The sequence below is a fragment of the Lepus europaeus genome, chromosome 11 (genome assembly GCF_033115175.1).
Source record: "Lepus europaeus isolate LE1 chromosome 11, mLepTim1.pri, whole genome shotgun sequence".
NCBI lineage: Eukaryota > Metazoa > Chordata > Mammalia > Lagomorpha > Leporidae > Lepus > Lepus europaeus.
Genome location: NC_084837.1, coordinates 88240133 through 88345966, shown reverse-complemented (window position 1 = coordinate 88345966; position 105834 = coordinate 88240133). Strand labels below are relative to the sequence as shown.

General features: G+C 50.3%; 5 protein-coding genes and 1 non-coding gene across 13 annotated transcripts; 4 read left to right on the top strand and 2 right to left on the bottom strand.

Annotated features, from left to right (window-relative positions):
- Positions 1–528: 528 nt before the first annotated feature.
- TIPIN (TIMELESS interacting protein) lies at positions 529–22341 on the top strand. Of its 8 annotated transcripts, XM_062206177.1 has the most exons (10): positions 531–619; positions 1125–1171; positions 1585–1661; positions 4552–4689; positions 4821–4899; positions 5102–5177; positions 11514–11636; positions 11872–11935; positions 18239–18445; positions 20767–22341. In XM_062206177.1, exons 4-10 carry the CDS (start codon positions 4560–4562, stop codon positions 20967–20969), a joined length of 882 nt encoding a protein of 293 aa, XP_062062161.1. In that variant the 5' UTR covers positions 531–619; positions 1125–1171; positions 1585–1661; positions 4552–4559; the 3' UTR covers positions 20970–22341. The 8 variants fall into 8 exon arrangements, with proteins under 8 accessions (XP_062062159.1, XP_062062161.1, XP_062062160.1 ...); XM_062206176.1 differs by lacking the exon at positions 1585–1661 and having other exon boundaries at positions 20767–22340; XM_062206178.1 differs by lacking the exon at positions 1125–1171 and having other exon boundaries at positions 571–619.
- On the top strand, positions 13295–13430 carry LOC133770839 (small Cajal body-specific RNA 14). The gene has a single exon (XR_009867520.1). It is a non-coding gene; the product is annotated as a small Cajal body-specific RNA 14 (non-coding RNA).
- Positions 22342–23454: 1113 nt separating the features above from the next.
- On the bottom strand, positions 23455–40537 carry DIS3L (DIS3 like exosome 3'-5' exoribonuclease). Its single transcript, XM_062206661.1, has 17 exons — positions 40399–40537; positions 39506–39656; positions 37519–37606; positions 35976–36173; positions 34202–34378; positions 33759–33834; positions 33042–33182; positions 31827–31996; positions 30750–30911; positions 28862–29106; positions 28322–28414; positions 26737–27270; positions 25804–25958; positions 25542–25717; positions 24830–24975; positions 23836–24016; positions 23455–23745 (listed from the first exon to the last, which is right to left on the bottom strand). The coding sequence occupies exons 1-17, from the start codon at positions 40535–40537 to the stop codon at positions 23455–23457; spliced, it is 3123 nt and encodes a 1040-aa protein (XP_062062645.1).
- Positions 40538–41878: 1341 nt separating this feature from the next.
- Positions 41879–42202, top strand: LOC133769602 (mitochondrial import inner membrane translocase subunit TIM14-like). The gene has a single exon (XM_062204809.1). It carries the CDS (start codon positions 41942–41944, stop codon positions 42200–42202), a length of 261 nt encoding a protein of 86 aa, XP_062060793.1. The 5' UTR covers positions 41879–41941.
- Positions 42203–65116: 22914 nt separating this feature from the next.
- Positions 65117–82513, bottom strand: LOC133770604 (DIS3-like exonuclease 1). The gene is made up of 17 exons (XM_062206660.1): positions 82375–82513; positions 81485–81635; positions 79495–79582; positions 77974–78171; positions 76204–76380; positions 75759–75834; positions 75041–75181; positions 73828–73997; positions 72751–72912; positions 70866–71110; positions 70327–70419; positions 68742–69275; positions 67814–67968; positions 67552–67727; positions 66496–66641; positions 65498–65678; positions 65117–65407 (listed from the first exon to the last, which is right to left on the bottom strand). The coding sequence occupies exons 1-17, from the start codon at positions 82511–82513 to the stop codon at positions 65117–65119; spliced, it is 3123 nt and encodes a 1040-aa protein (XP_062062644.1).
- On the top strand, positions 82512–84172 carry LOC133770603 (mitochondrial import inner membrane translocase subunit TIM14-like). Its single transcript, XM_062206659.1, has 3 exons — positions 82512–82586; positions 83471–83588; positions 83838–84172. Exons 1-3 carry the CDS (start codon positions 82512–82514, stop codon positions 84170–84172), a joined length of 528 nt encoding a protein of 175 aa, XP_062062643.1.
- Positions 84173–105834: the final 21662 nt, after the last annotated feature.

The following is a 105834-nucleotide window of genomic DNA, read 5'->3' as shown; positions in this document are numbered from 1 at the left end:
GTAGGGGGGCGGGAGGGATGGTCTCTCGTGTGGGAGACATGGCCCCAAACACCTAGGCCATCTGCTGCTGCTTTCCCAGGCCATCCGCAGGGAACTGGATAGGAAGTGGAGCAGCCGGGCCTCGAACCGGCACCCATATGAGGTGCTGGCGCCCCAGGCGGAGGCTTAGCCCACTAGGCCACAGCGCGGCCCACCAGCCCAAGCTCATTGTTTCAATGAACGTGAAACCTCTGTGTTCCAGGAATTCTGCTCACTCCACAGAGGTGGTAGTTTCCCACCCAAGACTGGTTCCTTTAGCCTTTTTACTCCCACTCACTTTTCTAAAAACCGATGTAATTCTAAAACCTGAAGCTCCCGCCCAGCGCCGAGCGAGCAAGGAGAGAAAGGTCTGAGCACACGGCAGCCGGGAAGCCACGCGTGGAGAGGAGCTCCCGGCTTCCGGGGGCGGGGCCGGCGGGCGGGGCGGGGCCGGCGGCTCCCTGAGGCCCCGCCCAGGCCGCGGGCGGATTTGGCGCCAAACAGCCCGTCCTCTTCTCGCGGCCGCGGTGTGAGTCTCGCGAGAAGCGCCGTTTCCCCTGGACCTGGACCTCCGCGCTGTGGTGGATGCTTTCGCAGTGAGGTGAGGCGGCGCGGTGGTGGGCGAGTGCGGTTCTGGAGGGTGGCGGCGGCCCAGGAGGCAGGCTGAGCACCAGGAGACTGGGGAGTGGCGGGGGGGGGGGACAAGGGACTGGCGGACCTGGCCCGAGCGGGACTGGCCGGCCTCGACCTGTAGGGCTGGACGCGTTTACCTGCCTCAGAGTTTTGGGGCTGCCTCTCCCTGAACCGCGGGATCGTGTTCCTGATGTGGCCCCCTCCCCAGCTTCCAAACGTGCAAAGCGTGCTGTGACCCTTGGGTGAATGAATGACGTTGAAGCTGCAAGGTGTCCGGCGCGTAACAAATCTTCCCAGGCAGACGAATCAATTAATCCACAGGCGTTTGTTGGGGTTCCGCTCCCGGGCGAGGTTCCCCGGCCCCAACAGAGCGGGGGCCGGGGAAGTCAGAGGTTGGGAGGGCTCCTTCTATAGATTCAGGGCAGGGGGGTTAAAGGTTGAGGCGGGTCTGATCCTCATTGGTTGACCTTTAGGCACCCGCAGGGACCTTGACAAGGACTTTTCTTCCCGGCAAGTACAGGTAGGGACTTCTCCATTCCTGGAAGTATAGGCCTTCCTTCCATGCGGATCCCAAAGCTACCAGAAGCCACTGGGCCGGGGAGCGAGGATGAGGAGAGGGCTGGGAGTTGGGTGTCGTGTAGGGGTGGCACCTTAGGGGGACGTCGAGGGGCTGGGGCTTCCGTCGTGACAGCGTGGGAAAGTTGGGGTTACATTTGTGACCGTCGCTTGTCCAGGACTAGAGGTGGAAGGAAGACAGCCTCACTGTGAGTCAAAGGAGGCGGTCACGTGGCCGTTGACCCGGCGCGAAGTGTGACCATCTTGGTCACTACACAGATTAGTAGGAGTCACCTCTCTGATGAGCGCACACTTGCTGGCATCCAGTTCGGAGCTCCCCGTCAGCCTCCAAGGTGTGCACCTCATGTCTACCCGCAGGGCTAAGTCGGCTTCCTCCAGCTGGGGACTGGCGTGGCATGAGTGACCTGCTGCTGCCCTTGGTAGCTCACCTGCAGGTACAGTGGGCCCTCGTCGGGAGTCGGTGCTTTGCTCATGTCTTCGTGGGCATAGAGATTTTGAACTGGTGAGCTTTTAGAGATCATCCAACTCCACGAGTTTCAGTTTGGGAGGAGCTTTGGAGTTTTTTTCTTGAATTCCTTCATCGAGCACCAGAGTGAGCACCTGCTGTGTACCAGCATGAGGAGACCCAGCTGGTGTTTGCCCTTGCAGAATTAGAGTCTAGGATTGGAGATGAACATGAAAGAACCCAGTGAATAAGGTTGTTGAAACCGGGCAAGTGCTTTTTTTTAAAGATTTATTTATTTGAAAGAGTTACATAGAGAGGGAGAGAGAGGGAGAGACAGAGATAGAGGTCTTCCATTCACTGGTTCACTCCCCAGTTGGCCACAGTGGCCTGAGCTGTGCTGATCTGAAGCCAAAGCCAGGAGCTTCTTCCAGGTCTCCCACGCAGGTACAGAGGCCCAAGGACTTGGGCCATCTTCCACTGCTTTCCCAGGCCACAGCAGAGAGCTGGATGGGAAGTGGAGCCCATATGGGATGCTGGCACTGCAGGTGGCGGCTTTACCAGCTACGCCACAGTGCCGGCCCCAAAGGCAAGTGGTATTAAAACTCGTACTTGACACTGAACACTTACTAAAGAGGGAGTTTTGAGAAGTTGGAGTAGATTTTTCTGAGGAAGTGAGGTCTGAGATCTGAAAGAATTAAGGCATCAGTGAAGAGCTTTCAAGATAGGGAACAGCATTTGCAGAGGCCTGGCGGCCTGAGGGATTGACGCTCTCAAGGCCTTGAAAGCAGCAGCTGTAGTAGTGTGAGGTGAGGCAGTGGGTGGAAGAGAGGCCAGATCTCTCAGGGCCTTGGAGTTTTATCTTTATCCTGAGTGGATGTGCATAAGTCTCACTGGAATGCTTAAGTCAGTGTAATCAGCTTTTTATATTTCAAAGCTTCCCTTTAATTGTAGTATGGAAAATGGGTTGAACGAGGCAAAAGTAGGGGATAATCCTAGCAAGCAATTTTTTTACACTTATTTGACAGGTAGAGTTAGACAGTGATAGAGACAGAGAGAAAGATCTTCCTTCCATTGGTTCACCCTCCAATGGCCGCTGCGGCCGGCGCATCTCGCTGATCCGAAGCCAGGAGCCAGGTGCTTCTCCTGGTGTCCCATGGGGTGCAGGGCCCAAGGACTTGGGCCATCCTCCACTGCACTCCTGGGCCACAGCAGAGAACTGGACTGGGAGAGGAGCAACCGGGACTAGAACCTGGCGCCCATATGGGATTCCGGTGCCGCAGGCAGAGGATTAGCCAAGTGAGCCACAGCGCCGGCCCCAAGCAAGCGATTTGGAGAAGTGGTTTTCAAGACAAGGAGAAGTACACAGGTTCAAGAGAGATTTAGGAAATGGAATGAGGATGCGGAGGGGGTTGGGGAGAGAATCGTCAAAGATAAACTTGTAGGTTTCTGATTTACAAGCCAGAGAGAGGACATTACTGAACTGGGAACATTTGGAAGTTTAGCTTCATACGTGGTGAGTGATAGATGCCTTTGAGATACTTAAGAGCTGCAAAGTGGGAAGTCACTCAGATTTGAGGCCTTGGCTAGAAATAAAAATTAGTCATCTGCAAATAAATGATTATTAAAGCCATGTACACAAATGAATAAAGAGGGCCTACCTAAGATGGAGTCCTGGATGCTTAATGGTCAGATTAGAAGAAAATGAATCTACAGAGAAGATTCAGGAGGAGTGTCCAGAGAGGGAAGAAAACTTGGGGAATACAGAAGACATTTTCCTAGAGAAGGGGATTGACCAGCAGTATCCGATATTACTGTGACTAAGGTGGTCCTGAAAAACATGGTTTTAAGTTACCAATATGAAGACAATTTCCCATTCCTCAAAGGAAACCTTACCTGGAAGCACAATTGGTAAGCAGAAATAGTTAACGTAAAATTATCATACAGTTATTTAGTGGTAGGGTCTGCATTAGAACTCAGTTCTGATTGCTAGCCTAGTCATTTCTTCTTCTTTCCATAATTGTTATCTTTCTTACTTCTTTTTTTTTTAATTTTTAAAAAAAATTTTTTTATTATTTTTTGACAGGCAGAGTGGACAGTGAGAGAGAGAGACAGAGAGAAAGGTCTTCCTTTTGCCATTGGTTCACCCTCCAATGGCCGCAGTGGCTGGCGCACCGCGCTGATCCGATGGCAGGAGCCAGGTGCTTCTTCTGGTCTCCCATGGGGTGCAGGGCCCAAGCACTTGGGCCATCCTCCACTGCCTTCCCGGGCCATAGCAGAGAGCTGGCCTGGAAGAGGGGCAACCCGGACAGAATCCAGCACCCCAACTGGGACTAGAACCCAGTGTGCTGGCACTGCAAGGCGGAGGATTAGCCTATTAAGCCGGCCATCTTTCTTACTTCTTTCCATGATGTGTGAGTTGTGTTTTAACTAATTGAAACACATGGATTTTGCTGTAGGTGGAAGTTGATGAATAACATTTGATTTAGTTAAATAAAATAATTTTTAAAAGATTTATTTATTTATTTGAAAGGCAGAGTTACACAGAGAAAGGAGAGGCAGAGAGAGAGAGAGAGAGAGAGAGAGAGAGAGGTTTTCCATCTGCTTGTTCACTCCCCAGATGGCCGCAAAGGCCAGAGCTGCACCGATCCGAAGCCAGGAGCCAGGAGCTTCTTCCGGATCTTCCACTTGGCTGCAGGGGCCCAAGGACTTGGGCCATCTTCTATTGCTTTCCCAGGCCACAGCAGAGAGCTGGATCAGAAGTGAAGCAGTCAGGATAGAACTGGTGCCCGTGTGGGATGCCGGCGCTTCAGGCCAGGGGGTTAACCCGTTGCGTCACAGAACCAGCCCCTGAATAAAATAATTTTGCTTCTTTCTGCCAGAGGAAGAGATGCTAGAACCGCAGGAGGATGGCTTGATTGACCTACCAGATTACGAGCATACAGAAGATGAGACTTTTCCTCCTTTTCCGCCTCCAGCCTCTCCAGAGAGACCCGCTGAAGGGGCTGAGCGTGATGGAGGTCTGTAGAGAGTTTCCAAGCAGTGTTCCGTGTTCGGGTGTCCACTGATTGGCTCTGATGTAGTTCGTTTTATAAGGAAACATATTACTTCAATTGTGCAAATAATTCTAAATCTCAGTATATTTCATTAGAGTCAGGGACTGGAGTACCTGTTCCTGTACCTCCAAAGAGAACAGTTAAAAGGAATATACCCAAGCTGGATGCTCAGAGGTACAGTCACTATTTTCTTATGCATTTATAGTTTTTCTTTACATTCATCGTTCTAATGTGAAAGCTTTTGGTTAGGATGATTGAAAGATCAGAGTTTTCTAAATTTTTTTTCCAGTTCAGTAGAAAATATTTTTCTTCTTAATAGTCTTGGTTTGGATATGACTCTAAAAGACTTGGGATTCAAAATTGTTTCTGTTTACAGATTAATTTCAGAGAGAGGACTTCCAGCCTTAAGGCATGTGTTTGATAAGACAAAATTCAAAGGTAAAGGTCATGAGGTAAGAAATGTTGGATTTTCATTTTAAACTTTTTTTTTTTTTTTTTTTTTTTTTTGACAGGCAGAGTGGATAGTGTGAGAGAGAGACAGAGAGAAAGGTCTTCCTTTTTGCCGTTGGTTCACCCTCCAATGGCCGCTGCGGCCAGCGCATCTTGCTGATCTGAAGCCAGGAGCCAGGTGCTTCTCCTGGTCTCCCATGCGGGTGCAGGGCCCAAGCACTTGGGCTATCCTCCACTGTACTCCCGGGCCATAGCAGAGAGCTGGCCTGGAAGAGGGGCAACTGGGATAGAGTCTGGCGCCCCAACCAGGACTAGAACCCGGTGTGCCGGCGCCGCAAGGTGGAGGATTAGCCTGTTAAGCCATGGCGCTGGCCATTTTAAACTTTTTTTTTAAAGGATTTATTTTATTTATTTATTTGAAAGGCAGAGTTATAGAGAGGCAGAGGCAGAGAGAGAGACATATTCTATCTGCAGGTTCACTCCCCATATGTCTGTAACAGCCAGAGCTAGGCCGATCTGAAGTCAGGAGCCAGGAACTTCCTCCAGGTCTTCCACACAGGTGCAGGGGCCCAAGGACTTGGGCCATCTTCCACTACTTTCCAAGGCCATAGCAGAGAGCTGGATGGGAAGTGGAGCAGTCAAGGCTTGAACCAGCACCCATATAGGATGATGCAGGCAGTGTAGGCTGTAGCTTTACCCGCTATGCCACAGCACCGTCCCCTTAATCTTTTGTTTTTTTTAACGGCAATAGTGGTGGGCATTTCGCCTCATGGTTAAGACTCCAGTGGAGGGGCCGGCGCTGTGGTGCAGCGGGTTAATGTCCTGGCCTGAAGTGCCGGCATCCCATATGGGCACTGGTTTGAGATCTGGCTGCTCCAACTCTCTGTTATGGCCTGGGAAAGCAGTAGAAGATGGCCCAAGTCCTTGGGTCCCTGCACTCACGTGGAGACTCCTGGCTCCTGGCTTTGGATTGGTGCAGCTCCGGCCATTGTGGCCCTTGGAGAGTGAACCAGCAGATGGAAGACCTATCTCTCTCTCTCTGCCTCTCCTTCTCTCTGTGTAACTCTGCCTTTCAAATAAATAAATAAATCTTTAAAAAAAAAAAAAAAAGACTTCAGTGGAGACACTTGCACCCCGTATTGGAGTACCTGGGTTCAAGTTCCAATTCCATTCTCAATTCCAGCTTTTTGCTAAAATGCACCCTAGAGGCAGGCAGGTGATAGCTCAAGTAGTTGGGCTCCTGCCACCCAAGTGGGAAACTTGGATTGAGTTCTTGGCCTGCCCCACCCCTAGTTGTGAGTATTTAGGGAGTAAACCAGTGGATGGGAGTGCACACGCTTGCTTGCTCTGTCTCATTCTGTCACTGTTCTATGCCTCTCAAATTCATAAATTTTAAAAATGGCAACAGAACTGTACACTCATTATGTTCTTAATAATCCCAGACTGCTTTGCAGATAATAATATATCTCTTGAGAAACAGTTGTGATGTAGTGAAAAGGGTAGTATTTTTTTTCTTTTTTTAAGATCTATTTATTTATTTGAGTCAGAGTTAACATGGAGAGAGGAGGAGAGGCAAAGAAAGTGAGAGAGGTCTTCCATCCATTAGTTCACTCCCCAGTTGGTCGTACTGGCTGGAGCTGGGCTGATTCAAAGCTGGGAGCCAGAAGCTTCTTCCAGGTCTCCCACATGGGTGCAGGGGTCCAAGGACTTGGCCATTTTCTACTGCTTTCCCAGGCCATAGCAGAGAGCTGGATCGGAAGTGGAGCAGCTGGGACTCAAACCGGCGCCCATATGGGATGCTGGCACTGGAGATGGCAGATTTACCAGCTATACCACAGCACCGGCCTCTTTTTTTTTTTTTAAGATTTTATTTGGCTGGCGCTGCGGCTCAATAGGCTAATCCTCCACCTGCGGCGCCGGCACACCAGGTTCTGTCCCGGTTGTTCCTCTTCCAGTCTAGCTCTCCTCTGTGGCCTGGGAGTGCAGTAGAGGATGCCCCAAGTGCTTGGGCCCTGCACCCACATGGGAGACCAGGAGAGGCACCTGACTCCTGGCTTCAGATCAGTGCGGTGCGCCGGCCGCAGCATGCCGGCCGCAGTGGCCATTGAAGGGGTGAACCAACGGAAAAAGGAAGACCTTTCTCTCTGTCTCTCTCTCACTGTCCACTCTGTCAAAAAAAAAAAATAATAATATAAAAGTAAGATTTTATTTGTTGGAATGTTAAAGTTTTGTTGAGAAATGAAGATATTTAGTAACTGTCAATCATATAGGCATATACTTAAAAATTGTCTTTGAATTACATGGGACTGTAGATATAATTTTTTACAGATAGCGTGTTTTTGTAGAGCTCTGCAGTTTTATATAGTATTTCACTTTTTTTTTTTTTAAGATTCATTTATTTGAAAAATAGTTACAGAGAGAGAAAGAGATAGTATGATCTTCCATCCACTGGTTTACTTCTCAAATGGCTGCAATGGCTGGGACTAGGCCAGGCTAAAGCCAGGAGCTCGGAGCTTCTTCTGGGTCTCCCATGTGGGTACAGTGGCTCAGGCATTTGGGCCATCCTCCACTGCCTTCTCAGGCACACTAACGGAGCTGGATCAGAAGAGGAGCGGCATTGCCGGTGCTGTGGCATAGTGGGTAAAGCCAATGTTTGTGGTGCCGGCATCCCATATGGGTGCTGGTTCGTGTCCCAGCTGCTCCACTTCCCATCCAGCTCTCTGCTATGGCCTGGAGAAGCAGTGGAAGATGGCCCAAGTCCTTGGGCCCCTGTAGCCGTGTGGGAGAGCTGGAAGAAGCTCCTGCCTCTTGGCTTCAGATTGGCACAATTCTGGCTGTTGTGGTCATTTGGGGAGTGAACCAGCGGATAGAAGACCTATCTTTCTCTCTCTCTCGCTTTCCCTCTCTCTCTCTAACTCTGCTTCTCTTTAACTCTGCCTTCCAGATAGATAAATAAATCTTTTAAAAAAGAAAAAAAGAAAAGGAGCAGCCAGTGCCTGAACTGTGGCCTTCTGGGATGCTGGCATTGCAGGAAGAGGCTTAACCGGCCCTCACGTGTATTCTTAGTTTTCAACTATATAACGGAACTAAGTTAGTCTCAGAATTTTCAGTGACTGGTACTAATAGGTAAGGGTTGCCCTTGGAGTTTGCATTTCAGATCCCAGGTAGAATAATGTTAATTTTGTGTGCCGTGCAGGATGATTTGGAAGGGGAAAGAGACTGGAGGCAGATAGCAGCTCAGAGGCTGTTGGCTTTCCAGTGGGATGAGGCGATAATAACCTGAATAGGGGAGCAACAAAGAGATGAAGACAGGAAAATGAAAAAGAGAGAGTCAGAAGACTCCCCTAGGATTTCAAGCCTGAGAGGTTCAAAAATTGTGCATTTTCTCAGCTTTAGTGGATATAAGGGAAAACAAGTTTGTGTTCTTTTTGACTACAAAACTAAACATAAATCAGGGTATTGAAAAACATACCCAATATGTTAGTTCATTGCCCTTGGTACAGTTTTCAGGTAGTGGTGAATTTGTGCTTTGAATTTATAAAGTCTTGGTCATGTTTAAAATAAGCTCTTTTTTTTTTTTAAGACCTAGTATTTTTTTGAAAATCAGAGGTACATAGAGAGAAGAGAGGCAGAGAGAGAGATTCCTTCCATCTGCTGGTTCTCTCCCAAATTGACTGCAATGGCTGGAGCTGCGTTGATCCGAAGTCAGGAGCCAGGAGTCTTGCGGGTCTTCCATGCAGGTGCAGGGGCCCAAGGACATGGGCCGTCCTCTACTGCTTTCCCAGGCCATAGCAGAGAGCTGGATTGGAAGTGGAGCAGCCGAGTCTCAAACCGGTGACCATATGGGATGCCAGCACTTCAGGCCAGGGTGTTATCCTGCTGAGCCACAGTGCTGGCCCCTGCCCTTATTAAAATAAGCAAACTTACACAAAGGATACACATTTTCTGTTTCTTCAGTTGGTAAGGAAAGGCTGGGAGAGTGTATACTGTAAATAGTATTCTGTACTTTCCTCTTGGCAATTCATGGTGTTGTGGCCCAGGAGGTGAAGCCAGCACTTCTGGCATCCTGTGTCGGAGCACCAGTTCAAGTCTTGGTGCTCTAATTCCCATCAGGTGCCCTGCTAATTTCTCCGGGAAAGCAGCGAAAGATGACCCAAGTGCTTGGGCCCCTGCCATGCATATTAGAGGCTTGGATGGAGTTCCAGATTTCTGGCTTGTATCTGGCCCAGTCACTGTGGGCATTTGGGGAGTGAACCAGTGGATGGAAGAGCTCTCTGTCTGTCTCTCTCTGTGTAACTTTGCCTTTCAAGCAAATAAATAAACCTGTAAAAAAGAACATTCCTACTGTTTTGTATAATTTGGGATTTATTATAGTTAGCTTTTCCTGTTGTATTCCTTTGATCTAATATGACATTGTGAGGTGGTTTCCCAACAACTGGAAAATGATCTTAGGTGGCTGAATTTTTTTTTTTTAAGATTCATTTATTTATTTGAGAGGTAGAGTTACAGACAGTGAGAGGGAGAGACAAAGGTCTTCCTTCTGTTGGTTCACTCTCCAAATGGCTGTAACGGCCGGAGCTGCGCTGATCAAAAGCCAGGAGCCTGGTGCTTCTTTGCAGTCTCCCATGTGGGTGCAAGGGCCCAAGGACTTGGGCCATCTTCTACTGCTTTCCCAGGCCACAACAGAGAGCTGGATTGGAAGTGGAGTAACCAGGACTAGAACTAGTGCTTATATGGGATGCTGGTGCCGCAGATGGAGGATTAACCAAGTGAGCCACAGAGCCGGTCCCCACTGGTTTACTTTCCAAATGGCCGCAATGGTTGGAGCTGGGTCAGGCCGAAGCCATGAGCCAGGGGGTTCTTCTGGGACTTCCAACATGGGTGCAGGGGCCAGTACTTGAGCCATTTTCGGCTATCTTCTCAGGCGCATTAGCAGGGAGCTGGATCTGAAGTGGAGCAGACAGGACTCGAACCGGTGTTGATATGGGATGCTGGCATCACAAGCAGCGATTTTACCTGCTGTGCCACAATGCCAGCCCTGAACAATTTTGTGAAAGGACATGTACCTTGATTTTAGAGGAAAATAAGAAGACATTATGTTGTCATCATTATATATTTACTTACTGGGATAGTTGATTGTCTTTACCCCTGATTTCTAGACAAGGTCAAGTAACAATAATAGCTAATTTTTGTCCTTTTTTTTGGACAGGCAGAGTGGACAGTGAGAGAGAGAGAGAGAGACAGAGAGAAAGGTCTTCCTTTTCCGTTGGTTCACCCCCCAATGGCTGCTGTGGCTGGCGCGCTGTGGCTGGTGCACTGCACCGATCTGAAGCTGGGAGCCAGGTGCTTCTCCTGGTCTCCCATGGGGTGCAGGACCCAAGCACTTGGGCCATCCTCCACTGCACTCCCGGGCCACAGCAGAGAGCTGGCCTGGAAGAGTAGCAACCGGGACAGAATCTGGCACCCCGACCGGGACTAGAACGCAGGTTGCCGGCGCCGCAGGCAGAGGATTAGCCTATTGAGCCGCGGCGCCGGCCCATATTTTTATTACTTTGGAGGTAACACATCATAGTCAAAGGCTTAATCTCAACTAAATACAGAGTCCAATAAAAGTAAAAACAGTATAGGCCCAACATTCTTATTATTTTCATATATGAAAAAGGTTACAGAGCGGTAAATTGAGTCATTCAAAATGATGGAATTGGGATTTAAATATGTTCAGTCTGATCCAGAGCCTGTGCTTTCAATCATTTTCTCATTTCAAATATTAAGTAGAGAATGAAATATTTTATGGGAAAAACAAATTTATAACTTTTCTCTTTACTCAATTTTATTTTTCATTAAAAAAATTTAATGTTTAATTGGAATTTTAAGTATAGAAAGGTATTGTGGTTTGAGAATTTTCTTTAGAGTCTTTGCCCTTGGGTTTTCTAAATTTTTTGTTACAGTTCTGAATTCTCAGTGCTTCGTTTTCTGTTTATAATTTAGGGACCTGTCTCAGTTTTTAGTTATCCCTGAAAGATACCTCGACATATTTTACTGAACATATTTGGGAGTTTTATTTTATGTTTGTGAAAAGGCACACACATGCTTCTCATTTAACATTATTACATTTTTGTGCTGGGATTTTTTTCCCTCTGATTTTTAAAAATCTGTCTCTAGTACTCTTCTGTACTGCAGTCCTCTAAGCCCTTAGTAAATATTTTTCTTTCTAAACTTCCTTCTGAAAGTTTCTCAACCTTATAAATATGAAGTGACACCAGTGACTTTGGTGCTGCTGCTGAGCTCTGGGATCTGCTGACAGAGGCTTCTGTTGCGTTTTTATGTTTATGGGCCAGGCTGAAGACTTGAAGACACTCATCAGACACATGGAGCACTGGGCGCACAGGCTGTTCCCCAGACTGCAGTTTGAAGATTTTATTGACAGAGTTGAATATCTGGGAAATAAAAAGGAAGTGCAGGTAAGTGTTGAGGTTATTATGAATATCATTCATAATACTAAATAGCACAAGGACAGATTTAGTTGGGACTAAATTGCTTTTGGGGGGTCTTCATTTTGAAATGTGTCTTGGTAGGGAAAATTAATAGTGGTTATTTGAAGAATAGTGCTTTCAAAACTAAGAATTGAATAAATGACCATTTCTCCCTCTAAGATGATTGTTAGAAATATAAAAATAATTCTTTTTTATTATTCAGACCTGTCTAAAACGAATTCGACTTGATCTCCCAATTATACATGAAGATTTTGTTGACAATAATGGTAAGAATACAAGTTGTTCTACTTTGTAACCATTTTTTTTTTTTAAAGATTTATTTTATTTATTTGAAAGAGTTACAGAGAGAGGTAGAGACAGAGAGAAAGGCCTTCTATCCGCTGGTTCACTCTCCAGATGGCCACAATGGCTAGAGCTGTGCCAATCCAAAGCCAGGATCCAGGAGCCTCTTCCAGGTCTCCCACGAGGGTGCAGGGGCTCAAGGATTTGGGCCATCTTCTACTGCTTTCCAAGGCCATAGCAGAGAGCTGGATTGGAAGACGAGCAGCCAGGACTATAACTGGTGCCCATATGGGATGCTGGCACTTCAGGCCAGGGCATTAACCCACTGTGCCACAGCGCTGGCCCCCCATTTTGCTTTTAAAAATGGACAGGGTTCATCTAGGCAGTATTATAGGACTGGATTCTTAGGTCTATATTTTGTATGTAGTTAAAGCACAGTACATAGGAATGCATTTTTAAATGCATTAAGATGCCTTGGTGCATCTAGGATATTGTATGTAAAACTTGTTTTAAAAAAAAATGGTTTAGGGGCCAGTGCTGTGGCATAGTAGTTTAAGCCCCCACCTGTTGCACTGGCATCCCATATGGGTGCTGGTTTGAGTCTAAACTGCTCCTCTTCTGATCCAGCTCTCTGCTATGGCCTGGGAAAGCAGTGGAAGATGGCCCAAGTGCTTGGGCCCCTGTACCCACATGGGAGATCTGGAAGATGTTCTTGGCTCCTGGTTTCGGATCAGCCCAACTCTGGCCATTGCAGCCATTTGGGGAGTGAAACCAGCGAATGGAGTAACTCTCTCTCTGTCTCTCCCTTTCTCTGTAACTCTGCCTCTCAAATAAATAAATCTTAGAAAAATTGAATTGCCATTAGATATGTTGTAAAAATATATTTAGCCATATAGCTTTTTTAAAAAAAAAATGATTGATGTATTTACTTGAAAGAGAGAGATTGTCTTCTGCTGGTTGACTCCTTACTTGGCTACTATGGCCAGGGCTGATCCAAGTCTAAGCCAGGACCCAGGATCTCCATCCAGGTCTCCCATGCAGATAGCAGGAGCCCAGATACTTGGGCTGTCTTATGCTGCTTTCCCAGGTGCATTAGCAGGGAGCTGGATTGGAAACAGAGCAGCCAAGACTAAAATCGATGCTCCAATATGGGACACTGGCATCACTGGTGATTGGTTAACCTGCTCTACCATAGTGTCATCCCTGAAAATGAGCTTTTGAGAATGCTGGTAACCTTTAACCCTTTATAGCACTTGATCATAAAATTACATACAATACAGAATAACTTGTTGATGAAAGGTTGCTTTTCATTCTGTGTAGGTGCTGGCTTTAGTAAGACCTCTGTGACTGTTCCTGGTATCGATTGCATTTGTTAGTTGTACAGTGCAACCATAGACAGTCACATACATCAAAACAGATGGTTCCTGCCGACAGAGTCTGTATAGCTATCAGATTTTCTGTGCGATGGCTCCATACATGAATGTTGTCTTTTCTTTCTTCCTTTCTTCCGTTCTTCCATTCTTTCGTCCTTCCTTCCTTCCTTCCTTCCTTCCTTCCTTCCTTCCTTCCTTCCTTCCCTCCCTCCTTCCCTCCCTCCCTCCCTCCCTCCCTCCCTTCCTTCCTTCCTTCCTTCCTTCCTTCCTTCCTTCCTTTTTTTAAAAAGATTTATTTGGAAGACAGAGTTACAGAGAGGTAGAGACAGAGAGATGTCTTCCATCTGCTGGTTTACTCCCCAGTTGGCCACAACAGCTGGATCTGAAGTCAGGAGCCAGGATTTTCTTCTGGATCTCTCACGTGGGTGCAGGGGCCCAAGGACTTTTGCCATCTTCCACTGCTTTCCCAGACCTTAGCAGTGAGCTGGATTGGAAGAAGAGCAGCTGGGACTGGAACCGGTGCCCATATGGGATACTGACGCTTCAGGCCAGGGCTTTAACCCACTGTGCTGCAGCGTTGGCCCCTGTCTTCTTTTTTAATAGATGTGGAAACTATAAGCTCCATATAGAGTTCTTCAAAGTTATTTATTTTCAAACTATTTATTTATTTATTAGAAAGAGTTACAGAACGAGACTAAGAGACATAGAGATCTTCCATTCACTTGTTCACTGCGGAGATGGCCCCAACAGTCAGGGCTGGGTCAGCTCAAAGCCAGGAGCCTAGAACTCCATCTCATGCTCCCACATGGGTAGCAGGGGCCCAAGCCTTTGGACCATCCTCCACTGACTTTTCCCAGGCTGTTAGCCAGAAGGTAGATTGGGAGTGGAGCAACTGTGACTCAGACTGACACCCATCTGGGATGCTGGCGTCACAGGCAGAGGCTTTACCTGCTGTGCCACAACTCCAGTCCCTCCAAAGTTATTTTATAAGTTGTTTTTAAACGTGTGAAGGAATGTGATTTAAGCAATCCAGGATTTTAGGTTTTTTTGTAGGATATGGTATGATGGCACAGGATTTGGTATGTATAAAGAAGTGAGTTATTGCAGTGGTGGATCCTGCAACAAATACGACCAGGTTAGTGTGTTCATTCAGCACCACTGTTTGAGTTTGCTGCTCAGCTGTGCACTAAAGGTTCAGGGATAAATAAGGATGACCTCAGGCCCCTTACAGCGTGTAGTCCAATAGACGACCAAGTAGCCAGACCAACAAACCATTTCCAGTAGTTTGGGGAGTGCTGTAATTAGAATGAGTAGGGCACTGGGTGGGTACAGAAGAGCATAGTGTGTTGTGGAGGGGAGGGAGGAGCTTTACCGGGGAGGTGCCGCACACAGTCTGAGGGTAAGCAGTGGAGGTCAGCCAGAGGAGATTTTAGAAACAGGGAACCCCTTGTGCTAAGGTGTAGATTAACATGGTCGTTTAGGGGACAGAAGTGTGTGAAAAGCCGGGTACAGAGAGGAGACTCAGGGCCCTAATGGTTGTGGAACCTGTTTTCTTTGTTTTTTTATTTATTTATTTTATTTTAATTAATTAATTAATTTATTTTTGACAGGCAGAGTGGACAGTGAGAGAGACAGAGAGAAAGGTCTTCCTTTGCCGTTGGTTCACCTTCCAATGGCCACTGTGGCCAGTGCACTGCACTGATCCGAAGCCAGGAGCCAGGTGCTTCTCCTGGTCTCCCACGCAGGTGCAGGCACCCAATCACCTGGGCCATCCTCCACTGCACTCCTGGGACATAGCAGAGAGCTGGCCTGGAAGAGGAGCAACCGGGACAGAATCCGGTGCCCTGACCTGGACTAGAACCTGGTGTGCCAGCGCCGCAAGGCGGAGGATTAGCCTATTGAGCCACGGCGCTGGCTCGGAACCTGTTTTCTGTGTATTTTTTTTTGACAGGCAGAGTGGATAGTGAGAGAGAGACAGAGAGAAAGGTCTTCCTTTTTTCCGTTGGTTCACCCCCCAATGGCTGCTGTGGCCAGTGTGCTGCAGCTGGTGCACCACGCTGATCCAAAGCCAGGTACTTCCTCCTGGTCTCCCATGTGGGTGCAGGGCCCATGCACTTGGGTCATCCTCCACTGCACTCCTGGGCCACAGCAGAGAGCTGGACAGGAAGAGAAGCAACCAGAACAGAATCCGGCTCCCTGACCGGGATTAGAACTATTGAGCCGTGGCGCCGGCCTAAAATGTTTTGAACATTCATTTAATGTGTGTACTGATTTAATACATATACTTCTGTTCTGATATTTAATACCTATTTTTGTTCTCACCAAAAATGCATTACATCACAATTTTAAAGTAAGAACAATGGGATTAAATATTCTATTGAGTAATATTTTATAAAGATCTTGGGCTAGTATTTCTTGGTATGATTGGAGATTAGCTTTTGTTTTTTAATCTTGGTCTTACCTTGCAAAATTACATACATCCAAATGGAAGTAGAAATCATTAATTGCGGGCCGGCGCTGTGGCTCACTTGGCTAATCCTCCACCTGCGGCGCCGGCATCCCAAATGGGCACCGGGTCTAGTTCTGTTTGCTCCTCTTCCAGTCCAGCTCTCTACTGTGGCCCAGGAGGGCAGTGGAGGATGGCCCAGGTGATTGGGCGCTTGCACCTGCGTGGGAGACCAGGAGGGAGCACCTGGCTCCTGGCTTCGGATTGGCGTAGTGCCAGCCATGGCGGCCATTTGGGGGTGAACCAACGGAAGGAAGACCTTTTCCTCTGTCTCTCTCACTCACTGTCTAACTCTACCTGTCAAATAAGTAAAAAAATAGAATATTAATTGCCCTTAATATGTCTTGGCATTTATTTCTCACTCCTATCTACTAATGCAAGGAATTTTGTTGAAGTAAGTTGCAAATTTTTTCAGTCCATTTTTCTCACAAATTAGGTGCAAAGTTTTTGTATTGTTCACAAATAGTAGTCATGTCACTCTTGAGAGTTTTTAGGTCAAGAAGTCCTGCATGGCCCTGTAGAGTCTGCCCTGACCCTTACCCATTCCCTCTGCCGCTTCACCTCTACTCTTCCCCTTGCACACCTCAACTGCATGTACCCGTAGCCACTACCTGAACCTCTGGGCACATTTCTGTCCTAAGGCTTTTACCCTTGTCCTCTCTCTGCAACACTGTCCTCTCCATGGCTGACTTTCCTACCTTCTTCAAACTTCGCTCAAATGTCAACACAGTGACGTCACCCCAGCCACACCATTCCTGATCCTCTTTTGCTGTTTGCTTTTCTCCATAGTTCTTATTTCCCTTAATTCCGCTACGCCACAGCGCCAGCCCTGGTTTATAATTTTGACTTCCATAATGTGACTATGTAGAGAGGACTTGAAATGTCACAACTGCCATTTTCTTCTTCTTCTTCTTCTTCTTCTTTTTTTTTTTTTTAGATTTATTTATTTATTTGAAAGGCACAGTTACAGAGAGGTAGAGAGAGAGAGAGAGAGAGTAAACCAGCAGATGGTTTACTCCACAAATGGCCGCAATGGCCAGAACTGGGTCGATCTGGAGCCAAGAGCTTCTTCCAGGTCTCTCACGTGGATGCAGAGGCCCAAGCACTTGGGCCATCTTCCATTGCTTTCCCAGGCCATAGCAGAGAGCTGGATTGGAAGTGGAGCAGCCCAGACTCTAACCAGTGCCCACATGGGATGCTGGCACTACAGGCATTGGCTTTACCCCCTACGCCGCAGCGCCGGCTCCTCCTTTCTTAATTCTTGCTTGTGCTTCTATTGCAATTGGAGGCATTGTGTTCTTTTGCAGAATCTTTTTAAGCTACTGCTCATGTGTTTTTTTGGAATTGTTTGGGTGAGACAAGATCATATCTGTGTGTTTACTTGACTGGGCAGTCAGAAACAACTGTGTCCCCGTGTGCTTACACTTAAAGTGAAAAGAGGCCCCGCTCTCTCACCCTTCCAGGGAGCTCACAGATGACAGTGACTGTCATAAGATTTTAAACCTATTTGTAAAACTCACTTTGCTTAATACTTAAATGGAACATCTAATCCTCACCACTGAGGATCACGTTGGAGGCATCCTGCTTTGAGATAACTGATCTAGGTGGTTTTACGAGTTTGTTAACATCAATAATGTAGAGCATTTATTTTCTAAACATTATTTTGGGAACATGTCTGCAGATACAAATTTCTTTTCCTTTTTCATTTGTGTCTGCTTTGCCCTCTAAAAGATAATGGCCTACATAAAATTATGACTGTATGCTATACAGAGACATTATGGCCAGAAATTAAAATGTAGAACAAGAAGATGATTTGGATTCTTTAAGCTCTCTTACTGGGCCAAGCATAAAATATTTCTAATCATAACTAAGAACTTTTCCTTTCATGCATATTTTAAATAGTATTTCCATTTGACTAACATGCCTCATTATAAGTGATTTATAAATGTGTCTTTAAATCAAGTATATATTTCCACATTCTCTTTATTTTTTTTTAAGATTTATTTATTTATTTGAATGTTAGAGTTACATAGAGGCAGAGAGAGAGAGAGAGCGAGCGAGCGAGTGAGCTTCCATCTGTTGATTCACTCCCCAAATAGCTACAATAGTCAGAACTGTACCGATCAGAATCCAGGAGGCAGGAGCTTCTTCTGGGTCTCCCAGGTGGGTGAGGGGCCCAAGGACTTGGGCCATCTTCCACTGATCTCCCAGGCCACAGCAGAGAGCTGGATGGGAAGAGGAGCAGCTGGCGACTTTACCCGCTATACCACAGTGCTGGCCCCTATTCTCACATTCTCATGCCTTACAAATTATTTCTTCGGGTAGACGCCTGCCCCTGACTGAAGACGAGCTCCTTCTGTAACTAGTCTAATACTACAGATGTACTGACGTTTCCTTTTCTACTGCAGATGACGTAGGGGAGAATAATGACCGTGATATAACTGCTGCTGAAATAGATCCCTTGTTTACAAACTCACCTGAAAGTGCGAAGTTTGCCTCGGAATCGAGTGGAAGCCTGACAGAAGAGCAACAACAAAGAATCGAGAGAAATAAGCAGCTGGCCTTGGAGAGAAGGCAGGCCAGGCTGCTGAGCGACGGTCAGTCCTCAGGACACGGTACCTGTCATGCTGAGTGTTATGGGCTCCTATGAATACATCACGGGCTTGTTAGACATTGTAACTTCTTTACTATCCTCTCAAAGTATCTTTAGGAATCAAAAGTGTGAATGATTGTTCAAGATGCTGGTTGAGATGCCTGTGTCCCACCTCAGAGCTTCTGGGTTCCTTTCCTGCCTGCCTTCCTGCTTACGTGGTCTCTGGGAGGCAATGGTCATGGCTTAAGTAGCTGGGTTCCTGCCACCTTTACAGGAGACATGAATTGAATCCCCTGTTCCTGGCTCACTGTATTCAAACCGCGGCCACACACACACACGGTCTTCCCGGGAAGCCTGTGGGTGGTGAACCAGCACACACACCTATTTATTTGATAGGCAGAGTTCCAAATAGAGCAGGAGGAGTAGATGGCCAAAAGCCAGGAGCTTCATCCATGTCACCCATGTGGGTACAGGGGCCCAAGGACTTGGGCCATCTAAACTGCCTTCCCAGGTGCATTAGCAGGGAGCTGGATCAGAAATGGAGCAGTTGGGGCTCCAACTGGTACCCATATTGGATGCCATTGTTGGAGACAGCAGCCTAACCAGTATGCTACAATTATGGCTCCCATGAATAGGTTCTAAAATACTTAATTTATTTTTAAAGATTTATTTATTTATTTAAAAGGCAGAGTTACAGAGAAGCAGAGTGCGAGCGAGCTCTGGGCTGGCACCACGGCTCACTAGGCTAAGCCTCCGCCTGTGGGGCCGGCACCCTGGGTTCTAGTCCCGGTTGGGGCGCCGGATTCTGTCCCAGTTGCTCCTCTTCCAGGCCAGCTCCCTGCTGTGGCCCAGGAGTGCAGTGGAGGATGGCCCAGGTACTTGGGCCCTGCACCCACATGGGAGACCAGGAGGAAGCACCTGGCTCCTGGCTTCGGATCGGCGCAGCGCCAGCTGTAGAGGCCATTTGGGGAGTGAACCAACGGAAGGAAGATCTTTCTGTCTCTCTCACTGTCTAACTCTGCCTGTCAAAAAAAAAAAAAAAAAAAAAAAAAGAGAGAGCGCTTCCATTTCCTGGCCCACTCCCCAAATAGCCTCAACTTCCAGAGCTGGGCCAATCTGAAACCAGGAGCCAGGAGCTTCCTCTGGTTCTCCCAAGGTCTTGGGCCATCTTCTCCTGCCTTCCCAAGCCATAGCAGAGAGCTGGATTAGAAGTGGAGCAGTGGCCAGTGCTGTGGCATAGTGGGTAAAGCCAATGCCTGTGGTGCCAGCATTCCACATGGGAAAGCAGTACAGGATGGCCCAAATCCTTGGGAACCCATGTGGGAAACCTGGAAGAAGCTCCAAGCTCCTGGCTCTTGGCTTCGGATTAGCTGAGCTGTTGTGGCCATTTGGAGAGTAAACCAGCGGATCGAAGATTCTGTCTCCACCTTGCCTCTCTCTAACTCTGCCTTTCAGATAAATAAATAAATCTTTAAAGAAAAAAAAGATGGGGGGGGTACAGGATAGGAAGTGGAACAGTTGGGATGTGAACTGGTGCTCCCATATGGGATGCTGGCATTATAGGTGACAATTTAACCCACTGGACCACAATACAGCCCTCCCATGACAACTGAGATGAAGGTACAACTATTACTGACAACAATGGCTCTTTTTTTTTTTTTTTTTTTTTAACCAACATATACCTGAAAATAGATGGTTAAGGATCACTTTCTATTTATAAGATTAACACATACTTACAACAGCCAAGGGTGCACCAGGCCAAAGCTAAGATCCAGGGATTTCCTGCAGGTCTCATACGTGGGTTGCAGGAATCCAGGGATTTGTGCCATTGTCTGCTGCCTCCTAGGTGTGGCCCAGGAAGTGGGAAGTAGAGGCACTCCATGCAGGCATGCAGTCGTCCCAAGTGGGAGCTTAACCTGCCAGGCACAGTGCCCACTCTTTAAAGTTGACATGAAATTATCCAATCATTGGTTTTTATGTTTTATTTGAGAGGCAGAGTTGAACAGTGCTCCCCATCTCCTGGCTCACTTCTGAAACCCACAGGACTAGGCTGGGCTGAAGCCAGAAGCTGGGAACTCAGTCAAGGTCTCCCACATGGGTGGCAGGAAGCTGGAACCAGGAGCCAGAGCTGGGAGTCAAACCTGGCATTCTGATCCAGGTGTCTGAACCATGAGGCCAAGCACCTGGCCCTCTTTGTGATCTCAGTGGACTTCCTCCATATATGAAGAGGTTTATATTTCTAAGACAGTGATCAAAATTAGGTTTCTGAAGAGATTTGTGTACATGAGGTGAGACAGAATCATGTAACTAAAATCAGTGATAATGGTTTGGTGTCTCTTTCAGATACGTTAATGGACATACCCAGAACACAGACTGTTGAAGAGGTGAATACTGGGGAGGATCAAGAGGCGGAGGGACGTGGGTCAAGCAAGGCCATTTCCATTTGTTCACAGAACGGTGCCGCAGCCACTTCTGTAAATGAAGGGGAGGAATTCAAGACAGAGGAGACACCAGCGGACCGAGCCTGTGGAGCTTCGTGCCCCTAGGGCTGCTGCTGTGGCTGCACGGCCTCTGCCTGTGCCTGTTGAGTCATGGTTCTGCAGGCGCAGGAGTGTGTATCGTCTGTGTGTGGAAATCCTTAGCTGATAAATCGTACGCCTATTCCTGCTAACTTTGTCACATTTCGCTAATTTATTCTCTTTGGCATTGATTTTTGTACAAGTATGACGTCTAAATACATGATCCCTGGGAAATAAGCAGCAGCCGTTTTGAATGTCTTCAGTAGATTCCGGGATGTGTAATGTGTATTTGCATCTTGAAACAACTGTTGCTGTGGAGTATGTCTATTTTTAAACAGCAAAAACACAAATTCCTATTCTCTTTAGGAACATTTCTTGTTGCTATTTAGTTCTGTAATTTACACTTTCAGTATATACATCTGGTTGACGCTTTACCCAGCCCCAGTGAGTTGAAAATCCAGCTCTAGGTCTGCCCAAGTAATTGGGCCATCTTCTCCTGCTTACCTAGGCACATTAGCCGGGAGCTGGGTCAGAAGTGGAACAGCTGGGACTTGAACCGGCCAGTTTCAATAGCAAGCTTTTAGTTTTTGGGGAGTCATCCACTGGATCACTCCCCAGATGGCCGCCAGGGCCAGGCCAGGAGCATCTTCCCGGTCTCCCACGCAAGTCCACTGCTATCCCAGACCGTAGCAGAGCTGGATGGGAAGAGAAGCAGCCTGGACTAGAACCAGGGCCCATATGGGATGCTGGCACCGCAGGTGGAGGATCAACCTACTGTGCCATGGCGCTGGCCCCAGACTGCAGTTCTCAAGTCTGCATCCCACATCAGAGCACTGGTTCAAGTCCCAGCGGCTCCACTTCAGATCCAGCTCCCTCTAATGTGCCTGGGAAAGCGGTGAAAGGTGGCCCAAAGACTCGAGCCCCTGCACCTGCGTAGGAGACCCAGGTGGAGTTCCTGGTTCCTGGTTCCTGGTTTTGACCTGGCCCAGGACTGGTTGTTGCAGTTTGGGGAGTCACCTGACAGTTGGCTGAGCCCTTTCTCTCTGGGTCTCCTGTTTTCAGATGAATTTTTTCTAAAAGAGCAAAACAAAGTTGGGGGTGGGGAGAGGACTCTGTGGCATACTAGTTGAAGCTTCTGCCTGTGGCACTGGCATTCCATATGGGCGTCGACCATTCCTGCTAAGGGCCAAGGAAAGCAGCAGAAGATGGCCCAAATGCTTGGGCTCCTGCCATGCATGTTGGAGACGTGGATGGAGTTCCAGATTCCTGGGTTGCACCTGGCCCAGGCCCAGCCCCAGCCATCGTGGGCATTTGGGGAGTGAACCAGCAGATGGAAGACCTCTTGGTCTTCCCCTGTCTGTGGCTCTGCCTCAATTAAATGAAATAGATCTTTAAAAAAAAAAACAAATGGTTTGTTATCCCATCATTTTATAAAAAAACAGAACAACCGGCCGGCGCCGTGGCTCAACAGGCTAATCCTCCGCCTTGCGGCGCCGGCACACCGGGTTCTAGTCCCGGTCGGGGTACCAGTTCTGTCCCGGCTGCCCCTCTTCCAGGCCAGCTCTCTGCTGTGGCCAGGGAATGCAGAGGAGGATGGCCCAAGTGCTTGGGTCCTGCACCCCATGGGAGACCAGGATAGGCACCTGGCTCCTGCCATCGGATCAGCGCGGTGCGCCGGCCGTAGCGCGCCAGCCGCGGCGGCCATTAGAGGGTGAACCAACGGCAAAGGAAGACCTTTCTCTCTGTCTCTCCCTCTCTCACTGTCCACTCTGCCTGTCAAAAAAAAAAAAAAAACAAAAAAAAAAAAACAGAACAACCAACACTCTACTGGGATCAGTCTGCCTTCTGTTGCTTTCTTGAGATTCTGTGATTTCTTTCTCTAGTGATGGTTTTACTGGAGGGCGACTTACAGACGGGAATGTACACACTCCGTGAAGCACAGCTGTGTCCCCAGCTCCAGACAGATGTTCCCAGCTCACCCTCCCCGCCTCCCCTCCTCACGGACTGCCCCTCCCCCAGCTGAGGCCATCATAGATCAGGTCTGCTAGTAAAAGACAAGAGTAGCACTACTTCTTTCTAGTGCTCCTCCATCAGGGCACTGTCCCATCTGTCCCCTCAAATCAATCTTCACCATGAGACAGTTATAAAGGAGAGGAATAGCTTCCATCCATTGGAAAACATCTTTAAAGAAATTGTATTCCCAAAGATTGTGCCCTTCTAAAAGGAAGCTGAGGACACATTGTAAGAAATACATTTATTATTTATGGTAAATATGCCCAATCAAGACATCACATACACTGGTTCACAATCTGCTGGGAAGATGAGGGCACACAGAATTCATCACTGTCCCAGGGCATCTTAAGCAGATGCAGCACTTGAAGTTGTCTCCATAGCAACAGGAGGTAGCTACACATTTATAACGGTACAATATGTACTACTGTTTATCCTGTACAAATAACAGGATTCGTGCAGTAAATGTAAAAATAGTCCATCGTGACTGACACTGAAAGTTTCATAGAATTCCAAGATGGCTCGAAAGGTCCTGGATCGCTCGATTCTTCATCTCTTCCAGGAGAGTGTAGAGGCTCTCTCCCTCTGTCTGCCGAAACTGCCGGTATTCCTCAGGGAGATTTTCTTTGCCGTCTTCGGCACACTGAGTGTTTCCCCCCACTAACTCTCTCGTGGGTGATGGGGAGCTTTGGGGAGTATGCCTTGCCTCTGGGTCCACGTAGGCTTTCTTGCTTATGATTTCCAGGTGTAGGTCATTGGGATGATACGGTTTTACTTGTGCAGATATTTTCACCTGTCACAGGAAGAGGAGAGATGTATTCCCGAATTGCATTCTCTACTTTGCATTGGAAAGGACACACACAAGGCACCCGCACAGCCTTACCGTAACATGCTCGAACATCCGGAAAGCGACGCCTTGCCCGCTGGATGTGACACAGTCTGTCCTCTTGTACCATCGCCTGGGTGCTCCTGGGGCCCAGACGCCAAGGTTTTCACCATTGGGCCCCAAATGGAGGACACAGCCATCTTTGGTTTTCAGCTGTGCGCTTCCTTTAATCCCATACCTGAATCATTGACAGATAAGACAGTTTTTCACAGCAGATTTTACACTTGTCTACACAGTGTTCCTTTTGTAGTGAAAGCAAAACAGGCCGGCGCTGTGCCTCAACAGGCTAATCCTCCGCTTTGCGGCACCGGCACACCGGGTTCTAGTCTCGGTCAGGGTGCCGGATTCTGTCCCGGTTGCCCCTCTTCCAGGCCGGCTCTCTGCTATGGCCCGGGGGTGCAGTGGAGGATGGCCCAAGTGCTTGGGCCCTGCACCCGCATGGGAGACCAGGGGAAGCACCTGGCTCCTGCCTTCGGATCAGCGCGGTGCACCAGCCGCAGCGGGCTGGCTGCGGCGCCATTGGAGGGTGAACCAACAGCAAAGGAAGACCTGTCTCTCACTGTCCACTCTGCCTGCCAAAAAAAAAAAAAAAAAGGCAAAACAAGTGTTTGCCTGCATCCCATATTGGATGTGCTGGTTCGAGTCCCAGGTATTCCACTTCCCTGCTGATGTGCCTGGGGAGGAGGTGAATGTGACTACTGCTCCATACATCAAGCGGCGTTCCAAGATCCTGGCCAACTGTGGCCATTTTGGGTGGGAATGAGTCGATGGAGGATCTACTTCGCATCCGCCATCTTTCAGATAACTCACTGAGTTAGAAGGTGCACTGTTCTCCCATCTCCCGCTTTGCCTTTATATTTAGGCATCCTTACAATATGTGTATAGGGAACCTCCAGAAGCAGTGGTTTAATAATTTCGTCTGATGTGCTGTGCGTGCTCTCTGCAGCTGAGGCAGGCTCTCTTACTCCCTCCTGCAGCAGATGGGACATACCTTGGGATGTAGAGCTGGACAGCGGTGTCCCGGAAGCCATAGATGATCCCGTCGGCGACGCAGCGCTCGTCTCGGTCTGCATCTTTGTCTCGGAAGAAACGGCACTGGAAGAGTTCTGTTGCCTGCCTTTGGCACAGTTTCGCAGCCTGTAAGAAGCCACAGGCCCAGGGCCTGGTCAGAGATCCCCTCCACAAGGTTACAGCAGAGAGCGATTCCCACAGCCACTGCTCTCTGCTGTCCTGGGAACACCCAGGATCGTTGCCGGTGTTCTGTCTGCGCACCTCTAGACCTGGGAAGGCCATTTCCAGGAACTTCTCCAGGCCCCATCATCATGCCAAGTCTAAAACTCGAGTTCTTCCATGAGAAGCTTCTCTAACCTTTCCTGCTGTGATGGGCTGTGCAGGAACAACCATGCGAATTTTACAGAGCATGGTCCAACAGCAGTGCTGTATCCTCTCGTTCGCGCTGTCCAGAACCTCAGTGGTGAGGTCTTTCTGTCTCTGTGATGTGAACCTTCCTACCTTGAGGACGTGTAATTTAGGGTGAAGTCCAAGTCCATGCAACTTTCCCCTCTTACATTTGTGAATGTATTGGGAGCATGGGTCAGATCCTTCTGGATCTAACATGATCCTTGCTACTACCATGGCACTAAAGTTGAGTACCCAGCACAGCTCACCAAGAGGCAATGGCTAAGAATTTAAAAACCTCCTACCCTGTGTCGTTCGTTGATATGATCACACAGCTCTTCGAGACTTCGTTCACTTAACAAATTCAGCTCCATTTCCGGTTTGTCTCTTGCGATAGCTGCACTCAGTAATCGATGGACTATGATATCGGCATATCTCCTTATTGGTGAGGTAAAGTGAGTATATTTGTCCAGGCCGAGTGCTGTGAAGAGAAACCAAACGATTGCAGATCAGATTTGGAAACAACTTGCTCCAGGCTATGGCAACCCAGGACCCTTTGTCACTCACCATAATGGTGGAACTCGTGCTCCCTGCAGGAGCCTGTCGAGAAGTAGAGTGCGTTGGACATGGCCAGCGTCGCCATGTTCCGCAGCAGCTTGTTGACTATTGGGTCCGAAACGTCGTGCGCGTTATCCAGGGAAAGCGCCAGGGACCTGTTAGAGCTGACAGAACAGAGGAGCCCGGTTTTGCTCCAGGCACGGACAAGGCAATGTGTTCGGAAAAGCCTCCCGTCCCCTCTAAGTAACTTCCTCTGCCAGCAGGGCAATGTGTTTCATTCACGACCACATCTCAGAAGCAGCTCTTCTCTTCTACTACAGCAGCCTAGAGCTCCAGAAGTAATGCTACACTTGAGTGTCCCCCGAGTTAAGATTGTCCCTGCTGCGGCTGGCACCCCACACGGGTGCTGGTTCGAGTCCTGGCTGCTCTGCTTCTGATCCAGCTCTCCGCTGTGGCCTGGGAAAGCAGTGGAGGATGCCATCCATGAGGCAGACCCAGAGAAAGCTCTTGATTGGCTCAGCTCCAGCCATTGCCACCAATTGGGGAATGAACCAGCAGGGGGAAGACCTCTCTGCCTCTGCCTCTCTAACTCTGCCTTCTAAATTTTTTATCGAATTATTGCCCCAGCACAACACCTCCTAAGATGCACAAACAATCCCGAGTTTGTTAAGTAGATCTGGGAACAGGCATTGAGGCCCAACAGGCTACGCCTCCACTTGATACTGGCATCCCAGACGGCTTGTGATCCAGCTCCCTGCTCATGGCCTGGGGAAAGCACTGGCAGATAGCCCGAGTTCTTTGGTCCCTACCCCCATGTGGGAGACCCAGATAAAGCTCCTGGCTTTGGATCAAGGCCCAGCTGGGGAGGGAACCCACGGGTGAAGAACCCTTGTAGCTCTGCCTGCTAGCTAGTGACTGTACAGCCCAGCCTGGCGCTCCTACCTCGTATCAATGTAGAACCCTCCGGCCTGGGCGCTCTGCTTGAGCTCCGAGAAGAGGTTCTGGCGTGGAGGCGGGTGCCGGCGCAGCAGGGCCTGCCTGGGGAAGCTTTCGTAGATTTTCCTGGCCACCCAGTGGTTGGCGAGTATCATACACTCCGCCACCATCCGATGGACTGTACGTTGCTGCCGGGGGACGAGGTCGAGAATGTTCCTCTCGTCATCGAACAGCACACCGATTTCAATGCCGTCCAGATCTAAGGCACCATCGAGACCTCGCTGCGCCCGGAAGTGGCTGGCTATGTCTGCCAACTTTTCAATCGCCCATGTTAGTTCCTGCAGCCTGTCTTCTTTCTCCTTTTTGTCCATATCTTGGAATTCCTTCATGTCATTTGTGATGCCCAAGTTCCCATCGAGGAGCTCCTGAGCTGCTTCGTAGGAGAGTTGGTATGTGGAATGGATAATTGACCTTCCATACCACACACTCTTAATCTCGTAGGTGGTCCTATGCAGTTCCCAGATGACACTCATAGCGTATCTACAAAAGCAGTAACATCAACAATGTCACTATCCACATCTTCACCCCTTGCAGCAAGAGAACTGAACCTTCAATGTGATTTGACTGAAATGACATTTCTACAGGTTTCTGCTCCAACTAGACAGAAATATGAGGCATACCGCCCCGACACTGGTTCATTCCAGATGCCCACAATAACCACAACTGGGGCAGGTGTAAAGCCAGGGGCTAGGAAATCCCATCAGGTCTCCACCACGGGTGGCAGTGGCCATCTTCTGCTGCATCCCCAGGCTCCTTAGCAGGACCGTGGAATGGAAGTGGAGCAGCCAGGACTGGTGTTGGATGTTGACCCAAGTGCCAGGGCCAGTGCTGTGGCACAGTGGGTCAAAGTACCATGTGGCAGTGTCAAGGATGTAGTTCCAACCCTTCTATCAAGTGGGCAGAGAGAAGCAGACAAGGTATTGTGTGCAAGCCTATGGGAAATGAGGCATCCTGCACTGCTGGTGAGCATGTGCCTGCTGTGATCCCTGAAGGCAATTCGATCCTATTCACACTGACGCATGGGCTCCAGCTCAGATCCCACCTCCTGAGATTCCCCCCTGTCCTTCTGAACATGCAAAATTCAGCGCAGCTTTGCTTGTAATAGGACAACGGGCAAATACCTGACTTTCCAGTTCTTAATGTGGAATTCTCTCCAAGACACATGAACTGCTCCATTTAAAAAAACGCTAGGTGTGTAAGAAAGGAGATCATGTGTGTGCAGTATTGTCTCTAGAAAGGTTAAAGTCCTGGCTGCTCCTCTTTTGATCCAGCTTCCTGCTAATGAGCTTAGCAAAGTAGCAGATCCTGGCCCAAGTGCTTGGGCCCCTGCCATTCACTGTCTAACTCTGCCTTTCAACTAAATCTTCAAAATACAGATAGAGGTACAGATAGAGGGAGAGCAGAGGCAAGCGGTGAGGAGGGACAGGGAGGCTAGGGGAACAAGATCAGGCGTTCGGGTCGGGCACAGACCAGCACAGGGTGGCTGGGGAGGAGAGCACAGTAGAACCAAGGGCTACAGTCGTGAGCTCACCTGTCAACGCCGCGCAGCAAAGAGCACACATTGGAGCTAAGGACGGAGGGCAGCATGTCATAGCGCCGGTCGGGCAGGTAGTACGTTGTGGCCCTGGAAACACATAGGCAGTGAGACTGTCAGCAGACATAGGCCCGCGGGCTGCGGGGTCCCACAGGGAGGAGACAGCCAGAAATCACTGCCCAGAATCCGAGGCCGTTTGCCTCTTCATCAAGTGCTAAAACGATCCCCATGGACCCACTTTGCTCTGACACTGCTCGGGGCACATTCTTCCGGGAAGGCAAACTGACATCAATCTTGCTCGTGGAAGCCAAATTGGAGTGTGATGACCCCATGCGTGACATCAAATAACACATTCCTATGTGACAACTTAGCCCGTGACCCGTTTGTGGGAGACAGGAAAGGCAAGCTGAGCCAGTCACTGAACTCTAGTTGGTGTGTGGGTGTGTGGGGTGGGGGTTCCTGGACGAAACCATCAGCAGGGCACCAACAGATTCATCTGAAAGTCGCAGGCATTCCAAGGCTTGCACACGGCCTTACCTAGCCCTAGCTTCGTTATCCAGGCAAGATTTCGGCTTCACAAAGTGGGTTACATCTGCTATGTGAACGCCCAGCTCCAGGTTGCCGCTGCTCAGAGTGCGCACGGACAGCGCGTCGTCCACATCCTCACACCCTCTTGGGTCAATTGTGAACACGAGATTCGTTTGCCTTAGATCTCTGCGGTCTTGTTCTTCGGGGTCCACGCTCCAAGGCTCCTCTGGGGTGTTCACCGGCAACTCGCCCATCTGCAAGAGAGGCCACCTTCTCAGCCATTTGCCTCCTCTGACCCTCAGGGGCTCAGTTCCATTCTGCGTCATCCTGTGCTGGCCTCCGATGGGTCAGGTGCTGTGCCTCCTGCCCTGGGTGCCCTGGGGGTTTGACGGGAGACCTCCCACCAGCCTTGTAAGCAGACTGGAGCCAGCACGAGTAGCAAATTCTAAGAGCGCATGTACCCCTTTCCACAATGATCCACGTTTCAATGTCTTTGGCCTGTTCTGGTCCAACCATGGGGGACAACATCTAAGGCATTGCATGTATTAAAAAATGATGCCAGGGGGGCTGGCACTGTGGCGCAGCAGGTTCACACCCTGGCCTGAAGTGCCGGCATCCCATATGGGTCTTAGCTGCTCCTCTTCTGATCCAGCTCTCTGCTCTGCTCTGACGGTCTTTGGGCCCCTGCACCCATGTGGGAGACCCGGAAAAAGTTCCTGACTCCTGGCTTTGGATCGGCACAGCTCCAGCCGTTGTGGCTGTCTGGGGAGTGAACCATCGGATGGAAGACCTCGCTCTCTCTGCCTCTCTTCTCTGTGTAACTGACTTTCAAATAATAAATCTTTAATAAAAAGATGCCAGGGATGATTAAAACAGGACCAAAAAGTATGGTCCTTCCTCTCCCTGTCCCTGTCTTGACCTTCAGCTTGCAGTGCAGTGAGTTGAGGCCAACAGGGAAGAGAGAATTCTCGTCCTGTGACCTCTAAACCCACTTTATGGAATCATTTTCTCCAAGAGCTGCCAGACAAGTCAACAAAATAATGGCCAGGAACTACTGTAAAACATGAACATTTAACGACGTAAAGCATTCTCAAATATTTGACGAGGATAGCTCTGGTTCTGCCAAAGCGCTCATACTCCTAATGGCGGTGCAAGCTGGGAAACAGTCTGCCAACAAGTAACAAAGCTACTTCAATGTCCCCCTTGACTTGGAAAAGGTAATCCTTAATGTGAGATTACCAAGGGAAGGATTGACCACATTAAAAAAGTAATGTTGCTGTATATGTGAAGTAGCTTTTTTATAATACTGAATAGAAATAACAGGCCAACAGCCAAATGGCTGAGCACACAGGGGCACATCAATATACAGTAGTTTACCATTAACTGTTAAAACCACATAGGCTCTGCCAACATGTAATAATTAAGCAAAAGAAACCTATCAGCGAATAGCACATTCAAGAGAATAGCTATTATCTGTTTCTAATGACGTGGAAGTGATGGAAAAGCCAATGTGTTGTTTTTGTGGGCTTTCCGTTTTCTGGAAAGTCTAGGAAAGCTGCGTCACGAGCATTGCACTCAGACCTAAGGCTCAGACGTACAGGCATCCTGGACTCTGCTCCCTGTTGCTGGCGTTGAATGATGGGTAGAGACGGAGCTCTGCTGGGGATACAACCAGCTCTCCTCGACTTGCCGGATGGACCTATCCTGACCAGGAGACACCGACCTGCCACTTTGAAACATAGTTGTAGGATCTACAGATTTGAGAGCTCCACTGGAAACTGACTTGGGTCTGGTTGAGGGTTATCTGTGGCTTCCCAGCGAGTCGCTGGAGTCTAGAGATCTTTCCCTGTGTGCATAACGTGTCTGCCATTAGACCAGAGGCCTCCGGGAATCTGACCTGGGCTTCAGAGAAGGGCCGCTCGGAGATGTCGTGCTCCACGAGCAGAGACTTCATTTCCCCTTCCAGGTCTCTACTTGTTCCCAGTGTTCCCACGACGTGTCCGTCCGGATACCTCGAACCCAGGTCCCAGGAATCAATGTGGACGATTGCTTTGCAACACTGCAGGAGAAGGTACATAAAGCATTAGCCTCGCCTCCAGGGTTCTGTGGGTTATTGAAAGCATTCGCTAACGAGAGGTTCGAGACAGTTCTATAGAGGGTGGCCAGTCTGCAGGCTGGCGTGTTTGATTCTGGGACTTGCCAGGTGGTATGGAATGGCCTGGCCCAGTGCTTTTGCAGTGGGAGGCCTTTCTTCGGCATCAAATAAGGAGGCTGGAATGTGCCACCTGTGAACAGCCAGCTGGCTCACACTTGCAACACAAGCCGGGAACCCAATGGTGCAGGGTTCAGGGTAAGTTCCGGAACCTAGGTCTCAGATTGTAGGAGGTACTTCGAAGTCCGGGTATCAGTGTCAACAGGACCCTCACTGTCTAGCAGTTTCAGCAAGCCATTGAAACAGGCCCCTGGGAGCCTGTCACAAGGCTTAGGGTGTCTGAGGGACAATGACCAGGCTAGTGGGCTGCATAGCTGGAGGCAGGTGATGCTGGACAGTGCCTAGTCTCTTGGCGACAACATGTCTTCCCTCCCACCTATATTCCTTCACGGATAATCGATTCTTTGTAGAGCTTCTACATCATCCCTACGAGGCACAGGGCTTGTATTTCTACCTTGCTTGCTGGAAGAAAGCGCATTCCTGTTGGCCAAGTGCAGCTGTTGGAAGCTTCTCCATTGGTCAGCAGGACAATGTATTCTCTCTGGCTGTCCTACAGAGCGCTTTCTAGGACGTGCTCAAGCCTTCATTTGTTAGCCTTAGACCACTTACTAGATGGCACCTATGTATTTAGGATTTAACAGCACCTTGGAATGCCAGATGCCACCCACAATTTATTTGCAAAGGAATTAACAGTGCTTTCTGGCACTGATCCAAAAGCTGGCCAAGACAGAAGCAGGGCAGCCATGGTGCAGTGTCCTTTACCTGGTACTTTTCAGCCTGTTTCCTGTGAATTTGAATTCTGGGGATCCTACAGTCCCATGGCACAGCAACGTATTTCTTCGTTTTCCTGCTGTAATACTGTATATCCTCCTTTGATGGAAAGGTTACTATATAATCGCGCTTGTGTTTCTGAGTAATGCCCACCACATGTCCTGTGGAAAACAAATCACAAGGGTTAGCCAGCTAGCCGTCATCTAACTGTCCCTGTCCCACTTTTCCAAGCACTTAATTCAAGGGAATCTTTGAAGATTTGCCTTCTTAGCCATTTTAAACATGTAGACTTTCTAGAGATGCCCGATTTTTTTTTTTTTTTTTTAAACATGGATAATCTTTTGGTAGCTTTTTTCTATGGGTTCGGAGGTGACATTTGGAATCCTGCTTTTTCTTTTGCCATTACCTCATTGATTTTGGGTTTCAGTATCTTGGAAAATCAAATCATTCTCACCTTTGTTTTATTAAGGAAATAAACTTGTTGGGGCCAGCACTGTGGTATAGCTGGGTGAAGCCACGGCCTGCCAAGCAGGCATCCCACGTGGTTGCCTGTTCATGCCCTGGCTGCTGATTCAGCTCCCTGCTAACGGTCCAGGAAAAGCAGCAGAGGATGACCCAAGTGTTTGGGCCCCTGCAACCCCTGTAAGAGACCTTGATGGAGTTCTTGGCATACAAAAACTATTACTTTTCATTGCAAAATAATCAATTACCTATTTAAATATGCTTATTCTATTGAGAGGCAGAGAGAATGAGTTCACATCCACCTGCGAGTTCACTCCCTAAATACCCACAAGGCTAGGAACAAGGCTAGAGGCTACATCAAGGAGCCAGAATCTCACTCCAGGTCTCCTATGCGGGTGGCAGGAACCCTACCTGGGCCATCACCACTGCCTCCCAAGTATTAGAAGGGAGCTGGAATCTGAGCCTATATTGACCCCAGGTATTGCAGTGTGGTATGCAAAAGGGCTGGAGGTGGCAGCTGCTTTGAATAATGACAGAGCACAGGCTGGAATGCAATGAGAACTTGTTTGGGGAAAGCGGTAACCATGTGTCCCATGCTGGTTACCTCGATGCAGCCATTCTGCAGGATGTCCATACATCACAACTGGTCTGCCACTTTCAATGAAATTGCCCTATTCCTGGATTGCTGAGAAATACCCAATTCTGGAAGAAGGCTGGATGCCAGGGTGGCATCCGCTGGCTCACCTGTGGGCATATACTCGCCGGCCTCGCGACCCGTGGCCGTTCTCCTCTTCCAGAGTGTTTCAGGGAACAGCTTCACGGCTACCCGGTCTCCGTGGAGCGCGCGGTTCCGGGGATTCATCCCGTTGATTAGGATTTCATAATCTAGTGTTTGGGGCAGCAGAGAAATCACGACGTCAAGGGGGCTTCCGCTCCAGGGAGGCCCGAGTCCTCCTGTTCACCCCCTTGCCCTCCGAAGGCAGAGCCACACTTGTGTGCTTCTGCAGGCTGGGGCTGGAGGCCCTGTGCACACGCTCTCCCCAGGGCCGCCTCCTGTCCCTCTTGCTCCTCTTCCCACCCATTCCTGCTCATGCCCTATCCAGGCTTTTCCTTTCTCCACCCAGAGGTCAGTATGAACCAAGACTACACTCCATCTCAGGACAGCTCATTTACCTGGCTTTCTCCCCCCATTTGCATTCCTTTCGAAAGCCCAGGGAGCCGACAGACCACACTGAGGCAGGACAGAGCAATGTTTTTAAACCACAGCCACAGAGCCTTGGATCCAAGCCCAGCTTACTGGTTCTGAGACCTTAAGTTTATAAAAATGAAGTGAAAATGTAGGGAACTCTTCTCCACACCCCCTCACTGCTACCATGAGATTGGGGTGTCAGTAACACCTTTGCTTCCTTGTTGTGTGCTATCAAGTCAGGTGGAAATGTAGGTGAGGCTTATATACTGTACCTTCTTCACTCTGCTCTGTGTCCTGCACGCGGACAAATGCTTCCGCTTTTGTTTGTCTATTCACACACAATATTCCCTAAAACCAGAAAAAAAATCAATGTGGTCAACAGTTTTTCTGCCCATTTTCCTTCCAAGTGCTATGAACAACAGTCGTCACTAACACCTATCCACGTGGTCAGGAGCCCTGAACAAATCTTATCTCGAAGCCAGTGACAGGAGGCATGTACAAAACTGCTTCGGTCTCTGGTCTTGAGGCTCAGGACACCACAACGGAACGGCATCATTCCAGAGTGGCCGCCAACTGGACAGCCAACATCGAGGGACACGGGCCCAAGGCTGTGTGCACGTCCACTGTCCTGGCTTGCCTGTTCCCATCTGGTTTGCAGCCTCAGGCCGCCAGGAGGGGAAGGAAACAGCTGTTGCCTCTTCATGGCAGCCCTCACCTCCACGTAGCGGCCAGACTGTAGCCCAGCTTCTAGAACGTCCGGGGGGAGATAGTGGTTGTAATTAAGTCCTGAGGCTTCCAAGCGCTCCAGCTTTTCTTCATACAGGGCTTCATCAGTGAAGTCACAGGAGCTGTGGGCAGCCTCCAGATCCGAATAGAACTTTTTCAAATACTCCTGTGTCGTACAAAGGCATGGAGAAACAGGATCAGAACAGGACTGTGTGGTGGCACTATCCAAGCCCCGGCTGGCACTGCCGTCTGCACGGTGAGGACTGACACCAGCAGTCCCCTCCTGAGCCTCCTGCTGCCACTGAGTGGTTTTCTCCCTTCCTGTTAAAGCCCGAGACTCAGAGGAAGCCCAGGGGGTAGGGACCCGGACTTGGCACCTTGAAGGTGCCCAGGGGGTAGGGACCAGGACTTGGCACCTTGAAGTCTTTCCGATTGCACTTTGTATGGACCTCATGGCTACACACAATGGCCTACAGAGAAGGCAGAGGCAAAAGCTCCTCTTTATATGCTGTGTTAAAGATTGAGGGGCCGGCACCGTGGCTCACTTTGTTAATCCTCTGCCTGCAGCGCCAGCATCCCCTATGGGTGCCAGGTTCTAGTCCCGGTTGCTTCTCTTCCAGTCCAGCTCTCTGCTGTGACCCGGGAGTGCAGTGGAGGATGGCCCAAGTGACTGGGCACCTGCGCATGGGAGACCAGGGGGAAGCACCTGGCTCCTGGCTTCGGATCAGTGCAGCGCTGGCCATAGCGGCCATTTGGGGGGTGAACCAACGGAAGGAAGACCGGTCTCCCTCTAACTCCACCTGTCTAATAATGAAAAAGATTGGAAAGGCAGGGTGACAGGAGCACGCAGAGATCTTGCATCCTCTGGTTCACTTCCCAAATGACCACAGCCAGGGCAGGGCCAGGCCGAATCCAAGAGCCACGAAGAGCAGCCAGGCATTTCCATGTGGGATGCCAGCCCTGCAAGTGGTGGCTTGATCCTCTCCTGGAGTCTTAGCTCACGTCTGTATTGGAATTGAACAGCAAATAGGTTGTCCTCAGTGTCAACACCAGCATTTCCCCCATTCATTTCCGGATCCTGTGGTAACTGCTGTTCTTCCTTTGGTCCTTTCAGAAGTTTTGTCTATGCTCACTTCAGTGCCTCCATGCTATGGTCACCGGCCACTTATCAGCACCAAACTTGTCATTATGGGCCAGCTTGTCTCAGTGCTTCTCCATCTCCAAAGATGCTGGCCTTCCCTTTCATCCAAACTCAACTCTGTTTTCCTGCTCTCACTCACCTTGAGGGGGGCACAGTTGGAGATGCTACACACAATGAGAAGTGTTCTAGACTGCTGGACTACAAAGAAAACTAATTCTCACAAAAAGCAAGGAAATGTAATACTTTTGACTCGACTGTCCTCTGCAGGACAAGACATGATATACTGCCACAGAAAAACACCAGTGACACTGCTATTCATATCCAGCACCCCTGGAAGTCTCTGGCATGCCAGAACACTTCTTTAGAGCAAGGCCACGAAAATCCCATTGGCAAATCTTTAGGAATACATGCTCCTGGGAACCCTCAGAGAACCTACAATTCAGAGTCCAGCTAGGGTTTCTGTAAATCCACAGCGATCGGAGAGTCTCATTAAGTTTCTACCTAGCAGGATGGAACTGCTTCAAGCTCTACTTTCTCTTTTCTGGGTTGCCAACGGGATCTAGACTCCGAGGAGCAACACTGGAAGTGAACACACAGCCATGTACACCACAGCCGGAAATACCTTGAACGTCATGACAGATACTCCTTCGCTCTTCACTTTGAATCTCTTTATGGAATCTTCGTCTGCCACGATGACGATGGGCATCTTCTCCCCGCAGTGCTTATAATACCACAAAGCCGCGGCGTAGATCATCCTGGAACAAAGCACACAGGAGCCCTCACACTGCCAGAATTTCACCGATCTGCCGTCCTCTGGTCTCTTGAGACCATTCGTGCACTCCTCATCCCAAAAAGCTTTGGGCTTCTATTATTGCTAAGCCCCGGGTTCTGAGACACACACAGAGGAACCAGAATTTGCATTTCTTCCTTGAGCACCCTGTCTGTCATATTTTAGCACCTTTTAACTGGAGGGCTCGCACACAGCACCCCACACGATGCCTGGGGAAGCCCACAAGATTTACAGGTGAATCTTTGGCTAACAAGACAAGGCTGCCAACAGCTGAAGACCAGGATGCAGTCTGAAACGGAACCATCTAAAATGCCCAGAAATCGGCTGCAAAGTACTTGAACTTGAACACAGTTCTCAGACCCAGGCTGTGCTTCCAAGACTGGGTTGTAAGAGAGAGCCCAACGTGGATAAGCACTTCTGTGGTCCTCAGGGGTCCCTGTTGAGAGAAATGCTTTTTCCTCTCAGGTCTTGTCCCCTGAGAAAACCTGGGGCTGCAACAGCACCCAGTATGGATCCATTCCTAGGTGCCTTTGCAGAACGGACGTGTTTAAGAGCTAGAGCAGATCAGTCGTGCAAGGAAAAGATGACATGTTCTATACGGTAAGGTTTTTTTTTTTTTTTTTTTTTTTTTTTTTTTTTTTTTTTTTTGGTGTGCCTAGCACCTGTACCCTGGGCTCACCTTGATGAGGGGCCACTAGACAGAGTCCACACCGCTTAGGAATGTCCCAGCTTTTGGGAGCAGCGAGCCCAATGCCTCTGCACCGGGGATGACTTCGGAGGCACATTCTGCATGGCATCTCAGGCCACTCCGCAGTGGCAGCTGGGCCTCGTGTCACTCAGCTGGCCATCGTGTCCTAGCGCCATCTCTGGGTATAGCTCCCACCCAGACACTGCCTATCGAAGCGCTTGCGCTGGGCTCTGCTGCTTAGGATGGATCTCAATGAAGCCACCGCACTTTCTCCAAGAGCTTTCAGAATTGTCATCTAGCAGTTTCAGTTCAGTGGGTCTAGCTGGGACTTTAGAACTCATACCCAACACAATGAGATTATCTTATTGGCTTCAAAGCAGGGCCCCTTGTCCCCACACCCATGCCCCAAACATTGCATTATCCTGCAGTTAGGATCTGGGGCAAACTTCCACTGGCTACCTAGTAGATCTTCCTCATCCCGATTTCTAAAATATTTCAATTACATATTCAAATGACATATCTAAACTACCAACATCACGTGCTTTTAGTATCATGGTTCCCCTAAAAAACTCCTGGTCTGTTTTAGATCAGCTTCCAATGAGGCAGCAAGAGATGCCCACATGAAAACCACAGCAGATGACCATACCTTTTCGCCCAATCTTTCTTCAACATTTGCTTTCCCCAAGCGTGGTAGCATGAAGCATGGTACTCGTTTGCGAAGAGTACACACTCGTGGCTCGGGTCCTTGAGGAGGTTCCGCAGCTTGTTATAGTACCTGTGCCACGGGGGAGACAAGTCAACGCACAGCAGGCACACATCTCCATCTTGCCAACCCAAGCCGAGCAGAAGCCGGGTGGTAGCTTTTGTATGATTTTTCTGCCCAGCTCCACCTGTCCCTTCCAGCAGAGTATAGCCACTTGTATTTTTGTACCTTGGGAAGCATTAACAATTTACTTCTTGCTGGCAGCCCTAGGAAAGGAGAGAATCCCAGCCACACTGGCCTGTGCCATAAATCAATGATGAAGTCTCACAGGGCCAGTTTCTAAGAAGGTGCTTTTTAATCGTTAAGGTTATATAGTATCACAGAAAACATTTGCCTATTTTAAAGGGATCAAGGGGTTAGTGCTGTGGTACATGTCCATCTTTGAGAGCTGCTTCAAGACCCGACTGTTCTGCCCCAATCCAGTTCCCTGCTTATGCGGCTTGGGAGGAAGCCAAGTGATGGCTCAAGTCCCTGGGTGCTTTCCACCCCTGTGGGAGACATGGAGCTCCAGCTCTGTCACTTTCAAATAAAGACATCTTAGTACACAGCAGGTGAAGGCAGTTAGTGCTTGGTGGGTACCTGACATCTTCAGAGCCCAGCCATGCTTTGGCTTCACACCTTCCCGTTAGACCCCAGGCATCTCAAGTTCAGCCCTCCGGAAACTGATGCATCAAAGCTTACCCGGGTACCACAGAGCCACCACCACCCTGCCTGACACTTAGCCAAACACACAACAAAAAACAAAACAGGTTCACTCCCATACATGCAGGCTTCTTGCATCAGCTACCTATCAGCCAGGCAAAACAGATTAATAAATGGCCTGGCACAGTAACAGGACAAGCAGGAAACAGCAAGTCCCTCTGTGGGCGACAGGTGTGGGCTCTCGGTTGTAACTGAAGAGTGCAGCCACCCTAGCTGTATTTTCTAGTCAGATCAGTGTGCTTGATGGAGCTCAATAACCTGCATGCATGGCAGGTTAGGAGCGTCCCAGCACCTTGAACAGGTCTCCCCAGAACCCAGCAATAGCTTCAGACGGCGGAGTACAAAAAAATTGTATTCGGGCCCAATCACATGCCACGTCTTTTTTAAAAAGGCAGGAGACAAAATGATCTGTCATCTACCAGTTTACTCCCTAAATGGTCAAAATGGCCAGGCCTTGCTCAGGCCAAAGCAGTTTCAGCTGGATCTGCCATCCGGGTGCACGGGCCCCCTCCTGCAGCCTCCCAGGGCTCAAATCAGCAGGAGCCAGACTCAAACCAAGCACTCTGATATGTGAGAACATCCCAAGCAGCAAACACCTGCCCCAACCTTGCTCCTCTCATCTCATCCCTGGAAGTCAACAGGTTTGTAGTAAGAGGGACTAAGACTGTGTGCCCCAAGGCCTCGGAACAGGAGCTCAAGAGGTGCTTACTATGTGCTAAGCCCAGGGTGTCACCTGGAAGCCGCTTTCCTAACTGCTCCTCCCTGGTTTTCACATTCAGTATAAGGGAGACAGGACTAAGCAGTGGAAAAACCAATCCTTTTTCATCAAGTTCACTCATTTGGAAATGTTCAAGAGAAAAGACATTTAAATACCCATGCTTTGCCTGTGAATGTCACAGGAATTGGCTTCGAAAGCAATCCTTAATATTAAAAATATTTTAGAAAACAGGTTGAAAAGGCTCGCAGTGTGTTAGCAATGGGAATAGAACAGCACATTGATTTTAGTAGCAGAAATATGACGCCTGGAGCAGCATTTAAACCTGGATATGAGAAAATATCTATATCTTTGTGTCTGAAGAAAGTCAACTTCACACTCATTTTAAAATATTCTATCTGGCAAAGCCTGTAATCAATCCAGCTAATGCATACTTTTAACAAACTGACCATTATCTTAAGGATCCTTCTCATTTCCACACAGTACAAACATACCTCCACCCTCTTTCCGAACGCAGAGCGTCAGTCACCGTCTGCAACCAAATGACTCCCTTCAATTCGGGCATTTCCAAGATGTCAAAGTAATGGAAAACGGAGCTGTCTGGGACCATGTAATGGGTCACCCCCGCAGGTAAGAGTTTGCCCACTGAAACACAAAGCACAAGAGAGCAGAGCATTTAACCCTCGCTCCTCCCCAGGGGCAAGACAACTTCCGAGAACTGTGTAGATAACGGGACAGGCCGGGGGTCAGCAAACTGGGCCGCTTCATCGTGTCTCGAAGCTGCCAGAAATGTGGGCTCCGCGGGGTGGGCGGCTGTCCACGTCCGAGCGTGCACACCTGCGGACGCCCCGCAAGCTCAGCTCGGAGGGAAGCCCAGGGCCGGCAGGGCGGGCTGCCCGGTGCAAGCCACGAGCCGCGCAGCGCTGTCCGCCCTGGCCCGAGCTGCGTGGAGGGGCCCCGGCTGCGCCCCCCGTGCCCTGCGGGGCGGGGACCGGCGTCGCCGCGGAGAGCCCCGGAGGGGAAGGACTGGCGTGCACGGCTCCACACCAGCTGCCCGGCACGCGCGCCCGGCCGGGAGGCGGCCTCCCCCCACAGCCGAGTGGGCGGCGCCAGCCTCTGCCGCGCCCCGGCGCGCGCCGGAGCCCGCAGGCCGCCTCAGCCCGTGCGCGGGGCTGGCCGCTCCGGCCCTGGCCGCCGCAGGCCCGCGCCGCCCGCCCCGAGCCCCGGCCGACGAGCGCGCGCCTGGCTCGCAGCGCCGAGCGGTCCGGAGCGCCCGAGCCCGCGCCGCTCCCGCCTCGGAGCCGCGGCCGCGCCTCTCCCGCCGCCCGCCCCGCGCCGCGCGGCCTCCCGGCGCCGCCCGCCCGCCCGGCCCCGCAGCGTCTCTGACCGTTGCGGCAGCGCTCGGGCTGGGAGCACAGCGCGCTGCTGCAGGGCACGCAGGGCCGCAGGTAGTGTTCTCTCACGACCCGCAGCGGCCAGCGGTAGACGGCGTTCACGGTGACCAGCCGCTCCGTCTTCTCCAGCATGTTGCTCTCGCCCGCTCTCCAGCAGTCCGACGAGCTGGACCCCGAGCCCGCCGTCCCGGCCTCTCCGGAGTGGGTGAGCCGCGGCCGTCTTCCAGCCTCTGTGCTGCTCATCTTGCTGCTGCTGTGGGATCTCGGAGCTCGGGAAGCAAAGTTGTCCAAAAGTTGTCCAGAAGTGATGGAGTAGGTGGAGGGCAGCGCGTTTATAAACGCTTGGGTTGAAAGGGTTAGGGCGACCAGATGGGATTAGCCCGCCTTTGGGATTCTTCACACCCATGGGTGTGGATGGGGCTGCTAAAAACGCTGAGTTTCGGGGAATAAGTCAGCAGCCCTCCCAGCCCAACGTTGTCCCCTTAAAAAAGGCCGTCTCTGGTCTGACGTGCATGTGTCTTATACTGGCAGAAATTCAAGCCATGTGGGTAAAATGGGTAGCAATCCCGAACTTGGAGGCACCGCTGGGCCCTAATTAAACAGCCTTTGCAGCCCCTGGCCGAGCAGTGCTTAGAACTGCCAGGGCCGGGCACCTGGGGCAGGTTTCCAATCTGAGAACTGCAGCCCCTCCTGAGCTGACACACCCTAGGTGGAGAGGGGGCCCAGTTTGCCTCCAGGTACTCAACCACAGCCTTGGGAAAGCAGCTTGGCCTGCATGGGTCCCTTTTGATCTCACTCCAGGTGGAAGGCGTGGGGCGTTACTATGACCATTTTATAGACTATGATGGGGGTGAAGGCCAGGCTCCCCGGTTATTAGCTGGGGCAATCACCAGGGAATCAGGACAGCTCTACAGGTGATGGCCATGTGTTCAGAGGAATGAAACAGGAGCTTCACCTGGGGAGGTGACTAGAGGGCACCCGGTGAAGGTGAGTGACAGCAGCTCAACCAGGGGCTGGGACACGTGGCTGGCCCCCTCCCCCACCCGGATGCTGCAGTGGGCAGGCCTAGGGGTGCCCACTCACCCACCCACTCAGGGTAGCAAGCTACTTTGGAAGTGTCAGATGGTGTGGACAAGATCCAACATGGAGCCTCATCAAAGAGGCAGACTGCGCAGAGCCGGCCAGCAGGCCAGAGCACAGGAAAGCCCAGAAGGCGACCAGCACTGCCAGAGGCCCCTTCTCCCTCAGGAGGTCCATGCTGGAGACCCCAGAGGGCGGGGTGTGGCCACAGTTGTCCCCCATGTAAAAATGCTTCTGGATTCCACGGGAAGCCTGTGCTTGGGCTGTTTGTGAGTGTAGCTGGCGGCTCCTCGTTTTTGGGTAATGGCGTCTGGTTGGTGGCCGCGGCCCCCAGACTGGGATGTACGGTGCTCCCGGTGCAGGCAGGGGGGCTGAGCCCAAGCCGTGGCCAGTGCAGTAGCGGTCGGATTGACCATTGCTGCTGCAGGATTTGCAGGCCGTTATGTGTTGCAAGCTATGAAGCGTATGGAGCCAGGTCTTCAAAGTCTACCGAAATCGGCCTTCAGTGGCGGCGATTACAGAGGGGGGTTTGAACCCAAAACGACAAAACGAGCAGCCCTAATACCAGGTGTAAGCCGTACTGCCAACAAAGGAAAAATAAGAGATGCACATCGAGGAATTATGCTTTTAAATCACCCAGACAAGGGAGGATCTCCTAATATAGCAGCCAAAATCAGGGAAGCTAAAGATTTACTAGAAGGTCAAGCTAAAAAATGAAGTAACTACATGAATTTTCAGTTCATGTTAGCATGGGTATATGAGTACCAACTTTTTATAATAAAACACCTCAGGTACAGTTTTTAAAAATGATTTAGAACAAACTAAAAAAAAAAAAGCTTCTGACAGCTCCCTGCTAAAACAGCAGAGGATGGCCCGAGTCCTTGGGCCCCTGCACCCGCGTGGGAGACCTCGAAGAAGCTCCTGGCTTTGGATTGGCGGAGCTCCGGCCAGCCATTGAGGCCATTAGGGGAGTGAACCAGCAGATGGAAGACCTCTCTCTCTGTAACTCTGCCTTTCATATAAAATGTATAAAATAAATGTTGGACAGGGCGTGTGTTTGGAGCAGAGGTTGTCACTTGGGACTCCTGTGTCCCATATGGAGAGCCTGGGGTTGAGCGTCACCTCTGCTTCCAGGCGGCTTCCTGCTGATGTGCACCCTGGAGGCAGCAGATGACGGCTCACTTATTTGGGTTCCATGTGAGAGATCTGGATGGGGTTCCTGGCTGTGGCTCCTGGCCTTAGCCTGGCCCAGCTCTGGAGGTTGTGGGCATTTGGAGAATGAGCCCTTGGATAGAAGTTTCTCTCTCTCTCAGGTAGCTAGGTAGACATTAGCCTGTGTGTGTAAGAGGGGCCAAAGAAAATGGGAATTTATTTTTTGTGGAGTTGAATGAAGGAAGAAATGTAGAAGCAAGCCTTGGAAGCAGCTCAGCATTTGCCCATCCAAAGTCTTACCCTTGTTCCTTAACCTTGGATGGTCTTCTCCCTAGCCCAGCCTGCCTGCACCAAGAGGGCTGGTAGGTCCATCAACACTGTGCTGAGGAAGTTTGGGGAGGAATTTTAAGAGTTCCGTGCCCAGGAAGCCCTCCAGCCCGCAATATCCCCGAATTGGTGGGCCATACCCAACTTCTGTAAAACCTTCGGTCTGGATGCAGACTGGGCTCTCAGTCCTTTCCTGACACGGCCACCTGGCTTATCAGGTGTTGTTCCTCTTCTTTAAACTCTGCTGCCTCACTTAACCACTGCTTGCTCACATCTGAATGCCTTCTTCTGCGGAGACAAGACCCTCTGAGCCGTTTCTGGCAACAAGCTGAATGGTCTTTTTAAAATGTTTAAATTTATTTGATTTTGAAAGGCAGAGGGAGACAAATAGAGAGCGCTCATTTACTGGTTCACTTCCCTGACACCTGCAACAGCGAGGGCAGGGCTGGGCCAGGCCGAAGCTAGGAGTCAGGAACTCCATTTGAGTCTCCCATGGGGGTGGAAGGACCCAAGTACTTGAGCCATCATCTGGTGTCTCCCAGGGTATGCTTAGCAGGAATTGGAATGTAGGCCCTTTGTTATAAGAGGCAGGCGTCCCAAGGGGCAGCTTAGTTACTGTGCCATACCCCCCCCAATGATTTCTCAAAGGGTAAGATTGGAATTTTAGCCAAAAGTTGATTTTTTATCAATACTTTAAGTAATCCAAAGCCTTTGCTTGCATTGTGACAATAATGTGCGAATCACATTAAAAAAAAGAGTTATTTAGCTATTTGAAAGGCAGAATTAGAGAGGCAGAAATATCTATGCACTGGTGCACTCCCCAAATGGCCAGAATGGCCAGAGTTGGGGTGATCCAAAGCCAGGAGCTGGGTCCGGTTCTCCCACATGGGTGCAGGGGCCTAAGCACTTGGGACATCTTCTACTTTCTATTTTCCAGGCCATAGCAGAGACCTGGATCGGAAGTGGAGCAGTCTGGCCTCAAACTGGGGCCCATATTGGATGCCAGCACTGTAAGCGGCAGCTTTACCCGCTTTGCCAAAATGCCGGGCCTGCAAATCGCATTTCTAAAAGCATGACCCCTTAGTTTTGTTTTGTTTCGTTCAGATTCACTTATTGATTTGAAAGGCAGAGTTACAGAGAAGGAGAAGCAGAGAGAGAGAGAGCGCGCTATCTTCCATCCACTGGTTCACTCCCCAGGTATCCACAACAGCCAGGGCTGGGTCAGGCCAAAGCCAGGAGCTTCATGCAGGTCTCCCACATGGGTTCAGGACCCCATGTACGTGGGCCATCTTACTATGCTATCCTAGGCCACTAATAAGAAGCTGGATGAGAAACGAAGTTGCTGAGACTCAAACTGCCGCCCCCATGGGATGCTGATGTTACAGCATTAACCCGTTTTGCCATGATGCTGGCCTCCACCCCCTGGTTCTTAGCATGAATGATCTAGAATGGATCAGAATGACTTCTTTGTAGGATGGTTGGTCATGTTAAGGTAGCTAGACAGACATTAATGTATATGTGTTAGAGGGGTAAAGACGATGGGGATTTTTAAGAAAATGGGGAATTTCTGTTGGGTAGCATGAGGAAGAATGTAGAAGCAAGTGGCCAGCAATGATGTATTTGCAACCTTGTGCTGGTTCAGTGAGCTTGTTGGGTGGGTTCCAGCCCCTCCCTGAGGAATCTCCCCCTCCCTACTCCAGTCCTAGTCTGCCAGGAGAGAATGAGAGCAGTGATAAGTCCTGAGCGACCTTGCCCTGAGGAATATTGTGTGGCTAGCCACCTTTAATCCTTTCTCCTGCCTTGTCTGGGGGCAGCCAAGGCCTCTGCCAGAGGCTTTTAACCTAGGTGATGTGGGCTGGGGAGTATTGGTTTCTATTCCGGGCTCTTGTCCCTTACCCAGAGGAGCATTCTAAGTGCAGACCCTTGTAAGGTGCGCAAACTAATAACAGATTTTATTCAAAAGGCACGAAAAGTGAACAGGTACACACATGAGCGTGGGTCGGCCCACACAGAGAAATGCCCATCAAGGAGGAGAGGCGGAGGACGCGCGGGCACCCACACAGCACTTGCAGCCACCTCCGCAGGACAGAGCAGATGCGTCCCAGGACAGAGGGTGTTTTGATTGGCCAGTAGGAGGATGGACTTACACTCGGGGGTTCTTTAAGGCTGCCAGCTCAGCAGCCCTAGACTAACACGTTGCTGCTCCCACATCATCATCACCCTGGCCTTTCCCCGGTCTTTTAGCCAAAGTCTCTTGGCCACACTTGTGCAGACACACACCTGCCCACGCCCCACGGCCAGTCCCATCACGAGTATCTTTCAAGAGACCAGGGCCAGCTGGCTCACTCTGCCCACGCTGGCCCTCTCGGGCCTCCCCGATGGCCTGACCTGCCCAGGGTCTGCCCTCTCCCCCTTCTCCCTCATCTGTGTCGGCATGGCGGGGGATGTCCTGTCTGTCTAGCAGTCCAGGCCCCGAGTTTCAGCCAGCCCTCAGAGCTTTGCTTCTCACTTCCCTACTGCAGGATGCCATGGGCCTCTCCCTCTGCCTCTCCCACCGTTTTGTAAGCAGTACTGGCAAGCACTGGTCTCGATGGTTTCTCTTAAACTGCTATGAAAATGAAAATGTGTTTGAAAGGCAGAGTTGCAGAGAGAAGGGGGAGAGCGCTTCCATGTGCTGGTTCATTCTCCAAATGGCTTCAATGGCCAGGGCTGTGCCAGGCTGAAGCCAGGAGCCTGGAACTCCATCCGGGTCTGCTGTGCGGGTGGCAGGGGTCCAAGCTCTTGGCCCAGCTGATACTGCTTTTCCAGGTACATTATCAGGGTGTTGGATTAGAAACAGAGCAGCCAGGTTGTGAACCAGTGCTGGTATGGAATACCCACATTGCAGGTGGTGCCTTACCCCACTGTGCCACAACGCCTGCTCCCAAAACTGTTTTTACCACTAACAAGACCGCTTGCTGGGCCAAGTTTTCCAGCACTTTAAGCATCCTCCTAGGTTAGCAGTGGCGGGCCTCCTGTCCCAAAGCGTCCACATTTTCTTGCTTATTAAGTTCTGAGTTTCTCTGATTGCCTATTTCAGATCCCTGTGTTCCGTGGTTGTAGACAATATGTGCCTGTTAAAGAGCTTGCCCATCGCCGCTGCCACTCATTATAGGTCCCCACACCGGACAGGACAAAATGCTCTGTGTGTTCTTTCTAAAAGTCTATATAGATTGCTGAGTTGTTACTGTGGCTGGCTGATCTTTTAAAGATGATTTATTTATTTAAAAGAGTTACAGAGGGAGCAGTGCTGTAGCATAACATCCCATATGGGTTCTGGTCCCAGTGCCGGCTGCTCCATTTCCAATCCAGCTCCCTGCTAATGGCCTGGGAAAGCAACAGAAGGTGGCCTGAGTGTTTGGGCCCCTGCATCCACGTGGGAGACCCACATGAAACTCCTGGATTCTGGCTTCGGCCTGGTCCAGCCCCAGCCCTCTCAGTTGCAGCTATTTGGCAAGTGAACCGGTGGGTGAAAGATCTCTTTCTCTCCTTCTCTCTCTGTAACTTTGTCTTTCCATTAAATAAATAAATAAATAAATAAATAAATAAATAAATAAAAAGGCAGAGTTACAGAGAGAGAAGGAGAGAGAGAAATCTTCCATCTGCTGCTTTACTCCCCAGATGGTCACAACAGCTGGGGCTGGGCCAGGCCAAAGCCAGGAGCCTGGAACCTCATCCAGGTCTCTCATGTGGGTGGCAGGGGTCCAAGTACTTGTGCCATCTTTCCCTGCTTTCCCAGGGAGCTGGATCAGAAATGGAGCAGCCGGGACTCAGACTGGCGCTCATATGAGATGTCAGCATCACAAGCAGCAGCTTACTGTGCCGTAATGCTGGTCCCAATGACCATCTTTTTCTTTTCTTTTTTTTTTTTTCAGTAAAATTTTGTCTTTTATTGTACAATATGCAATACTAAATGAAGACTTAGATTACACAGATATTAGTAGATGTTCACGACATTAATGAACAGATGATTTCCTTGTATTTTTTAAAAAAGCTAATGCCAATGACCATCTTTTTCTTTCTTTAATTTAGATTTATTTATTTATTTGAAAGGTAGAGAATTAAAAAAAAAGAGCGAGAGAAAAATCTTCCATCTGCCGGTTCACTCCCCAAATGGCTGCAACGACTGGAGTTGGCCGATGCTAAGCCAGGCGCTTCCTCCAGGTCTCCCATGTGGGTGCAGGGCCCCAAGGACTTGGGCCATCCTCCGCTGTTCTCCAGACTGGAAGTGGAGCAGCCAGGACTCAAACTGGTGCCCACATGGGATGCTGGCACTGCAGGCTGCTTCACCAGCTACGCCACAGCACTGGCCCCTTCATGACCATCTTTATAAGTCTTTTGACATTCAGTTGTGATTCTATGACAATATTTGCTATTAGGTTCATGCAGTTCTGTCTTTTAGGAAAACAGTCTTGATTCTGTACTTACATGTTTTTTAGGCTAAAGTGTGCAACACTTGGCAAAATATAATTGTGGAAACAGATCAAATGCAGCTGTACAAATTGTTCTTTTAAATATATGTTCCTCTTAATTTCGAGATATTGGAGGACTATGTTAGGAGATGAATTGAAGGAAACAGTAGGTAGGAAAGAAAGTGTGGAGGAAGCATGTATTCTTGGTAAGGTTGGTTGAGAAAGAGGATGAGGTATGTTGTAAAGGTTTGTGGAAGTGAAGGGTGTCTGAGATTAAGCTGGGTGAGGTTAGAAGAAATTATGTTACAGTTAGGTCCTGTGTCTTCTCTACCTCTTTGTTCCATTATATATTTAATTGTCCTAAGTCATGGGTTCACATGCCTCATGCTAATCCTTCAATTGAGCAGTACGTTTTTTTGATGTCCTTATCAGGTCTTGATTGCTTGAAAACAAAAATGGGTCTTAAAGGAGCTCACATGATCTGCCTGTTTGAGTGACTCCCAGAACTCTAATTAGATCTGGGCCACAGCCTTGGGTAAAGTGTTCAGGTTCAATGGATTAATACTTTCACAAAAAGTCTAAGATCCTGTTTTCACCAAGTGGTTTGCACCTCCCACAATTCCTTAAATGTAACTTCTGGCCGGCCTCTCTGGATTTTGACTGTCAGGTGGATCCCTGCAGCTCTCACAGGCCGAGACTGTCAGCTTGCAGAGATGATAGCTGTGTGAGTTAATTTAGGTCGCGTAAACAGTTTCTACAATGATGCCAAACTCACAAGTGCTCCTTTAAGGGTCTGATGGTTTACATCCTGGCATCAAAGGGGTGTGGTTCCAGAGCGGCCCCATCCCCCACAGCTCCAGGCCAGACATGGCCTGTCCTGCATGTTCCATTGGTTGTGTTGGTGCAGCAGACTACAATTCTGTCTGCTCAGGTTCACGACCTGTGACCAAGACAAATGGACAAGAAAACATGAGCAGGAAGGAAACTTTGAGTGAAAAGCGAAAGCATGGTGTGAAATTTATATTTTAAAAGATTTATTTATTTATGTGAATGTCACAGACATCTTCCATCCACTGGTTCATTCCCAGATGGTCCCAATGGCCAGGGCTGAGCTAGGCTGAAGCCAAGGAGCCAGGAGCTTCTTCCAGGTCTCCGGTGTGGGTGCAGGGCCCTGGGGACTTGGGTCCATCTTCCACTGCTTTTCCCAGGCTCGTTAGCAGGGAGCTGGATTGGAAGTGGAGCAGCTGAGACATGAACCAGTGCCTATATGCAATGCTGGTGTTGCAGGTAGTGGCTTTACCCACTGTGCACAATGCCAGTCCATTTTTTTATATTTAAGATTTTATGTCTTATTTATTTAAAGGGTAGAGTTACAGAGTGGGAGAGACAGGTCTTCCATCTTCTCGTTCCTTCCCCAAGTAGCTACAACAGAGCCAGGAGCCTAGAATTCCATCTGGATCCTATGTGGTTGGCAGGGGCCCATGAACTGGGGCCCTCTTCTGCTGCTTTCCCAGGCACATTAGTAGGGAGCTGGATCCGAAGCGGAGCAGCTGGGCCTCGAATCAGTGCTCGTATGGGATGTTGGCGTTGCAGACAGCAGCTTGACCCACGACACCACAATGCCAGTCCCGAGGGAGAGCAAAGTTCTATTGAAGCAAAGGAAAGCTCCCTCAGTGAGAGGTGTTCTCGAGCAGGAGCCTAGGGCTTTGTGTCCTTTGGGCTGGGGGAAGTTGGGGCAGGGTTTTGCAAGCATCACACATCTCAGGACCATCTCATTGCTGGGAAGTCAGTATCTGGAGCTGGCCGAGTCCAGCTGTAACCACATCCTGTTTGGTTTTCAGTTTTTGAGTCCTGGGGGCTCTTTGTCCTTCTGCACATTAGGCTGGAGTCAGCTGGGCCCTTTGTCCCTGGCTGTGGACCTAGGGTTGCTTCCTGTCTATCAGGGGGCTGCAGAGGGTGGCGGGAATGTATGCTCGGTCGTCACTGAGACAGGGAGCTGGCTGCCCTCCCCCACTGCACTCCTAACCTCGCTCGCACCCCTCCCCTGCCTTCTCCAGGTACTGAGGGTCCCAAGGCGCTAAAGGTTAAACTCCCCAGGTTGGGGGCAGAATGTCTACATAGGGGTCCAGCAATGCACCCATGGGAAATCCTTGCCACTGGACAGGATACCTGTGTCAGGCCTGGGGTTTTACTCAGTAGCTGGGTGCATTTTGCCAGTAGCTACCCAGCAGTCATGGCTGGTCGAATTAAAGGGTAAACAAACAAAACCAAAAATGGGATAAATGCATGCTCTTGTCCTGCCCAAGCCAGCAGGCTCTGTCAACAGGCCAGATGCTCTACAGGGTGACTGACAGAGGCTCAGACAAGCTGAACGTTAAATAGCCGGGCATTTTGTGGGAGGTGCAGCCAAAAGGCAGGAGAGGTCCCCAAGGACACTTAGACACGGTTGCAGATGGCTCATGTGGTGCATACGGATACCAGAAATGAGCCGGGCTGTGTGGTCAACACATTAATGGGGTATGGGGTAAATGCCAGTGAAGTGTGGAATCCCCTGGCCCGCAGCCCACGTGCTCCACGCTCAGTCCCGAAGCCCTGGGAAGAACTTACATGGAGCTCTCCAGGCGTCGGGAGGTGGCAGCGCTTCGGATGGCGGGGACGCCTGCCCTAGCTTCCCTGTTCCCTTTCAGATGGGGAACCGACCCTCATCCCCCTCGGCTCACCTCTAGGACGTGTTCTCAAAAATTGGTCACATTTGACTCCCCCTCCTTCACTGACTTTAAGGATGAATGAAATGGCTAATTTCTCTTTGCAGCACCACCTGGCCACAATATAAATTAGGTGACCAGAAAGCCTGGCCAGAAAATGGAACTTTAAATTATAATACCATTTTATAGCTAGACCTGTTCTGCCGTGGGCACAGTAAGTGGACAGAAGTCCCCGACGTGCAGGCCTTTATGGCGCTAAGAGAAAATCATGAACTCCATAAAAACTGCATGCTGGACTCATCCATGCTAAAACTTAATCTGCCACCAAGAGCCCACCCTGAGGCAAGGCCAAAAGAACTGCCACCGCAGAACAGTGCCCCTGTGGGTACCCAGCGTCCCTGTGCCCTCTGCTCTCCTGTGCTTGGAGATTCAGCCCTCAGCCTTGAGTGTAGAAGCCACTGGGAGGTACCCCCTACAGGACACGTGGGACTGAACGGCTCCTGGGGGAATGCTCAGGACAGGAGGTCTCTTTACAATACGAGACACAAAGAGGGAGATGGGAAGCTCTACATGGATAGATGGACGGTGTGAGCTCACTGACACGTTCACTCTTACCAGAAGGACACGGTTCTCCTCGCTCACAGGAAAACACACAGTCTAAAGATGCCCCTGACTGTAGGTTCCCAACTCAGGCCGTTCCTGGTATTAGAAGGAAGCTTCAAACGTTAGGGATAGGGCCGAGCACCCCTTGGCTGACATGCGAAAGGCTGCCCCAGGTCTACTGTGACAGAGACCAGAAGGAAGAGGAAGGAGCCAAGCAGGGGGAGTGGTAGAGGAGCGATGGCAGGCCCAGCCGATAGCTGCTTTCCGCAGTGATCTGCCTGCCATCGAGGAGACCCAGTGAGGCCACTTCTGCCCACATAGCATCTGCGTTCCACGTGGAAGCCAGGGCACGGGGCGAGCAGCTGTCACAACAGAAGCTGGCCTCTGAAAGAGCCCTGGCCTCTCTGCCAAGAGCTGGGTCACCGCATTGCCCCGAGGGCAGGGGGACTCCCAGGTCAGCACCACAGGCCCTGCTGGCCCTGTGCCCAGGAAGCCCTTCCCTCCATCTGCTCCCAAGCCGACTTTTGCTACCGGGGAGCCAGGGCCTAGGGTCGTTGGATGCTGCAGGCAGGCCATGCCTTTTCTTTTAGATTCTGGAGATGATAATTCTGTGCTCACCTCCTTCCGGTTCTGCCTGGTAATGAGGGTTCACATGGTGCCTTCCCTAAGGAGATTTATGCCTGTGTTGCAATGTCTCTTCCGATACCCCATGTGAAGAGAGCTCTGGGCCTCACACATACCTGGCCTGCTCTATTATCATTAAGCCTAAAGGCCCCTCCTGTGGGTTCTTAGTTGCCAATGGCATAGAGTTACAGCTAACTTGGACAGTGCTACCAGCTATTTGGACAGGTCCCTGCAGAGCACCTAAAGAACCAGTCTCTTGAGGCGGGTAGAGAGATCCTTGAATATGTAGACGATTTGCTGCTGTGTTCTCTCAAGACTCCAGGTTGGGACCTTTGACTAACACCCTTAACTTCCTAGCAGAAGGTGGTTGCTGTCAGAAGTAGACTGTTTAGGGCTCGTGCTCACCCCTGGGGACAGAGGCTGACCCAGAGAGGACATGGGCCGTGCAGCAAAGCCCTACTCCGACAGCCTTAAGACAGCTCCGCCATTTCTTTAGCCGGTTGTAGATCCCTAGATCCAGGAAATAATAAAGCAGGGAGAGAGAACAAAACACAGCCTTTTCCCAGGGAAAGGCTGTCATGGTTAGGGCCCCTGCGCAAGGATGGCCAAGCCTAGTCCTTCAAAACAGGGGGTCTTAGGCACGCTAACTGCTGCCCAAGGGGGTGTGCTGCACGATGGTTGTGTTTGGGTCAAATGGGACAACGTGAACTGTATTTACCATCTCTTGGCTGAGGCCAGGCAGCGCTAGGACCAGGCTGAACAGGGTTGGAATCTCTGGCGCCACACTGGGTTGTGGAAATCCCGGTTTTTGTCTCTCCTCGGCCTTATAGCTCTCATACTCTCACTGCTCCTTGGACCCTGTGTCTTTACTGCACCGTTTGTTTTGTCTCTACCAGAATAGAAGGTGTCCGGCTCCAGATGATGATGAGGCAGGGCCTCCAGTCTGTGTGTCCATCAGATGACATGATCAGCCCGGTGAACCACGCCGGACCATCTTTTCCAACACCACAGGGCAGACCTCAAGAGAAGAGTACCCGTAACCAGCTCCACGCCCCCATATGCCAGCTTGAAGACAATGCAGAATATGGACCTTCACTCTCCCCCCGCCCCGCATAAGACTGTGGGTTACTTCTCTTGAGGGGAGGTGTTAAGGGAGCTGGCTAGTCGTTGGCCTACCGTGTGAGACAAGCTGAAGACAATGGTAGTTTTTTAAGATGAGAAACTTCTGTGTCATGGAATGAGACAAAAATGTGGAAGCAAGCCTGACCAGCAATTACACATCTAAAACCTCGCTCTTGTTCAGTAACTTTTGTTTGTTGTTGTTGTGAGCTCCTGCCCTGTCCCTGGGCTCTGTTCTCCCTACCCCACATCAAGTGGGCTGTCAGGTCCAGTAACACCATGCCAGAACTTAGTCCCATGACCACACCCCCAGCAATGGGCGTGGCTGGGGCAGGAGTTGCCTTCCCACCCCGTGGCCTGAAGGCAGGGCAGTGACAGCCTTTGGTGAACAGCATCTGTGACTACCGGGGTGCCTCAGTGGAAACCCTTAGCCCAGTGGAATCAGTCTGCTCTGCCCTTCCCTGACGATGTCCAGGCCTCCACTGCTCTCTTTGTCCCTGCCGCCCTGCCCTGCCCTGCCCCGCCGTCCCCAGGAGCCAGTGAGTCCAGTGTCCATCACAACACCACCTCCGAGTCTCGGCACCGTCCCTCAGTGCGTGATTTCTTGTGGTGGACACTGACTCTGTCCATCAGCGTCATGTCCTCCTTTTCTGTGGCACAGAGATGAACCACACTCCCCAGCCTCCCTGGCAGATAGATAGGTGTGGCCATGTGACTGACTTTTTTTTTTTTTTAAGTATTTATTTATTTGAAAGGCAGAGTTACAGAGAGGCAGAGGCAGAGAGGGAGAGAAAGGTCTTCCACCCACTGGCTCACTCCCCAAATGGCTGCAATGGCTGGAGCTGAGCTGATCCGAAGCCAGGAGCCAGGAGCTTCTTCCAGGTCTCCCACGTGGGTGCAGGGGCCCAAGGACTTGGGCCATCTTCTGCTGCTTTCCCAGGCCATAGCAGAGAGCTGGATTGGAAGTACAGCAGCCGGGTCTGGAACCAGCACTTATATAGGATGCTGGTGCTGCAGGTGGTGGCTTTACCCGCTATATCCCAGCGCTGGCACCTTGACTGACTTCTAATGGGTGGAATGTAGTGGCCCCACGTCCAGACCTGGCCCATGGCGACCCCCATGCATGCTCCACCTGGATCCACTGCTGGATGCCAAGGCCCCAGGCATCTGGGAAGTCATCATTAAAGATGGCGGATCCTCCCCTCCCCCCAGTCAACTTGGAAACCTGGAGGACTCTGCAGAGCAAAACCTTGCCTACCCGAACCTGGGAGCATTCTTGGTGGATTCTTGGAGATATAAACTTGTAGCAGGTAGCATTACCCTAATTAATACACCGCTGCTCTACAGAGGAGATTAGGAAACTTGTACAGGGTGGCTGGCACTGGGGCGTAGTAGACTAAGCCTCCGCCTTGACTCTGGCATCCCATGTGGCGCCAGTTCATGTCCCAGCTGCTCCTCTTCCATCCAGCTCCTTGCTAGTGCACATGGGAGGCAGCAGAAGGTGGCGGACCTGGATGAAGCTCCTGGCTCCTGGCTTTGGGCTGGCCCAGCCCTGGCCATTCCAGCCAATTAGGGATTGAGCCATCAAGGGAAAATCTCTGTCTCCCTCTCTTTCTCTCTCTTTTTAAAGATTTATTTATTTGAGTCCGGCGCCATGGCTTAACAGGCTAATCCTCCGCCTTGCGGCACCTGCACACCGGGTTCTAGTCCCGGTTGGGGTGCCGGATTCTATCCCGGTTGCCCCTCTTCCAGGCCAGCTCTCTGCTATGGCCCGGGAGTGCAGTGGAGGATGGCCCAAGTGCTTGGGCCCTGCACCTGCATGGGAGACCAAGAGAAGCACCTGGCTCCTGGCTTCAGATCAATGCAGTGCGCTGTCCGCGGCTGCCATTGGAGGGTGAACCAACGGCAAAAAGGAAGACCTTTCTCTCTGTCTCTCTCTCTCATTACCTACTCTGCCTGTCAAAAATAATAAATAAATAAATATTTATTTATTTGAGAGGCAGAATTACAGCTGGAGAGACAGAGAGAGAAAGAAGTCTTCCATTCACTGGTTCACTCCCCAAATGGCTGCAACGCTCGGAGCTGTCCACTTGCTAGTTCACTTACCAAATGGCCATAATTGCCAGGGTAGGGCCAGGCAGAAGCCAGAGCCAGAAGCTTCTTCAGAGTCTCCCACGTGGGTGCAGGGCCCAATCCTCCACTGCTTTCCCAGGCTCATTAGCAGGGAGCTGGATCAGAAGTGGAGCAGCCGGGATTAGAACCGGCACCCATATGGGATGCTGGCGAGGCAGGCAGTGGCTTAACCTGTTATGCCACAGCACCAGGCCCCACTCTGAAATTTTTAATACTTTGCTTATATGTATCCAAAATCAGGAAGTTTGTGATCATTGCGAATCATCTTTGTCTTCTCCCCCCACCCCATTCCTTCATAACCTTTCAGTTATAAATATAAGCTTTTAGAATTCATTGTCCTTTTTTTTTTTTAAAGTTTTATTTATTTAAAAGTCAGAGATACACAGAGAGAGGAGAGGCACAGGGAGAGAGAGGTCTTCCACCCACTGGTTCATTCCCCAGTTAGTCACAATGGCCAGAACCGTGCCGATCCGAAGCCAGGAGCCAGGAGCTTCTTCAGGGTCTCCCACATGAATGCAGGGTCCCAAGGACTTGGGCCATTTTCTACTGCTTTCCCAGGCCATAGCAGAGAGCTGGATTCGAAGTGGAGCAGCTGGGTCTCAAACTGACGCCCATATGGGATGCCGGAGCTCCAGGCCAGGGCATTGACCCACTATGCCACAGCACCAGACCCTAATTCATTGTCTTTTTTTTTTTAAGATTTTTATTTATTTATTTGAGAAGTAGAGTTACAGACAGTGAGAGGGAGAGACAGAGAGAAAGGTCTCCATCCACTGGTTCACTCCCCAAATGGCCACAACGGCCGGAGCTGCACCGATCCGAAGCCAGGATCCAGGAGCTTCTTTCGGGTCTCCCATGCTGATGCAGGGGCCCAACCACTTGGGCCATCTTCCACTGCTTTTCCAGGCCATAGCAGAGAGCTGGATGGGAAGAGTCGCAGCCGGGTACTAGAACCAGCGCCCATGTGGAGTGCCGGCACCACAGGTGGAGGATTAACCTACTACACCACAGTGTCAGCCCCTAATTCATTGTCTTAATACAAGACTCAAATGGAATTCACTTTCCCACATTCAAACATATCCATAATAAAATAGCAAAATAAACAAAGACTCCATAAAGTACATTAATCCAATGCAATAAGCATTTATCATTGCTGGAAATAAAAACCCTGCAAGACAGATGAACGTGTAATTGTACCAAATGACATCAAGACTAAAAATTAAACAATAAACAGGGATGCTTCTCTTTTTTTAATTATAAGCAGCTATCTGCACAAGTGAATTTCCCCTTCGATTGTTTCGATTAAAGGATTTTCTTTTTCTTTATCAATCAATGAAGCCTGGTTGCTAATTAAGGTTGGAGCATCTGAGCTGTGTGTGTTGCCTCGAGTCATGGAATGCGTTTTAAGGGCACGATGTGAAAGGCCAAGTTTCCAGGAAGGCATCAGCCCAGAGGGGGACTTCAGCAGAGAGACCCCTAAAAACACAAACCAAAGCCATGAAGCAGCGCCCCTTAGTGGCAGAAGGACAAAACTCTCGGTAGGCGAAGCACACAGCGCTAAAAATCTTGCTGAGACACACCATTTGGTGAGAGCAAAATAATTTTCCCTTTGAAAAATTAGCAAGAGTTAAGCAGAACATTTTAGAGTAATCATTGCAAAGTGGATTACGGGGATTCACAGGGCGTTTAGAATGCCAGAAGGGAGCCATTGGATCTGCTGGGAAAAGTGAAAATCCAGGATGAACAGCCTGGAACATATAGGCAATGAAATTATCCCTAATGGAAGCAGCAGAGCAACCTCAGAGGCCATTTCTCCTCCGATGTGTCTCCCACGGAGAGGCGTCCAGGTGGAAATACACTGACTCCTCAGACAGACCGGGCACTTTCACACAGTTAGGGGAGCCTTTGGAATCACGAGGTCATTCACGTTAATAGCCAGCATCATCCCTCCTGCCAGCCGTAACTTACAAGTGGAGTCACTGAGACTCCGGGAGTCCAGGTAAGGGCAGGGTGGGTACTGAAACGTGGCGGGGAGGGGCAGGCGCGGTGGCCCAGCAGGTTATGCTGCCGCTTAGGACTCCTGCATCCCATAGCAGAGCGCGGGTTCAAGTCCCGGCCGCTCCACTTCCAATCCAGCTTCCTGCTAACGCAGCTGGGACGGCAGCAGAGGAGGGCCCACATGCGAGGATCCCCGAAACCCACGTGGGAGACTCAGATGGAGTTTCTGGCCCCTGACCATGCCCTGGCCCAGACCTAGCTGTCACGGGTATTTGGGGAGTGAACCAGTAGATGGAAGCTTGCTCTTCCCTCTCTCTCACTCTCTTGCCCTCTCTCGCTCTCGCTCTGTCACCTTGCCTTTTAAATCAATTTTTTTCAAAAAAATTTAAATGCCATAGTTCAGAATAGTGTAGCCCTGTAAGCGCATTCACCCACAGTCTACCATCATAGCTTATACTGCAGTTTCTAGAACTCTGATCATTTCCTAGCCGAAAGGTGGCACAGCCGGGTCACTACTGCATGAACTCTGTAACCAACCGCTGGGGTTCAAAATGACTTTCCCAGGGACTGGGTATACAGACATGGCAGTCACTTCATCCCTTCTCCATGAGGGGTCTTTCAAAACATCCATGGAAAATGTGTATTATGGGGGAAAAAAGTATGCATGAATTTCAAAAAATGTTTGCACCAAAGGAAATTTTGAATTCCATTTTCCAAGAACTTTTAAAATTATCCCCATCTGCCAGCTGTCAACAAGGGTGAATGACTCGGGAGGGAAGAGTTCAGAAAGGAACAGAACTTGAACGTTTTTGTCAGGCGTATGCATGTTTCAGCACTGTTTGTGTTGCCACGTGCACGTTGTACTAGTGTGATACACTTATTTATTTGAAAGGCAGAATTAGAGCTAGAGAGAGAGAGAAAGAGAGCGAGCGAGAGAGAGGTCTTCCATCTGCTAGTTCACTCCCCAAATGGCCACAATGGCCAGGGCTGTGTCAGACCAAAGCCAGGAGCCTGGAATTCCATCCTGTCTCCTACATGGGTGGCAGGGGACCAGGCACTTGGGCCATCTGCTTCCTCAGACTCACTCGCAGGGAGCTGGGATGTGGGACTCCAAGCAGGGTATATATGATACGCCAGCATCGCAGGCAGTAGCTCAGCCCACTATGCTGCAACACTGACCCCACTAGGTGATCTTAAAGAAAGAAAGAAATACAGAGCGTTTCAAAACTCGCTTCCATAAGCACTCTGGCCCTTGGAGCTCACCTCCAGGATTTCTTTTATGCACTTAGCCTCCCTGTCCTCTTAGCTGTTTGTTAGAATGCCCACCTTCCCGGGGCTGAGCTTTTGATGAGACCTTTTGATTTTAATCCAGCGGTTGCTGATGTCTGCACTCCCATACAGATGCTCCACGCTCCTCTGCAGCCTGAGCACGTGGGTGCTCAGGCACCAGCAAAACAGAGCCAGTCAGAGATTTCCATCAGCAACACAGTGCTGAAAGCTGCGAGAGCAGTGGGCTGTTCTGTGGTCTGGGGTCCTTGGACAGCCAAGGGAAGGGAAAGCCAAAGAGAAGAGGCCATCTGGCATCCCACCCGGCGTGGCACTGCACTGTGGCCCAGGACAAACCAGACCATGCCCAGCTCCTACAGGCCACTGCCATTTACAAGCAGGCAGAAGTCCGCGAACACCTTCACAAGGACTTTCAGTGTCTAGTGTGTGTGTGTGTGTGTGTGTGTGGTTGTGGGTATACAAACAGCCCTGCGACCTTTGCACAGCTTTAAACTTTTTTTTTTTTTTTTTTTATTTAAAAGTTACATAGAGGGGCCAGCGCTGTGGTGTAGTGGGTAAAGCCGCTGCCTGCAGTGCCAGCATCCCATATGGGCGCCGGTTCGAGTCCCGGCTGCTCCACTTTGAATCCAGCTCTCTGCTGTGGCCTGGGAAAGCAGTAGAATCCGGCCCAAGTCCTTGGGCCCCTGCACCCAAGTGGGAGAGCTGGAAGACGTTCCTGGCTTCGGATTGGCACAGCTCCAGCCGCTGCAGTCAACTGGGGAGTGAACCAGTGGATGGAAGACCTCTCTCTCTCTGCCTCTCCTTCTCTGTGTAACTCTTTCAAATAAATCTTTTTTTAAAACAATTAACTAAGTAAAAGTCACATATTTCTTGCTTGTGCTTCTATTGCAATTGGAGGCATTGTGTTCTTTTGCAGAATCTTTTTAAGCTACCGCTCATGTGTTTTTTTGGAATTGTTTGGGTGAGACAAGATCATATCTGTGTGTTTACTTGACTGGGCAGTCAGAAACAACTGTGTCCCCGTGTGCTTACACTTAAAGTGAAAAGAGGCCCCGCTCTCTCACCCTTCCAGGGAGCTCACAGATGACAGTGACTGTCATAAGATTTTAAACCTATTTGTAAAACTCACTTTGCTTAATACTTAAATGGAACATCTAATCCTCACCACTGTGGATCACGTTGGAGGCATCCTGCTTTGAGATAACTGATCTAGGTGGTTTTACGAGTTTGTTAACATCAATAATGTAGAGCATTTATTTTCTAAACATTATTTTGGGAACATGTCTGCAGATACAAATTTCTTTTCCTTTTTCATTTGTGTCTGCTTTGCCCTCTAAAAGATAATGGCCTACATAAAATTATGACTGTATGTTATACAGAGACACTATGGCCAGAAATTAAAATGTAGAACAAGAAGATGATTTGGATTCTTTAAGCTCTCTTACCGGGCCAAGCATAAAATATTTGTAATCATAACTAAGAACTTTTCCTTTCAAGCATATTTTAGATAGTATTTCCATTTGACTAATGTGCCTCATTATAAGTGATTTATAAATGTGTCTTTAAATCAAGAATATATCAAGTATATATTTCCACATTCTCTTTATTAAGATTTATTTATTTGAATGTTAGAGTTACATAGAGGCAGAGAGAGCGAGCGAGCGAGCGAGTGAGCTTCCATCTGTTGATTCGCTCCCCAAATAGCTACAATAGTCAGAACTGTACCGATCAGAATCCAGGAGGCAGGAGCTTCTTCTGGGTCTCCCAGGTGGGTGCAGGGGCCCAAGGACTTGGGCCATCTTCCACTGATCTCCCAGGCCACAGCAGAGAGCTGGATGGGAAGAGGAGCAGCTGGCGACTTTACCCGCTATACCACAGTGCTGGCCCCTATTCTCACATTCTCATGCCTTACAAATTATTTCTTCGGGTAGACGCCTGCCCCTGACTGAAGACGAGCTCCTTCTGTAACTACTCTAATACTACAGATGTACTGACGTTTCCTTTTCTACTGCAGATGACGTAGGGGAGAATAATGACCATGATACAACTGCTGCTGAAATAGATCCCTTTTTTACAAACTCACCTGAAAGTGCGAAGTTTGCCTCGGAATCGAGTGGAAGCCTGACAGAAGAGCAACAACAAAGAATCGAGAGAAATAAGCAGCTGGCCTTGGAGAGAAGGCAGGCCAGGCTGCTGAGCGACAGTCAGTCCTCAGGACACGGTACCTGTCATGCTGAGTGTTATGGGCTCCTATGAACACATCAAGGGCTTGTTAGACATTGTAACTTCTTTACTATACTCTCAAAGTATCTTTAGGAATCAAAAGTGTGAATGATTGTTCAAGATGCTGGTTGAGATGCCTGCGTCCCACCTCAGAGCTTCTGGGTTCCTTTCCTGCCTGCCTTCCTGCTTACGTGGTCCCTGGGAGGCAATGGTCATGGCTTAAGTAGCTGGGTTCCTGCCACCTTTACAGGAGACATGAATTGAATCCCCTGTTCCTGGCTCACTGTATTCAAACCGCGGCCACACACACACCCGGTCTTCCCGGGAAGCCTGTGGGTAGTGAACCAGCACACACACACACACACACACACATGGTCTTCCCGGGAAGCCTGTGCGTGGTGAACACACACACACACACACACGGTCTTCCCGGGAAGCCTGTGCGTGGTGAACACACACACACACACACACACACGGTCTTCCCGGGAAGCCTGTGGGTGGTGAACACACACACACACACACACACACACCCGGTCTTCCCGGGAAGCCTGTGGGTGGTGAACACACACACACACACACACACACACACGGTCTTCCCGGGAAGCCTGTGGGTAGTGAACCAGCACACACACACACACACACACATGGTCTTCCCGGGAAGCCCGTGGGTAGTGAGCCAGCACACACACACACACACACACACCCGGTCTTCCCGGGAAGCCTGTGGGTAGTGAACACACACACACACACACATGGTCTTCCTGGGAAGCCTATGGGTAGTGAGCACACACACACACACACGCGTGCGAGTGCCGCTGCTCTCCCTTTTTCCTTCTCTCCTTGGCTCTCAAACAGTTATCGTAACCATTTAATAACTGATTTAAAATACTTTAAAGCTATGTTTTCGAACTCCTTAAAGGATGTGATACATGCTGTCTTTAGCATAATTATGAAAACTTATTGTGATACAATTCTAATCATATAAACGGTACATTGTGTACCCATTGAGGATTTTAAAGCCATGTGCTGCAACATGAATACGTCTCTTTTTTTCCTTTTTTAAAATTTACCTATTTATTTGAAAGGCAGAGTTCCAAATAGAGCAGGAGAAGTAGATGGCCAAAAGCCAGGAGCTTCATCCATGTCACCCATGTGGGTACAGGGGCCCAAGGACTTGGGCCATCTAAACTCCCTTCCCAGGTGCATTAGCAGGGAGCTGGATCAGAAATGGAGCAGTTGGGGCTCCAACTGGTACCCATATTGGATGCCATTGTTGGAGATAGCAGCCTAACCAGTATGCTACAATTATGGCTCCCATGAATAGGTTCTAAAATACTTAATTTATTTTTAAAGATTTATTTATTTATTTAAAAGGCAGAGTTACAGAGAGGCAGAGCGCGAGCGAGCTCTGGGCTGGCACCACGGCTCACTAGGCTAAGCCTCCGCCTGTGGGGCCGGCACCCTGGGTTCTAGTCCCGGTTGGGGCGCCGGATTCTGTCCCAGTTGCTCCTCTTCCAGGCCAGCTCCCTGCTGTGGCCCAGGAGTGCAGTGGAGAATGGCCCAGGGACTTGGGCCCTGCACCCACATGGGAGACCAGGAGGAAGCACCTGGCTCCTGGCTTCGGATCGGCGCAGTGCCGGCTGTAGCGGCCATTTGGGGAGTGAACCAACGGAAGGAAGATCTTTCTGTCTCTCTCACTGTCTAACTCTGCCTGTCAAAAAAAAAAAAAAAAAAAAAAGAGCGCTTCCATTTCCGAGCCCACTCCCCAAATAGCCTCAACTTCCAGAGCTGGGCCAATCTGAAACCAGGAGCCAGGAGCTTCCTCTGGTTCTCGCAAGGTCTTGGGCCATCTTCTCCTGCCTTCCCAAGCCATAGCAGAGAGCTGGATTAGAAGTGGAGCAGTGGCCAGTGCTGTGGCATAGTGGGTAAAGCCAATGCCTGTGGTGCCAGCATTCCACATGGGAAAGCAGTACATTATAGCCCAAATCCTTGGGCCTCTGCACCCATGTGGGAAACCTGGAAGAAGATCCTGGCTCCTGGCTTTGGATTAGCTCAGCTGTTGTGGCCATTTGGAGAGTAAACCAGCAGATCGAAGATTCTGTCTCCACCTTGCCTCTCTGTAACTCTGCCTTTCAGATAAATAAATAAATCTTTAAAGAAAAAAAAGAGGGGGGGGGTACAGGATAGGAAGTGGAACAGTTGGGATGTGAACTGGTGCTCCCATATGGGATGCTGGCATTATAGGTGACAATTTAACCCACTGGACCACAATACAGCCCTCCCATGACAACTGAGATGAAGGTACAACTATTACTGACAACAATGGCTCTTTTTTTTTTTTTTTAACCAACATATACCTGAAAATAGATGGTTAAGGATCACTTTCTATTTATAAGATTAACACATACTTACAACAGCCAAGGGTGCACCAGGCCAAAGCTAAGATCCAGGGATTTCCTGCAGTCTCATTCGTGGGTTGCAGGAATCCAGGGATTTGTGCCATTGTCTGCTGCCTCCTAGGTGTTGCACAGGAAGTGGGAAGTAGAGGCACTCCATGCAGGCATGCAGTCGTCCCAAGTGGCAGCTTAACCTGCTGTGCCACAGTGCCCACTCTTTAACGTTGACATGAAATTATCAAATCATTGGTTTTTTATGTTTTAGTTTATTTGAGAGGCAGAGTTGAACAGTGCTCCCCATCCCCTGGCTCACTTCTGAAACCCACAGGACTAGGCTGGGCCGAAGCCAGAAGCTGGGAACTCAGTCAAGGTCTCCCACATGGGTGGCAGGAAGCTGGAACCAGGAGCCAGAGCTGGGAGTCAAACCTGGCATTCTGATCCAGGTGTCTGAACCATGAGGCCAAGTGCCTGGCCCTCTTTGTGATCTCAGTGGACTTCCTCCATATATGAAGAGGTTTATATTTCTAAGACAGTGATCAAAATTAGGTTTCTGAAGAGATTTGTGTACATGAGGTGAGACAGAATCATGTAATTAAAATCAGTGATAATGGTTTGGTGTCTCTTTCAGATACGTTAATGGACACACCCAGAACACAGACTGTTGAAGAGGTGAATACTGGGGAGGATCAAGAGGCGGAGGGACGTGGGTCAAGCAAGGCCATTTCCATTTGTCCACAGAACGGTGCCGCAGCCACTTCTGTAAATGAAGAGGAGGAATTAAAGACAGAGGAGACACCAGCGGACCGAGCCTGTGGAGCTTCGTGCACCCAGGGCTGCTGCTGTGGCTGCACGGCCTCTGCCTGTGCCTGTTGAGTCATGGTTCTGCAGGCGCAGGAGGAGTGTGTATCGTCTGTGTGTGGAAATCCTTAGCTGATAAATCGTACACCTATTCCTGCTAACTTTGTCACATTTCGCTAATTTATTCTCTTTGGCATTGATTTCTGTACAAGTATGACGTCTAAATACATGATCCCTGGGAAATAAGCAGCAGCCGTTTTGAATGTCTTCAGTAGATTCCGGGATGTATAATATGTATTTGCATCTTGAAACAACTGTTGCTGTGGAGTATGTCTATTTTTAAACAGCAAAAACACAAATTCCTATTCTCTTTAGGAACATTTCTTGTTGCTATTTAGTTCTGTAATTTACACTTTCAGTATATACATCTGGTTGACGCTTTACCCAGCCCCAGTGAGTTGAAAATCCAGCTCTAGGTCTGCCCAAGTAATTGGGCCATCTTCTCCTGCTTACCTAGGCACATTAGCCGGGAGCTGGGTCAGAAGTGGAACAGCTGGGACTTGAACCGGCCAGTTTCAATAGCAAGCTTTTAGTTTTTGGGGAGTCATCCACTGGATCACCCCACAGATGGCCGCCAGGGCCAGGCCAGGAGCAACTTCCCGGTCTCCCACGCAAGTCCACTGCTATCCCAGACCGTAGCAGAGCTGGATGGGAAGAGGAGCAGCCTGGACTAGAACCAGGGCCCATATGGGATGCTGGCACCGCAGGTGGAGGATCAACCTACTGTGCCATGGCGCTGGCCCCAGACTGCAGTTCTCACGTCTGCATCCCACATCAGAGCACTGGTTCAAGTCCCAGCGGCTCCACTTCAGATCCAGCTCCCTCTAATGCGCCTGGGAAAGCGGTGAAAGGTGGCCCAAAGACTTGAGCCCCTGCACCTGCGTAGGAGACCCAGGTGGAGTTCCTGGTTCCTGGTTCCTGGATTTGACCTGGCCCAGGACTGGTTGTTGCAGCTGTTTGGGGAGTCACCTGACAGTTGGCTGAGCCCTTTCTCTCTGGACTCTGTGGCATACTAGTTTAAGCTTCTGCCTGTGGCACTTGCATTCCATATGGGCGTCGGCTCGAGTCCTGACCCACTTCAGATCCTAAGATGCTAAGCGGCAGAAGATGGCCCAAGTGCTTGGGCCCCTGCCATGCTGTTGGAGACGTGGATGGAGTTCCAGATTCCTGGGTTGCACCTGGCCCAGCCCCAGCCATCGTGGGCATTTGGGGAGTGAACCAGCAGATGGAAGACCTCTTGGCCTTCCCCTGTCTGTGGCTCTGCCTCAATTAAATGAGTAGATCTTAGATCAGGTCTGCTAGTAGAAGACAAAAGTAGCACTACTTCTAGTGCTCCTATCAGGGCACTGTCCCATCTGTCCCCTCAAATCAATCTTCAACATGAGACAGTTATAAACGAGAGGAATATCTTCCATCCATTGGAAAACATCTTTAAAAAAATTGTATTCCCAAAGATTGTGCCCTTAGAAAAGGAAGCTGAGGACACATTGTAAGAAATACATTTATTATTTATGGTAAATATGCCCAATCAAGACGTCACATACACTGTGGTTCACAATCTGCTGGGAAGATGAGGGCACACAGAATTCATCACTGTCCCAGGGCATCTTAAGCAGATGCAGCACTTGCTCCATAGCAACAGGAGGTAGCTACACAATTATAACGGTACAATATGTACTACTGTTTATCCTGTACAAATCACAGGATTTGTGCAGTAAATGTAAAAATAGTCCATCGTGACTGACACGGAAAGTTTCATAGAATTCCAAGATGGCTCGAAAGGTCCTGGATCGCTCGATTCTTCATCTCTTCCAGGAGAGTGTAGAGGCTCTCTCCCTCTGTCTGCCGAAACTGCCGGTATTCCTCAGGGAGATTTTCTTTGCCGTCTTCGGCACACTGAGTGTTTCCCCCCGCTAACTCTCTCGTGGGTGATGGGGAGCTTTGGGGAGTATGCCTTGCCTCTGGGTCCACGGAGGCTTTCTTGCTTATGATTTCCAGGTGTAGGTCATTGGGATGATACGGTTTTACTTGTGCAGATATTTTCACCTGTCACAGGAAGAGGAGAGATGTATTCCCGAATTGCATTCTCTACTTTGCATTGGAAAGGACACACACAAGGCACCCGCACAGCCTTACCGTAACGTGCTCGAACATCCGGAAAGCGACGCCTTGCCCGCTGGATGTGACACGGTCTGTCCTCTTGTACCATCGCCTGGGTGCTCCTGGGGCCCAGCTGCCAAGGTTTTCACCATTGGGCCCCAAATGGAGGACACAGCCATCTTTGGTTTTCAGATGTGCGCTTCCTTTAATCCCATACCTGAATCATTGACAGATAAGACAGTAGTTTTTTACAGCAGATTTTACACTTATCTACACAGTGTTCCTTTTGTAGTGAAAGCAAAACAGGCCGGCGCTGTGCCTCAACAGGCTAATCCTCCGCTTTGCGGCACCGGCACATCGGGTTCTAGTCTCGGTCAGGGTGCCGGATTCTGTCCCGGTTGCCCCTCTTCCAGGCCGGCTCTCTGCTATGGCCCGGGGGTGCAGTGGAGGATGGCCCAAGTGCTTGGGCCCTGCACCCGCATGGGAGACCAGGGGAAGCACCTGGCTCCTGCCTTCGGATCAGCGCGGTGCACCAGCCACAGCGGGCTGGCTGCGGCGCCATTGGAGGGTGAACCAACAGCAAAGGAAGACCCGTCTCTCACTGTCCACTCTGCCTGCCAAAAAAAAAAAAAAAAAAAGGCAAAACAAGTGTTTGCCTGCATCCCATATTGGATGTGCTGGTTCGAGTCCCAGGTAGTCCACTTCCCTGCTGATGTGCCTGGGGAGGAGGTGAATGTGACTACTGCTCCATACATCAAGCGGCGTTCCAAGATCCTGGCCAACTGTGGCCATTTTGGGTGGGAATGAGTCGATGGAGGATCTACTTCGCATCCACCATCTTTCAGATAACTCACTGAGTTAGAAGGTGCACTGTTCTCCCATCTCCCACTTTGCCTTTATATTTAGGCATCCTTACAATATGTGTATAGGGAACCTCCAGAAGCAGTGGATAATAATTTCGTCTGATGTGCTGTGCGTGCTCTCTGCAGCTGAGGCAGGCTTTCTTACTCCCTACTGCAGCAGATGGGACATACCTTGGGATGTAGAGCTGCACAGCGGTGTCCCGGAAGCCATAGATGATCCCGTCGGCGACGCAGCGCTCGTCTCTGTCTGCATCTTTGTCTCGGAAGAAACGGCACTGGAAGAGTTCCATTGCCTGCCTTTGGCACAGTTTCGCAGCCTGTAAGAAGCCACAGGCCCAGGGCCTGGTCAGAGATCCCCTCGGCCGGCGCCGCGGCTCACTAGGCTAATCCTCCGCCTTGCGGCGCCGGCACACCGGGTTCTAGTCCCGGTCAGGGCACCGATCCTGTCCCGGTTGTCCCTCTTCCAGGCCAGCTCTCTGCTGTGGCCAGGGAGTGCAGTGGAGGATGGCCCAAGTGCTTGGGCCCTGCACCCCATGGGAGACCAGGAGAAGCACCTGGCTCCTGCCATCGGATCAGCGCGGTGCGCCAACCAACGGCAAAAGGAAGACCTTTCTCTCTGTCTCTCTCTCCCTGTCCACTCTGCCTGTCAAAAAAAAAAAAAAAAAAAAAAAAAAAAAAAGAAAAGAAAAGAGATCCCCTCCACAAGGTTACAGCAGACAGCGATTCCCACAGCCACTGCTCTCTGCTGTCCTGGGAACACCCAGGATCGTTGCCGGTGTTCTGTCTGCGCACCTCTAGACCTGGGAAGGCCATTTCCAGGAACTTCTCCAGGCTCCATCATCATGCCAAGTCTAAAACTCGAGTTCTTCCGCGAGAAGCTTCTCTAAACTTTCCTGCTGGGATGGGCTGTGCAGGAACAACCATGCGGATTTTACAGAGCATGGTCCAACAGCAGTGCTGTATCCTCTCATTCGCGCTGTCCAGAACCTCAGTGGGGAGGTCTTCCTGTCTCTGTGATGTGAACCTTCCCACCTTTTGAGGACGTGTAATTTAGGCTGAAGTCCAAGTCCATGCAACTTTCCCCTCTTACATTTGTGAATGTATTGGGAGCATGGGTCAGATCCTTCTGGACTCACGTGATCCTTTGCTGGACTAACATGGCACTAAAGTTGAGTACCCAGCACAGCTCACCAAGAGGCAATGGCTAAGAATTTAAAAACCTCCTACCCTGTGTCGTTCGTTGATATGATCACACAGCTCTTCGAGGCTTCGTTCACTTAACAAATTCAGCTCCATTTCCGGTTTGTCTCTTGCGATAGCTGCACTCAGTAATCGATGTACTATGATATCGGCATATCTCCTTATTGGTGAGGTAAAGTGAGTATATTTGTCCAGGCCAAGTGCTGTGAAGAGAAACCAAATGATTGAAGATCAGATTTGGAAACAACTTGCTCCAGGCTATGGCGACCCAGGACCCTTTGTCACTCACCATAATGGTGGAACTCGTGCTCCCTGCAGGAGCCTGTCGAGAAGTAGAGTGCGTTGGACATGGCCAGCGTCGCCATGTTCCGCAGCAGCTTGTTGACTATGGGGTCCGAAACGTCGTGCGCGTTATCCAGGGAAAGCGCCAGGGACCTGTTAGAGCTGACAGAACAGAGGAGCCCAGTTTTACTCCAGGCACGGACAAGGCAATGCGTTCGGAAAAGCCTCCCGTCCCCTCTAAGTAACTTCCTCTGCCAGCAGGGAGACGTGTTTCATTCACGACCACATCTCAGAAGCAGCTCTTCTCTTCTACTACAGCAGCCTAGAGCTCCAGAAGTAATGCTACACTTGAGTGTCCCCCGAGTTAAGATTGTCCCTGCTGCGGCTGGCACCCCACACGGGTGCTGGTTCGAGTCCTGGCTGCTCTGCTTCTGATCCAGCTCTCCGCTGTGGCCTGGGAAAGCAGTGGAGGATGCCATCCATGAGGCAGACCCAGAGAAAGCTCTTGATTGGCTCAGCTCCAGCCATTGCCACCAATTGGGGAATGAACCAGCAGGTGGAAGACCTCTCTGCCTCTGCCTCTCTAACTCTGCCTTCTAAATTTTTTATCGAATTATTGCCCCAGCACAACACCTCCTAAGATGCACAAACAATCCCGAGTTTGTTAAGTAGGTCTGGGAACAGGCATTGAGGCCCAACAGGCTAAGCCTCCACCTGATACTGGCATCCCAGACGGCTTGTGATCCAGCTCCCTGCTCATGGCCTGGGGAAAGCACTGGCAGATAGCCCGAGGTCTTTGGTCCCTACCCCCATGTGGGAGACCCAGATAAGCTCCTGGCTTTGGATCAAGGCCCAGCTGGGGAGGGAACCCACGGGTGACGAACCCTTGTAGCTCTGCTAGCTAGTGACTGTGCAGCCCAGCCTGGCGCTCCTACCTAGTATCAATGTAGAACCCTCCGGCCTGGGCGCTCTGCTTGAGCTCCGAGAAGAGGTTCTGGCATGGAGGCGGGTGCCGGCGCAGCAGGGCCTGCCTGGGGAAGCTTTCGTAGATTTTCCTGGCCACCCAGTGGTTGGCGAGTATCATACACTCCGCCACCATCCGATGGACTGTACGTTGCTGCCGGGGGATGAGGTCGAGAATGTTCCTCTCGTCATCGAACAGCACACCGATTTCAATGCCGTCCAGATCTAAGGCACCATCGAGACCTCGCTGCGCCCGGAAGTGGCTGGCTATGTCTGCCAACTTTTCAATCGCCCATGTGAGTTCCTGCAGCCTGTCTTCTTTCTCCTTTTTGTCCATATCTTGGAATTCCTTCATGTCATTTGTGATGCCCAAGTTCCCATCGAGGAGCTCCTGAGCTGCTTCGTAGGAGAGTTGGTATGTGGAATGGATAATTGACCTTCCATACCACACACTCTTAATCTCGTAGGTGGTCCTATGCAGTTCCCAGATGACACTCATAGCGTATCTACAAAAGCAGTAACATCAACAATGTCACTATCCACACCTTCACCCCTTGCAGCAAGAGAATTGAACCTTCAATGTGATTTGACTGAAATGACATTTCTACAGGTTTCTGCTCCAACTAGACAGAAATATGAGGCATACCGCCCCGACACTGGTTCATGCCAGATGCCCACAATAACCACAACTGGGGCAGGCGTAAAGCCAGGGGCTAGGAAATCCCATCAGGTCTCCACCACGGGTGGCAGTGGCCATCTTCTGCTGCATCCCCAGGCTCCTTAGCAGGACCGTGGAATGGAAGTGGAGCAGCCAGGACTGGTGTTGGATGTTGACCCAAGTGCCAGGGCCAGTGCTGTGGCACAGTGGGTCAAAGTACCATGTGGCAGTGTCAAGGATGTAGTTCCAACCCTTCTATCAAGTGGGCAGAGAGAAGCAGACAAGGTATTGTGTGAAAGCCTATGGGAAATGAGGCATCCTGCACTGCTGGTGAGCATGTGCCTGGTGTGATCCCTGAAGGCAATTCGATCCTATTCACACTGACGCATGGGCTCCAGCTCAGATCCCACCTCCTGAGATTCCCCCCTGTCCTTCTGAACATGCAAAATTCAGCGCAGCTTTGCTTGTAATAGGACAATGGGCAAATACCCGACTTTCCAGTTCTTAATGTGGAATTATCTCCAAGACACATGAACTGCTCCATTTAAAAAAACGCTAGGTGTGTAAGAAAGGAGATCATGTGTGTGCAGTATTGTCTCTAGAAAGGTTAAAGTCCTGGCTGCTCCTCTTTTGATCCAGCTTCCTGCTAATGAGCTTAGCAAAGTAGCAGATCCTGGCCCAAGTGCTTGGGCCCCTGCCATTCACTGTCTAACTCTGCCTTTCAACTAAATCTTCAAAATACAGATAGAGGTACAGATAGAGGGAGAGCAGAAGCAAGCGGTGAGGAGGGGCAGGGAGGCTAGGGGAACAAGATCAGGCGTTCGGGTCGGGCACAGACCAGCACAGGGTGGCTGGGGAGGAGAGCACAGTAGAACCAAGGGCTACAGTCGTGAGCTCACCTGTCAACGCCGCGCAGCAAAGAGCACACATTGGAGCTAAGGACGGAGGGCAGCATGTCATAGCGCCGGTCGGGCAGGTAGTACGTTGTGGCCCTGGAAACACATAGGCAGTGAGACTGTCAGCAGTCATAGGCCCGTGGGCTGCAGGGTCCCACAGGGAGGAGACAGCCAGAAATCACTGCCCAGAATCCGAGGCCGTTTGCCTCTTCATCAAGTGCTAAAACGATCCCCATGGACCCACTTTGCTCTGACACTGCTCGGGGCACATTCTTCCGGAAGGCAAACTGACATCAATCTTGCTCGTGGAAGCCAAATTGGAGTGTGATGACCCCATGCGTGACATCAAATAACACATTCCTATGTGACAACTTAGCCCGTGACCCGTTTGTGGGAGACAGGAAAGGCAAGCTGAGCCAGTCACTGAACTCTAGTTGGTGTGTGGGTGTGTGGGGTGGGGGTTCCTGGACGAAACCATCAGCAGGGCACCAACAGATTCATCTGAAAGTCGCAGGCATTCCAAGGCTTGCACACGGCCTTACCTAGCCCTAGCTTCGTTATCCAGGCAAGATTTCGGCTTCACAAAGTGGGTTACATCTGCTATGTGAACGCCCAGCTCCAGGTTGCCGCTGCTCAGAGTGCGCACGGACAGCGCGTCGTCCACATCCTCACACCCTCTTGGGTCAATAGTGAACACGAGATTCGTTTGCCTTAGATCTCTGCGGTCTTGTTCTTCGGGGTCCACGCTCCAAGGCTCCTCTGGGGTGTTCACCGGCAACTCGCCCATCTGCAAGAGAGGCCACCTTCTCAGCCATTTGCCTCCTCTGACCCTCAGGGGCTCAGTTCCATTCTGCGTCATCCTGTGCTGGCCTCCGATGGGTCAGGTGCTGTGCCTCCTGCCCTGGGTGCCCTGGGGGTTTGACGGGAGACCTCCCACCAGCCTTGTAAGCAGACTGGAGCCAGCACGAGTGGCAAATTTAAGAGCGCATGTACCCCTTTCAACAATGATCCACGTTTCAATGTCTTTGGCCTGTTCTGGTCAAACCATGGGGGACAACATCTAAGGCATCGCATATATTAAAAAATGATGCCAGGGAAGCTGGCACTGTGGCGCAGCAGGTTCACACCCTGGCCTGAAGTGCCGGCATCCCATATGGGTCTTAGCTGCTCCTCTTCTGATCCAGCTCTCTGCTCTGCTGACAGTCCTTGGGCCCCTGCACCCACGTGGGAGACCCGGAAAAAGTTCCTGACTCCTGGCTTTGGATCGGCACAGCTCCAGCCGTTGTGGCTGTCTGGGGAGTGAACCATTGGATGGAAGACCTCGCTCTCTCTGCCTCTCTTCTCTGTGTAACTGACTTTCAAATAATAAATCTTTAATAAAAAGATGCCAGGGATGATTAAAACAGGACCAAAAAGTATGGTCCTTCCTCTCCCTGTCCCTGTCTTGACCATCAGCTTGCAGTGCAGTGAGTTGAGGCCAACAGGGAAGAGAGAATTCTCGTCCTGTGACCTCTAAACCCACTTTATGGAATCATTTTCTCCAAGAGCTGCCAGACAAGTCAACAAAATAATGGCCAGGAACTACTGTAAAACATGAACATTTAACGACGTAAAGCATTCTCAAATATTTGATGAGGATAGCTCTGGTTCTGCCAAGACGCTCATACTCCTAATGGCAGTGCAAGCTGGGAAACAGTCTGCCAACAAGTAACAAAGCTACTTCAATGTCCCCTTTGACTTGGAAAAGGTAATCCTTAACGTGAGATTACCAAGGGAAGGATTGACCACATTAAAAAAGTAATGTTGCTGTATATGTGAAGTAGCTTTTTTATAATACTGAATAAAAATAACAGGCCAACAGCCAAATGGCTGAGCACACAGGGGCACATCAATATACAGTAGTTTACCATTAACTGTTAAAACCACATAGGCTCTGCCAATATGTAATAATTAAGCAAAAGAAACCTATCAGCGAATAGCACATTCAAGAGAATAGCTATTATCTGTTTCTAATGACGTGGAAGTGATGGAAAAGCCAATGTGTTGCGTTTGTGGGCTTTCCGTTTTCTGGAAAGTCTAGGAAAGCTGCGTCACGAACATTGCTCTCAGACCGAAGGCTCAGACGTACAGGCATCCTGGACTCTGCTCCCTGTTGCTGGGGTTGAATGATGGGTAGAGACGGAGCTCTGCTGGGGATACAACCAGCTATCCTCGACTTGCCGGATGGACCTATCCTGACCAGGAGACACCGACCTGCCACTTTGAAACATAGTTGTAGAATCTACAGACTTGAGAGCTCCACTGGAAACTGACTTGGGTCTGGTTGAGGGTTATCTGTGGCTTCCCAGCGAGTCGCTGGAGTCTAGAGATCTTTCCCTGTGTGCATAACGTGTCTGCCATTAGACCAGAGGCCTCCGGGAATCTGACCTGGGCTTCAGAGAAGGGCCGCTCGGAGATGTCGTGCTCCACGAGCAGAGACTTCATTTCCCCTTCCAGGTCTCTACTTGTTCCCAGTGTCCCTACGACGTGTCCGTCCGGATACCTCGAACCCAAGTCCCAGGAATCAATGTGGACGATTGCTTTGCAACACTGCAGGAGAAGGTACATAAAGCATTAGCCTCGCCTCCAGGGTTCCGTGGGTTATTGAAAGCATTCGCTAACGAGAGGGTAGAGACAGTTCTATAGAGGGTGGCCAGTCTGCAGGGTGGCATGTTTGATTCTGGGACTTGCCAGGTGGTATGGAATGGCCTGGCCCAGCGCTTTTGCAGTGGGAGGCGTTTCTTCGGCATCAAATAAGGAGGCTGTAATGTGCCACGTGTGAACAGCCAGCTGGCTCACACTTGCAACACAAGCCGTGAACCCAGTGGTGCAGGGTTCAGGGTAAGTTCCGGAACCTAGGTCTCAGATTGTAGGAGCTACTTCGAAGTCCGGGTATCAGTGTCAACAGGACCCTCACTGTCTAGCAGTTTCAGCAAGCCATTGAAACAGGCCCCTGGGAGCCTGTAACAAGGCTTAGGGTGTCCGAGGGACAATGACCAGGCTAGTGGGCTGCATAGCTGGAGGCAGGTGATGCTGGACAGTGCCTAGTCTCTTGGCGACAACATGTCTTCCCTCCCACCTATATTCCTTCACGGAAAATCGATTCTTTGAAGAGCTTCTACATCATCCCTACGAGGCACAGGGCTTGTATTTCTACCTTGCTTGCTGGAAGAAAGCGCGTTCGTGTTGGCCAAGTGCAGCTGTTGGAAGCTTCTCCATTGGTCAGCAGGACAATGTATTCTCTCTGGCTGTCCTACAGAGCGCTTTCTAGGACGTGCTCAAGCCTTCATTTGTTAGCCTTAGACCACTTACTAGATGGCACCTATGTATTTAGGATTTAACAGCACCTTGGAATGCCAGATGCCACCCACAATTTATTTGCAAAGCAATTAACAGTGCTTTCTGGCACTGATCCAAAAGCTGGCCAAGACAGAAGCAGGGCAGCCATGGTGCAGTGTCCTTTACCTGGTACTTTTCAGCCTGTTTCCTGTGGATCTGAATTCTGGGGATCCTACAGTCCCATGGCACAGCAACGTATTTCTTCGTTTTCCTGCTGTAATACTGGATATCCTCCTTTGATGGAAAGGTTACTATATAATCGCGCTTGTGTTTCTGAGTAATGCCCACCACATGTCCTGTGGAAAACAAATCACAAGGGTTAGCCAGCTAGCCGTCATCTAACTGTCCCTGTCCCATTTTTCCAAGCACTTAATTCAAGGGAATCTTTGAAGATTTGCCTTCTTAGCCATTTCAAACATGTAGACTTTCTAGAGATGCCCGATTTTTTTTTTTTTTTTAACATGGATAATCTTTTGGTAGCGTTTTTCTATGGGTTCGGAGGTGACATTTGGAATCCTGCTTTTTCTTTTGCCATTACCTCATTGATTTTGGGTTTCAGTATCTTGGAAAATCAAATCATTCTCACCCTTGTTTTATTAAGGAAATAAACTTGTTGGGGCCAGCACTGTGGTATAGCTGGGTGAAGCCACGGCCTGCCAAGCAGGCATCCCACATGGTTGCCTGTTCATGCCCTGGCTGCTGATTCAGCTCCCTGCTAACGGTCCAGGAAAAGCAGCAGAGGATGACCCAAGTGTTTGGGCCCCTGCAACCCCTGTAAGAGACCTTGATGGAGTTCTTGGCATACAAAAACTATTACTTTTCATTGCAAAATAATCAATTACCTATTTAAATATGCTTATTCTATTGAGAGGCAGAGAGAATGAGTTCACATCCACCTGCGAGTTCACTCCCTAAATACCCACAAGGCTAGGAACAAGGCTAGAGGCTACATCAAGGAGCCAGCATCTCACTCCAGGTCTCCTATGCGGGTGGCAGGAACCCTACCTGGGCCATCACCACTGCCTCCCAAGTATTAGAAGGGAGCTGGAATCTGAGCCTATATTGACCCCAGGTATTGCGGTGTGGTATGCAAAAAGGGCTGGAGGTGGCAGCTGCTTTGAATAATGACAGAGCACAGGCTGGAATGCAATGAGAACTTGTTTGGGGAAAGCGGTAACCATGTGTCCCATGCTGGTTACCTCGATGCAGCCATTCTGCAGGATGTCCATACATCACAACTTGTCTGCCACTTTAAATGAAATTGCCCTATTCCTGGATTGCTGAGAAATACCCAATTCTGGAAGAAGGCTGGATGCCAGGGTGGCATCCGCTGGCTCACCTGTGGGCATATACTCGCCGGCCTCGCGACCCGTGGCCGTTCTCCTATTCCAGAGGGATTCAGGGAACAGCTTCACGGCTACCCGGTCTCCGTGGAGCGCGCGGTTCCGGGGATTCATCCCGTTGATTAGGATTTCATAATCTAGTGTTTGGGGCAGCAGAGAAATCACGACGTCAAGGGGGCTTCCACTCCAGGGAGGCCCGAGTCCTCCTGTTCACCGCCTTGCCCTCCGAAGGCAGAGCCACACTTGTGTGCTTCTGCAGGCTGGGGCTGGAGGCCCTGTGCACACGCTCTCCCCAGGGCCGCCTCCTGTCCCTCTTGCTCCTCTTCCCACCCATTCCTGCTCATGCCCTCTCCAGGCTTTTCCTTTCTCCACCCAGAGGTCAGTATGAACCAAGAACTACACTCCATCTCAGGACAGCTCATTTACCTGGCTTTCTCCCCCCATTTGCATTCCTTTCGAAAGCCCAGGGAGCCGACAGACCACACTGAGGCAGGACAGAGCAATGTTTTTAAACCACAGCCACAGAGCCTTGGATCCAAGCCCAGCTTACTGGTTCTGAGACCTTAAGTTTATAAAAATGAAGTGACAATGTAGGGAACCCTTCTCCACACCCCCTCACTGCTACCATGAGATTGGGGTGTCAGTAACACCTTTGCTTCCTTGTTGTGTGCTGTGAAGTCAGGTGGAAATGTAGGTGAGGCTTATATACTGTACCTTCTTCACTCTGCTCTGTGTCCTGCACGCGGACAAATGCTTCCGCTTTTGTTTGTCTATTCACACACAATATTCCCTAAAACCAGAAAAAAAATCAATGTGGTCAACAGTTTTTCTGCCCATTTTCCTTCCAAGTGCTATGAACAACAGTCGTCACTAACACCTATCCACGTGGTCAGGAGCCCTGAACAAATCTTATCTCGAAGCCAGTGACAGGAGGCATGTACAAAACTGCTTCGGTCTCTGGTCTTGAGGCTCAGGACACCACACAACGGAACGGCATCATTCCAGAGTGGCCGCCAACTGGACAGCCAACATCGAGGGACACAGGCCCAAGGCTGTGTGCACGTCCACTGTCCTGGCTTGCCTGTTCCCATCTGGTTTGCAGCCTCAGGCCGCCAGGAGGGGAAGGAAACAGCTGTTGCCTCTTCATGGCAGCCCTCACCTCCACGTAGCGGCCAGACTGTAGCCCAGCTTCTAGAACGTCCGGGGGGAGATAGTGGTTGTAATTAAGTCCTGAGGCTTCCAAGCGCTCCAGCTTTTCTTCATACAGGGCTTCATCAGTGAAGTCACAGGAGCTGTGGGCAGCCTCCAGATCCGAATAGAACTTTTTCAAATACTCCTGTGTCGTACAAAGGCATGGAGAAACAGGATCAGAACAGAACTGTGTGGTGGCACTATCCAAGCCCCAGCTGGCACTGCCGTCTGCATGGTGAGGACTGACAACAGCAGTCCCCTCCTGAGCCTCCTGCTGCCACTGAGTGGTTTTCTCCCTTCCTGTTAAAGCCCGAGACTCAGAGGAAGCCCAGGGGGTAGGGACCCGGACTTGGCACCTTGAAGGTGCCCAGGGGGTAGGGACCCGGACTTGGCACCTTGAAGTCTTTCCGATTGCACTTTGTATGGACCTCATGGCTACACACAATGGCCTACAGAGAAGGCAGAGGCAAAAGCTCCTCTTTATATGCTGTGTTAAAGATTGAGGGGCCGGCACCGTGGCTCACTTTGTTAATCCTCCGCCTGCAGCGCCAGCATCCCCTATGGGTGCCAGGTTCTAGTCCGGTTGCTTCTCTTCCAGTCCAGCTCTCTGCTGTGACCCGGGAGTGCAGTGGAGGATGGCCCAAGTGACTGGGCACCTGCGCATGGGAGACCAGGGGGAAGCACCTGGCTCCTGGCTTCGGATCGGTGCAGCGCTGGCCATAGCGGCCATTTGGGGGGTGAACCAACGGAAGGAAGACCGGTCTCCCTCTAACTCCACCTGTCTAATAATGAAAAAGATTGGAAAGGCAGGGTGACAGGAGCACTCCGAGATCTTGCATCCTCTGGTTCACTTCCCAAATGACCACAGCCAGGGCAGGGCCAGGCCGAATCCAAGAGCCACGAAGAGCAGCCAGGCATTTCCATGTGGGATGCCAGCCCTGCAAGTGGTGGCTTGATCCTCTCCTGGAGTCTTAGCTCACGTCTGTATTGGAATTGAACAGCAAATAGGTTGTCCTCAGTGTCAACACCAGCATTTCCCCCATTCATTTCCGGATCCTGTGGTAACTGCTGTTCTTCCTTTGGTCCTTTCAGAAGTTTTGTCTATGCTCACTCAGTGCCTCCATGCTATGGTCACCGGCCACTTATCAGCACCAAACTTGTCATTATGGGCCAGCTTGTCTCAGTGCTTCTCCATCTCCAAAGATGCTGGCCTTCCCTTTCATCCAAACTCAACTGTTTTCCTGCTCTCACTCACCTTGAGGGGGGCACAGTTGGAGATGCTACACACAATGAGAAGTGTTCTAGACTGCTGGACTACAAAGAAAACTAATTCTCACAAAAAGCAAGGAAATGTAATACTTTTGACTCGACTGTCCTCTGCAGGACAAGACATGATATACTGCCACAGAAAAACACCAGTGACACTGCTATTCATATCCAGCACCCCTGGAAGTCTCTGGCATGCCAGAACACTTCTTTAGAGCAAGGCCACGAAAATCCCATTGGCAAATCTTTAGGAATACATGCTCCTGGGAACCCTCAGAGAACCTACAATTCAGAGTCCAGCTAGGGTTTCTGTAAATCCACAGTGATCGGAGCGTCTCATTAAGTTTCTACCTAGCAGGATGGAACTGCTTCAAGCTCTACTTTCTCTTTTCTGGGTTGCCAACGGGATCTAGACTCCGAGGAGCAACACTGGAAGTGAACACACAGCCATGTACACCACAGCCGGAAATACCTTGAACGTCATGACAGATACTCCTTCGCTCTTCACTTTGAATCTCTTTATGGAATCTTCGTCTGCCACAATGACGATGGGCATCTTCTCCCCGCAGTGCTTATAATACCACAAAGCCGCGGCGTAGATAATCCTGGAACAAAGCACACAGGAGCCCTCACACTGCCAGAATTTCACCGATCTGCCGTCCTCTGGTCTCTTGAGACCATTCGTGCACTCCTCATCCCAGAAAGCTTTGGGCTTCTATTATTGATAAGCCCCGGGTTCTGAGACACACACAGAGGAACCACAATTTGCATTTCTTCCTTGAGCACCCTGTCTGTCATATTTTAGCACCTTTTAACTGGAGGGCTCGCACACAGCACCCCACACGATGCCTGGGGAAGCCCACAAGATTTACAGGTGAATCTTTGGCTAACAAGACAAGGCTGAAAACAGCTGAAGACCAGGATGCAGTCTGAAACGGAACCATCTAAAATGCCCAGAAATCGGCTGCAAAGTACTTGAACTTGAACACAGTTCTCAGACCCAGGCTGTGCTTCCAAGACTGGGTTGTAAGCACAAGAGAGCCCAACGTGGATAAGCACTTCTGTGGTACTCAGGGGTCCCTGTTGAGAGAAATGCTTTTTCCTCTCAGGTCTTGTCCCCTGAGAAAACCTGGGGCTGCAACAGCACCCAGTATGGATCCATTCCTAGGTGCCTTTGCAGAACGGACGTGTTTAAGAGCTAGAGCAGATCAGTCGTGCAAGGAAAAGATGACATGTTCTATACGGTAAGGTTTTTTTTTTTTTTTTTGGTGTGCCTAGCACCTGTACCCTGGGCTCACCTTGATGAGGGGCCACTAGACAGAGTCCACAACGCTTAGGAATGTCCCAGCTTTTGGGAGTCCGAGCCCAATGCCTCTGCACCGGGGATGACTTCGGAGGCACATTCTGCATGGCATCTCAGGCCACTCCGCAGTGGCAGCTGGGCCTCGTGTCACTCAGCTGGCCATCGTGTCCTAGCGCCATCTCTGGGTATAGCTCCCACCCAGACACTGCCTATCGAAGCGCTTGCGCTGGGCTCTGCTGCTTAGGATGGATCTCAATGAAGCCACCGCACTTTCTCCAAGAGCTTTCAGAATTGTCATCTAGCAGTTTCAGTTCAGTGGGTCTAGCTGGGACTTTAGAACTCATACCCAACACAATGAGATTATCTTATTGGCTTCAAAGCAGGGCCCCTTGTCCCCACACCCATGCCCCAAACATTGCATTATCCTGCAGTTAGGATCTGGGGCAAACTCCCACTGGCTACCTAGTAGATCTTCCTCATCCCGATTTCTAAAATATTTCAATTACATATTCAAATGACATATCTAAACTACCAACATCACGTGCTTTTAGTATCATGGTTCCCCTAAAAAACTCCTGGTCTGTTTTAGATCAGCTTCCAATGAGGCAGCAAGAGATGCCCACATGAAAACCACAGCAGATGACCATACCTTTTCGCCCAATCTTTCTTCAACATTTGCTTTCCCCAAGCGTGGTAGCATGAAGCATGGTACTCGTTTGCGAAGAGTACACACTCGCGGCTCGGGTCCTTGAGGAGGCTCCGCAGCTTGTTATAGTACCTGTGCCACGGGGGAGACAAGTCAACGCACAGCAGGCACGCATCTCCATCTTGCCAACCCAAGCCGAGCAGAAGCCGGGTGGTAGCTTTTGTATGATTTTTCTGCCCAGCTCCACCTGTCCCTTCCAGCAGCGTATAGCCACTTGTATTTTTGTACCTTGGGAAGCATTAACAATTTACTTCTTGCTGGCAGCCCTAGGAAAGGAGAGAGAATCCCAGCCACACTAGCCTGTGCCATAAATCAATGATGAAGTCTCACAGAGCCAGTTTCTAAGAAGGTGCTTTTTAGTAGTTAAGGTTGTATAGAATCACAGAAAACATCTGCCTATTTTAAAGGGATCAAGGGGTTAGTGCTGTGGTACATGTCCATCTTGAGAGCTGCTTCAAGACCCGACTACTCTGCCCCAATCCAGTTCCCTGCTTATGTGGCTTGGGAGGAAGCCAAGTGATGGCTCAAGTCCCTGGGTGCCTTCCACCCCTGTGGGAGACATGGAGCTCCAGCTCTGTCACTTTCAAATAAAGACATCTTAGTACAGAGCAGGTGAAGGCAGTTAGTGCTAAGGTGGGTACCTGACATCTTCAGAGCCCAGCCATGCTTTGGCTTCACACCTTCCCGTTAGACCCCAGGCATCTCAAGTTCAGCCTTCCGGAAACTGATGCATCAAAGCTTACCCGGGTACCACAGAGCCACCACCACCCTGCCTGACACTTAGCAAAACACACAACAAAAACCAAAACAGGTTCACTCCCATACATGCAGGCTTCTTGCATCAGCTACCTATCAGCCAGGCAAAACAGATTAATAAATGGCCTGGAACAGAAATAGGACAGGCAGCAAACAGCAAGTCCCTCTGTGGGCGACAGGTGTGGGCTCTCGGTTGTAACTGAAGAGTGCAGCCACCCTAGCTGTATTTTCTAGTCAGATCAGTGCGCTTGATGGAGCTCAATAACCTGCATGCATGGCAGGTTAGGAGCGTCCCAGCACCTTGAACAGGTCTCCCCAGAACCCAGCAATAGCTTCAGACGGCGGAGGACAAAAAAATTGTATTCGGGCCCAATCACATGCCACGTCTTTTTTAAAAAGGCAGGAGACAAAATGATCTATCATCTACCAGTTTACTCCCTAAATGGTCAAAATGGCCAGGCCTTGCTCAGGCCAAAGAAGTTTCAGCTGGATCTCCCATCTGGGTGCAGGGGCCCCCTCCTGCAGCCTCCCAGGGCTCAAATCAGCAGGAGCCAGACTCAAACCAAGCACTCTGATATGTGAGAACATCCCAAGCAGCAAACACCTGCCCCAACCTTGCTCCTCTCATCTCATCCCTGGAAGTCAACAGGTTTGTAGTAAGAGGGACTAAGACTGTGTGCCCTAAGGCCTCGGAACAGGAGCTCAAGAGGTGCTTACTATGTGCTAAGCCTAGGGTGTCACCTGGAAGCCGCTTTCCTAACTGCTCCTCCCTTGTTTTCACATTTAGTATAAGGGAGACAGAACTAAGCAGTGGAAAAACCAATCCTTTTTCATCAAGTTCACTCATTTTGAAATGTTCAAGAGAAAAGACATTTAAATACCCATGCTTTGCCTTTGAATGTCACAGGAATTGGCCTTGAAAAGCAATCCTTAATATTAAAAATATTTTAGAAAACAGGTTGAAAAGGCTCGCAGTGTGTTAGCAATGGGAATAGAACAGCACATTGATTTTAGTAGCAGAAATATGACGCCTGGAGCAGCATTTAAACCTGGATATGAGAAAATATCTACATCTTTGTGTCTGAATAAAATCAACTTCACACTCACTTTAAAATATTCTATCTGGAAAAGCCTGTAAACAATCCAGCTAATGCATACTTTTAACAAACTGACCATTATCTTAAGGATCCTTCTCATTTCCACACAATACAAACATACCTCCACCCTCTTTCCGAACGCAGAGCGTCAGTCACCGTCTGCAACCAAATGACTCCCTTCAATTCGGGCATTTCCAAGATGTCAAAGTAATGGAAAACGGAGCTGTCTGGGACCATGTAGTGGGTCACCCCCGCAGGTAAGAGTTTGCCCACTGAAACACAAAGCACAAGAGAGAGAGCATTTAACCCTCGCCCCTCCCCAGGGGCAAGACAACTTCCGAGAACTGTGTAGATAACGGGACAGGCCCGGGGTCAGCCGCACTGGGCCGCTTCATCGTGTCTCGAAGCTGCCAGAAATGTGGGCTCCGCGGGGTGGGCGGCTGTCCACGTCCGAGCGTGCACACCTGCGGACGCCCCGCAAGCTCAGCTCGGAGGGAAGCCCAGGGCCGGCAGGGCGGGCTGCCCGGTGCAAGCCACGAGCCGCGCAGCGCTGTCCGCCCTGGCCCGAGCTGCGTGGAGGGGCCCCGGCTGCGCCCCCCGTGCCCTGCGGGGCGGGGACCGGCGTCGCCGCGGAGAGCCCCGGAGGGGAAGGTCTGGCGCGCACGGCTCCACACCAGCTGCCCGGCACGCGCGCCCGGCCGGGAGGCGGCCTCTCCCCCACAGCCGAGTGGGCGGCGCCAGCCTCTGCCGCGCCCCGGCCCGCGCCGGAGCCCGCAGGCCGCCTCAGCCCGTGCGCGGGGCTGGCCGCTCCGGCCCTGGCCGCCGCAGGCCCGCGCCGCCCGCCCCGAGCCCCGGCCGACGAGCGCGCGCCTGGCTCGCAGCGCCGAGCGGTCCGGAGCGCCCGAGCCCGCGCCGCTCCCGCCTCGGAGCCGCGGCCGCGCCTCTCCCGCCGCCCGCCCCGCGCCGCGCGGCCTCCCGGCGCCGCCCGCCCGGCCCCGCAGCGTCTCTGACCGTTGCGGCAGCGCTCGGGCTGGGAGCACAGCGCGCTGCTGCAGGGCACGCAGGGCCGCAGGTAGTGTTCTCTCACGACCCGCAGCGGCCAGCGGTAGACGGCGTTCACAGTGACCAGCCGCTCCGTCTTCTCCAGCATGTTGCTCTCGCCCGCTCTCCAGCAGTCCGACGAGCTGGACCCCGAGCCCGCCGTCCCGGCCTCTCCGGAGTGGGTGAGCCGCGGCCGTCTTCCAGCCTCTGTGCCGCTCATCTTGCTGCTGCTGTGGGATCTCGGAGCTCGGGAAGCAAAGTTCTCAAAAGTTGTCCAGAAGTGATGGAGTAGGTGGAGGGCAGCGCGTTTATAAACGCTTGGGTTGAAAGGGTTAGGGCGACCAGATGGGATTAGCCCGCCTTTGGGATTCTTCACACCCATGGGTGTGGATGGGGCTGCTAAAAACGCTGAGTTTCGGGGAATAAGTCAGCAGCCCTCCCAGCCCAACGTTGCCCCCTTAAAAAAGGCCGTCTCTGGTCTGACGTGCATGTGTCTCATACTGGCAGAAATTCAAACCATGTGGGTAAAATGGGTAGCAATCCTGAACTTGGAGGCACCGCTGGGCCCTAATTAAACAGCCTTTGCAGCCCCTGGCCGAGCAGTGCTTAGAACTGCCAGGGCCGGGCACCTGGGGCAGGTTTCCAATCTGAGAACTGCAGCCCCTCCTGAGCTGACACACCCTAGGTGGAGAGGGGGCCCAGTTTGCCTCCAGGCACTCAACCACAGCCTTGGGAAAGCAGCTTGGCCTGCATGGGTCCCTTTGATCTCACTCCAGGTGGAAGGCGTGGGGCGTTACTATGACCATTTTATAGACTATGATGGGGTGAAGGCCAGGCTCCCCGGTTATTAGCTGGGGCAATCACAAGGGAATCAGGACAGCTCTACAGGTGATGGCCATGTGTTCAGAGGAATGAAACAGAGGCACTTCACCTGGGGAGGTGACTAGAGGGCACCCGGTGAAGGTGAGTGACGGCAGCTCAACCGGGGATGGGACACGTGGCCCCCTCCCCCACCCTGATGCTGCAGTGGGCAGGCCTAGGGGTGCCCACTCACCCACCCACTCAGGGTAGCAAGCTACTTTGCAAGTGTCAGATGGTGTGGACAAGATCCAACATGGAGCTGCATCAAAGAGGCAGGCAGCGCAGAGCCGGCCAGCAGGCCAGAGCACAGGAAAGCCCAGAAGGTGACCAGCACTGCCAGAGGCCCCTTCTCCCTCAGGAGGTCCACGCTGGAGACCCCAGAGGGCGGGGTGTGGCCACAATTGTCCACCATGTAAAAATGCTTCTGGATTCCACGGGAAGCCTGTGCTTGGGCTGTTTGTGAGTGTAGCTGGCGGCTCCTCGTTTTTGGGTAATGGCGTCTGGTTGGTGGCCGCGGCCCCCAGACTGGGATGTACGGTGCTCCCGGTGCAGGCAGGGGGGCTGAGCCCAAGCCGTGGCCAGTACAGTAGCGGTCGGATTGACCATTGCTGCTGCAGGATTTGCAGGCCGTTATGTGTTGCAAGCTATGAAGCATATGGAGCCAGGTCTTCAAAGTCTCCCGAAATCGGCCTTCAGTGGCGGCGAACACAGAGGGGGGTTTGAACCCAAAACGACAAAACGAGCAGCATTAATACCAGGTGTAAGCCCTACTGCCAACAAAGGAAAAATAAGAGATGCACATCGAGGAATTATGCTTTTAAATCACCCAGACAAGGGAGGATCTCCTAATACAGCAGCCAAAATCAGGGAAGCTAAAGATTTACTAGAAGGTCAAGCTAAAACATGAAGTAACTACATGAATTTTCAGTTCATGTTAGCATGGGTATATGGGTACCAACTTTTTATAATAAAACACCTCAGGTACAGTTTTTAAAAATGATTTAGAACAAACTAACAAAAAAAAGCTTCTGACAGCTCCCTGCTAAAACAGCAGAGGATGGCCCGAGTCCTTGGGCCCCTGCACCCGCGTGGGAGACCTCGAAGAAGCTCCTGGCTTTGGATTGGCGGAGCTCCGGCCAGCCATTGAGGCCATTAGGGGAGTGAACCAGCAGATGGAAGACCTCTCTCTCTGTAACTCTGCCTGTCATATAAAATGTATAAAATAAATGTTGGACAGGGCGTGTGTTTGGAGCAGAGGTTGTCACTTGGGACTCCTGTGTCCCATAGTGGAGAGCCTGGGATTGAGCGTCACCTCTGCTTCCAGGCGGCTTCCTGCTGATGTGCACCCTGGAGGCAGCAGATGACGGCTCACTTATTTGGGTTCCATGTGAGAGATCTGGATGGGGTTCCTGGCTGTGGCTCCTGGCCTTAGCCTGGCCCAGCTCTGGAGGTTGTGGGCATTTGGAGAATGAGCCCTTGGATAGAAGTTTCTCTCTCTCTCAGGTAGCTAGGTAGACATTAGCCTGTGTGTGTAAGAGGGGCCAGAGAAAATGGGAATTTATTTTTTGTGGCGTTGAATGAAGGAAGAAATGTAGAAGCAAGCCTTGGAAGCAGCTCAGCATTTGCCCATCCAAAGTCTTACCCTTGTTCCTTAACCTTGGATGGTCTTCTCCCTAGCCCAGCCTGCCTGCACCAAGAGGGCTGGTAGGTCCATCAACACTGTGCTGAGGAAGTTTGGGGAGGAATTTTAAGAGTTCCGTGCCCAGGAAGCCCTCCAGCCCGCGATATCCCCGAATTGGTGGGCCATACCCAACTTCTGTAAAACCTTCGGTCTGGATGCAGACTGGGCTCTCAGTCCTTTCCTGACACGGCCACCTGGCTTATCAGGTGTTGTTCCTCTTCTTTAAACTCTGCTGCCTCACTTAACCACTGCTTGCTCACATCTGAATGCCTTCTTCTGCGGAGACAAGACCCTCTGAGCCGTTTCTGGCAACAAGCTGAATGGTCTTTATAAAATGTTTAAATTTATTTGATTTTGAAAGGCAGAGGGAGACAAATAGAGAGCGCTCATTTACTGGTTCACTTCCCTGACACCTGCAACAGCGAGGGCAGGGCTGGGCCAGGCCGAAGCTAGGAGTCAGGAACTCCATTTGAGTCTCCCATGGGGGTGGAAGGACCCAAGTACTTGAGCCATCATCTGGTGTCTCCCAGGGTATGCTTAGCAGGAATTGGAATGTAGGCCCTTTGTTATAAGAGGCAGGCGTCCTGGGGCAGCTCAGTTACTGTGCCATACCCCCCCCCCCCAATGATTTCTCAAAGGGTAAGATTGGAATTTTAGCCAAAAGTTGATTTTTTATCAATACTTTAAGTAATCCAAAGCCTTTGCTTGCATTGTGACAATAATGTGCGAATCACATTTAAAAAAAGAGTTATTTAGCTATTTGAAAGGCAGAATTAGAGAGGCAGAAATATCTATGCACTGGTGCACTCCCCAAATGGCCAGAATGGCCAGAGTTGGGGTGATCCAAAGCCAGGAGCTGGGTCCGGTTCTCCCACATGGGTGCAGGGGCCTAAGCACTTGGGACATCTTCTACTTTCTATTTTCCAGGCCATAGCAGAGACCTGCATCGGAAGTGGAGCAGTCTGGCCTCAAACTGGGGCCCATATTGGATGCCAGTACTGTAAGCGGCAGCTTTACCCGCTTTGCCAAAATGCCGGGCCTGCAAATCGCATTTCTAAAAGCATGACCCCTTAGTTTTGTTTTGTTTCGTTCAGATTCACTTATTGATTTGAAAGGCAGAGTTACAGAGAAGGAGAAGCAGAGAGAGAGAGAGCGCGCTATCTTCCATCCACTGGTTCACTCCCCAGGTATCCACAACAGCCAGGGCTGGGTCAGGCCAAAGCCAGGAGCTTCATGCAGGTCTCCCACATGGGTTCAGGACCCCATGTACCTGGGCCATCTTACTATGCTATCCTAGGCCACTAATAAGAAGCTGGATGAGAAACGAAGTTGCTGAGACTCAAACTGCCGCCCCCATGGGATGCTGATGTTACAGCATTAACCCGTTTTGCCACGATGCTGGCCTCCACCCCCTGGTTCTTAGCATGAATGATCTAGAATGGATCAGAATGACTTCTTTGTAGGATGGTTGGTCATGTTAAGGTAGCTAGACAGACATTAATGTATATGTGTTAGAGGGGTAAAGACGATGGGGATTTTTAAGAAAATGGGGAATTTCTGTTGGGTAGCATGAGGAAGAATGTAGAAGCAAGTGGCCAGCAATGATGTATTTGCAACCTTGTGCTGGTTCAGTGAGCTTGTTGGGTGGGTTCCAGCCCCTCCCTGAGGAATCTCCCCCTCCCTACTCCAGTCCTAGTCTGCCAGGAGAGAATGAGAGCAGTGATAAGTCCTGAGCGACCTTGCCCTGAGGAATATTGTGTGGCTAGCCACCTTTAATCCTTTCTCCTGCCTTGTCTGGGGGCAGCCAAGGCCTCTGCCAGAGGCTTTTAACCTAGGTGATGTGGGCTGGGGAGTATTGGTTTCTATTCCGGGCTCTTGTCCCTTACCCAGAGGAGCATTCTAAGTGCAGACCCTTGTAAGGTGCGCAAACTAATAACAGATTTTATTCAAAAGGCACGAAAAGTGAACAGGTACACACATGAGCGTGGGTCGGCCCACACAGAGAAATGCCCATCAAGGAGGAGAGGCGGAGGACGCGCGGGCACCCACACAGCACTTGCAGCCACCTCCGCAGGACAGAGCAGATGCGTCCCAGGACAGAGGGTGTTTTGATTGGCCAGTAGGAGGATGGACTTACACTCGGGGGTTCTTTAAGGCTGCCAGCTCAGCAGCCCTAGACTAACACGTTGCTGCTCCCACATCATCATCACCCTGGCCTTTCCCCGGTCTTTTAGCCAAAGTCTCTTGGCCACACTTGTGCAGACACACACCTGCCCACGCCCCACGGCCAGTCCCATCACGAGTATCTTTCAAGAGACCAGGGCCAGCTGGCTCACTCTGCCCACGCTGGCCCTCTCGGGCCTCCCCGATGGCCTGACCTGCCCAGGGTCTGCCCTCTCCCCCTTCTCCCTCATCTGTGTCGGCATGGCGGGGGATGTCCTGTCTGTCTAGCAGTCCAGGCCCCGAGTTTCAGCCAGCCCTCAGAGCTTTGCTTCTCACTTCCCTACTGCAGGATGCCATGGGCCTCTCCCTCTGCCTCTCCCACCGTTTTGTAAGCAGTACTGGCAAGCACTGGTCTCGATGGTTTCTCTTAAACTGCTATGAAAATGAAAATGTGTTTGAAAGGCAGAGTTGCAGAGAGAAGGGGGAGAGCGCTTCCATGTGCTGGTTCATTCTCCAAATGGCTTCAATGGCCAGGGCTGTGCCAGGCTGAAGCCAGGAGCCTGGAACTCCATCCGGGTCTGCTGTGCGGGTGGCAGGGGTCCAAGCTCTTGGCCCAGCTGATACTGCTTTTCCAGGTACATTATCAGGGTGTTGGATTAGAAACAGAGCAGCCAGGTTGTGAACCAGTGCTGGTATGGAATACCCACATTGCAGGTGGTGCCTTACCCCACTGTGCCACAACGCCTGCTCCCAAAACTGTTTTTACCACTAACAAGACCGCTTGCTGGGCCAAGTTTTCCAGCACTTTAAGCATCCTCCTAGGTTAGCAGTGGCGGGCCTCCTGTCCCAAAGCGTCCACATTTTCTTGCTTATTAAGTTCTGAGTTTCTCTGATTGCCTATTTCAGATCCCTGTGTTCCGTGGTTGTAGACAATATGTGCCTGTTAAAGAGCTTGCCCATCGCCGCTGCCACTCATTATAGGTCCCCACACCGGACAGGACAAAATGCTCTGTGTGTTCTTTCTAAAAGTCTATATAGATTGCTGAGTTGTTACTGTGGCTGGCTGATCTTTTAAAGATGATTTATTTATTTAAAAGAGTTACAGAGGGAGCAGTGCTGTAGCATAACATCCCATATGGGTTCTGGTCCCAGTGCCGGCTGCTCCATTTCCAATCCAGCTCCCTGCTAATGGCCTGGGAAAGCAACAGAAGGTGGCCTGAGTGTTTGGGCCCCTGCCATCCACGTGGGAGACCCACATGAAACTCCTGGATTCTGGCTTCGGCCTGGTCCAGCCCCAGCCCTCTCAGTTGCAGCTATTTGGCAAGTGAACCGGTGGGTGAAAGATCTCTTTCTCTCCTTCTCTCTCTGTAACTTTGTCTTTCCATTAAATAAATAAATAAATAAATAAATAAAAAGGCAGAGTTACAGAGAGAGAAGGAGAGAGAGAAATCTTCCATCTGCTGCTTTACTCCCCAGATGGTCACAACAGCTGGGGCTGGGCCAGGCCAAAGCCAGGAGCCTGGAACCTCATCCAGGTCTCTCATGTGGGTGGCAGGGGTCCAAGTACTTGTGCCATCTTTCCCTGCTTTCCCAGGGAGCTGGATCAGAAATGGAGCAGCCGGGACTCAGACTGGCGCTCACAGGGGATGTCAGCATCACAAGCAGCAGCTTACTGTGCCGTAATGCTGGTCCCAATGACCATCTTTTTCTTTTTTTTTTTTTTTCAGTAAAATTTTGTCTTTTATTGTACAATATGCAATACTAAATGAAGACTTAGATTACACAGATATTAGTAGATGTTCACGACATTAATGAACAGATGATTTCCTTGTATTTTTTAAAAAAGCTAATGCCAATGACCATCTTTTTCTTTCTTTAATTTAGATTTATTTATTTATTTGAAAGGTAGAGAATTAAAAAAAAAGAGCGAGAGAAAAATCTTCCATCTGCCGGTTCACTCCCCAAATGGCTGCAACGACTGGAGTTGGCCGATGCTAAGCCAGGCGCTTCCTCCAGGTCTCCCATGTGGGTGCAGGGCCCCAAGGACTTGGGCCATCCTCCGCTGTTCTCCAGACTGGAAGTGGAGCAGCCAGGACTCAAACTGGTGCCCACATGGGATGCTGGCACTGCAGGCTGCTTCACCAGCTACGCCACAGCACTGGCCCCTTCATGACCATCTTTATAAGTCTTTTGACATTCAGTTGTGATTCTATGACAATATTTGCTATTAGGTTCATGCAGTTCTGTCTTTTAGGAAAACAGTCTTGATTCTGTACTTACATGTTTTTTAGGCTAAAGTGTGCAACACTTGGCAAAATATAATTGTGGAAACAGATCAAATGCAGCTGTACAAATTGTTCTTTTAAATATATGTTCCTCTTAATTTCGAGATATTGGAGGACTATGTTAGGAGATGAATTGAAGGAAACAGTAGGTAGGAAAGAAAGTGTGGAGGAAGCATGTATTCTTGGTAAGGTTGGTTGAGAAAGAGGATGAGGTATGTTGTAAAGGTTTGTGGAAGTGAAGGGTGTCTGAGATTAAGCTGGGTGAGGTTAGAAGAAATTATGTTACAGTTAGGTCCTGTGTCTTCTCTACCTCTTTGTTCCATTATATATTTAATTGTCCTAAGTCATGGGTTCACATGCCTCATGCTAATCCTTCAATTGAGCAGTACGTTTTTTTGATGTCCTTATCAGGTCTTGATTGCTTGAAAACAAAAATGGGTCTTAAAGGAGCTCACATGATCTGCCTGTTTGAGTGACTCCCAGAACTCTAATTAGATCTGGGCCACAGCCTTGGGTAAAGTGTTCAGGTTCAATGGATTAATACTTTCACAAAAAGTCTAAGATCCTGTTTTCACCAAGTGGTTTGCACCTCCCACAATTCCTTAAATGTAACTTCTGGCCGGCCTCTCTGGATTTTGACTGTCAGGTGGATCCCTGCAGCTCTCACAGGCCGAGACTGTCAGCTTGCAGAGATGATAGCTGTGTGAGTTAATTTAGGTCGCGTAAACAGTTTCTACAATGATGCCAAACTCACAAGTGCTCCTTTAAGGGTCTGATGGTTTACATCCTGGCATCAAAGGGGTGTGGTTCCAGAGCGGCCCCATCCCCCACAGCTCCAGGCCAGACATGGCCTGTCCTGCATGTTCCATTGGTTGTGTTGGTGCAGCAGACTACAATTCTGTCTGCTCAGGTTCACGACCTGTGACCAAGACAAATGGACAAGAAAACATGAGCAGGAAGGAAACTTTGAGTGAAAAGCGAAAGCATGGTGTGAAATTTATATTTTAAAAGATTTATTTATTTATGTGAATGTCACAGACATCTTCCATCCACTGGTTCATTCCCAGATGGTCCCAATGGCCAGGGCTGAGCTAGGCTGAAGCCAAGGAGCCAGGAGCTTCTTCCAGGTCTCCGGTGTGGGTGCAGGGCCCTGGGGACTTGGGTCCATCTTCCACTGCTTTTCCCAGGCTCGTTAGCAGGGAGCTGGATTGGAAGTGGAGCAGCTGAGACATGAACCAGTGCCTATATGCAATGCTGGTGTTGCAGGTAGTGGCTTTACCCACTGTGCACAATGCCAGTCCATTTTTTTATATTTAAGATTTTATGTCTTATTTATTTAAAGGGTAGAGTTACAGAGTGGGAGAGACAGGTCTTCCATCTTCTCGTTCCTTCCCCAAGTAGCTACAACAGAGCCAGGAGCCTAGAATTCCATCTGGATCCTATGTGGTTGGCAGGGGCCCATGAACTGGGGCCCTCTTCTGCTGCTTTCCCAGGCACATTAGTAGGGAGCTGGATCCGAAGCGGAGCAGCTGGGCCTCGAATCAGTGCTCGTACGGGATGTTGGCGTTGCAGACAGCAGCTTGACCCACGACACCACAATGCCAGTCCCGAGGGAGAGCAAAGTTCTATTGAAGCAAAGGAAAGCTCCCTCAGTGAGAGGTGTTCTCGAGCAGGAGCCTAGGGCTTTGTGTCCTTTGGGCTGGGGGAAGTTGGGGCAGGGTTTTGCAAGCATCACACATCTCAGGACCATCTCATTGCTGGGGAGTCAGCATCTGGAGCTGGCCGAGTCCAGCTGTAACCACATCCTGTTTGGTTTTCAGTTTTTGAGTCCTGGGGGCTCTTTGTCCTTCTGCACATTAGGCTGGAGTCAGCTGGGCCCTTTGTCCCTGGCTGTGGACCTAGGGTTGCTTCCTGTCTCTCAGGGGGCTGCAGAGGGTGGCGGGAATGTATGCTCGGTCGTCGCTGAGACAGGGAGCTGGCTGCCCTCCCCCACTGCACTCCTAACCTCGCTCGCACCCCTCCCCTGCCTTCTCCAGGTACTGAGGGTCCCAAGGCGCTAAAGGTTAACCTCCCCAGGTTGGGGGCAGAATGTCTACATAGGGGTCCAGCAATGCACCCATGGGAAATCCTTGCCACTGGACAGGATACCTGTGTCAGGCCTGGGGTTTTACTCAGTAGCTGGGTGCATTTTGCCAGTAGCTACCCAGCAGCCATGGCTGGTCGAATTAAAGGGTAAACAAACAAAACCAAAAATGGGATAAATGCATGCTCTTGTCCTGCCCAAGCCAGCAGGCTCTGTCAACAGGCCAGATGCTCTACAGGGTGACTGACAGAGGCTCAGACAAGCTGAACGTTAAATAGCCGGGCATTTTGTGGGAGGTGCAGCCAAAAGGGAGGAGAGGTCCCCAAGGACACTTAGACACGGTTGCAGATGGCTCATGTGGTGCATACGGATACCAGAAATGAGCCGGGCTGTGTGGTCAACACATTAATGGGGTATGGGGTAAATGCCAGTGAAGTGTGGAATCCCCTGGCCCGCAGCCCACGTGCTCCACGCTCAGTCCCGAAGCCCTGGGAAGAACTTACATGGAGCTCTCCAGGCGTCGGGAGGTGGCAGCGCTTCGGATGGCGGGGACGCCTGCCCTAGCTTCCCTGTTCCCTTTCAGATGGGGAACTGACCCTCATCCCCCTCGGCTCACCTCTAGGACGTGTTCTCAAAAATTGGTCACATTTGACTCCCCCTCCTTCACTGACTTTAAGGATGAATGAAATGGCTAATTTCTCTTTGCAGCACCACCTGGCCACAATATAAATTAGGTGACCAGAAAGCCTGGCCAGAAAATGGAACTTTAAATTATAATACCATTTTATAGCTAGACCTGTTCTGCCGTGGGCACAGTAAGTGGACAGAAGTCCCCGACGTGCAGGCCTTTATGGCGCTAAGAGAAAATCATGAACTCCATAAAAACTGCATGCTGGACTCATCCATGCTAAAACTTAATCTGCCACCAAGAGCCCACCCTGAGGCAAAGCCAAAAGAACTGCCACCGCAGAACAGTGCCCCTGTGGGTACCCAGCATCCCTGTGCCCTCTGCTCTCCTGTGCTTGGAGATTCAGCCCTCAGCCTTGAGTGTAGAAGACACTGGGAGGTACCCCCTACAGGACACGTGGGACTGAACGGCTCCTGGGGGAATGCTCAGGGCAGGAGGCCTCTTTACAATACGAGACACAAAGAGGGAGATGGGAAGCTCTACATGGATAGATGGACGGTGTGAGCTCACTGACACGTTCACTCTTACCAGAAGGACACGGTTCTCCTCGCTCACAGGAAAACACACAGTCTAAAGATGCCCCTGACTGTAGGTTCCCAACTCGGGCCATTCCTGGTAGTAGAAGGAAGCTTCAAACGTTAGGGATAGGACCGAGCACCCCCTTGGCTGACATGCGAAAGGCTGCCCCAGGTCTACTGTGACAGAGACCAGAAGGAAGAGGAAGGAGCTAAGCAGGTGGAGTGGTGGAGGAGCGATGGCAGGCCCAGCCGATAGCTGCTTTCCGCAGTGATCTGCCTGCCATCGAGGAGACCCAGTGAGGCCACTTCTGCCCACATAGCATCTGCGTTCCACGTGGAAGCCAGGGCACGGGGCGAGCAGCTGTCACAACAGAAGCTGGCCTCTGAAAGAGCCCTGGCCTCTCTGCCAAGAGCTGGGTCACCGCATTGCCCCGAGGGCAGGGGGACTCCCAGGTCAGCACCACAGGCCCTGCTGGCCCTGTGCCCAGGAAGCCCTTCCCTCCATCTGCTCCCAAGCCGAGCGTTGCTACCGGGGGGCCAGGGCCTAGGGTCGTTGGATGCTGCAGGCAGGCCATGCCTTTTCTTTTAGATTCTGGAGTTGCCTATTCTGTGCTAACCTCTTCCTGGTCCTGCCTGGTAATGAGAGTTCACATGGTGCCTTCCCTAAGGAGATTTATGCCTGTGTTGCAATGTCTCTTCTGATACCCCATGTGAAGAGAGGTCTGGGCCTCACACATACCTGGCCTGCTCTATTATCATTAAGCCTAAAGGCCCCTCCTGTGGGTTCTTAGTTGCCAATGGCATAGAGTTACAGCTAACTTGGACAGTGCTACCAGCTATTTGGACAGGCCCCTGCAGAGCACCTAAAGAACCAGTCTCTTGAGGCGGGTAGAGAGATCCTTGAATATGTAGACGATTTGCTGCTGTGTTCTCTCAAGACTCCAGGTTGGGACCTTTGACTAACACCCTTAACTTCCTAGCAGAAGGTGGTTACTGTCAGAAGTAGACTGTTTAGGGCTCGTCCTCACCCCTGGGGACAGAGGCTGACCCAGAGAGGACATGGGCCGTGCAGCAAAGCCCTACTCCGACAGCCTTAAGACAGTTCCGCCGTTTCTTTAGCCGGTTGTAGATCCCTAGATACAGGAAATAATAAAGCAGGGAGAGAACAAAACACAGCCTTTTCCCAGGGAAAGGCTGTCATGGTTAGGGCCCCTGCGCAAGGATGGCCAAGCCTAGTCCTTCAAAAGAGGGGGTCTTAGGCATGCTAACTGCTGCCCAAGGGGGTGTGCTGCGAGATGGTTGTGTTTGGGTCAAATGGGACAACGTGAACTGTATTTACCATCTCTTGGCTGAGGCCAGGCAGCGCTAGGACCAGGCTGAACAGGGTTGGAATCTCTGGCCCCACACTGGGTTGTGGAAATCCCGGTTTTTGTCTCTCCTCGGCCTTATAGTTCTCACACTCTCACTGCTCCTTGGACCCTGTGTCTTTACTGCACCGTTTGTTTTGTCTCTAACAGAATAGAAGGTGTCCGGCTCCAGATGATGATGAGGCAGGGCCTCCAGTCTGTGCGTCCATCAGATGACATGATCAGCCTGGTGAACCACGCCGGACCATCTTTTCCAACACCACAGGGCAGACCTCAAGAGAAGAGTACCCGTAACCAGCTCCACGCCCCCATATGCCAGCTTGAAGACAATGCAGAATATGGACCTTCACTCTCCCCCCGCCCCGCGTAAGACTGTGGGTTACTTCTCTTGAGGGGAGGTGTTAAGGGAGCTGGCTAGACGTTGGCCTACCGTGTGAGACAAGCTGAAGACAATGGGAGTTTTTCTGAAGATGAGAAACTTCTGTGTCATGGAATGAGACAAAAATGTGGAAGCAAGCCTGACCAGCAATTACACATCTAAAACCTCGCTCTTGTTCAGTAACTTTTGTTTGTTGTTGTTGTGAGCTCCTGCCCTGTCCCTGGGCTCTGTTCTCCCCAACCCTGCATCAAGTGGGCTGTCAGGTCCAGTAACACCATGCCAGAACTTAGTCCCATGACCACACCCCCAGCAATGGGCGTGGCTGGGGCAGGAGTTGCCTTCCCACCCCTTGGCCTGAAGGCAGGGCAGTGACAGCCTTTGGTGAACAGCATCTGTGACTACCAGGGTGCCTCAGTGGAAACCCTTAGCCCAGAGGAGTCAGTCTGCTCTGCCCTCCCCTGACGATGTCCAGGCCTCCACTGCTCTCTTTGTCCCTGCTGCCCCGCCCTGCCTTGCCCCGCTGTCCCTAGGAGCCAGTGAGTCCAGTGTCCATCACAACACCAGCTCCGAGTCTCGGCACCGTCCCTCAGTGCGTGATTTCTTGTGGTGGACACTGACTCTGTCCATCAGCGTCATGTCCTCCTTTTCTGTGGCACAGAGATGAACCACACTCCCCAGCCTCCCTGGCAGATAGATAGGTGTGGCCATGTGACGGACTTTTTTTTTTTTTTTAAGTATTTATTTATTTGAAAGGCAGAGTTACAGAGAGGCAGAGGCAGAGGGAGAGAGAAAGGTCTTCCACCCACTGGCTCACTCCCCAAATGGCTGCAATGGCTGGAGCTGAGCTGATCCGAAGCCAGGAGCCAGGAGCTTCTTCCAGGTCTCCCACGTGGGTGCAGGGGCCCAAGGACTTGGGCCATCTTCTGCTACTTTCCCAGGCCATAGCAGAGAGCTGGATTGGAAGTACAGCAGCCAGGTCTCGGACCAGCACTTATATAGGATGCTGGTGCTGCAGGTGGTGGCTTTACCCGCTATATCACAACGTTGGCATGTTGACTCACTTCTGACGTCCAGACCTGGCCCATGGCAACCCCCATGCATGCTCCACCTGGATCCACTGCTGGATGCCAAGGTCCCAGGCATCTGGGAAGTCACCATTAACGATGGCGGATCCTCCCCTCCCCCAATCAACTTGGAAACCTGGAGGACTCTGCAGAGCAAAACCTTGCCTACCCGAACCTGGGAGCATTCTTGGTGGATTCTTGGAGATATAAACTTGTAGCAGCTAGCATTACCCTAATTAATACACCGCTGCTCTGCAGAGGAGATTAGGAAACTTGTACAGGGTGGCTGGCACTGGGGCGTAGTAGGCTAAGCCTCCGCCTTGACTCTGGCATCCCATGTGGCGCCAGTTCATGTCCCAGCTGCTCCACTTCCATCCAGCTCCTTGCTAATGCACATGGGAGACAGCAGAAGGTGGCGGACCAGGATTAAGCTCCTGGCTCCTGGCTTTGGGCTGGCCCAGCCCTGGCCATTCCAGCCAATTAGGGATTGAGCCATCAATGGAAAATCTCTTCTCCCTCTCTTTCTCTCTCTTTTTAAAGATTTATTTATTTGAGGCTGGTGCCGTGGCTTAACAGGCTAATCCTCCGCCTTGTGGCGCTTTTACATTGGGTTCTAGTCCCGGTCTGGGCACCGGATTCTATCCTGGTTGCCCCTCTTCCAGGCCAGCTCTCTGCTATGGCTCAGAAGGCAGTGTAGGATGGCCCAAGTGCTTGGGCCCTGCACCTGCATGGGAGATCAAGAGAAGCACCTGGCTCCTGGCTTCAGATCAATGCCGTGCGCCGGCCGCGGCTGTCATTGGAGGGTGAACCAACGGCAAAAAGGAAGACCTTTCTCTCTGTCTCTCTCTCTCACTACCCACTCTGCCTGTCAAAAATAATAAATAAATAAATATTTATTTATTTGAGAGGCAGAATTACAGCTGGAGAGACAGAGAGAGAAAGAAGTCATCCATTCACTGCTTCACTCCCCAAATGGCGGCAACACTCGGAGCTGTCCACTTGCTAGTTCACTTTCCAAATGGCCATAATGGCCAGGGTAGGGCCAGGCAGAAGCCAGAGCCAGAAGCTTCTTCAGAGTCTCCCACGTGGGTGCAGGGCCCAATCCTCCACTGCTTTCCCAGGTTCATTAGCAGGGAGCTGGATAAGAAGTGGAGCAGCCGGGATTAGAACCGGCACCCATATGGGATGCTGGCGAGGCAGGCAGTGGCTTAACCTGTTATGCCACAGCACCAGGTCCCACTCTGAAATTTTTAATACTTTGCTTATATGTATCCAAAGCCAGGAAGTTTGCGATCATTGTTAATCATTTTTGTCTTCTCCCCCCACCCCATTCCTTCATAACCCTCCAGGTATAAATATAAGCTTTTAGAATTCATTGTCCTTTTTTTTTTTTTTAAAGATTTATTTATTTATTTAAAAGTCAGAGATACACAGAGGAGAGGCACAGGGAGAGAGAGGTCTTCCACCCACTGGTTCATTCCCCAGTTAGTCACAATGGCCAGAGCTGTGCCGATCCGAAGCCAGGAGCCAGGAGCTTCTTCAGGGTCTCCCACATGAATGCAGGGTCCCAAGGACTTGGGCCATCTTCTACTGCTTTCCCAGGCCATAGCAGAGAGCTGGATTCGAAGTGGAGCAGCTGGGTCTCAAACTGACGCCCATATGGGATGCCGGCGCTTCAGGCCAGGGCATTAACCCACTGTGCCACAGCACCAGCCCCTAACAAATTGTCTTTTTTTTTTTTTTAAAGATTTTTATTTATTGGCCGGCGCCATGGCTTAACAGGCTAATCCTCTGCCTCGTGGCGCTGGCACACCAGGTTCTAGTCCCGGTCGGGGCACTGGATTCTATCCTGGTTGACCCTCTTCCAGGCCAGCTCTCTGCTGTGGCCCGGGAAGGCAGTGGAGGATGGCCCAAGTCCTTGGGCCCTGCACCCGCATTGGAGACCAGGAGAAGCACCTGGCTCCTGGCTTCGGATCAGTGCGATGCGCCGGCCTCAGCGGCCATTGGAAGGTGAACCAATGGCAAAAAGGAAGACCTTTCTCTCTGTCTCTCTCTCTCACTATCCACTCTGCCTGTCAAAAAAAAAAAAAAAAAGATTTTTATTTATTTATTTGAGAAGTAGAGTTACAGACAGTGAGAGGGAGAGAGAGAAAAAGGTCTTCCATCCACTGGTTCACTCCCCAATGGCCACAAAGGCCGGAGCTGCACCGATCCGAAGCCAGGATCCAGGAGCTTCTTTTGGGTCTCCCATGCTGGTGCAGGGGCCCAACCACTTGGGCCATCTTCCACTGCTTCCCCAGGCCATAGCAGAGAGCTGGATGGGAAGAGGAGCAGCCGGGTACTAGAACCAGCGCCCATATGGAGTGCCGACACTGCAGGCAGAGGATTAACCTACTACACCACAGCGTGAGCCCCTAATTCATTATCTTAATACAAGACTCAAATGGAATTCACTTTCCCACATTCAAACATATCCATAATAGCAAAATAAACAAAGACTCCATAAAATACATTAATCCAATGCAATAAGCATTTATCATTGCTGGAAATAAAAACCCTGCAAGACAGATGAACGTGTAATTGTACCAAATGACATCAATGCTAAAAATTAAACAATAAACAGGGATGCTTCTCTTTATTTAATTTAAAGCAGCTATCTGCACAAGTGCATTTCCCCTTCGATTGTTTCAAGAATAAAGGATTTTCTTTTTCTTTATCAATCAATGAAGCCTGGTTGCTAATTAAGGTTGGAGCATCTGAGGTGTGTGTGTTGCCTGGAGTCATGGAATGCGTTTTAAGGGCAAGATGTGAAAGGCCAAGTTTCCAGGAAGGCATCAGCCCAGAGGGGGACTTCAGCAGAGAGACCCCTAAAAACACACACCAAAGCGATGAAGCAGCGCCCCTTAGTGGCAGAAGGACAAAACTCTCGGTAGGCGAAGCACACAGCGCTAAAAATCTTGCTGAGACACACCATTTGGTGAGAGCAAAATAATTTTCCCTTTGAAAAAATAGCAAGAGTAAGCAGAACATTTTAGAGTAATCATTGCAAAGTGGATTAGGGGGATTCACAGGGCGTTTAGAATGCCAGAAGGGAGCCATTGGATCTGCTGGGAAAAGTGAAAACCCAGGATGAACAGCCTCGAACATATAGGAAATGAAATTATCCCTAATGGAAGCAGCAGAGCAACCTCAGAGGCCATTTCTCCTCCAATGTGTCTCCCACGGAGAGGCGTCCAGGTGGAAATACACTGACTCCTCAGACAGACCGGGTACTTTTACACAGTTAGGGGAGCCTTTGGAATCACGAGGTCATTCACGTTAATAGCCAGCATCATCCCTCCTGCCAGCGGTAACTTACAAGTGGAGTCCCTGAGACTCCGGGAGTCCAGGTAAGGGCAGGGTGGGTACTGAAACGTGGCGGGGAGGGGCAGGCGCGGTGGCCCAGCAGGTTATGCTGCCGCTTAGGACTCCTGCATCCCATAGCAGAGCGCGGGTTCAAGTCCCGGCCGCTCCACTTCCAATCCAGCTTCCTGCTAACGCAGCTGGGACGGCAGCAGAGGAGGGCCCACATGCGAGGATCCCCGACACACACATGGGAGACGCAGATGGAGTTTCTGGCCCCTGACCATGCCCTGGCCCAGACCTAGCTGTCACGGGTATTTGGGGAGTGAACCAGTAGATGGAAGCTCGCTCTTCCCTCTCTCTCACTCTCTTGCTCTCTCTTGCTCTCGCTCTGTCACCTTGCCTTTTAAATCATTTTTTTTTTCAAAAAAATTTAAATGCCATGGTTCAGAATTCTGTAGCCCTGTAGGTGCGTTCACCCACAGTCTACCATCATAGCTTACACTCCAGTTTCTAGAACTCTGATCATTTCCTAGCCGAAAGGTGGCACAGCCGGGTCACTACTGCATGAACTCTGTAACCAACCGCTTGGGTTCAAAATGACTTTCCCAGGGACTGGGTATACAGACATGGCAGTCACTTCATCCCTTCTCCATGAGGGGTCTTTCAAAACATCCATGGAAAATGTGCATTATGGGGGAAAAAAGTATGCATGAATTTCAAAAAATGTTTGCACCAAAATAAATTTTTAATTCCACTTTCCAAGAACTTTTAAAATTATCCCCATCTGCCAGCTGTCAACAAGGGTGAGTGGCTCGGGAGGGAAGAGTTCAGAAAGGAACAGAACTTGAATGTTTTTGTCAGGCGTATGCATGTTTCAGCACTGTTTGTGTTGCCACGTGCACGTTGTACTAGTGTGATACACTTATTTATTTGAAAGGCAGAATTAGAGCTAGAGAGAGAGAGAGAGAGAGAGAGAGAGAGGTCTTCCATCTGCTAGTTCACTCCCCAAATGGCCACAATGGCCAGGGCTGTGTCAGACCAATGCCAGGAGCCCGGAATTCCATCCTGTCTCCTACATGGGTGGCAGGGGACCAAGCACTTGGGCCATCTGCTTCCTCAGACTCACTCGCAGGGAGCTGGGATGTGGGACTCCAAGCAGGGTATATATGATACGCCAGCATCGCAGGCAGTAGCTCAGCCCACTATGCTGCAACACTGACCCCACTAGGTGATCTTAAAGAAAGAAATAAGTACAGAGCGTTTCAAAACTGGCTTCCATAAGCACTCTGTCCCTTGGAGCTCACCTCCAGGATTTCTTTTATGCACTTAGCCTCCCTGTCCTCTTAGCTGTTTGTTAGAATGCCCACCTTCCCCGGGCTGAGCTTTTGATGAGACCTTTTGATTTTAATCCAGCGGTTGCTGATGTCTGCACTCCCATACAGATGCTCCACGCTCCTCTGCAGCCTGAGCACGTGGGTGCTCAGCCTGGGGGAGCCTGAAGTCAGGCACCAGCAAATACAGAGCCACAGTCAGAGATTTCCATCAGCAACACAGCGCTGAAAGCTGCGAGAGCAGTGGGCTGTCCTGTGGCCTGGGGTCCTTGGACAGCCAAGGGAAGGGAAAGCCAAAGAGAAGAGGCCATCAGGCATGCCACCCGGCGTGGCACTGCACTGTGGCCCAGGACAAACCAGACCATGCCCAGCTCCTGCAGGCCACTGCCATTTACAAGCAGGCAGAAATCCGCGAACACCTTCACAAGGACTTTCAGTATCGTGTGTGTGTGCGTGTGTGTGTGTGCGTGTGTGTGGGGGTGTTGAACAAACAGCCCTGCGACCTTTGCACAGCTTAAAACTTTTTTTTTTGTTGTTTTTTAATTTAAAAGTTACATAGAGGGGCCAGCGCTGTGGTGTAGTGGGTAGAGCCGCTGCCTGCAGTGCCAGCATCCCATATGGGCGCCGGTTCGAGTCCCGGCTGCTCCACTTTGAATCCAGCTCTCTGCTGTGGCCTGGGAAAGCAGTAGAATCCGGCCCAAGTCCTTGGGCCCCTGCACCCAAGTGGGAGACCTGGAAGACGCTCCTGGCTTCGGATTGGCACAGCTCCAGCCGCTGCAGTCAACTGGGGAGTGAACCAGTGGATGGAAGACCTCTCTCTCTCTGCCTCTCCTTCTCTGTGTAACTCTTTCAAATAAATCTTTTTTTTAAACAATTAACTAAATAAAAGTCACATATTTCTTGCTTGTGCTTCTATTGCAATTGGAGGCATTGTGTTCTTTTGCAGAATCTTTTTAAGCTACCGCTCATGTGTTTTTTTGGAATTGTTTGGGTGAGACAAGATCATATCTGTGTGTTTACTTGACTGGGCAGTCAGAAACAACTGTGTCCCAGTGTGCTTACACTTAAAGTGAAAAGAGGCCCCGCTCTCTCACCCTTCCAGGGAGCTCACAGATGACAGTGACTGTGATAAGATTTTAAACCTATTTGTAAAACTCACTTTTCTTAATACTTAAATGGAACATCTAATCCTTACCACTGTGGATCACGTTGGAGGCATCCTGCTTTGAGATAACTGATCTAGGTGGTTTTACGAGTTTGTTAACATTAATAATGTAGAGCATTTATTTTCTAAACATTATTTTGGGAATATGTCTGCAGATACAAATTTCTTTTCCTTTTTCATTTGTGTCTGCTTTGCCCTCTAAAAGATAATGGCCTACATAAAATTATGACTGTATGCTATACAGAGACACTATGGCCAGAAATTAAAATGTAGAACAAGAAGATGATTTGGATTCTTTAAGCTCTCTTACCGGGCCAAGCATAAAATATTTCTAATCATAACTAAGAACTTTTCCTTTCATGCATATTTTAAACAGTATTTCCATTTGACTAACATGCCTCATTATAAGTGATTTATAAATGTGTCTTTAAATCAAGAATATATCAAGTATATATTTCCACATTCTCTTTAAGATTTCTTTATTTGAATGTTAGAGTTACATAGAGACAGAGAGAGAGCGAGCGAGTGAGCTTCCATCTGTTGATTCGCTCCCCAAATAGCTACAATAGTCAGAACTGTACCGATCGGAATCCAGGAGGCAGGAGCTTCTTCTGGGTCCCCCAGGTGGGTGCAGGGGCCCAAGGACTTGGGCCATCTTCCACTGATCTCCCAGGCCACAGCAGAGAGCTGGATGGGAAGAGGAGCAGCTGGCGACTTTACCCGCTATACCACAGTGCTGGCCCCTATTCTCACATTCTCATGCCTTACAAATTATTTCTTCAGGTAGACGCCTGCCCCTGACTGAAGACGAGCTCCTTCTGTAACTAGTCTGATACTACAGATGTACTGACGTTTCCTTTTCTACTGCAGATGACGTAGGGGAGAATAATGACCGTGATATAACTGCTGCTGAAATAGATCCCTTTTTTACAAACTCACCTGGAAGTGCGAAGTTTGCCTCGGAATCGAGTGGAAGCCTGACAGAAGAGCAACAACAAAGAACCGAGAGAAATAAGCAGCTGGCCTTGGAGAGAAGGCAGGCCAGGCTGCTGAGCGACGGTCAGTCCTCAGGACACGGTACCTGTCATGCTGAGTGTTATGGGCTCCTATGAATACATCAAGGGCTTGTTAGACATTGTGACTTCTTTACTATCCTCTCAAAGTATCTGTAGGAATCAAAAGTGTGAATGATTGTTCAAGATGCTGGTTCAGATGCCTGCGTCCCACCTCAGAGCTTCTGGGTTCCTTTCCTGCCTGCCTTCCTGCTTACGTGGTCCCTGGGAGGCAATGGTCATGGCTTAAGTAGCTGGGTTCCTGCCACCTTTACAGGAGACATGAATTGAATCCCATGTTCCTGGCTCACTGTATTCAAACCGCGGCCACACACACACACGGTCTTTCCCAGGGAAGCCTGTGGGTAGTGAACCAGCACACACACACACGGTCTTCCTGGGAAGACTATGGGTAGTGAGCACACACACACACACACACGCGTGCGAGTGCCGCTGCTCTCCCTTTTTCCTTCTCTCCTTGGCTCTCAAACAGTTATCGTAACCATTTAATAACTGATTTAAAATACTTTAAAGCTATGTTTTCGAACTCCTTAAAGGATGTGATACATGCTGTCTTTAGCATAATTATGAAAACTTATTGTGATACAATTCTAATCATATAAACGGTACATTGTGTACCCATTGAGGATTTTAAAGCCATGTGCTGCAACATGAATACGTCTCTTTTTTTCCTTTTTTAAAATTTACCTATTTATTTGAAAGGCAGAGTTCCAAATAGAGCAGGAGGAGTAGATGGCCAAAAGCCAGGAGCTTCATCCATGTCACCCATGTGGGTACAGGGGCCCAAGGACTTGGGCCATCTAAACTGCCTTCCCAGGTACATTAGCAGGGAGCTGGATCAGAAATGGAGCAGTTGGGGCTCCAACTGGTACCCATATTGGATGCCACTGTTGGAGATAGCAGCCTAACCAGTATGCTACAATTATGGCTCCCATGAATAGGTTCTAAAATACTTAATTTATTTTTAAAGATTTATTTATTTATTTAAAAGGCAGAGTTACAGAGAGGCAGAGAGCGAGCGAGCTCTGGGCTGGCACCACGGCTCACTAGGCTAAGCCTCCGCCTGTGGCGCCGGCACCCTGGGTTCTAGTCCCGGTTGGGGCGCCGGATTCTGTCCCAGTTGCTCCTCTTCCAGTCCAGCTCCCTGCTGTGGCCCAGGAGTGCAGTGGAGAATGGCCCAGGGACTTGGGCCCTGCACCCACATGGGAGACCAGGAGGAAGCACCTGGCTCCTGGCTTCGGATCGGCGCAGCGCCGGCTGTAGCGGCCATTTGGGGAGTGAACCAACGGAAGGAAGATCTTTCTGTCTCTCTCACTAACTCTGCCTGTCAAAAAAAAAAAAAAAAAAAAAAGAGAGAGAGAGAGCGCTTCGATTTCCTGGCCCACTCCCTAAATAGCCTCAACTTCCAGAGCTGGGCCAATCTGAAACCAGGAGCCAGGAGCTTCCTCTGGTTCTCGCAAGGTCTTGGGCCATCTTCTCCTGCCTTCCCAAGCCATAGCAGAGAGCTGGATTAGAAGTGGAGCAGTGGCCAGTGCTGTGGCATAGTGGGTAAAGCCAATGCCTGTGGTGCCAGCATTCCACATGGGAAAGCAGTACAGGATGGCCCAAATCCTTGGGAACCCATGTGGGAAACCTGGAAGAAGCTCCAAGCTCCTGGCTCCTGGCTTCGGATTAGCTCAGCTGTTGTGGCCATTTGGAGAGTAAACCAGCGGATCGAAGATTCTGTCTCCACCTTGCCTCTCTCTAACTCTGCCTTTCAGATAAATAAATAAATCTTTAAAGAAAAAAAAGATGGGGGGGGTTACAGGATAGGAAGTGGAACAGTTGGGATGTGAACTGGTGCTCCCATATGGGATGCTGGCATTATAGGTGACAATTTAACCCACTGGACCACAATGCAGCCCACCCATGACAACTGAGATGAAGGTACAACTATTACTGACAACAATGGCTCTTTTTTTTTTTTTTTAACCAACATATACCTGAAAATAGATGGTTAAGGATCACTTTCTATTTATAAGATTAACACATACTTACAACAGCCAAGGGTGCACCAGGCCAAAGCTAAGATCCAGGGATTTCCTGCAGTCTCATACGTGGGTTGCAGGAATCCAGGGATTTGTGCCATTGTCTGCTGCCTCCTAGGTGTGGCACAGGAAGTGGGAAGTAGAGGCACTCCATGCAGGCATGCAGTCGTCCCAAGTGGCAGCTTAACCTGCCAGGCACAGTGCCCACTCTTTAAAGTTGACATGAAATTATCCAATCATTGGTTTTTTATGTTTTAGTTTATTTGAGAGGCAGAGTTGAATAGTGCTCCCCATCCCCTGGCTCACTTCTGAAACCCACAGGACTAGGCTGGGCCGAAGCCAGAAGCTGGGAACTCAGTCAAGGTCTCCCACATGGGTGGCAGGAAGCTGGAACCAGGAGCCAGAGCTGGGAGTCAAACCTGGCATTCTGATCCAGGTGTCTGAACCATGAGGCCAAGTGCCTGGCCCTCTTTGTGATCTCAGTGGACTTCCTCCATATATGAAGAGGTTTGTATTTCTAAGACAGTGATCAAAATTAGGTTTCTGAAGAGATTTGTGTACATGAGGTGAGACAGAATCATGTAATTAAAATCAGTGATAATGGTTTGGTGTCTCTTTCAGATACGTTAATGGACACACCCAGAACACAGACTATTGAAGAGGTGAATACTGGGGAGGATCAAGAGGCGGAGGGACGTGGGTCAAGCAAGGCCATTTCCATTTGTCCACAGAACGGTGCCGCAGCCACTTCTGTAAATGAAGGGGAGGAATTAAAGACAGAGGAGACACCAGCGGACCGAGCCTGTGGAGCTTCGTGCACCCAGGGCTGCTGCTGTGGCTGCACGGCCTCTGCCTGTGCCTGTTGAGTCATGGTTCTGCAGGCGCAGGAGGAGTGTGTATCGTCTGTGTGTGGAAATCCTTAGCTATAAATCGTACGCCTATTCCTGCTAACTTTGTCACATTTCGCTAATTTATTCTCTTTGGCATTGATTTTTGTACAAGTATGACGTCTAAATACATGATCCCTGGGAAATAAGCAGCAGCCGTTTTGAATGTCTTCAGTAGATTCCGGGATGTGTAATGTGTATTTATCTTGAAACAACTGTTGCTGTGGAGTGTGTCTATTTTTAAACAGCAAAAACACAAATTCCTATTCTCTTTAGGAACATTTCTTGTTGCTATTTAGTTCTGTAATTTACACTTTCAGTATATACATCTGGTTGACGCTTTACCCAGCCCCAGTGAGTTGAAAATCCAGCTCTAGGTCTGCCCAAGTAATTGGGCCATCTTCTCCTGCTTACCTAGGCACATTAGCCGGGAGCTGGGTCAGAAGTGGAGCAGCTGGGACTCGAACCGGCCAGTTTCAATAGCAAGCTTTTAGTTTTTGGGGAGTCATCCAC

Bases quoted from the DNA above. Each gene is read 5' to 3' on its own strand.
- TIPIN (XM_062206172.1), top strand. From the start codon at position 1,508: ATGAGCGCACACTTGCTGGCATCCAGTTCGGAGCTCCCCGTCAGCCTC. The intron at 5,178-11,513 runs GTAAGAAATGTT...TTTATGGGCCAG, and splicing joins TCAAAGGTAAAGGTCATGAG to GCTGAAGACTTGAAGACACT. The intron at 11,637-11,871 runs GTAAGTGTTGAG...TTTATTATTCAG, and splicing joins GAAATAAAAAGGAAGTGCAG to ACCTGTCTAAAACGAATTCG.
- DIS3L (XM_062206661.1), bottom strand. From the start codon at position 40,537: ATGCTGGAGAAGACGGAGCGGCTGGTCACCGTGAACGCCGTCTACCGC. The intron at 33,835-34,201 runs GTGAGGGCTGCC...TTCTGGTTTTAG, and splicing joins AGTCTGGCCGCTACGTGGAG to GGAATATTGTGTGTGAATAG. The intron at 27,271-28,321 runs GTGAGCTCACGA...CTGCTTTTGTAG, and splicing joins TTGCTGCGCGGCGTTGACAG to ATACGCTATGAGTGTCATCT.
- LOC133769602 (XM_062204809.1), top strand. From the start codon at position 41,942: ATGAAGCGTATGGAGCCAGGTCTTCAAAGTCTACCGAAATCGGCCTTC.
- LOC133770603 (XM_062206659.1), top strand. From the start codon at position 82,512: ATGTTGCTCTCGCCCGCTCTCCAGCAGTCCGACGAGCTGGACCCCGAG. The intron at 82,587-83,470 runs GTGAGCCGCGGC...CCACCCACTCAG, and splicing joins TCCCGGCCTCTCCGGAGTGG to GGTAGCAAGCTACTTTGCAA. The intron at 83,589-83,837 runs GTGACCAGCACT...GCTGAGCCCAAG, and splicing joins AGCACAGGAAAGCCCAGAAG to CCGTGGCCAGTACAGTAGCG.
- LOC133770604 (XM_062206660.1), bottom strand. From the start codon at position 82,513: ATGCTGGAGAAGACGGAGCGGCTGGTCACTGTGAACGCCGTCTACCGC. The intron at 72,913-73,827 runs GTAAAGGACACT...CTTCTCCTGCAG, and splicing joins AACAGGCTGAAAAGTACCAG to TGTTGCAAAGCAATCGTCCA. The intron at 67,728-67,813 runs GTGAGTGACAAA...TTCTCTTCACAG, and splicing joins GCACGAGTTCCACCATTATG to CACTTGGCCTGGACAAATAT.